Here is a 144,179-nt window from a genome sequence, read left to right on the forward strand (position 1 = left end):
AAAAAAATCTATACATAGACTTTACATATTTCATGAAAATTAAATCAAAATGGATCACACCCTAAATGTAAAATGTAAAAGTATAAAATTCCTAGAAGATGAGATAGGAGAAAACCTAGATGTCCTTGGGGATGGCAATAATATTTCTGATACAACATCAAAGGCATGATTCATGACAAAAATAATTGATAAACTGAACTTCATTAAAATTAAAAACTTCTGGGGGCGCCTGGGTGGCTCAGTTGTTAAGCATCTGCGTTGGCTCAGTTCATGATCCCAGGGTCCTGGGATCGAGCCCCGCATCGGGCTCCTCACTCTGCGGGAGGCCTGTTTCTCCCTCTCCCACTCCCCCTGCTTGTGTTCCCTCTCTCGCTGTATCTATCTCTGTCAAACGAATAAATAAAATCTTTTAAAAAAAATTAAAAACTTCTAAAAAAAATTAAAAACTGTCTCTTCCAAAGACAATGTCAAGGGAATGAGAACACAAGCCATAAACTGGGAAAAAAAATTTTTGCAAAAGGAACATCTGATAAAGGACTGTTACCCAAATATGCAAAGAACTCTTAAAACTCAACAATAAAACAGATGACCAAATTAAAAAGTGAGCCAAGGACCTTAACACACACCTCACAAAAAAGATATGTGGATGGCAAATAAGCATATGAAAACATTTCCTCAGGGAAATAAAAATTAAAATGAGATATCACCATAGGCCTATTAGAATGGCCAAAATTCAGAACACTGACCACACCTAATGTTAGCAAGGATATATAGCTACAGGAACTCTCATTCATTGCTGGTGGGAATGCAAATTGATAGACATTTTGGAAGATACTTTGGTGTTTTCTTACAAAATCAAACATACTTTGACCATATGATCCAGCAATTGTACTCTTGGTATTTACCCAAGGAGATGGAAATGTATGTTATCAAAAAACCTACACATAGATGGTTATAGCAAATTTATTCATAATTGCCAAAATTTGAAAACAACAAAAATGCCCTTCAGTAGGTGAATAGGTGAATAAATTGTGGTACATCAGACAATGCGGAATTATTCAGTCCTAAAAAGAAATGAGCTATCAGGGCATGACAAGGCATGGAATAACCTTAACTGCATATTATTAAGTGAAAGAAGACAACATGAAAAGTCAACATACTATATGATTCCAACTATATGACATTTTAGAAGAGACAAACCATAGAGATAGTAGAGAGATTAGTGGTTTCCAAAAGTGCAGGTCCGGGAGGAATAGAGCACAGAGACTTTTTAGGGCAATAAAAGAACTCCTTTGACACTATAATGGATAAATTTTATATATTTGTCCAAACCCATGGAATGTACAACAACAAGAGTGAACTTTCAAGTAAACTGTGTACTTTGTGTGATTTTGATGTATCAATGTAGGTATATCAGTTGTAACAAATGTCCCACTCTGGTGGCGGATGTTGATAATGGGAGAAACTACCCATACATGTGTGGAGGCCCAAGTATATGAGAAATCTCGGTACATTCCTCTCAATTTTGCTGTGAACCTTAAACTACCCTAAAAACTGAAGTTGTTTTTTTTTAAGACAATTGACTAAGTGAACATTCATATTTAATTTTTAGAAGTTGAATAAGGAATATAGATACCTATATCTTTAGTACATCATATACGTGTGTGTAAATATCCTTTAATTTGACTACTATGATTAACTAATCATATTATATGTATATGTATATGTAGGTATGCTTAAAGAAAAACACAGGAAGCCTTATTACAAAAGTTATAAACTAGACAAATCAATTTTTCTGACTATAATCAATATCATTTTACTTATTTTAGCAGTTCTAGCCAATGTAATTAGACAGAGTTAAAATATCAGTTTAAATAATAGGCCAGAAAGAAAAATTTAGAGACAGTTTAATAACTTGCTTGCAAGATACATAGGAATAATCCAAAACAAAAACATTCTTTATAAAAATAAAAAAATTCACTACAATGGCATGTTTTAAAATTAATATATAAAAATAATTTTCTTTTATTGTAAATAAAACTAGCTGATACGACAACAAACAAATCTGTTTATAGTACTAACCAAAGTATATATAAAAGTTGTAAGAATTGTTTAGTATCTATATATCTATATCTGTATTTATATCTATAGAGAGAAGAGAGAGAGGGAGAAAGAGAAGGAGAGAGAACAAAAAAGTAGCAATATCTACTTAAAGACTTAAAAAACATTAAAATAAGTGGAAAAACATAATGTGTTTCTGGATAAGAAAACTCAAATTGTAAAGATATAAAATTCCCTTACATTAATCTATAAATTTAATTGAAACCTTAATTAAAATAGCAGCAGGACAGAGTTCACTTTACTTAATAAAATGAAAATCAAATTTATCTGAGAGAATAAATATGGTAAACTAGTTAGGAAAAGTATTTTAAAAAGTATAATGAGGTAAAATAGTCTTAAGAGATATTAAAAGATGAAAGCTAGAATAATTAACACTTTGTTACTGTGATCAAAACATATAGATCAAGAGTACAGACAGGAGTTCAGAAATAGGGGCACCTGGGTGGCTCAGTCCATTAAGCGACTGCCTTTGGCTCAGGTCATGATATCCAGGTCCTGGGATCGAGCACTGTGTCGGGCTCCCTGCTCCGCAAGGAGTCTGCTTCTTCCTCTCCCTCTGCCTCTGCCGCCCACTTGTGCTCACTTGCTCTGTCTCTCAAATAAATAAATAAAATCTAAAAAAAAAGGAGAGTTCAGAAATAACAGCAAAATATACATGAAATTTAGTCCACAATAAAAGTGGCACTTTTTAAATCAGTGAGGAAATAAAAGTGAATCATACTAGAAACAAGTTATGTGTGTGTGTGTGTCAAGCTATATTTGCCCATTATTACAAAATTCATTTCCTCATAGATCAAGTTTTAATGGTGAAAATGAGAACATAAAAATTAGAATAGATTGTGTTTATTAGAACACTATTTATTTAGGAAATCTTTTCCCTTCTTTTTTCCAGTTCCTGTTTAAAGTTTGACCTAATTGTAGAGTGAGACAACATTTAAAACTTACAAATACAAATATTAGGGGAATTTTCAACAAAGAGATTTTTCTTTTCAATCAGAATAATGGTATACACATTACATACTAATATGTTGTTTTCACTTTCTAGTGAAAGTGAGACTTTTTTGTCTAAAATAGCTAAAAAGTTTTCTACCTTTCTGCCCCCAACTTCAGAAGTTTGCCCCTTTGTTAATGAACAAATTATGAGACAATTAAAACCAATTACACCACTTTTCTCTTTAAGTATTGTTCATAAGGATAACTTTTTCTAATCTCTAATAGATTACACACATATATTTCTGAAGAGAGAAAAATATATAATTCTGCAGAATATGACATGCTTTTTTCTGTATCATGCATAAACACCTCTTAGGATTTGAATATCAAGGCTTAGAGTACCCAGCTATAACGGAAAAAGCTATAGCTAATTAACTTCAGTTTGCTTTGGGTTTTTTGTTTCTTTGTTTTCTTTAAAGAATGAAGAATTATAAACAGGGAAACAAATCTGAGCCTCAGGATGGGACTCTGCAAGGTTCTCCTGGCTCACTTAGTTTAAGAGACTGCTCTAAGTAGGATATATACCACACTCCATAAGTTATAAATGAAATATAGACATATCTATAAGTTATAAATGAAATATAGACATATCTAACTATACAAAAATGTTAAATGTTACATACAATAATTTATCAGAATATAACAAACTGAGAAAATAAGGCAATGAGAATTCTTATATTTTAACATAACATAGAGCTGATATAAATCAGGAAATATACCACAGTCAACTTATTTGGAAAACAGACAAAATACATAAATATTTAAAAGACAAAAGATTTTTTTTAAAGTTAAAAATAGCAAGACACTTTGGATACCAAATTTTAAAGATGAAAATTGTCTTAGTAAATTTGGACTGCTATAACAAATTACCATAGGCTGGGTGGCTTAAACAACATTTATGTCACATAGTTCTGGAGCCTAAAAGTCCAGTGTAATCTGGTTCTTGGTTAGGTTTTATTACTGGTCTACAGAGAGACAATTGTCTTCGTACTATGTGCTCTCGTGGCTGAAAGAGAGCTCTGCTTATAAGGTCAGTAATTCCATTCATGAAGGTCTACTCTTATGACCTAATTACCTACCAAAGCCCCATCTTTAAATACCATCATGTTGGGATTAAAGCTTCAACATATGAATTCTGGGGGGACTCAAATATTCAGTAACAGGAATTTTAAAAAAAATTTTTTCACTTACTATATTATTAAAACTGTTAAGCTGGCAAACCAAGAGTTGTTGAGTGTATATGTCTCTATAAGCTTAATTGCTTAATTCAAGTTAATTGTGGTGAGTTATTGTTAATAGTGGACAAAACCTGGAGTCAACCAAAGTGACTATCAACAAAAGACTAACATAATAAATTATGGTGTATTCATTTGATGAAAAGTTATTATAAAGAATGACTATGCTTTGGAGGGTTAGCAAGATATTTAAACAAATAAATTAAAAAACAAGATACCAAACAATGTATCAATATATTATTCACCCATTATGTACAAATCAAACAAGTGGATAGATAGGCTATTGTATAGATATTATATCGATGGCTGGATAAGTAGATATATAGATAGACAAGAGGCAGATGAAGTGTCTTCTTTGTAGAAGGAAGCACACCAATATTTAAAATAAATCATTTTGGAGAGAAATACTAGGGTAGGACAGGGATACAAGGCAGAGAGAGGAGGTTTTCACTCTTCATTTTGCCTTTTTATGTTTAAAAATATTATGTTGCATAGAGCAAATCATATGAATTACTCATGGAATATTTTATTTAATATAATATACAAAGAGAAAAGTGCATAACTCATAAGGGAACAGCATAATGAACCCCCTAACATGAGTATACACATTTAACCAGTACTCAGATTAAGAAACAGATTATACCCCAGAAATATCCTTCATGCATTCAAGTCTGGCCTTGGTTTTAAGATGACTGACATTTGGGTTTGATTTGACTGATATTATTTAATGCTAGCCTAGGATTCCAAAACCACAGTTTTTGTGTGTTAAAGGAGTCTAGATTTATTTTACAAGGAACTTAACATTTTTATGAAGTCACTCTCTTAAAAGTGATTAATTAGCATTTTATTATTTCAAAAGAGGCAAATAGTCACCAATGGTTCTCCAGAAACCGGAAAAGTAAAAATGAGAGTTTGTGGTTTTTGTTTTTTTTTGTTTTGTTTTGTTTTGTCTTTAGATTCTTTTCCTCTAGAAAAAGAAGGAATGGCGCGTATCTGCTTCACGATGTTCGGCACCTCAGCTGAAGCGGCTTGGATGATTGCAGTTGGCTGGGCCACCTCGGCTTGGCCTTACAACTAGGGGTTTAGTTCTTTACATATAGTATACCAGGGCTGGGATGTCCAAGATGACTTTTTCAACTCTGAGAATTTAGATCCATATATCGAAAACCTACTGGGTATTTTCTTATGAAACATCCATAGATTCTCTCAGTCAGTAAGTCTAAAAATAACCATATACTATTTCCAATTTTAAAAGTGCCACACACTTATGGTAGAAATACAATGCATACACAATACAGTACATGTAATTATTGTAGAAATAACAATGCACACATGCTCACACACATATATACCAGTATCCCCTTGCTTTGACAGCATAATGTTATATTTTTCTCACTGGAAATGTGATTGTTTAAAGTTTTTTTTTTTTTTTTTTTTTTTTTATTACCCACATGCAAAATGCTGTAACTACATATGCATAAGCTTCAAACCAAGTAAATTTAGATAATTTTGCCCAAGAATCTACTTCTTTGACTCTTATATGCACTTGGTTGCATTTAAATTACAAAGGGGAATGTGCAGCAGGCTAGAGATCTTTCAGGTTCCAAGCCAGCACAGCATTACCCTTGAGTTACTGGATATGATTTTCCACAGATATATTTTCCTTCCGGGAACCAATACACTCATTCTAGAGAAATGGCAGAGAGCTGTACTGTGACATTTAGTGAAAATTCAGTTTTGAAATGGACCTGTGGCTTCAGACTATTATCTCACTTCCATGCATCTTAGATCAAGACCATTGAAAAACTGTTTATTCAAAAGTCCAAATGTCAGCATGAAGTGTTCAGGAATTAATGTTATTCTGAGGGTGTGATGGATGTGTATGTGTGTGTGTATTGATATTTTCAAAGAAAGTAAAATATAAAACTGCAAAAATATTTTTTAACTATGAAGTAGGCATTTTTATTATTTCTAAATTTTTGACTTAGTAGAAAATTTGAGTTTAAATATAAATCATCTCAATGTAATAGATGATTTCTAAAAACAAAAAATTAAAATGTAACTAAACTTGAGATATGAGGTAAATGCTGAAAGAATCACCTAAATGAAATGTGGGTCATTGAAAAGGGAAGGCATTTTGGAGAACATTGTTTTAAAAACCTTTGCGTAAGTAGGTGCTTCTTTATAGTATGTGTGTGAATAACTTTGATTTAAATATTAGCTCTTTCCCATCTTGCATGATGGCAGGTGAAAAATCTGAGAAGCTGGATACTAAGGAAGAGAAACCTGAAGCCAAGAAGACTGATGCTGGTGGCAAGTTAAGAATGGTAATCTTGGGGCACCTGGGTGGCTCAGTGGTTAAACGTCTGCTTTCGGCTCAGGTCATGATCCCAGGGTCCTGGGATCAAGCCCCACATGGGCTCTCTGCTCAGCGGGGAGACTGCTTCTCTCTCTCGTCTTCTGCCTGCCGCACCACCTGCTTGTTCTCTCTCTCTCTGTCTCTCTCTCTCTCTCGGTAGAGTGAAAATCCCAAAACGTCTCACTGATGCTTACTTCAAGAAGAAGCCGAGTAAAACCACACACCAGGGAGGTGAGATCTTCAACACAGAGAAAGAGAAATATTAGATTATAGAGCAGCACAAGGTTGATCAGAAAGCTGTGGACACACAAATTCTGCCAAGAATCAAAGCTGCTCCTCAGCTTCAGACCTACTTACGCTCTGTGTCTTTCCTCACAAATTGAGTTTATCCTGACAAATTGGATGTTCTAAATTTCCTTTTTTTCCTAAATTTCTTACAAAGAACCTAATTTAAAAAGTGATTCATTAAATAAATTGATAATAATAATAATTAAAGTCACCCTTTAAACAGTGAAACATTTTAAATAGGGAACATTTCTATCAGATAATTTCTATGTCTCCTACCTAATTCAGTACAAAAATTGTTTTTTGCATGCTCCCAGAGAGCAGGCAAGATGCAGAGCAGAAAGATAAATATGCCTGGTCACTGCCATAAAGGACTTCTATACTCTAGAGATGAGACACTGGTAAGACAGACATAGTGGGGGAGAGAATGTAGTTAAGTGACAAAAAACCAAGAACAACTCCTCTTCTGCCACACAACTCCATATTGCTTGAAAATCAGCCACCTGTAGGTGAATTTTGGTTGTATAACTCTCCTGGATGTCACACTTACTCAGAGTCAATCATTAGCACCCATGGAACCAGAGCCAACCACCCAGCTTCCGTGTAAACTAGGAATGATCCCTTGATGTTGCATATTTCTTCTTCTCTATGCCTCAAGACATCCATAATGACCTGAGCTCTTATCTCACTTTTCTTTGCCTCTCCTAAACTGACCTAGTTCCTAATCACTACCTCCTAAATTATGGTCTTTTGTTTTTTGAAGATTAACATAAGTGATAAGCAAATTGGCATCCTGAAACTCTCCTCAGAATGTTTACCTACTAGCCCTTAAAGAAACTTGAGTGTGCCCTAAAGTCTCCACTTCTTGTGTGACCATCTCAATTTCATGGTGCTTATCTTACTTTCTTTCGTACCACAATTCCATAGGAATCAAATAGCTTTTACCCTATTGTAACTATCAGATCTTCCAAGCCAAAAAGTATTTCCATTTCTTTAAGATATGTATCAGTCAGATGAACCACTTTACTCATCTTCCTTGTTTCCATGATGTACCAACCTCTTGCCAACTCCCATTTATCCACTGAAAATGTACTTCTTAACTCAAAAGTTTTACTTTCCCACAGTTGCATAATTCTTGGCAACATCAATATACACATAGTTACTTTACACAACACATAATTTTTCAGTTTCTTATCTCTAATAAAATTTTCCCCAAATTTTCTTCACCTATTCTCTCTTATAATAACACTCAGGACAATTATAATCATCAAAACTTGACCTCATTATCAAAAATTTCAATGCAAAAACCGTAGTCTTCCAAAAATAAATCTCTTTCCTTTTAGTTTGCTTTATCATGGAGTTTCAGTTCAACTCTTCTGTGACTTCTGCAACATTATATCCTCTCATCCATTAATCTTACAATTTGTTCGTAATCTGTCCATTATCCATTTCCTTAACTTCACTTGCTTTATTGAGCAGCTTAGAGTCTATGGTGCATTATGTAATTACTCCTCCATACCTCCATAAGTGTTTTGAATCCATCCTCTGCTCCTTCCTCATCCCTGTCACCATATTTTCTTTCTGAAATTCCAAATCTGAATGAACTTAAAGAAAACCTGAATATGTCATTCCAAAATATGCCACTTTAGTATATTGATTATTTTGAAATTTTTTATTATGTTATGTTAATCACCATACATTACATCATTAGTTTTTGATGTAGTGTTCCATGATTCATTGTTTGCATATAACACCCAGTGCTCCATGCAGTACGTGCCCTCTTGAATTAAAAACACTTAAAGGGGACCCTGGGTGGCTCAGTCAATTAAGCATCTGCCTTTGGTGGGCGCCTGGGTGGCTCAGTTGGTTGAGCGACTGCCTTCGGCTCAGGTCATGATCCTGGAGTCCCGGGATCGAGTTCCGCATCGGGCTCCCTGCTCAGCAGGGAGTCTGCTTCTCCCTCTGACCCTCCTCCCTCTCATGCTCTCTGTCTCTCGTTCTCTCTCTCTCAAATAAATAAATAAAATATTTAAAAAAAAAAAAAAAAGCATCTGCCTTTGGCTCATGTCATGATCTCAGGGTCCTGGGATCGAGCCTACGTCCATAGGGCTCTCTGCTTAGTAGGGAATCTGCTTCTCTCTCTCCCTCTGCCCCTCCTCCCTGCTCGTGTTCTCTCCCTCTCTCTCTGTGTCTCTGTTTCTCTCTCTCTCTCCCTCTCTCTCTCTTACTCTCAAATAAATAAAATCCTTATAAATAAATAAATAAATAAATAAATGCACTTAAAAAACCACAGATGCAAGAAAGACACTTTGACACTCCTTTTTTCTTCCACAGAGCGGAAGATAAAACTCATGTGAAAGTTACCTTCCCTGTACCAGGAGGAAGGAAGACATTCTTATCACTAGAGATGGAGAATTTAGGGCCAACAAATCTATACCAAAAACCTTGTTAAACTAACTTTATCTTCCTGTTACTTCTTTCCCATTTACTATCCATAGCCCAAATCCCTTTGAGTTGTCAATTCTTGACAAATGTATTGTTTCTTTGTCTAAAAGGTGTAAGAGCTTCTTGCTCTGGACACTTCTTCAAGTCTTCATTCTCCTGTGAAGTCTTCCATGTAAGTGTAAAAATTTAATAAAATTTGTATGCTCTTCTTCTGCAAATCTATCTTGTGTTAGTTTAATTCTTATGCCCAGCTGGAGAGCCTAAAAGTAGAGGAGAATTTTTTTCTTCCCAACAAACAAACACATGTCTTCCATGGGCCTGTGATCAAGCAGCTAAATCACACATCCAAGCAAACACACCAGTTGTACTTCACATTCAATATCTAAAGATTCAAATGGGCTGCAACACTGTCTGATCATTCTACTATTCCAGTAGTTTACTCACTTTCTCATTCCCAGGAAGATTATGTCATATCTTCTTCTTCTTCCAAATGCATATTATCTTACCCCACTTCTGCCAGTTCAGCTGATGAGCTTGCCTCAGACATGATTAAGAAAAGAGAAATCATTATATAGATGATAAATCGTTTATCTTTCACCTACAAAAACCAATCCAGGTAAGGCCACCAGTGACCTCAAAGTTGCCAAATCCAGTGTTCTTTCTACCTACACAACACTGCGCAAGCGCTGTATTCAATACCGTTGACATACCACTTCTGAAAACATTTAGCCTCTCCTGAATTTTGTACTATCAGACTGTCCTTGTTCTTCGAATTTTTCCCATTTCTTTTTCCAAGCTCCATATATGAAATTCCCTAGGGTTCTGACCTATATTACTGCATACTTTTCATTCTCTTCCTGGGACATAGTTTATAAAAATTTTTGTGTAATTTTTACCTGCTTCATGTCTGTCCCCATAATGTCAGCCACTAATGTTGCATACACTTCTCTTAGATGGTTCTCGTCGTCTTTTATATTCTAGTCACTTTTTCTCTGTTTATCTTACACAGGGCAATACACACAGAAGATATATTTGTTTGCTAAATGAATGAATAAACAGAGCTACTGTGATCTTATTACAACAGTAATATTTTAATCTACATGGATAAAAGCTCAGAGAGGAGGTCAATGATTTGGTATTTTCTCTGTGTTTTCACAATTTTTAGAAACAGCAGGTTTTCGGCTGTTCCTTTCTCTCATTGAAAGTAATCACACCCTGCTATTACATTCTTTTTCTTACTTGATAGCTGTAACTGGCAGCTTTATCTTCTCTTCTTGTGAAATTGTGTCTGTGCTAAAGCTAAGGAGGTCTTTACCTGCTTGCAGCCAGAGTGGGAGTCTCTGCTCCAAGGGAGAACCTGCTTTTACTTTGGTGCCTACAGGGCATTTGACATCATTCATTTTGATCAGGCTACTTTCTACCTTATTAGTGATGCTACATGCTTCATGGTGCAGGTTAATTTGCTCTTACAGATCTGCATAAATTGTCAACATTATCCTATATCTCAGCTACATATTCCTTCAGGGAATTGATCAGCACCTCTTCTCTCACTTGAATACTATATTTAAATTCCCTAGATATCTGTATTGGAATATGCCTGGGGGGGAAAAAAAAAACAGAGTATCTGGAGAATGTCTGGTTATAAACATTATCTGAAGTATAGTTCAATAATATCATTTTATGTATCAACAATTGACATACTGGCTTGGTTTACCTGCTATTTTTGAACAACATATTGGCAGCTTTCTGTTTGTTTAAACAGGATCTCCCTCTCCTATAACTTTTCTGTAACCAATAAATATACCATGTAGAGTCAGATATGGATTATTAGGAATTGACTCAATTTCTAATTTTATATTCTGAGATTTAAAGTTTTAGATATCATAACTTTGTTAATATCAAAATGGAGGTAGGTACTTACTGTTTGGTGAGGCATGGAGAATCTAGCATAACTATTCTCTAAGAAGTAAAGAAAATATAAGGATGAAATGAAATAATTCACTGCTATAAACAAGCTCCCAAATACATAGCTTAAGCCAATTTTGCCTACAGATAAAAACCACTTTAAATATGTTTTGTTTATCTCTATTACTGATCTTTATTTGAACTGGTGTGTGCTAATTGTTTAGTCAAGGAATTGTTTCCTCCATCTTGGTTTATAGCAATGAGTAGGGTTAAGTCCATGTAGGAAACAGAAACCACCATACGATATTTTAAAAAGAGAGTATTTTAATATGAAAAATTCTACACTTATGAAACTATTGAAAGGAAGGAAATGATGAAAGAATAGCCTTCTCAGAAGGACACACATGACAATCCCTACTTTCCAGAGAAGATACAACCTCTGTGGACTCAGAGAATGACTTTTTAGGAAGTTGCCATTGGTTTCACTGCATTGCAAAGCATTTCCTCCATCTACTCTTCGGGGTGCTAGGACCAGAAGGCTAGCGCCACCACAGACACAAATGTGTCTTGACACACACCAGTTGGGGATGGACATGGGCACTGATTCTGGCCCACTGACTGACATGATCACCTCTTAGCACCCACAACCTAGACATGGTATACTGGAAATCTGTTTCAGACAAAACCAACTCCACATCCTTGCTTTTCAGAAGAAAATAGCTAAATAACAAGAGGATTGCTTGTGTTCCATTTTTGTCTTCCAAGGCTCAAGTGAAAATGTTGTTTTTAGCTTTATGGCATTCAGAGTAGGAAATGTGAGTAAATGCTGCCTAACATTGATGAAATCCACCTTAAATATCTGTGAAGAAAACCAATACTAAAAGGTAGTGGGCATGAAAAGTCCATTTAAAAAGTTGGTCACAAATATCCCACTCCCACAGATATTATGATTTTGAAATAATGTGAAGTATGGAATCTGTTCTCTGTTCCTTGAACTCCTCCTATCCTGAAATATTTGAATTTCCTAAATTCCCTAGGCTTTCTCTTGCTTTTTACCTTGCACATTGCTCCTGAAGCCATACATTATTATCTCCCTACATCCTATTTATTGGCCTATCTGTCTACTTCAGGAACCTTATTTTATCTCCAACTTCACTTGCATTTATTTCCTCCTATATGCTCCCCAAGTTCTTAGTGTAAATCTCTATCATAAATTACCTATTAACATGCCAGTATATTCCAATAGATCATAAAGTTTTTAAAGACAGACTTCTTCTGTACTCAGTGTGCACAGCAGGTGTGCAGAACAAGTCATTTCAATCTATGTTCAAATGCCATTTTCAGGCTTTTGGGTACCATTTAAATATCAGTTAAACAAACTTCCATTATATTCAAAGTGCTGTGTCGCTGATTACATGCACACCAGAGGATTAGATACTTGATGAAAGGAATAGATACCTGTTCTCAGTCTTAAATTTAAATGTATCAACCTGTTAAGTAGATCTAATTAGGGTTTTTTTTTTTTTCTTCATAAACTTGAGAAACTTGAAAGATAAGGAAGCTTTTGTACTCTCCCATCCAGAAATGTTAAATCAACCATTACACTGAGTCTTAACTTTTCCATTTTATATTAAAAAAGTTAGTAACTTGGGAAAAAATTAGAAGTTGTCCTCTTCCCAAAAGACAATCACCACCACCACCACCACCACCACCACTAACAACTAGTTTTGAGCGGCAAATAAAATGGGAGGAGGAATCTTTGGGTGAAATTAAAGGTCCTGAAATAGTTGGTGTAGTAGAGAACAGAAAAAATATGTTTTCTCAGAATTAATGACATTGCCTTTCCCTTGCCAGAAACTCCATACCAACTCCTCAACTACTCTAATAACTGAGAAAATACCAACAAAATGAATTTTACATTTTATGTAGTAAAACACTAGTGATGTTTAAAAAGATGATTTTTTTTTTCTCATGATGAAGTATTCTTAACAAAATCACAAGACTTTTTTGAAAAAATTTCAGGTGTGGATGGTAGGTGTTATAGACTAAATTTAGTTTATAGTGAATTGCTTGTATTTAGGAATTGCTTCTATTTATTTATTTATTTATTGCCAAAAATCCAAATTCTAAGAGCTGCAGAAGAAAATTTTGTAAGGTAAATTATAGACCATCACAATAATTATGATATTATCATTATGGTTTTATACATCACTTGTTTATCTCAGTAAACAAACATTGCACAGGGAATCAAAAACCCAGATGGGATTGCAAATATCTTTATAGTAGAGGATAGAACAAAAAATATACACCATTTTATGAGCTACTTACATCTAAACATAGCTATCGTTAATAATTGAGGGGCATTGGGAAGGAGAATAAACTGTGAGTTATCACTCATTGTGTTACTAATGACTAAGTAATTAAAATACCAAAAATTCTTGTTCAGGTCCTGAAAATGAAAAGCTGGCCAGGGCTGGGGTGGAAAGGGACAAGCAAAAGGAGGAAAGAAGGAAGGAAGGAAGGAAGGAAGGAAGGAAGGAAGGAAGGAAGGAAGGAAGGAAAGAAGGAAAGAAGGAAGGAAGGAAGAAAAAGAGAGCGACAGGGAGGGTGGAAGGAAGAAAAGAAGGAAGAAAAAACATATGGGTTAAAGTAGGGTGAGAGTAGGCTTTTTTGTTTTAGTTAAATCCTAATAATTTCTTAATTCCTTTCCAGTTTAAGTAAATACAAATGAGAATTTCTTTGTAAATAAAACAGTGTCATTAAATGGTCTAAATTATATAAAGATCATAAAAATTCCAGAAGTATATTTTTCCAGAGTAAACTGAAAGAGGCCAGCCTCTAGAAATTTGCCCTGTGGATATACTCACAAAATTTCACCTGAATCTTCTTTGAAAGATATAAACATAAAAAAAAAAAAAAAGAAAGAAAAGAAATGTGGAAGCTCCCATAATAATGGTGGATATAATGTGTCATCCATGCTGACAATTGTTTTTTGAAATCACAAATTTCTTTGATTAAGACAAAAAAAGGAATGTGATTCCATGTACCAAAACATTACACAAAAAAATTAATGCCTCTTAAGTACAGATAAAATGGACTTTAGTATCTCACTTTTCTTGACTTTTTTTTCTCTTCCTCATTCTCCTTTCCCTCACCTCTTTTTTCCTTCCTATATTGAATTTGTGAAAGTAAACTATATTTTTGAAGAGGTAAATACTGTTGCTACAAATTGCTGATATCATGCTTAGTCTGCATTCTAATTCTGCATATTTCAGGCTTTTGGTGTATGTCTCCAATTCCCTTGGTTTCACTGACAAGTCACAGTACAATGCAGTGCCTGTCTCACACTTGGCTTTCAGTAAAACTTAATGATTGAACAAATGAGTTCAGGTACATCATGAGACAGTGGCCCATTTTCCTTGTGAGGTTTCCCATTGCATTAGAATTCTGCTGCTGCCTTAGTAATTTCCCACAAATTAAGTCATTTAAAACAGCACAAATTTATTATCTTAAAGGACTGGAGGCCAGAAGTTCAATACAGGTCTCACTGGACTAACATCAAGTTGTTTAGTAAGGCTGTATTTATTACTGAAGGTTTGGGGAAAGAATATGCTTCTAGACTCATTCAAGTTGTTGGAAGAATCCAGTTCCTTGCAGTTGTAGGACCTGAGTCCCTGTTTCCCAGATGGCTGTCAGTTTGCAGCTGTCTTTAGCTCCTAAAGGTCTCTCTTCTGTCCTTACATGTGGACCCTTTCAGCTCAAAGCCAGCAACAGTGCATTGAGTCCTTTTGTTTTGCTTCTCTCTTTGCTTACAAATGGAGAAGGCTATTTGCTTTTAATGAATCATGTGCTTACTTGAACCCACATGGATAATCCAGAGTAATGTCCCTATTTTAAGGTCTATAATCTAAATTACATCTGTGAAGTCCTCTTTTGACATTCAATATAACATATTCACAAATTCCTGAAAATTAGGGCATGGATATCTTTGGGATGCTATATACCCATGTTTTCTTTACTACTCATTTGATTATTGAAGTGACTGATGACAAAAGAGTAGCTCAAAATTTGTGTGTTTTAGAATACTTGAAGTCAAAATGATCCTTGGAGTCTTAGGAGGAACTTCTTTACTCTTCAAATATTGCACTTGCTGAGAGCTATCACTAAATATTTATCTACCCTGGAGTAATAAGTGCTTCATCGTCACTGTTTAAAGTCACATGGATGTATCTTTTTGACCATCATGGCAGGAATAATAGGGGAATGGGATTAACTATGCTCAGGTATCACAATGGTCCACAAACAAGACTTAATATTGCTAAGACATGGCATTAACCTCCTCGTGAAGGTTAGATTTCAAGAAATAGTGAATTAACTTGTAGGTAATTAGTAAGATCATTTGTAGTTGTTTGATATGTGATTATTGGAGTCCATGGCTTAGGTTTGCATATATTAAAGTTGTTAAGTATATATTTTAAATACGAGATTTAATAATGAAGATTATAATTTCAGGATTTATGTTTACTAAATTCAACTTTAATAACAATGTCTTATATTTATATAGTACTATATGGTTCAGAAAGTGTTTTTCTTTATATTAATAAATACAATTCTTACAACCCTGTAAAGTTATTATGACAAAGTATATAATCTCTATCAAATGACAGATTGAATATGTGGCCATGATCCTAAACTGAATCTTTCAGTTCCTTGTTTCACTATCTAGCTTTCTGTGTTTTTGTTTGTATGTGTGTGTTAGTAAAAATATTATTCAAAGATAAGATATAAAACGAGATAAGACTATCTGTGTGATAAAAATGATATAAAATCTTCTAAAAGCAAAAGGATGGAGTAAATAGATTCTGGAAGATTCGTCCCTACAGCTCTATTTTTCAAACCTCCACTAGGGATTGGGAGAGGCTAAGTATATTACAGATAAGATATTGGTTACTTCAAAACTTTAGTTACTTAACAGTTTTACCAACATCTGACAATTTCAACATTTTTATTCTTTATTTCTTGAGATAGTGTTCATTTATTTGATGACTACATTTGCACAGGTTATATAACTTCACCACAAAAAACAGTTAAAATAATTAAAGTCAGTAACACACTCAAGGGCAAACATTTGTCAGTTACTATATGTACTATATGTCACACTCCTATGTATGAGTTATTGCTTATTTATGCACTGCAGCCTGAGGTAGAATTTCCTTGAATTATAGCTACCCAAACTCTAAAACTTCTAATTATTTTTGTTATTGGATCAACCTAAGCAATGAAAGCACAGTCAGAGTATAACAAAAAAACAAAAAGACCAAGAACTTCCCAGAACATTCCTCTAACATAGAAGTTGGACATCTATTCCAAATCAAAAGTTTTTAAATAATTTTGTTCAATTGTATACCCTGTTCTATTTTATGAAAATGAATCTCTTGTGGCAATGAAATCTTTATTTAATTTATAGTGCATAAATGCACTGTCTTAACATTCCACCAAATATATTTGAAATTTAGTGTCAGAATTATTTCTTATTGTATATTTGTTCAGCAATTCACAATCTTTGAGGTTCTGATTGATATTGAGCCTGCACTGCATTATAATTTACTAGATCTTTTCAATAGCAATGAATTATGACAACTCATAAAATACTCTACATTGCCTTGTTTATTTCAAGGACATTTCTCTAATATAGAACAAAATGAAATCAGGTGAAGACAAGCTAAATTTTAAAGAGAATACTATTTAGTATTGTGAACTGCATTCCTTGAGTGGCACAAGCAAAATGACTGTCTAGGGTGTGACAAATACAATAAATTAGGAAAGATGTCTCAGTCTTTAGGATTTCCTACCAAATGGTCTCTTTAATCATTAAACACTGACCTAATCTAGGAGAGAAGTTAATGAAATCTGGCTGGAAATCTATTGCACTTGACCAAAATGGCCTTCACGTTCCCCTCAGATTGACTAAAAACTTTAGACATGCTTCTTCTTGATTCTTGTCTTCTGACCTCCCTTTTCTTAGAACATTTACTTTAGAAAACTTGTAATTGTCAATCCTTTCTCTGCCCCTTTGAGATATAAATCTTTTTTAAAAAGCTCTTGTCAGTTTTACAACCAAGGACTGTATTTCTCAAGGACCTGGGAGCCATCCCTTTGAAATACAAACTTCAAGGAAGGTAGCACCCCTGTTCCCAGTTTTCTGCAGGAGGACAGCAGCCTAAGAGCATCTTAATCCATGTTGTAAAACTCTCTCCTGTCCTGTCCACTTCCCAGTTCAATTCTTATCATCCCTCTTACTTTGGTTTTATGGAAGTTGTGCTCACACTCAGTTCTGGCCTTTCTCTCCTATTGCATAGTCTTGAATAGCCTTCCTTGTCCATTTGACTTTATCCTGTGCAATTTTTCCCTGACACATGGTAAGACAACACTTAACCATGAATATCAGAAAATGAGGAAGGAAAACTCTCTTTAACTTATAATATATAGCATTAAAATTAAAAAAGCGTTTTTGGATCATGATAAAAATTAAGCACCTTTTAAGCATATGTTTTTGCCTTTCTACTTACTGAAAATTGCACTAAAATGAAATTTTAAGGTGCAGCAAGAAAGAAAATATTACAATGTAGAGAAGAGAGTGGGTCAGAGGTGACAATTTATGAGAGAATTCATCAAATTTCAAGAAGAGAGTAGATGAAAGGGGAATGTGGAAAATTCCAAAGCTAAGATTCCTAGAATATACTTGGGGCATCTCTAGAGTATATGACAGTCAGTGTGCCCATTACAACATTGATGGGGCTCGGGGCTCCTATCAGAATTGCCTACAGAAAACAGAGGAGAGGCAGGGCTGCACTTTGAGAGCTCATGGAAGGATACAAAACCAGGCAACTGGATCATTCTTCCCTCATCCCCAGACAGAACAAAGGCTATTAAGTACAGACTAGACAAAACTGAGTTATTTTTTCAATAAACTGAAAAACAAAAACCAACCAACTTGCCCAGCACACAAACAATACAAAAAGCTTAGTTCCACACTGAGGTTCTTGGGAAAGAATTCTTCACATTTAGATATTTTGAGAATCCCCAGATCTCAAGGGAAAACTGCCTTGTTTCACAGAATTCCTGCTCTAAGAAGAAACCTAAAAGGAGTTCTTTCCATACAATGGTAAAGAGAAAAATGCAAAAATCCACTAACCCTTTTTTGGAGTGTGAATAGACAATTGAAGACTGACTGATATGCAAAAAGAACTAACAACATAAAAATTAAACAGTAAATAAATATTTCCCTTAAAAATCTATATGAAACTCACGGCCCAAATATAAAGCAAAACACTTGATAGAATGTAAGAGAATCCATTATCTATAGCTTCTTGTTTAGTTCTTTGTTACCTGTGCTGCCTTGCATGGAAATCTTGTTTACTTGCTGATATTAAATATTTTTGTAATGAGTTATATTCTGGGTGAGTTATTTTTTATAGAGTTCTGCATGCACAAAGTGGCTTAAAATTCCTAAGTTTCTGGAATGAAAAAAGGAAAAGCTTCAGGTATGCCCCGATTGGATGTTGGTTGCCTGGGGAAGCTGGACGCTGGCTAGCTAGCTGCAAGGCATCTTATTTGATTTGTTTGGGAAACACATTTGGCTTTCTTTAGTTGGTCCTGAGTTATACGGGAGGGGCAAAAATTAGTAAGCTGGTAATTCTTGACCAAATCTCAACAGTTTGGCGAAGATTGCTCCAGAAGCTGCAATCTAGCTTCCTGGGGTGGTTACTACAGAGGTTATTACGTGAGAGTTCTAATTTTTTATTTGGTCTGGTCATTGTCCTCTTGTATTGTCATTTTCTCAAGGGTTTTAAATCCCCCAGAAGCCTGAATTTTGCAGCTTTGCCGCCACTGCCACTCCCAAAACACGCACGCACGCACGCACGCACGCACGCGCATGAGCACGCGCTGTGAAGGCATTAAAACCCCAGTACACGAGACGGACTTCGTTGTGGCATTGCGGTGAGCTGAACTGTTCACTTGTGCTTACTCACTCTGGCTTTGTGTTTCCTCCTCCTCCTCCTCCTTCTCTTCCTTTCACTTCGGAATCTAGGGATTTACATTTACTTTCTTATTTTTTAATTTTATTTTTTTAAAGCTCAGTTATATAGCTGATTTTGTTGTTATATTGCAAACTGCATTTCTATGAGTTAGGAGTAAGAGGACTTTGCATATTAGCTTGTCTTGCCACTTTAACCAGAGTGTTTATTACATTTATTGAAATAAAAATCAAAAGATGAAGATACTTAGGGAAAAAAAAAAAAGAATAGGGGCGCCTGGGTGGCTCAGTCGTTAAGCGTCTGCCTTGGGCTCAGGTCAGGATCCCAGGGTCCAGAGATCGAGCCCTGGCGGGAAGCCTGCTTCTCCCTCTCCCACTCCCCTTGCTTGTGTTCCCTCTCTCACTGTCTCTCTCTGTGTGTCAAATAAATAAATAAAAAGAAAAAAAGAATAAAAAAACGCATAGTCTGACACTGAGGTATAATTTTTAAAAATGGAAAATTTACCATGAGAACTAGTATGGCTTTGAAGGGCAGTATTCAGCTACAATCTCTAAGCATAAGTTACAAAATTGCAATTTATAGGGCTAGGCCTGTAAGGAAAAATGTGGTAAGGAACATTCTCTTAGGGGCGCTACATACTCAGTTTTCTGAAATTATTCACCATTGTTATGGGGATCTTTTTGCTCTAAAGTGCTCAGTGTTTAGATGTTGTCTTCTATGAAATTGTGGTTCTTTCTTTACATCCAACATCTCACACTGTGTCCTTAAAAAATCAACTATTTACTACACTTGCCCACACAGAAACACACTCTTTTATTCAATATTGCTCTACTTTTTCTTTTTTCAAACTTACCTTGAAAGAAGAAATGAAAATTAAAAATAAGAGGCTTAGTTCTCCTTGTTGAAAGTAAGGAAAGAAACTTTCCCCTTTTTTTAGAGCATTACTTTAGGAAACTTAAAATTTTAAGTGTTTTCTCTCTTTGAAATGTATGTAAATATTTTTAGTTGCTAAATAAGCCTCTTGCCAGGACCCAGAAATGTCTTTTCAGGAACACAGGAACCATCTCTTTCAAATGTAGTCATCAAGGAAGATAGAGTCCCTACCTCCCAAATTCTGTGGGAGGCCAGGAGCTTACCTAACATAGGTCTCTCCCTCCAAGTTGTAAAATTATCTCTTGTCATAAGAATAGAAGTTCATTTTTCCTTCAGTTAAAAGCAATTAGCAAACCCAGATGGTCACCTTAATTACCAGGTGATTTTAAGATGAATATGTGTGACAAATGGTGCTTTCCATCTTCTTACTTAAGAATTATTATTTGAGAACATGTATGTAATAGTTCGTGCCTGCTTGGTTATCTAACATGGTGAGATTTCTTTCTGTTTTTACAATGTTTTAGTAGATTGTGATTTGCATCACATTCTGGTGTAATGCTTAATCAATAATAAAATTATTTTCTTTCTCTACTACTTTATGAATAGGTTTTCTAGGTTGGCAGAAGTTTTTTGTTTTCTTTTTTTTTTTTAAGATTTTATTTATTTATTTGACAGAGAGAGACACAGCGAGAGAGGGAACACAAGCAGGGGGAGTGGGAGAGGGAGAAGCAGGCTTCCTGCTGAGCAGGGAGCCCGATGCAGGACTTGATCCCAGGACCCTGGGATCATGACCTGAGCTGAAGGCAGACACTTAATGACTGAGCCACCCAGGCGCCCCAAGTTTTTTGTTTTCAATTCCCCCAATAACCTCCACTGGAATGGTTAAGATTCTACTTCTAGACAAAAAAAGTTTCTGAAGGCACATTTTATAAAATTCGGAAGATGTTGCAACTCAGTACAAATGGAGAAATACTTACCTGTGAAGGTTTTCATATAGATTGCTAAACCATTGGTCCAGAAGGAACTGAGAAAACCTCTCCTACCATGCGAGCGTGAGATTACGGCCTGAAGAATTACAGAATTGCAACCCATGCCCATCATCAGTAGTTTGTTATAGACTTATGAACAGCTAAAACAGAATCTCCCTCTTCATTTCTGTTGGCACAGTTGGGAAAAATGCTAGATTCATGCACTTCAAAATCCATGAAACTACCAAGGACCCTTTGCCAACAGAGAGCCTGTGAAAATGAAGTTAAGCTGAGACAGATAGCAGAGCTGAAGCAGAAGTAGCAAGGGAGAGACCTAGAGTCCTAATGACACCCTTGGAATATTTCAGTCTAACTTTTCAGATTCAAGCCATTCTAGTATGTGCTTATATCATTTGTAAAATAAAAATTTGAACAAATTCACCAGCTATGCCACATATAATGGTCTCATATGAAAGGAGTAAATCTCAAAATATCGAAAGGTTTTATTTATACATTTACTCCTCTTACAAATATTTATTGACCACCTATTACATGACACATACTCCTCTAGTACCAGGGATTCCTCAGTGAACATATCAGAGAAAAATACCCAGATTCAGCTCCTTCTATGCCAATGAAAGGGTTAGTCAAGAAACCAGGTGAACAATCAAAATGCATAGAAAGAGAGCAAAGAAAACAAAATGCTTCGTGAAATAAAGAAATGAAGTGACAGGGAGGAGGAGTAGAAACTTGGATAAGGAGTCCAGGCAGACCTTATAGAGAAGGTGACTTTTTATTCAAAGACCTGAAGGAAATAAGAGGGTTTGCCAAGAGTATGCCTGGGGGAACACTGTCTCAGGAAGCAGGCATAGTGGTGGCGCTCGGAAATGGGAGTGTGCCTGGTGATGTTCAAGAGCACTGACTAGACCAGTACAGCTGGACTGAGAGAATGAGTGAGGGAGTAGAAGGAGATGAGGTGGGAGGGTCGTCTGAGTGAGGCCCCATGCTCCTCGGAAGGACTTGACTTTTGCTCTGAATGAAATGGGAAGCCACTTGACAAATCTATCAGAGGATTGCCATTCAATTTATATAGTAAAATATATTATTCAGATTTTTCATTATATACTCTTTTAATAATAATATATGTGGTTACAGCAATTAACATATTTCCTGTACTTACTTCGCATTAATTGTTTCCTCATTCTGATAGTTCGGGACTCCGCTCTTTAGACTCAGAGATTAGATGGCACAAGGGTTCGGACTGGTAGACACAACTTCCTTTAGCCTTATTGGTAATGTTTTATCTTTTTACAAGGAGAAAATACTATGAGTTAATTTTAATGACTACAATCAATTTTAAATGTTATAGAAAAAATACATTTGTGACTAGAATAAACTCTGGAAACGCTTCACTTCCTTTTGCTTATCTATCTTATCTTTGTGACACAAAAAGCTCTGAAGTTAAAGCACAGAACACTGAAACACCTAAAATAAGATAAGCCTAGCAAACCCCATCCCTTATTCCTAGCAGAAAGAAAGAAAGAAAGAAAGAAAGAAAGAAAGAAAGGGAGGGAGGAAGGAAAGAAGGGAGACATTATGTTAGGTAATTTTGAAGAAATGCTTACTATAATGAAAAACCAGAAAGTTGATCTTAGTTTGCTTGTTTTTTATTTTTTATCTTTACACCTTTTAAGAATCAATTACTTTCATTGTAATTTTTATAGTAATAGTTATTTTTAAATTTATATGTATAAGTAATGAAAATCTCAGATATGCTGCTTAGGTAGGGTTATCAAGGGACATCTTATCTGGTGTGTAGTAATGATATAGCCTTGTCTTTGTGGCTAAACAGTGGATATTTAGCTGCAATTCAGAAAATTAGCTTTAAGTTAAATATATTTGAATCATGCTTCCTTCTTTCTCTTTCTAAATGTATTGCTTATATATTTTTTTTTTTTTTTTTAAAGATTTTATTTATTTATTTGAGAGAGAGAGAATGAGAGAGAGCACATGAGAGGGGGGAGGGTCAGAGGGAGAAGCAGACTCCCCGCCGAGCAGGGAGCCCGATGCGGGACTCGATCCAGGGACTCCAGGATCATGACCTGAGCCGAAGGCAGTCGCTTAACCAACTGAGCCACCCAGGCGCCCATTGCTTATATTTTAAATCCCTGTTTTCTCCAGCTTATAATCTAAACATACTGCAGAGTGCCTATTTTGTTTAAATTTGTAAAACCAATTAAGAAACAGTTCTCATCATTTTAGATTTGCTCTCTAGCCTCAAAAAATGTAATCTAGAGATTGTGTTTGATTGCTGAAAGGCTGTTACAGAAAAATTACTCAATTATTAATTCCTGCAGTGTATATTTTTGTCCTCCCAAAGCTGTTCATTTTGAAGAAAATATGTGGGGAAAAGGGAAAAAAAACCCCACAAATTAATAAAGCTTTCACAATTGTTTACTGGTTATCAACAATGAAACCTGACAACTTAAAATTAAAATTGATATCAGTCAGAATTGATGTCAATCATAAATTGATATAGGATCGAATCTCATTGTGATGTTATAATATACTATCTTCCCCAAAGTATTTTTTCTTTATATTATTGAATGAAAAAAATAGGCACAACTTTTTTATAATGCTGGTCAAAAGTAATGACTATTATAATATGGATATATAAAATTCATATAACATATTACAAATAATAAAGTTAATTCATATATATATTATTCTCTTGTACCATCTGTCCCAGTGAAAGCTCTGAATAAGAAGCATAATGGTTAACTTTCCTTAATCTATTCTATCTACAACCCCAATTGGCAAGTGACTGCAGTTTCAGGAATTGTATCCAGTTTTAGGGTGGGTCTGATTGGGTTGAGCCAGAGGCTAGAAAACATTTTCTGTAAACGGACAATTAGGAAATATTTTAAACTTCGCTAGCCAGGTGATAAAATGAAGGATATTACATAAGTATTTATATAACAAGGGAAAAAACAAATATCCACATATTTTATATTGTCAAAATTGAAAACTTTACTTATGAACACTAAAATTTGAATTTCTTGTACTTTTCATGTGTCAAAAATATTTTTCTTTTGATTTTTTTTTTTTGACACATTTTAAAATGCAAAAATAATTTGATTCCTAGGGAGTACAAAAGCAGGCTGTGGACCAGCTTTGGCCTAGGGATGGAGTTAAAGGAAATTTAACCTCTCCCCACCCCCTTGCTTACTGGTTTTTGAGTGGCTCAGAATCCAGGCTTAACTATTTTAAATTCCATTCAAATATATAGACTTCCTGTTCACTTTCCATTTTAATCACAGTAGTCTCTCCTCTTTTTTTCATTATTTGGGTATTTTGTCCACTTTAAATTACCAAGGCCAGAATATTAATTCTCATTACATGCATAAAGATTAAATTTTCTGTTATGAACACATGATACTCTATGGTTTATCTTAGTAACACTACATGTGAATCTTCTGCTTGCTCTTTTCACTCTAGACCAACCTATAATTTCCCCCTCCTTTGATATCTCTCTCAAAGGACTTCCTTTACTTGTTTCACATACTATTTATTTATCTTTACACCTATTTGAAAAAAGAAAATCCCTCCCTTTAAAGTAGAACTTGTTGGGGTGCCTGGGTGGCTCAGTCGTCAAGCATCTGCCTTTGGCTCAGGTCATGATCCCAGGGTCCTGGGGTCGAGCCCCCCATCAGGCTCCCTGCTCAGCGGGAAGCCTGCTTCTCCTTCTCCCACTCCCCCGGCTTGTGTTCCCTCTCTCGCTATTTCTCTCTCTGTCAAATGAATAAATAAAATATTAAAAAATAAATAAAATAAAGTAGAACTTGTCATTATATGAGGCAAATTAAAGGGTAAGATTATATGGCCACAGAACACTGAGTAAATGATGAAATGACTTCATGTTGAAATTACAGAAATTACAGCCATCGCTTCCTCTCTCAGCTCCTGCCTGCTAGAACACCAACTATAAGTACACATAATGGCGAAATGGAATTAAGACTTGAATGCAGAGGAGTAGCAGGTGAGTCAAGGGGATCTGATTACAAAAAGAAATCAGATAACAGATTTTTTTATATACTAATTTGCTGAAGATTGCTTCATAAGGTAATTGTTTTAGAAGAGCTATTTTTATCAGTAAGTTTTAAAAGGTGCTCTTATAGGTGTCTATATATAAAAAAGGCTGATTGTTCATAATTTTTTCTGGGTTCATTATCAAAATTGCTACCTTTGTTTTACACCCAAGGTGGATGTTAAATACAGAAACTCAGCTTAATAGCCAGTCATGATTAGAACCATGAAAAGGGATGTACCACAGGAATAGAACTGAAAAAACCTTGACCATCAGAGCAGTCTCATTCAGAGATGAACCTGAAAGCCCTCAAATAAGGTAACTTGGGTTGGAAATTGGACTCAAAGTTGAACGTGCTATGTGACCTTGGGAAAGTTAGCAGCCTTTCATAGGACTTGATTTATACATCTCTGAAGTAATGGACTTGTTTAGAGAATAATTGAGATAATTTATGTGTATACAGTTCATTGTATACTTAGAGATGTCCTAACTACTGAGTGCTTACAGTTTCTGAATTTTAGAAGGAACAAAACCGTATCAAGAAAAATAGGCACTCATAATAACAAATCCATTTTCTTTAAGAACCATGGTTGGGATTTAGCAGGTTTAAGCATATGTAAAAGTCCCTCCCCCTTAATAACATGAGAGTTTTACAAAATGATTACAAATAAAGCCACCTATTTTTATTTAAATTGAGATTAACTCTGATTTTAAATCTCAACAAATGTCTAATACAAGAAGAAATCCAGATGAGGAAAATGATTATAAACTAACTTCTGTGTGTGTGTGGTTTTTTTGGTTTTTTAGTTTTTTTTTTTTTTAGATTTGAAAGCAATAGTTATTTCTACTTGATTAAAATGTGCCATAGGCAGGGACAAAATGTCCACTAATTAAGGAAATCAAATGATCTTCATTTGAAAATTAGTTTCTAATCAATTATGCAATTATCAAATTGTTATGGTCAAAATACTTTTGTTCACTCAATGAATGGGTCTCTATGACACCCTGTTGTACAATGATTCTTCTTACATGTATGGCAGATTTTCTTAATAATGTCCTGTTACTGTCATCTGCACTTCTCAATTGTCATCATCACCATGAGAAATTGACCTGCTTCTTAGGTTATTCCTCAATATCCACTTCTATAATTTAAGGTTCATTAAGTTCATAATACAGCCTTTTATAATCTCACCTACAGAAAGTCCTATTTTTAAGTACAAGGTATTTTGACAAAGTATTTTGACAAATTTACTCTTTTGGAGAAAAAAATTAGATAGACAACTTTTACCAAGAGAAATCAGTGTAATGCTTTTTTGTACAATTCATCACTACATTTGGAACATGTTTAGAAAATATAAAGACCAAAGTTCAACATTTTGTTTATATTGCAAACCTAATTTAATAGAAAAAACACGTGTAAAATGTAAGGATGAATGATATTTTATCATTTGTATGTTTTTGTCTGTGTTTATGTGAAAGCAACTTGTGAAAATGTAATTTTACAAAGTCCAAAGTAGCCACTGTAGCTTTCTCAACATTAAGTAAGAATGTTCAATAAGGCAAGGCCAATTCTAGGAAACCTTGATAGTTGTGGTTCCTAGTGTGAGCATCTGCAAATGTTAACTCTGTTCCTGAAGGTAGATTAATGTCTGCAGCAGAGTGCGTGCTACTGTTGGATTGAATGACTTTGGCAGTTAGGTGTGTTATCTCTGATTTTGATGGTTTGTTCCAAAATACATTAATTGTTAGGAAGATGCTGTTAAAAATAAATTTTAACATTCTATCTGCAAAAGCTAATAAAAATGGAGAAAGTTCTATATGTTAAGATGAAAGAGACGTTTGATGTTGATCTTTGGAAAGACAATAAGTAGGTAAATTTACATTTCACTTGAAAGAATTTTCTATAATGATTCCAAGATCTTTTCATGGTATTGAAGCATATAAACTCAAAGTTTTCTTGAAATACATACCCAGATTACCCAGCAAAAAAGACAATGTACAACAAAATTACTAATATTTAATAATAGATTTTTTTATCCTGCATATTTATGGTTAAAAACTATTTGAAATTATCCTGCTATTCTTAGGTCATATTTGGCACTGGTTTTAAATTGTGGTATAAGAGGTTCTGGGTCACTAGAGCAGGAAAAGCCACTTTAGGAGAAAAGAAAAAATTGATTGAAGGGGCAGGGGTAATGGAGGTATGTCTTCAGAAAATCCTGACATTAATAGGACTGGGTTATGTACTTATAAATATAGCATTCAGTAAGAGAAGCTTAGTGTTAGCTCAAAGTAGTTAGAAATATTAGAAATATTGGCAGGACAATTGTGTAAAAAAGACAGATTACCTTTTAAAGAAGACCTAGAGTAACTAAATAAAAGTTTGTGTAAATTGGGACAAAACGCTAAGCATAATGAGAAGAAAATGAACAAGAAGGTTATCCTTATTTCAAAGGTATAAAAGTCTCTCTAGTAATTAATTCTGTGTTATACCAAGAGTAGAAAATTTAGCTGTTTAAAGTAGGATATTAGCTGATGCTTATGACCCATGTGCCCTTGAAGAAGTAGGTTAACCTTATTGCCTTCAGCTTCCTCTCAAGTCAGATGTGGGTTATATGAGATTATATAAACCTATAGCCTAGAACAGCATGTACTCAATGAATTAAAACCATTATTCTTATTGGAGAATGGGATAGTTTATTTATTCAAATATTCTGGCTAATTGGGAAATATAACATATGCTATGCACAGGATTCATTTTTAATACAATACAGATTTGAATGAGAAGTCACAAAATAAATTAGAAGAGAAACACACTTAAAAATTCAGTGTTTCAATTCAAAATAACCATTATTAATATAAATTACCCTTTTACTCTAAAGATTTAGATGTCTCATTTAATCATCTTTATGCTTTATTTGAGATTTAATAGTCTTTGTCCATATTTAATAAATTGTTAAATTCTTCCATGACATAATCTCTCTCTGAAAACATGTCAATTTAATCAATATATGCCCTGAACTTTTTGTACATGTTATTTTACGATCTAGTTAATAAGTAGGATGTACATATGCATTCTCTATTTCCTATATTTATTAGAATTCCTACTGGAATCTTAGCTGCTTATAGTCAGGCACTGGGTCTACATATTTTTTGTACTTTCAATGGCATGACACATTTTTGAAATATAAATGTTTAATAAATAATTGACAACCATTATTGTTTGAAATATACATACACACATTCATATATATGTGTGTGTGCATGTATATACACAAATATTTTCAAATTGTGATCAAATGAGGGTTAATGTAAATCTTGCCTTTCCATGCCATTTTTTTAATTGGTAGCAGACTAACTTTCCCAACTGCCATTAAAAAGTATAAAATTGTTAGGGATGTTACTGGGAAGTAACACAGAGAGAGAATCAAGCAGTTAGGGATCTGCAGCTTGTCCTAAATTTGTTAAATATTGGATATGGATGCCAGCAGGAGAGGCTGATGGGATCTTTACTACAAACCTCTGGAAGGGCATTTTTAAAGAATATGAAATTTCTATGTATTAATTTTGTATCTTGTGACTTTACTGAAGTCATTTATCAGTTCTAGTAGTTTTTTGAGGGAGTCCTTAGGGTTTTCTATATATAGTATTATGTCATTTGCAAATAGTGAGTTTTTCTTCTTCCTCATCAATTTGGATACATTTTATTTCTTTTTCCTCTCTGATTGCTGCAGTTAGGACTTTTTAGTACTATGTTGAATAAAAGTGCTGAGAGTAGACATCATTGTCTTGTTCCTGACTTTAGAGGAAAAGCTCTCAGTTTTTCACCATTGAATATGATGTGAGTTTTTCATATATGGCCTTTATTATATTGAGGTATATTCCCTCTAAACCTACTTTGTTGAGAGTTTTTATCATGGATGGATGTTATACTTTGTCAAATGCATTTTCTGGATCTATTGAGATCATCATATGGTTTTTACCCTTTCTCTTATTAATGTGATGTATCATGTTGATTGATTTGCAAATCTTGAACCACATTTGCTTCCCTGTAATAAATACCACTTCATGGTGGTGGATGATTTTTTTAATGTATTGTTGAATTTGGTTTACTAATATTTTGTTGAGGATTTTTGCATCTATGCTCATCAGAGATATTGGCCCTATGTACCCCTATGTTTTTGAAACATTATTTATAATACCCCAAATATGGAAGCAACCCAAGTGTCTATCAATAGATGAATGGATAAAAAAGATGTGGTATATAGATATCTATAAGGAATATTACTCAGCTTTGAAAAATAATGAGATCTTGCTGTTTGCAACAACATGGATGTACCTAGAGGGTGTAATGCTAAGTGAAATAAGTCAGAAAAAGACAAATATCATATGATTTCACTCAAATGTGTAGTTTAAGAAAATAAACAAACACACAAAGAAAAAAAATGCAGACTCTTACATACAGTGAAGAAACTGCTGGCTGTCAGAGAGAGCTGGGTAAGAAGTTGGGTGAAACAGATAAAGAAGATTGAAAGATACAAACTTTCAGTTACAAAATAAATAAATCATGATTGTAAAACAAGATTGTAACAATGTTGTTTGGTGGCAGATGGTGACTACATTTATCATGGTAAGCACTAAGTAATGTATAGAATTGTTGAATCATTATGTTGTACACCTGAAACTAATGTAATACTGTATGTTTATTATACTTCAGGGTATGAGAATTTATTCTGAGCCAAGAAAGAGTGCAACAGAAAGGCAAGAACAAAATGATACCCAGGAAGAAGGGGAAAAGTATTGATAGTTATCATTAAAAAAAGAGAATAAAATATCATGGCAGGGAAACCAACCAAAGTGAATGATCCAAAAACTGAGTATAAGAGCAGGAAACAGATACATATAGCCCTTTAATCAAAATTTATTTTCTGATTTCAGTAAAGGAAATGATAGCAAAGGAAAATATGGGTCTTGCCTAAGTACTCAAGAAGAGAAATCAGCTGAAGAGATAAAAACCCAGTGCTCTGAATACATAGATAGCATATCACAATTAGATAGCCAAAGGCCTTATAAATAGATCATCTTATCAGGAGTTATAGAGTTAATATCTCAGTGATTTTTTTTATACCAAAATGATTCTGTTTCCTAATGTTGCCAAAATCAGAATTTGAAATTTGTCATTATACCCTGAAAAACTTCTTAATTATATTCCTTTCTAATGAAATTATGCTGCGTGTGTCTTTAAAAAAGTCAAAAAAAACACCTTAATTATGAAATTGGCTGATAGGCCTGTCTTTATGCTCTGCTTAGCGAGATGCTCTTAGAATAAAGATTTTTTTTTTCATTTACTTTTTATTAGTTTAATATAGAAATAATACATGCCGTTTGATATATCTTCAGTTATAATTCAAACTTCTCATATCTCCAGGTGGCCTACTTAGGAAATCTGCTGCATTTTTAATTACTATAACAGCATTACTTATCATTCAAATATGTATTTTTTCACTTTTACACAGATGAAAATAAAATTCTTCCCTTTAAATGATGGCATTTGGTTGGGGTTTATCATTTTTTTTTTTTTTCTTAAGATCAATCGAACACTTGGATTTGTTTGTTCTTTGTTCTTTGATATCTTCTCTTCTTTATCTCCTCAATAAAGAATGGTAGGAGTTTCTGTAATATTAATAGGGCTTAACTGGGCATGGCTATAATTTATATTTTTTCTTTTCGTGTATCTAATCAGTGGGCTAAATATTATTGGCTTTAATCATGAATTCAGAGTTGGTTATTTTTTTTTCTCTCTGGTTTAAAGCATTTATTTTGAAATGGGCTTTTTTTCAATGGCCTTTTTTATTTAACCATTAAAGTCCTTAGACTGGGATTGTTTATTAAATTTTTTTCTTTATTTTTGTCCCAATATTGTATTGAATAACAATTATTATCCTAGATGGTTAAGAACCCAGTAGATAAATTTTCAGGTAAATTTTTTAATGAAAAACTAGCAAACTCATATACTTGGCTTAATCAAGACATTTCTCTAAAATAAGTGCTTATAGTTATAGTTAATTATAAAGATAGTTAACTAGCAAACCCATCACTAACTGTCTATGAGGATTACTTTGTTGTCAATTTTCTGGAAAACTTGAACTCAACCAAGTTTGATTTAAATCATGACAAATCCAGAATATTTAGATATCACTTGCCATAATAGATCACATTAAACCAGTGATTTCTGGACAGCAAATCACTTGTAAATCATTTGAGTGGACTTCTTAATATATCAGTATATATAGTCTATCCACAGCTTCTAATAAAAGTGTAACAGCTGATCTAGATTTATTTTGCTAGAAGAATGAGAATTTTTCTAAGCTTAATCAGTGAATGTAATTAGTTGGTAGTCCGACTATTTGATTACCATTTTTTCAGTGTTATCCACATTTATCTATTTCTAAAAGGACTGAAAAATATTCATTTAAGTTAGTGCTATTAGCATGCTCCTTCTTTTATAATTCAGTTCTAAAAGTCGGCCAGAAATTTCACACTTGAGTAGATGTATCATTTTCTTCTGTATTTTATTTAATCAATACTTTTGAGGGTCTACTGTGCCCTAGAAACTGTTATAAGAATTAAGGCCCATACAAATAAGATGTTTTTAAATGGTTCCATCACTGCCCTAAAAGAATTCACAGCCTAGTATAGCACTCTTCAAACTTGGTATTGACATTATCAGAACACTGATGCCTGGGTTCCATTACCAGTGCCCAGGATTCTGATATAATTGAAATGGATATGGTCTAGAAAAGCTTTTTAAAATCTCCAGATGATTCTAATGTGCAGGTAAGATTGAGAACCACTGATAATGAAAGCTATGTAACCAATACGGATCTCTAATGGAAGTAATTTTACAAGTGAAGAACTTGACTGTTCCTCCTAGGAGTATTGAAAAGGACTTCACCAAAAAGGTTGAATTGAATCTTGGCAGAGAAGCAGTCACCATTTACAGAAGAATACTGAAAGGCTAGTCCATGAGAGGAAGTAGTAAGGGTATTAAAGAGTATGCTGCGCCAAGTGTGCTTGAACAGACTGTGTATACATGAGCAGAGGGAAAATATGAAGCTGGAAAATGAGGTTGAAACCAGATAATGGAGTTATATCAGAGTACCCTGTAAGCAAAAGGCATGCCATATTTTTACATTTTCTTTTTATAGTTTGTCATATTAAAAGTAGCTTATCGTATTTATATATTTTCTTTTAAAAATGGAAAGTGTGACAGCAGGTGTAATGGGAAGAGACTGGGATAAAAATAATGATCTTACCTAAAGGAGGTGTTAATTGCCTGAATATGGTCAGTAAGAGAAATGTTTCCGGAAACATAACATTCATTGGTTTAGTAACAAAACATTCATGAAGAATGTTGTTCGCTGAGTAATGTGGTGATGCCTGGGGATAAACCAGTGAATAAAACTAGTATTTACTAATAAGGAACTTACTGTGTACTGGTATAGATTCCTTTAGTGATGCATGAAGAATTCTGTATGAGTTCTTAAGAGGTGCATGACTTTTTTTAAACTCTCTAAAATGATTCAGAGCTACTGGTTGAAGTAAAGGGCAGTGGAAATATAATAGCCAATATTTATTCAGTATTTGTTTACATTCTTAACCTCTTAACATGTTATGCTGACCATTTTGTTTGTTCTCAGATCTATCCCTTGCCCTTTCTTGCTCTACTCTGTATTAAGAAGAAAATTATTTTAATCAGGCTCTTTTGCCAACTGGTTTCTAGTTAGATTCGGGCAAGGGAGGCTTGGGAGGGAGATTAAAGGGCTAGAAGTAGAGCAAAGTTAGTGCCTCTCTCCTCTTTTCTCTTGCTGGTCTGTCATGGTTTCTGTCTAGGGCAGGGCCAACATCAGATTTCCAGGTTTCTGTCTGGGAGCTCCTCCCTTTGTGTTCTCAACTCCTGATAGGCAATTCCAGATCCTGAGGGAATACAGCTGTTCTTTGTCCTTTAGCCCTAGGAGAGAGATTTTCTTCTCTCTGTTAATCTCTGCATTATCTTACCATCTTGTTTATCCCTTTAGCTCTTATAACACTTTTGTAATCAGTGCTCCATCTTAAATTCCTCTGTTCTACTTGGGTTATTTTTTATTTTCTTTCTAGAACTTCAATCGATACACATGTGTTAAGGGATTTGATTCTCAAAACAACCTTAAAATGTAGGTGCTATTTTATTCCCACTAATAGATGAGGTAAATGAAGTATAGAATGGTTAAGTAACTTGCCCAAGGTCACACCACTAGTAACAGGGCTAATAATAGAACCCAGATTGTCTGGTTCCAAATTCTGTGATTTTCACTATTACTCTAAGAGCTTCTAAACTTTGTTTACTGAGATCCACATAAAGTAATAGATTTTATGTCACACACCAGAACCACTGAATCCACCCCCATAAAAATACTTTTGAAATACAAGTTTTACTAAAGAATATATTTTCTTATGTGTAAGTCATTCTAAGTAATACTAGATACTGTAAAAACAACTAGATTCTATAACCCAAGAAAGGCGTGTTTTGTTTTGTTCACTTTCATTTTTTTGCTCCGAGTGGCCAGTTAGGAACCTAATGATGAAGAAAAGCAGGCAGGGACAAGGGGCCTCCACCCTAAGAGGAAACCACCCTTAAGAGGCTTTTACACCACCCTGGAAGGAGCCTTCCTTTCCCACGTGATAGATAGATGACAACCTGATTGGATAAGAGGCTCATGGAGGGTTAATAGAGAAAAACAGCCCACCAACAAGCCCATAAAGACCCCTAGACTTAGAAACTCCAGTGCCCTCCCTCTTCGGGAGCTTTGTACTATCCCTCAATAAACTTTACTATCACTCTATAAACTTTGCCTTGCTGCCCTCCAATCTTCCTCTAATCTACCACTTCATTCTTCAAGGTGGCATGACCAGGAACCATGGGCACTAAAGGAGAAGAAATCCTGCAACAACTAGTAATTGAACATTTCATATGACCTCTGGGTTCTTCTCTCGAACCTTCTAGTCAACCCAGGATCAAACAAAGACTACAGTGTAAGGGCCTACACAGTTTCTTAAACTTTAGCTTATAGAAACAAACATTTCTGCTCACACTCCAGTGGCTGGAAGTAGTTGTCATCCCACCTAAATGCAAAGGGATTTGGATTTATAGTCTATCTTGTGTGCCCAGGGTGAAAATGAAAGAGATTTGGGGAGCTTATATATTGTCTCTGATAAAGGGGGCCCTGTTGAGAACCTGTGTGGATTAAAGAGTGCCACAAGTTCGTTGCCACTCCTCTAATGAAGAAATGGAGTATATTTTCCCCTGTTTTTGCATCTAGACTGGCCTTACTGTTTGCTTTGTCTAATAGAGAATGGGAGAAGTGATTCTTTGCTGTAAAGTCTTTTAAGAGACTGTCAGGATGTCTTGCTTATTCTTCTGGAGGGAGAGGCCACATAGAGAACCCAGGGAAAATGAAATACCACAAGGAAGCAGAGAACATGTGAAGCCCCAGCCTACAGTCCCCAAGACCCCAGACATATGAGAAGCCACCTGAATACAAGTGAGTTGATGACTCTAATTGACACCCTCTAGAACAGAGGAACTACCTGTTCAACCCACAGAATGATAATAATAAATTGTTATTAAGCCACAAGATTTAGAGATAGTTTTCTGTGAAACAACAGAAAACTGAAACATCATCAAAAATGGATTTCACTTTTTCTCGCACACATAGAAAACACTCACAGCCTCCCCAAGGGTTAAAAAAAAAAAAAAAATCCATCAAACTGCCTTTTGCTAAAGGTCTATGATTCCCAGATAAGACAGAATACTCTCCATCTTGTCTATATGTGGCTATTTGTAATTCACCATTGTTCTCCAAGGCCCTGGATAGGCCATGAGTTTAGTGATTGTATGTGCTATATTATTTTCTATTCTATTCTATCATAGTCTATTAAATTTTATTTTATTAAAACTATGGGTCACATGACCCACTAAATTGATTTCTTGACCTGCTAATATTAGATCATAAAGCACAGCTTGAAAAACACTGCATAACACTACACTGCCTCTCATAAAACTGATTAGTTAAGTTTTGTATGTGTCTGGAAAGGACAAGTAAAGAGCAAGCTTACAGAATGATTTTAAGTAGGGGAATGACATGAACAGATTTTCATTTCAGAATAATCACTTCAGCAGCCATATGGAACATTGATTGGAAAGAAGCAGGACTGGTAGAAGTTTTCTCAGGAAAGGAGCAACAAAGGTACTTAGGTGATAATTTCATGAGACTGAGGGAAAAGGCATATATGTGGATGATTTCATAATTTTGATGTCTGGGGCGCCTGGGTGGCTCAGTCATTAAGCGTCTGCCTTCGGCTCAGGTCATGATCCCAGGGTCCTGGGATTGAGCCCCGCATCGGGCTCCCTGCTCAGCGGGGAGCCTGCTTCTCCCTCTCCCACTCCCCTGCTTGTGCTCCCTCTCTCGCTGTGTCTCTCTCTGTCAAATAAATAAATAAATAAATAAATAAATAAAATCTTTAAAAAAAAATGTTTTTAATGTCCTTTTTTGGATGTATGCTATTTACCGGGGAGAGGAAGACAAGTGTATGTCTACTCTTATCAAAGGAAATGAAGTGATTCCTAAGAAATACAGCACATTCTATTTAGATGTGTTTTATGAGAGGATATGGGCTATTATAAATTTCAGAAGCACCTCTATAGGCAATGGAGACCTATAAAGATAATTGATAAAGGAATGATGGTGACAAATATGAAATAAAAATAAGCAAAAATGGTAAACTCAAGTATATTTTGAGGTTGTAAGTGAAGCATCAAACAAATGTGGTGTGTGTATAAAATCTGTGTATGCCAATATAGTAGCCTTTCAAAACAAACAAAAAAAACTAAACTAAACTAAACATCAAAACCTTCAGGGAATTTTTTTTTTTTTTTTTTCTGAGCAATCCTTTTAGGAGAAAGAAAAAAAAATGAAACAAATACCTTGGGTTCTGGGGGATTTGAATAGAGTTGGTACAGTCTCCTTTATTTCCACCAAATACTCTTCTATTCAGTGAGAATTAGTTTTCCTAATGGTGACTTGGGGAAAAAAACACATGGTCACTAAAGGACTATGAGATATTCCATTCACATTATAACTTTTTTTTTTTTAAAGATTTTATTCATTTATTTGACAGAGAGAGCACATGAGAGGGGGGAGGGTCAGAGGGAGAAGCAGACTCCCTGCTGAGCAGGGAGCCCGATGCGGGACTCGATCCCGGGACTCCAGGATCATGACCTGAGCCGAAGGCAGTCGCTTAACCAACTGAGCCACCCAGGCGCCCACACATTATAACTTTTTAAAGAAAGTATGACACACATTATATTTTCATAAATATTTTTAACAAGGATTCATTTCCTTAAATCACCTTTAATCAAATAATCATGCCATTGGAATTTCATTTAATCAAGATTCTATAGCAGCATTGTGAGAAGAGAAGGATTTTATGAAGGGAAATGGCCTGGACAATATTAATACTTTTTAAAAGAATGCATCATTTAAGGTAATATAAAAATGGTATGATTAATCCATTCAAATGCTCTGCACACTACACTGAGCTATACACCAGGATTTTCTGCATAAGATAGTCAACATTATTACACCCCCCTTGTTATTGCTATCATGATGATTTATGTACTGGAAACTGCAAGGCTTAGCTTGCTATTTTTGCTTTTCAAAAAAGCGGTCTGCTATGAATCATTTAAAATACTTGGAAATGTATTTTATAATAAATGGTTGCCTTTTTTTTTTCTTGTATATTGAAGAGGAAAGATGATAGAAATTTAAACTTTATACTAAGTTTTCAAAAATGTTGAGTCGAATGACATTTCAGGTGAGTTGATGGGAATTGGGAGTAGACTACATTTCTTTTAGCTATCTACTTGATGTATGTGGAGATTTTTTTTTTGTTACGATTCCTCAAACTGACTTCTCTTTTCAGTTTGATCCCTTTTTCTTATTAAGCTCTTCATATTTTTTTTTAAGATTTTATTTATTTATTTGAGAGAGAGAATGAGAAAGAGAGCATGAGAGGGGGAGGGTCAGAGGGAGAAGCAGACTCCCCGCTGAGCAGGGAGCCCAATGCGGGACTCAGTCCTGGGACTCCAGGATCATGACCTGAGCCGAAGGCAGTCGCTTAACCAACTGTAAGCTCCTCATATTTACATGAGTTCTACATAACACTTATTTTTTAAATATTATTGTCATTAAGTGATTTAATTTATATTCATATAAAATATCAAAAGCAATGCATACTTAATTTACTTAATTTTGAATAGTTTGATTTTATTCTTTTGCAAATTTCTTGACAGATGTGATCTGGGATACTTGCTGGTCCTGAACTCAGTCTGATACTATGAGTGAAGGTTTAGTAACAATTTCTTCTACATAGACCAAAAAACTCCCCAAAAAACCAAACACCCAAAAAAAACCTTTCTAAATTATCTCAAAATAGACATCTGTTGTGATTTATAAGGAAATTCAGCTAAAGGCCTATTTTTTTTTTTTTTTAAGATTTATTTATCTGAGAGAGAGAAAGTGGGGTGGGGTGGGGGGGCAGAGGGAGAGGGAGAATCTTAAGCAGGCTCCACGGCCCAGAGCAGAGCCCAGTATCATGACCCTGAGATCCTGACCTGAGCTGAAACCAAGGCTCAACTGACTGAGCTACCCAGGTGCCCCAAGGCCTGTTTCTTAATTTGGATACTATATGGAGAACAGAGATTATAGAAGTCCTACTCATCATTATTATGCATCAGAAAATTTTGTGGAGGTGTTTGATTTGAAAATGAAGTGTACAATCCAAAATGCTGTCTTTTACTAAACAAATTGGATATGAAAGAATAGAACCACAAAGACTTACAGAATCTAGAGATGTTAGTATTAATTTGGGTTGGAACTAAAAAGGACTCAAAATGATGAAAGATAGAAAAACTTATACCAAGTCTGATTAAAACTTCTGTGCCATTAGATTTATAACTAATGTTCTGAGGATGATATATATAGTATATATTAAGAAGGATCAAACCAGTTAACATTTACTGAGCACTGACTGTATTCCTACTAGTGTTGTAAGTGCTTTTGATGTATTCAACTATTTAATCTTCACAAATACTACCTGAGATAAAGGCTATTATATTACCTATTTCACAAATGAAGGACCTGAGAAGTTATGCAGCAATCCCAGATATGACAAGGAAAGAAGCAGGACTAGGATACAAATCCAGGTATTTTGGCCCATCCAAAATGCCTCTTATTAGTCAATATGCAGTTGGTATACAGTAGAAGTATAATAAGTCCCATGGCTCTACTACTGAAATAGAAGCATAGCCTGATATTTTCTTTAATGATTTATAATCTAAGAAAGAATTAACAAATATAGAAACAAAATCATCGTGTGTGTGAAGTGTGTGTGTATTTCAAAAGAAAAATAGAACTAGATTCCTCAGTGCAAAAGCTGTAAGAAATTCCAAGGAAGGAATAAAGCAGTGGTCATCAAGCTGGGTTGTGTAAATACAAAAATGCATGACATTTTTCCTATGTGCGGAGAGAATCAATGTCCAGAACTCACTTCCAAATCTATTCCTTCCTAAAGGCATCTGTATGAAATTAAGCCTGATGTTGAAGAGGCATGTTGATCTTTTTTTCAGGCTCCTCCGTACAATGCAGTCTCCCAATTAGCATGCTATAAAACTTCCCCAACACCAAAGAAAAGGGCAATTTGGACTATTGGCATCTGCATTAAGAAAGTGAATGACGCTAATAACTGGGTCATAAATCCTTTCAAAAATCAGATCGTTTCAAATTTTTTGATTCAAAAACATTGAAGGGGGACCTAATGGTAATAACAGATTAAGAAAAATTTTTGAAAATACTATTCACTTCATGATCTTTGGCATTAAAATTGGAAGAAGTTCCAAGAACTTAATGATTCCAATAAAAATAAAACATTTTCCTTTCCTATATATTTCTTTATAGAATAAAAAGCATTTTTAGGTTTTACTTCACTAAAAATAAAAAATAAATTACATTTTGATAATTTTATAAAATTAAATTTTATAGGTTCTAACATGTACTAGTCGTATGGATACCTAAAATAATTGGGGAAAAGTCTCCTCTAGCTTACTTAATTAGGCAATTTTTTTTAAAGAATTTATTTATTTATTTGAGAGAGACAGATAGCAACAGAGATAGCGAGAGACAGCAGGAGCAGGAAGGAGAGGGAGAAGCAGGCTCCGGCTGAGCAGGGAGCCCAATGTGGGGCTCGGTGCCAGGACCCTGGAATCATGACCTGAGCCAAAAGCAGGCGCCCCTAATTAGGCACTTCTAATAAAGTCTTATTATTATATTTGATAATTATTCATCAAAATCTTGTAATGTTTTATAAATGGTTTTGATCAGTGCTGCACTGATAACAATTAACACTTGGGGTCATGAAGTCTAAATAAGTAAAAAATAACCTCAATATATACACATATTTTACTGCAGATACAAATATTTTTACCTCAGTGAGGCAGGTGTCTCACTAGAAAACATTCCAATGCCCACTCTCGCCATTGTCTCCAGGCTGATAACCAGAGTCTGGTCTCAGAAGAGTCAGGGAAATACAGTTCCTGCTCTGTGAGGAAATAATATACACTAAAGAAATTACAGGAATTGGCAAATGATGACCTTAAAAAACAAGAGAATATCTTTGTGAAGGTCACTGGTGCCCATATTCTCTTGTTTGGAGTTAACAGTGAGAGATGCTGCCATGCAACTGGGCTTCCTACTATCTGTAGGAATCATAGTATGTGTAGGGAACAAAGGGTAACATTTAACTCACAGGGGTAAACTGGATGTGATTAAGGAAATGGAAAGCAATGTGAAACTGGCAATTGGGGTTCTTTGGTAAAGTAGACTATAGAGGTCAGACTCTTTGGGGGTTTGGGGGTTTTTTGTTTTGTTTTGTTTTCTTGAAGCCAGAATTTGGTAGAAAGTGTAGGTCAGAAAAATACAGAGAATGGAACGTGAAGTGTAGGTGGGGAGTAATTAAAGAATAACCAGCAGAGTATGCCACTCAGCTTTTTAGTATCTAATCATGTCTTTTGGCTAGATGAAGAAACTCACACCTCAAACACAGGAGAAACAAATTCCTACCAGTCATTATTTTGCTGTGGCATGATCTCAATTACCTTACATAACACCTGGAAACTAACCTGTTATACCATCATGACTCTTCATAGAAGGTAGCACCACAAAGAGGGGAAGAATAAAGTGTTAAGTAACCTAAAATAGCAGCTATAGTCCCCACTGTGGTAACAAATTATACATCTATCTTGGATAATATTTGCTTTCCCCCCCCCATAACACATTCCCATGTTCCCTCATCTTATTCTAGCACCCAAGTTGGTCTTTTCCTATTTTTTGTATCACCTTGAGGTTATTTAAATTATGACTGTCAAAGTTCTTAGTGCTGAATATGGTTTACTGAGCGCCACTCCATGAATCCCTAAAGTTCCAGACTCGGTCCTTCTAATCTCCACTCTGCAGCAGCAATCCCCAGGGATTTCCTAACAGCTACAGAATCCGTGTCATATTAATAAGTTTATGGGAGGAATCAAAGGAAGGCGGCAGGGCTGCTCACTGAGAACTAGAAATAAATTCAACTGTAGGTGTTCTTATAGCTTGGCAATCCAGCGTAAAAATAGCAGTCATAACTTGGAAGGGAAAAGGTAAAGGGAAAAAAAAAAAAATCATACTGGAGTCATTGGGCAATATGTATTCTTTGCTTTGTTATCAAATCTTCTTTTCAAATCAAAACCTTTTCTTAGAACAGTTTGCTAAGGGTTGAATAAAAAATTAGCAGGATAGAATCTGTAGGGGCAAAAGAAAGGGAAGTGAGGAAGTGCTCAGAGGATGAAGATTTTTGAGGTAAAACACCATATATTCAACTGTTTATGAAAAGGACAGAAAAATAAGTCTAGGGCCGTAAACCTAGAAAAACTTTCTACGTCACTTGTTCCTTGCAAAAGTATAGAGACATCCATATCACATAAACATAAGCAGTCAAAAAGGGTTGCTGTCAAATTCTATACAAAGTCTTATAAGAGGAAAGAGAAGAAGAAATGGAATATCATCCCTACAGGCAATAAAATCACACCAAAAGTGTACAGAGGAGAAGAAAACTGTCACCTAATATTTCAAAATGAGCTAAAATAACTTTTAAAATAAAAAGAGATATGAAAGAACAGTGTAAGTATGTTTTGGAACACCTGAGAAGAAATAAATTAGAAGAAAATTAAATTTTGAATAAAAGAGATGAAGAATTCAATAAAAAATGATTTTTAAAAATCCCAACTGAAGAAAAAACTGGAAGGAACACAAATGTGTAACACAATGGGTATCACCTCAAGAAAAAAAGGAGCTGGGCAGGTGGAGAATTTTTTTTTAATCAAAAGGAAATAAAGATATATATATATATATTAAATTTCAGAGAAAGATGTGAAGACAGACAAAAATCTGACATAATCATTGGACTTCACAAAAAAGAAGAGTCAAAGTAATTGAGCAACACACGTTCTAAAAACTGTCCAATAACACTTTTGGAAAAGAAAAAAAATACATATTGTAAAGGTACATTGATTCCTGGGAAAATAAACCAGATAAACTAATATATTTATGTATAAATATTAAACAAATATATATTAAATATAAATATTAAACTAGTAATAAGTAAACTAGAATGACCAACATAAGAATATATTTTAGTAAAGTTATTAGATTTCAAAAAATATAAAATATCTTTTGGTCATTCAGGTGATACAACAAAGCCACTTAGAAAGAAAATCAAATTGCTTTAGCTATTTTGACAATAGCACTTTATGCCAGAAGATGAAGTATCATTTTTTTAAATGCTCAAGGAAAAAAATATGTAAACCAAAATGATCTTGAAATGTAAATGCAGCTTACTATTACAAATAGTCAGGAATTCAGGGAATGTTATTCATGAACCATTCTTGAGGAATTGACTCAAGAATGAGGTATGGGAACAAAAGTAATTAGAGAGACAGTAAATAAGAACTGGAGTGATAATTAGATACATATTTATCAGGAGAACTAAAAATAAATGATGGCTATAAAACAGAATGTATTGTATACAATGGACAAAAGACTTCCCAATGTAGATGCAGTATAAAAATAAAAAATGTGCAAGAAGTTAGGGAGAATATGTGAAATACATTTTAATAGAGAGGATATTGTTCCCAAGGGACAAAAATTTGTTCTTGGTGAACAAAAATATTTTAGATATTACAATATTGTTTGGCCCTGTAAAGGGCCACAATACATAAACAGTTATATATAGCATGTTGGTGGCAATAAAAGTTCATGGAGAGGGGTGGCAACTGGGAAAAGAGATGTCTAAAAATGCTCCTTCAGGAAGAGAAAATGCAAAATGTTTGAGATACACCACCTCACAGATATCAACTGAGAAGAAAGAACTATTCGTTCAAGTTAAGTGCTGGGAGAAAGCAAAGAAAGGGGAAAGGAGAACCTGACAATTGGACTGGATATTTGATGATATTAAGAAATTATCGTTAATTATTTTAGTGTGAAATAGTACTTTGGTTACATTTATTTAAAAAGAAGGTATCCTTATGCATATATCCCAGAAGGTTTTATGGATGAAATTAAATGATGTTTGGGATGGTTTTAATTTAAACATAATCCAGCACAGGGGAAGGGTTGTTACAGACATCAAATACTGTTGGCCATGATTTGGTAATTGCTGAAGTAGTTTGATGGATCCATGGGGGATTATTATGCTATCCTCTCTTACTTTGTATATGTTTGAAATGTTCTGTGAAAAATATTTAAAAGAAATATACTAAAATTTAAACACACATAAATACTTCAAAATACCAGAATAGGACCCACCAGGTAAGCATGTTTCTGAACACTGAAACAGCAATGTAAAGCCTGTTTATTATTTTATACTTCTACATATATAAATATGTGATACAAAAATAATTTTAATATTCGTATCAAGCCTTATTTTTAAAAATCTATTGCTTCAAAATGATTAATCAATAATGAAAATATAAGGAGGATCCATGATTCTTAAGTCATTGGCAAAACCCTTAGATATAACATCTGTTGTTCTTTTGTCCTGAGATAAATGATTTGTCATTAATAGTTAATACGTTGAAAAAACATTGTTTTCCAAAATTTATTAAGAGTGGAATTTTTTATTCAAGCAAAATCTTATATGGAAGTTCAAAATGAAAAGGATAAATAAGTGGCATTAATATGGATGGAATCATCATGGAGGACCAAGACCTGTTAGCACAACCAATCCTTTGACACCCATTATTAGAATCTCTAATAATGAGATTCAGTAAAGTCAATTTACACTCCTTAATCCCTATTATGCCTTCTAGGCTCTGAGTAAAAAGAGATTTTTATCTGTACATTTTGGGGTAATATATTGAAGGTTATGATAGACAATTCATTTTAAAAAACATTTTAGGTCGCACACAGAAGTAAATATAGCAAGTTGTTAAGAAGATAGGCTGAGAAGACAATTTGATTCCTAACTATAATTATGATCAGTGTGCCTCTTCAATTAATCAAGCCTTGATTTATGTTACGAAGTATAGCCTTTATATAGCCTGAAATTTTTCTTAAATTTATTCCTAGATACTTTAAGTTTTTTACAGTAACCATTATTACCGTATTACTTATTTTTAGGATATTGCAAAGTATCTTTCATGAATTTTATCATTTAATTGCTAAAATATCTCCCTGTACTCCTATTATTTCCAGTTTACTGCTAATGTACCCAAGGCAGATTAAGGCAAAGTAACTTTCCCAAAGATAACCTGTTATTAAGTGATGGAATCTGATTTTGAGCCTATATTAACCTGACTTCAAACACATGCTCTTCTTAATGGCTGTATTTAACTTTTGAAATCTGTTCCCTCAACTGAAAAAGCATAGCATCAATGTTATTGAAAGGTATAAATGAGTTTATGTACTTATAGTAAGTTGTTGACCCAAATTAATAACAATATAGAAATTGTCTCCATCCGTTTCTGTTGGCTATGGCATGTTCAGTTTTAGTAGATACTGTGAAACAGTTCTTTAAAGTGTTGTATACTTTACATCCCCACCCACATTGTAATAGGGTTCCCGTTTCTCTGTATTTTCACCAACTCTTAATATATTGTGTTTTCTTTTTCAGTCTTCCCATGGTTGTATAGTGGTGTACCCACATGGTTTTAGTCTGCATTTGCCTGGTAAGTAATGACATTACTTTTGCTTTCTTTTTGCTTTTTATTGTCCACTTGAATATCTCTTTTTGCGAAAGTCCTATTCATGTGTTTGCCCATTTTTACAAAATTGGGCTGTTTCTTTATTCTTATTGATTTGTAGGAATTCTTTATATTCTGGATGCAAGATTCTTATCAGATATGTATGAACAGAATATATATGTGAAGGCAGAATCTACACGAATTCCCCTCACTCCTACCAAATTTTAACGTGAAATGAACAAGAAAAAAACAGTTATTGTGTTACTTTTTATTGTGTTTATTTTGTTTTAACAGCATAAAGCCTGAAACTGATTAATATACTTTGGAGAGAGAATATTTTGGGGCAGATATTCCAAGTTGATTTTCCACACCATTGCTCCCACAGTTCTGTTTCCCAGATCACTGTACTTACATTCTCTGTGCTTATTTTGTTCATCTGCATTCTATATTGATACCCTTGGTGGGGGTTTACTGCATCCAAAAACTGTTTAATTTTAGGATCCAGGATATAATAGCTACTGTATAAATACTGGTCTGCTTAGTTAATTAAGTTCCCTGAAATCTGTGGTATATAAGGAACACACATACTTAGCTTCCTGTTATTAGAGTTTTTTCCCCCTTTTTATGTATTTCATACTTCATTTTAATGGACATTAAGGAAGGAATAAGATAGATATTATTTGGGTATCCTTTTACCTATAAAGCCTCTGATCATGACTTTCCTGTGTCTTTCATGTTATTTTTCTGTACACACTCTATATTCAAAAATGTTGAATTGTTTCTGGCTTCTTTTGCCAATCAGAAATCTCAACTTATTAGCACTGCATAACATATTCTCATAATCTCATCCCTGCCTATTTCTCATTAGAGTAATAAGTACTTGGAGTTTCCCTCCCTCCTGTGCTCTTTTCCACCTTCTTTCCTTACATATCCTATTTCCTCAAGGTGGAATGCTTTCCCCTTACCTTACTCAGGTTGCCAAAGCACTAATCATAATTCTACCGCCTACATGTTTCTTCTGGTTGATAATATTTTGTGATATTTCTATTAAAAAAAACAAACCTTGCACTATACCTTCAGAGGATTTTATATATGCCTTTATTATAGAACATATTGTGCTTAACAAACTGTTTTTTTTTTAATAGTGTGGAATATCATTAAAAATGCCAAAACTAACATGTTTAATTCTTATCGAACTTTCTCTTATGTTAAATGTCATTAGCAACACTAAGCACTACTGGCCCTTTCAACATAAATTTTAGAAAGACTGATGCATGCGTTTTCTCTGTTCTCTAGTTGTAAATTTATTTTCCCAAGGCATAGTAACAATTCCATCCCAATAGTTCTTCCATGTTGTTTCTTACACACTGCAGAATAATCTTCGGGCTACATATTATTTCAGCCATAAACAATGGACAGAGTTTCTAATTCTCAGCCTGGTTCTGTTTCTAAGATGATTAATTTCATTCAGTTATACAGCTACCTTTTAGTTAAAATCATTTGTTCTGCTACTCAAACTTTTGAATCTTGTGACCATTTAAAGAAAACTATTCTTGACTGATGATTTGATAAATTGTATATGTAGAGGCTGCTTTTAGGCAAAGAGGCTTGAGCAATGGAATGCAGAAAGGGCCACAGCAACCACCTGGCTGAATACAGACAGGCCCATCAGGTGACCCACCCCGAAATATCCATAGGCCCTAACTGACCAATGGCTACTTACAACTAGGCACAGTTTCCAAAAACGGGAAGATTCCATATATGCCATACCTCCTCATCTTTTCCGCCTTTAAAAACAACTCCCACCCACTGCCTCATTGCAGACAACTTCTCCTTTGCTACCCTGCTCAAGCGCCCTTGGGGCGTGTTCAGTAAACTTCTATCTCCTTTGTACTGCCTCAGGTGAATGCTTTCACCACTGGCGCCAGCTTCCACCATACCTGGAGTTGCCCCCTACCCCTCGATGTCCTGCTCTCACAATACAGTCATCACCCCTTTTTGAGCTAAGCTTTGTCTTTCTCATCATAACCTTCTTTTGGTTTCCTCCTTCTGGGACTGTGCAACACAAGGATGGTTTTCCAGGAATGAAACCTGTTCATGGTTCTTCTGGCTTCTTCTCTTCTTAGGACCCCTGGCCTCAACACTCCTACTCCTAATTATTGGTCCCCCTCTCTTTAATCTCTTTGTTAAATTTGTCTCTTCTAGAATCCAACAATCCGATATAGGAATGATGGTTCAACAGAGATTCCAGCCCATACCATTGGAGGGTTCCATTCCCCAAATCCCATGGACCTGACCACCAAGGAATTTCACTCAAATCGCCTATCAGCATGTTAATATAATACCATACTCTGATCTATAACTGCGCAGAACCCCTGATGAACTGACAGATTTAGGTAGGGACATCTCTATGTCCCTCATTCAGCAGGAAGAAGCTACTAAAGATGAGACCTCCACCCAAATGCCAAAGATCTGTCATTGTCAATCTGTCGAGGGAATTTTAGAGGCTGCTTTTAGGCAAACAGGCTTGAGCCATGGAGTACAGAAAGGGCCATAGGGACCACCTGGCTGAATATAGACAGGCCATCAGGCAACCTACCCCAAAATATCCATAGGCCCTAACTGACCAATGGGCTACTTACAACTAGGCACAGTTTCCAAAAAAGGGAAGATTCCATATATGCCATACCTCCTCATCTTTTCCGCCTTTAAAAACAACTCCCACCCACTGCCTCATTGCAGACAGCCTCTCCTTTGCTACCCTGCTCAAGCTCCCTTGGGGTGTGTTCAGTAAACTTCTATCTCCTTTCCTCTGTCTCAGGAGAGTTCTCTCACTGCGCATGCCACCAGCTTCCACTCTATAGTAGCCCCACATTTGGGGGCCCCCATCCGATCAAGAGACATCCCATTTACGCACCACAGTGTAGTTATAGCATAAATCATAGCAATTTGGCTAACTATTTCAATACCGTGATGTTCTCTGCATCCTGTATCACAATAGGCCTAATACAACTGTTATTAAGTTATCAGTCATTTAATTAATGGCTTATAGTTAGACCTAATTTTTCTTCTACCTACTTCTCAAAATGAGGCTTTTAATCATTTAAATTCAAAAAAAGGTTATTTTTCATATAGGGAAATTCACTATTATGACTATAATTCTTTACTAATGTTTTTGTAGGAATAGTGTCATGGAATGTGTGGAACCAGGGGCACCTACATAAGTTATTTTGATAGAACCTCTGTTCTTAAAAATACATATTTATTTTTTATGTTTTTAAAAATTTTTACAAAAAGATGGCTAATGACTCTGCACTTACCAGGGTGATATCTTTAACATTGGAATTTTCTGTTACTCTTGTATTCAAATATTGGCAGAGGTATCTTTCTATAACTTGCATAAAATGCTTTTGTTTGGGGTTGACATAATTTCATTCTCTTTCTAATTTCGGGGGAAAAAAATGTGTGTATCTTCTAAGATTATCCAGATTAAGTGAAAAGATTAAAAGAAATCAGTTAATGAAAGGAGTGGTTTTCTCTGACTCACATTTTTGTAAAAAATGTAAAAAAAAAATCATTATTTGACTTTAATCTGGCAAATCCTAGTTTTACTTACCCCAAATAACCCCAGAGCTTTTATCTCCTCCACTTATTTATTGAACATGTTTCCACATTAATCCTTAAAAGGTAAGAAACCATAGTTGGTTATAAATTAGGAACAACACCTTTATTCAATTCTATTAGTTACATAGTGTATGCATCGGCAATTTTTTTTCCTGAAACCAGAAAAAAATAAATAACCTGTTTCATGAACAAAATAACTATTATAAATTAGAGTTCTAGAAACTGCACTATTTTCTTCAGGCTCAATGGTCTTTTAAGGCAATGATGGCTCCCTAAGGAACGCCCGTGTGTATGAGCCCCTGACATTGTTTTGAAGAGAAAATACCTCTTGTAGTGTGGTAAAAATACTATCAGCATGTACCTAAGGCAGCTTTCAACCACCTTTAAATAGTTTCTTCACTGACTCTCATTCCTTCTGGGTGAAGGACAGTTGGTTCTGTGCAACATGTGTTGTGTTGTCAGTGACTCTGAAATGTCCCAAAACCGTATCCATATTTTCCTCTTCATGGATGCAAATGGCAAATCATTGAAACATATATATTTATTTTGAACAAGTAAAAGGTTTCTGTAAGTATTAACAATTTGTTTAGGTAACAAAAACACTCGGGTACTTACTCATTTCATCTTTGCATAAGATGAAATTTAACTTTCATTTTAGAACTTCTAATGTACATTATATAATTACATTTGAATCTGTTATTTTACTTTTTTAAATATTTGTTTTAAAAATGGTCACGGATATCATTTTATTTCTATGTATATGTTTTACAATATGAGACAATATGGATAATACTAACTTTCTTTGAATTTTTAATCCAACATGCCCTTATTTAACCTGACTGGTAATCAGAACAAGCCAAAATACACAAAATAGCACAACATAATCAATGAATTAACATTTATTACTATATAATAATGAATTACTATAGCTCTAGTGATAGAATGACGAAAACTGTCATAACAACAATAATAATAAATTTAAGTAAAAATTTGAACTTTAAGTTTTTTAAAATAAGACTTGCCACAATCCTCATCCTTCCCGACTGTATTTCAAGGGTCCCATTTTACTCATTTCATTACTTGCCTTCCCTATACCGGCTTATGCTCTTCGGCATAACCCTACTAAGCAACAACCCTGTAATGAAAATAATATAAGTAAGCCCAGTTTTATAAATAAATACAGGATATTTCCAGAAGCTAAGAAAATTGTTCAGTTCAAGATCATATACTTTGTGAGTGAAGACTTGAGATTAGAATTTAGAAGCAGCATTTCTAAGCACTTTTCATTATTGCCCCAATTTTGATGAATTTTGATGCCTGTTTGAATAATTTTTTGTTGGCTTTAAAATGTAAACAGGAAAATGTGTTTTTGTAGCTGTAGATTATAGTTTCCACTAAAAGTATAAGAAAAATGGTTTTGAATGAAAACAAAATAAGAAAAATATGGTCTTTTAAAATTTCAGAATATTTTATTCATGCAAAGTATGTTTTTGTGCTACAAGACAAGTCAACTGAAAGCATTTTTAAATTTAGATTTCCTTGTGCAGCATACCCTTTTGATATGCAATAATTCCCTTTATAGTGCAATGAATGTTAATAATTACATACATAACAATCTGACCAGATGTTTACAGTAGAGGCAAGGTAATAAAAATAACAAAAATGTGATAATAACACATTCATATGAAAATAACTTAAAATAAACCGTGCTAGTTATTTTATGAATGAAAAGATTTCTTTATAGAGTTAAGAAAGGGAGGATTATCTCTCTCTCCCAGTTTTTTTAAGGATGTAAGTTTTGCAGTCTAAATGATTAAGTTTTAGACATAGAGAAGTTCTGAAAGTACAAAATGATTAGTAATGTGTATCTCTGTATGTCCTTGTATGTAAGTTTATATACCACATTCTTTTCCTTCAAAAGAATTGCTGGGCATATGATAAAAAATAATAATGACTGACAATGAATAACAAAAGGAAAAACCTATGTTGGAAAAGTCAAAAGTGCATAAAACAAGGAATGCACAAGTATAACAACATTGCTTTTATAAAGGAATATTTGGCTAAGCAGAGCGCTTATATTAAAACTTCATCATTTCACAAGAAACAGCACAATTTCCATCATTTTATAAGAAGCAGTACAATTTCCTTTTGTACAATCAACCAGGATTTATTGACATGAACCATGTGCCAGGTTCTGTGTTTACTGTTGAAGAGACAAAGCTGAATAAAGTATGGCACTCTCTCAGAGAGCCCACAATAAAATGAGAGGCAGGTGTGAACAAATTACTGTAAATAAAATATGGAGAGCAGAGGTATAAACCAAGTACTATGAAAACACTGAGCAAAGATATTCATAGACAGATTCAGCAAGGAATAAGCATTTGAGCTGACTTTTGAATTTGAGGAATTTATCATGTGGGTCTGGAAAGAGAGCAATTTCCAGGGAGAGAAAGCAGCATACACTGAGGGAAATATGAAAGAAAGGGTGAGAAATAATGAGATGGCATTAAGCTTATTAGCACATTGTGCTTGGAGGAGGGTGGGAGGATGGACACAAGGACAAAACTAGACCTTGGGATGGGCTGGGAAGTATTGTGAGCCTGAGCTTTATCTTTAGGCAACAAAAGGCCAATATAGTGTTAAAAATGGAAGCAGTATTACCAGATTTGCTTAATTAGGAAGATACTTCTGGATACTTCTGTCGTAAAATTCCTGCTTTTCTGCTTTCATGCAAAAATTGTTTCTTAGATCACACTTTATACCCTTTGACAGATGTAGCTGGCTCAATTGTACCATTTCCAGAAGCAGCAGTAGAAAGAAGAGAGTTTGTGAAGTGCAGTGGGCATGGGCGGGGACAGTAATATGAATCGAGAACCCATTGGCCCCACCCTTTCAGCCTCTGCTAACTTCCACATCATATTTTCACAATCACTAAGGCAGGCTACAGGCACTCAATTTCTGTCTTCCTCTCACCCTTAAATAATCCCAGCATCTGGGGTAACTTCAATATCCTCATGAATGACTCAGAAACATAGTCTGACAACACTTGGCCTAAAGCCTTTGGAGACCTGCATTCACACCCTTCTTCAGGAACTATTTTTATGACCATAACAGACACTGACAGCCCAGGGATCAAAATCCCAGCAGCCTTTTCACCAGCCAACCCTTGATATGACATTTACTTATCCTCCTTAAGGAATAATTTTACCAACCCCACTGATTATTGTCACTTTGATATTTTTCAAGTACATTGCCTTCTAGTCTCAATGTAAAATAGTTACATAAATGACAATTAAAATGTCATAAAAAAAGCTCGAAATGGTAGAAAACTTAATGGAGGCATTGATGAAAGAAGAACTAAATCTTTCTTTAAAGTTAGGGAGGTCTAAAAAGACTTTGAATTGAAATTTTAGGGATAAACAGGTATTTGTCAGGTTCACAACTAGAGGAAGATGATTCCATGCAGAAGAAATAGTATGTGCAAATCAGAGCAGTGTAAGAATGTATGACCTGATCAAGAGAGCACAGGTATCCCACATTACTAGTCTATATAGTTCGAAAATGTCTGCAGCTGGATATATGCCTAATATTCCAAATGCCAGATTATGAACTGTACTCAATGCCATGCATGGTATGCAAAGACGCTAAATTATTACTCCTATAGACTATTTGGATCCATACAATTGGAGTATGAAATGGCTCTATTGTTTTTGCAGATGGCAAAATAGTCTTCTGGTTCCTAATATACTTCTTAGACATTTCCATCTTACGTGTTATTTAAATGTTAAAGCTCTTATACATTTGTCCCATACACTAATGTCTGAAATCTGGATGTCCGGTTTTAAACTTTATCCAGGATTCCAAACTTATTTATCTTGTTACCTTCAGAGTGTTCCCATTAGGATGCTGCATAGAGACCTCTCCCTGTGTGTCTCTGGAACTTCCAACACTTTCTTCACTTTTGTGATCTTCCACCTTTATTGGTGACAAACCATCTCCTAGATAACACTCAAGTCATACGGCTAGGGATCATACTTAACTCTTTTAATTACCACCTATACTTAATTATTTAATGAAATTCTACCATTTTACCTTTTAAATATCTCTTGGTACCAATCTTTCTTCTATAGCTTCAACACAGCTACTTTAGTTTAGGCTATCATTCTATCTTTCTTGTCCAATATCCACTTTAAATACATCTCATTGTTACTAATAGACCCTTCATCAGTATTATGAGATGAATAACAAGCTAAAGATATGAGTAGAAATTTAATTAGTATTATCAGCCATTGTAGATTCAAACCCTTTTTTCTTGGTGTGGACTATTTATAAATAAATGCCTAAAGTAAATAAGTAAGTTGACTGAATTTAGGATGGATGCTAGTAGTTAAGTAGAAAGAGAAACACCATTTATGGTATTCATGGTTTTAGTAGTATATGATGCTTTTAAATTGTAATTCATGTTGTAGTATCCATCGACTAATTATGTACTGTCTTAAGTGCAATGATTATGTATAGTTATGTATAGCTATATATATAACCTATATATAAACTGTACTTAATGTATTTCTATGAAATAATATGAATAGATAAAAAATTCATACAACTGAAATGTAATTAAGTTATTGTGAAAAACTAAGATAAAAACTGCACAATTTCATATTACAAACACAGAATATTCAATGTAAATCTCACCAGTGTGATATAATGCTAATGACAAGTAATACTGCAAAAACAAATCCTTAGCTTGATTTCCTGAAGTCAATTCTGCCAAGTATAATCCAGAGAAATCTTGTATGTGCTTCCAAAATAATCTAGGAATAGAATACCTTTCCTAGCAACTATATTGGATATGTATTATAGAACTCTCTTCTTAAGAAAATTATGTACAATATTCTGATTTTAATCCATGCTAAGGAAAAAAATCTATCTAAATTACACAAAGCCTTTCCATATTAAAAGTAGCAGATTAAATAAAACCAAAGATAATGTTTTAAATTTCAGATTAAAATGCATATTTATTATTTTATGGCCAAATAATAAAAATATTAACAGTGACATTATACATAAATATTATTGTTATATTATACATGTTATATATATGTATAATGCATGTATATGCACATATATCGTATTATTCCTTACAACAACTTTGTGAGGAATTGCAATATTTTAGTAGAGGAAAAGGAATTCACACAAGTTAACTGGCTTGTATAAAATTAAGAAGATAGTAAATGAGGGATCCAGGTTTAAACTGAAGTCTAACTTATTTCAAAGATTAAGTTCTTTCCAAGAGACTACACAGAAAGTGAATAACACTGTTTCTTAAGGTTTGCTGTTATCTATGGTTGTCATGCAGATAACTTTTTATATTATCTATCATATTTTAAAAATTAATACAGTGAGTCTTACAGGAACAAAATAAAGCAAGAATTGCCAAAATCGTTCTGCAGAAGGCCAGATAGTAAATTCTTTTGGCATTGCAGGCCATATGATCTCTGTAGCAACTACTCAATTCTGTTGTGGCATGAAAGGCACCACAAAAATTCAAAAACAAAGGAGTGTGGTTGTTTCCAGTAAAACTTCATTTATTGGATACTGACATTTGATTTTCAGATGACTTTCATGTGTCATATTTTTCTCTTTTTGTTTTTTTCCAATCATTTTAAAATGTAAAAGTCATTCTCAGCTTGCAGGCCATACAAAAACAGGTGGCAAAGGGATTAAGGACTTGGTCTGCCAATGCCTGAAAAAGAAGACAGTTTAGCTGTACAAGCTGATATACAAAAATATAGAACTAAAATAATTGTCAAAACCTATTTTGACTTTTCATCTGTTAAAATTAAGAAGAATAAAACTTTCTTTATAGTTTAGCTCTCATCCCATGTAGGAAAACAACAGAAATTATTAGAAAACAATTGACTCCTGAAATCTGAATGTGCTATGCTCAGTGCATTGCTTTGCTAATGTGACTTCCCTTTCTATGCCCACAACCGGCAGGCACCCATCCATTTCACCAGTCATAACTCACATGAAACTTTCACATCTGTGTCTTCTCTTATTGTTATACTCACAAGGAACATTATAATCTTTAAAATCATGTTGAAGTCGGGCACCTGGGTGGCTCAGTTGGTTAAGCGACTGCCTTCGGCTCAGGTCATGATCCTGGAGTCCCAGGATCGAGTCCCGCATCGGGCTCCTTGCTCAGCAGGGAGTCTGCTTCTCCCTCTGACCCTCCCCCATCTCATGCTCTCTCTATCTCATTCTCTCTCTCAAATAAATAAATAAAATCTTAAAAAATAAAATAAAATAAATAAAATCACGTTGAAGTTAATGTTCTATGGTAACATTAAACATTTTAATGTTTTCTACTTTTTCGTTTTATATTAATTTATTTCATGGTTCAGTACTCTAATAGAAAAAACATGCAGTTCTAACTCTCACAATGTGTTGAGCTTATAGTGGACTTTAAAACGATCTTTTTTTTATTTTTTATTTATTTATTTATTTTTTTTTTATTTTTAAAGATTTTATTTATTTATTTGAGACAGAGAGAATGAGAGAGAGAGAGCACATGAGAGGGGGGAGGGTCAGAGGGAGAAGCAGGCTCCTTGCTGAGCAGGGAGCCCGATGCGGGATTCCATCCAGGGACTCCAGGATCATGACCTGAGCTGAAGGCAGTCGCTTAACCAACTGAGCCACCCAGGTGCCCTAAAACGATCTTTTTTTAAAACTGTCAATATAAATAACAAAATTTAGAATCTCAGATCTTAGAACTAGTAGAACAGGCTTCTGAGGAGCTAAACTGATCCAGTCTCCTTTGGCCATATAAAGCTTTGTTATCCCAATTCTCTAAATAATGAAACTAAAACCCAAAATTATGTGACTTGCACATGACTGCATGGCCAGTGGCAGAATAAAGACTATGTGATTCTGACAGTACCACATCAATTAAATAATTGATCAGAAAATGTATTACAATGGTTTTATCAGTTTAATTAGAGGTAGCTAATGACGCAATCCCAAACCCTCATTGGCATAATATAACAAAAGTTAATTTTTCATTCAGGCAACTGTCCACTGCAGCCAGATGTCTCTCTGGAGAGTTTTCCTCTAAGCAATGACTCAAAAGACCTTAGCCTTTTCCATGTTACAGCTCCAACATCCACTAGGATCCTCTTCAGAATCTTCCACTGGATCTGGCAGGTTAAGTGAAGGAAGAAAATGTGGATTCTCATGCAGAGTATTTAATGGCCAACCATGGAGATGGCATTTATCACTTTTATTTACTTTGCTTTAGCCTGAATCTAAATAACTACAGGCTAATGAGAAAGTGATCAAAGAAGAAGATGGAGGAGGAGGAGGAGAAGAAAAAGGAAGAGGGGAGGAGGGAAGAGGAGGAGGAGGAGGAAGAGGAAGGAAACAGGATTGAGAGAATCTTGACAGTGTTTGCTGCTAAGGTTAAGAGGCTTCACAAATTGAAGCCATAATTGGTATCAGTTGTAAGTCTTCTGTACAAATTTTATAATTAAATGTCTTACTGTATTGAAATCTCTTAAAAGCCAACAAAAAAGGCATGCATCGTATTTTAAGGCTAAAAAAATGTCACTTGTTTTTAGTTTGAAAAGAAAAAAAGAATTTATTAGCTATCTATAATAAAGACATTTTTACAATTGTCTATAACATGTTATTATTTTTAAATCTAGAATGTTTTAAGGCCAAATCAGTAAATGATAGATCTTTGCTTCACTAGCTTTCAGCTTTGACAAAGTGTGAGATTCTAAGTTATATCATCGTTAATGACTATAATTAACGTATTAAGACTCCTTGAAAGTAAGATCTGAAGCTTTTCTGTTTTTTTTTTTCTCTTTTGTAGGAAAGCTTCAGACAGTAAGCCTTTAAAAAAGAACTTAGGTCTTTGACTTTTCTCAGTAAATAATTCCTACCTTTCTGATTGTTTCTTTTAATTAACACAAAACAAAGCAAAATAGTTACTAGTATTCCTGAGAAGTGCAAGGTCTTTGATTGATCAAAGTATAAAGCTTTTTAATTTTAAAATAATACATTTAAAATTTTATGTCTGGTATTCTTAATAACATTTCACTAAATTTAAACATAGTGTACTTTTACATTTGCTTAAATATATAACTACTGGTTTCATGCATTTATATACCCACAGTATAGAATTGGTGATGAATGTTCCAGTATAATGGAAAGCTTGTCTAGGATTTTTGTGGATACTGACCATTGATTTCACTTTCGAGATATTCTTTTCTCATGTGACAAGCTTTTAATCCTTGTCTGCACTGCTCTTAGAAAGGACAAATATGAATTTCTTTGAGAATGGCTTGTAAGAGCTGAGTGGACCCTATTTTCTATGACCACAATTATTCAGTGGCTTTCCCCTGCAGCTAAGGGCTGATCACCTTTCTATTATGATTTACTTAGAGGCCAGAACTCAATGAAACCTTTCACAATGGTAGAATTTGGACATCTAACTGTGGGTTAAAACTTTGATGATCTTTCTCATATCATAGCAGTCACTCAAATAAGCCCCTTGCAATTGTGGTACTCCAGAAGTACGGTTAGCATTCTTACTAAAAGGTGTATCCATGTATCTCAAGCTAGATTGTAAAAGATCATAATTTGGATATAAAAATGCTAAAATTTATAATAGATATTTAATATTTTAGGTGGAATTTTTCTATAATTTCCCTCTAGTTTAATCTTTACTTGTCAAAAAAAGTTTTTTTAGAGGGGGGAAGGGAAGGGCAGAGGGAAAGGGAGAGAGAGAATCTTAATCAGGCTCCATGCCCATTGGGGAGCCTGATGGGGGACTTGATCTCACAACCCTGAGATCATTACCTGAGCCTAAATCAAGAGTTGGATGCTTAACTGACTGAGCCACCCAAGCGCCGATACCTGTCAAAATTTATCTCATATGCCTCAATAAGTAACACATTCTTAATTTGTCTGATTTCTTTCGAGATTCTGTTTGTGTTTTGCAGTCTAAATAGGCTAGGCCTTGGTGTAATGAAATACTTAGCATTCTCTAAATTTTCTGGATCTGTGTTTTGGTGTGTGTTATTAATTTTCAAAAATTCTCAGACATTGTTATTTCAAATGTTTCTGTTGTTCAGTTCTCTTTTTCTTCTCTTCTTGTTTTCCAATTATGGATATGCTATGATTTTTTAATTGTCTCATGGATCTTGGATGTTCTTTTTTTTTTCTTTCGTTATTTTTCTTTTTATATTTCAGTTTTGTAAGTTTCCATTGACATATCTTCAAGCTCACTGATTCTGTCATTGGTTATATCAGTCCACTGATAAGCCCATTAAAGGCATTATTTACTTTTTTTAAAAGATTTTATTTATTTATTTGACAGAGAGAGACACAACAAGAGAGGTAACACAAGCAGAGGGAGTGGGAGAGAGAGAAGCAGGCTTCCCACTGAGCAGGGAGCCTGATGCTGGGCTCCATCCTAGGATCCTGGGATCATGACCTGAGCTGAAGGCAGACGCTTAACAGATTTAGCCACCCAGTTGCCCCAATTATTTACTTTTCTAATAGTTTTTTATTTCTACCATTTCCTTTTGAGTTTTGTTTCCATTTCTCTGCTTATATTTCCCATCTGTTCTTGCATATTGTCTATTTTTCCATTAAAGACTTGATGCAGTTATTTTAAATTCCTTATTTGCTAATTTCAAAATCTATGTCATATCTGAGTCTAGTTCTGATGCTTACTTTGTCTCTTCAGTTTGTGTTTCTCTTGCCTTTTAATATGACTTATAATTTTTGATGAAATTCAAACATGATGTATCAGGTAGTAAGAACTGAGGTAAAAGGATTTTAGCGTGAGGTTTTATTTTAATCTGGCTAAAAGTTGAGCTGTTCGTAAAGTTTGCTATGACTGCAGATGCCAGATGCTTCAAATTACTCTAGTGTTCTATTGGAGACAATAGATTCTATGCCTTACAGATTACTTAGGTATAATGTACTATTAGTTAGATTGGAGTCCTGTTGATAATGGTGATAGATGTGTGTATGGGAGGGGGAAAGATGCATTCTATAATGTTATGATTAATTCTCAGTATTTTAGTGGACCTATGACCCTTGGCTATAAACTTTACAATGTTTCTTAGTGTTCTTTTTCTCATCATTAAGTATGACAGGAAAGCTAGAGGGCCCGGGAGTTGACTACATGTCTCTCTCCCTAGGTGGGATGAGACTCTATTTGTTTGTTTTTGTTTTTGTTTTTTCCTCAGGAGAAGGATTTGAACATATCTCAGAATGGCTACTTTCTCTTTCTCCTTCCAGATCCAGGAATGGGTTTTTTCTTGGTTCTTCACCATGAGAACATGGTGGCTTTTTTTCCCAGAGGTAATATGTACAAAAGTATTGGGCCCCACTAAAATTAAGGCCTCCAGGGCTTTCTGAATCTCACATTTGTCCACAATCAACCTCTAGCAATTTGCCACAATTATCATATAAGAGTTTCTAACAGTATCGAATCCAGCAGTTTTTGCTTTAAGTAAGCAGATCTTGATTGTGATTTTCTTTATTCTCATGCCTTTCCAGATTTGAGGGTGGTGGTTAGCCCTGAAACCTCAATTCTCTGATGGGTCTAAGAAAAGTCATTGATTTTCAGTTTGTTCAGATGTTTCCTTATAAGGATGGAAATGATCATTTCCAAGCTCTTGTTGGAAATGAAAAAGGAAGTTTCGTATTTTTAATTTGAACAAATTAGAACAAACAACTCTTCTTTTTATGTCCTAATTTTGTATTTGCATAGCTTTACTTCCACACTTTATGTAGATAAAATTCATTGAAAATGAATCACCAAATGTTCTAAGATTATAGGAGTAAATTTTATCAATAAGAAATAAACAAATTGTTAAAACTAATTACCCTTGCAATAGCTGCTTTAAATTAGATTCAAAGAGATACTGAAAACTTATTTTAAATTTGGCTGCCCATAAAAAGAGCATCTAGGGTGTGAGTGAAGAATGTGAGTAGGATTGTGGTTTGTCTCTGAATACTGAGCTAATTAGAAGAATTTGATATGAAATGAAGTAGATGCATGTTGTTTTATATCCAAAGGCAAATTCTTTCAATAGAATACTTCCAAAATATCTTAAATTGTCACTGTTTGGTGACAAATAGTTTGATGGTAGATAGTAGGTATCATAGAAAAGTGACTGCAATCTATAAAATAGATTTATAACATGGATGATGTTCCTTGGCAAAAAACTAAAGAGGCAAAAAAATCCTATTTCTCATTTTTATTTTTTAATTTTTTAAAGTTTTTATTTAAATTCCAGTTAACATACAGTGTAATATTACTTTCAGGTATATAGTATAATGATTCAACATTTCCATACAACACCCAGTACTCATCACAACAAGTGCATTCTTTAATCCCCATCACCTATTTAACCCATCACGTACCTACCATCTGGTAACCATCAGTTTGTTCTCTATAGTTAAGTTTTGTTTCTTGGTTTGCCTCTCTCTTTTTTTCCCTATGCTTGTTTGTTTTGTTTCGTAAATTCTACATACTAGTGAAATCATATGGTATTTGTCTTGACTGACTTATTTCACTTAGCACAGTACTCTCTAGTTCCATTGATGCTGTTGCAAATGACAAGATTTCATTCTTTTTTATGGCTGAGTAATATTCCATTGTGTATATATACCACATCTTCTTTATTCATTCATTCATCAATGGGCACTTGGGCTGTTTCTGTAATTTTGCTATTATAGATAATGCTTCCATAAACATCAGGGTCCATGTATTCCTTTGAATTAATATTTTTGTATCCTTTGGGTAAATATCTAGTAGTACAGTTGCTGGACCATTTGTAAAAATAAATCCAAAATGGACTAAAGACCAAAATGTGAGACATGAAACCGTAAAAATCCTACAGGAGAAGGCAGGCAGTAACCTTTTTGACATCAGCCATAGCAACTTATTTCTAGATAGGTCTCCTGAGGCAAGGGGAACAAAAGCACAAATAAAATATTGGGACTTATCAAAATAAAAAGTTTCCAGAGGTGCCTGGGTGGCTCAGTCAGTTAAGTGTCTGGCTCTTGCTTTCAGCTCAGGTCATGATCTCAGGGTCATGAGATCAAGCCCCGAATCTGGCTCCATGCTCAGCTGAGAGTCTGCTTCTCTCTCCCTCCCCCATTACTCCTCCCCCACTGCTTATGCACTCTTGTGCATGCTCTCATTTTTATTTATTTATTTTTATTTATTTATTTTTTATTTTTTTTAAAGATTTTATTTATTTGACACAGAGAAAGAGATAGTGAGAGCAGGGACACAAGCAGGGGGAGTGGGAGAGGGAGAAGCAGGCTTCCCGCCAAGCAGGGAGCCCGATGTGGGACTCGATCCCAGGACCCTGGGATCATGACCTGAGCCGAAGGCAGACGCTTAACGACTGAGCCACCCAGGCGCCCCCATGCTCTCATTTTTAAATGTTAAACTGAATAATCCATAAAGAAAATTTCTTTTTGTACCTTACAGACGTTTCTTTGGCTCATTTGGAAGTCCAGAGTCCTCCTTGGGAATTCAGTTTGGGGAATTTTTGCTATTAGAATATTTTGGTTCAGTTATATCTTCTATATTTAATTGATCTAATTTAGTCTCTGAAAAGTGTAGTGTCATTACCTGCAAGTTAAGATGAAAAATGGAGGAAGAAAAATCAAGGACAGTTTTCAATATAATGTAGAAAATGATGGCCAAAACGTCTAAATGTATGTGACTATTTATTATATACTGGTGTTTGTTTTAAGATCCTCAGTGAAATTAAGTTAATGACGTGCTTTTTACAAGTCCACTGTATTATAACATTGTAAATCTTTTCCTTAATTAAAAAAAAAGCAACCAAAGTAAATAGAGAATTTTTTAAAGATGTCTTCCTTTTTAAAAGCTCAAGATACAATGTCTCACTGCTAGTAAATAAAAGAGGTGGTTTTCACTCACAAAAATTAACTCAAACTGGATTTAAGACTTAAATGTAAGAAATAAAACTATAAAACTCCTAAAAGAAAGCATAAGGAAAATTCTCCTTGACATTGATCTTAGCAATGATTATACAGATATGACACCAAAAGCACAAGCAACAAAAGCAAAAATAAACAAGAGGGACTACATCAAATTAGAAATTTTCTACAAAGCAAAAGAGACAATAAAAAAATGAAAAGGTAACCTACAGAATAGGAGAAAATATTTGCAAACCACATATCTGATGAGGATTAATATCTAAAATATATAAGGAACTCATATGACTCAATAGCAAAAAAAAAAGTAATTAAAAATAATCTAAGTAAAAATGGGCAAAGGACCTGAATATGCATTTTTCCAAAGAAGATTATCAAATGGCCAACAGAGACATGAAGAGATGTACAACATCACTAATAATCGTGGAAATGCAAATCCTTATGATGATTAAGGTGGCTATTATCAAAAAGACGAAAGATAACAAATGATGGGGAAAATGTGGGGGGAAGGGAACCTTTGTACACTCTTGGTGGGAATGTAAATTGATATAGGCACTACACAAAACAGTAAGAAATGTCTTGAAAAATTTAAAATAGAACTACAATATGATCCAGCAATCTCACTTCTGGGTGTATATCCGAAGGAAATGAAATCACTACCTAGAAGAGAAATATGCACCCCTGTAGTCATTGTAGCATTATTTACAATAGCCAAGACATGGAAACAACCTAAGGGTCCATCAGTGGATGAACAGATGATGAAAGTGTGGTGTGTGTATATACACACACACACACACACAGAAATATTAGCCATAGAAAAGAAGGAAATCCTGCCGTTGGCAGTAGTATAGATGAAACCTGAGGGCATTATGCTATGTGAAATATGTCAGAAAAAGACAAATACTATATGATTTCACTTTTTATGTGTAATAAAAAAAAATCACACAGGAACGGAGAGCAGACTGGTGGTTGCCATGAGAAGGAGGTAGGGAGTAGGGAAAATAGATGAAGATAGTCAAAGGATATAAACTTCCAGTGATAAAATTAATAAGTTCTGGGGATGTAATATATAGCATAATGACTGTTTAATGATACCATATTATATATTTGGAAGTACCATATTATATATTTGGAAGTTCCTGAAAAATAGATTTTAAAAATTCTACATACACAAAATGTAAATATATGAGGTGATGGATGTGTCAACTAACCTTATTTTGATAATTATTTTGCAACATATACACATACAAAATCACTACATTATACTTTAAACTTACACAATGTTATATGTCAATTAAATCATAATAAAACTAGAAAAAAAATTAAAAAGATAGTTTACATAGGTAAGATTTATACAGCAAAAAGGAATAGAACAGGAATTGTATATTAGAGAAACATTCTAAATGAAAACTAGAGAGGAGATTGAGCATATGCATTTTATGCTCCATATAATAGAATGATATATAAACAATTCATCATTTAACAATTAAGAAGCTTACAGATGTGATTATCTGCAAAACTCTTCCTAAGAGAAAAAAAACTTTAAATCAGGTTTGAAGACAATAATGAACTTGAGTTGGTAGAGCTAGGTATATAGAAAGAGTGAGATCAGAATTTGATTTGGGGAATTACTTGAGAATAGACACAGACAATTAGGACTGAGCAGTAGCATGTTGGAAAAGACTATTGAGCAAACTAGAATAAGATATATTAGTGAGTAAAGAGAGACAATTTAGTTAGGGTGGATTTATATGACAGAAGGAGCAAGATGAATGTTCAGATATTAACGAAGCATACTTGATGAATAACTAGAAAAAAATCTATCTGTTAGATAAAATAAATGATTCACCAAAGAAATAGTCACCAGTTAATTCTAATTATTTGCCTAGTACTTTTTAATACATGTATCATGATTCCCAAAATCTAATTGGCTTTTGATTCTTCAACATCATTGGAACAGAATACAGAGCTCAAAAACATTCAACAGAATAGAGAACCCAGAAATAAACCCATGATTATATGGTCAATTAATCTATGCCAAAGGAGTCAAGAATATACCATGCAGGAAAGACAGTCTCTTCAATAAAGGTGCTGGAAAAATTGGACAGTTTTATGTAAAATAATGAAACTAGACCACTTTCTTACACCATACACAAAAACAAATTCAAAATGGATTAAAGACCTAATGTGAGACCTGAAACCACAAAAATCCTAGAAGAGAACACAGGTAGTAATTTCTCTAACATTGGTCATAACAACATTTTTCTAGATATGTCTTCTAAGGCAAGGGAAACAAAAAAATAATAAGCTTTTGCACAGCAAAGGAAATCATCAACAAAACGAAAAGACAACCTACTGAATGGGAAATATACTTGCAAATGATATATCAGATAATAACCAAAATATATAAAGAACTTATACAACTCAACACCGAAAAAACAAATAATACAATTTAAAAAATGGGCAGAGGACCTGAATAGAATTTTTCCAAAGAAGACATGAAGATGATCAACAGACACAGAAAAAGGTGCTCAATACCACTAATCATCAGGGAAATGGAAATCAAAACCACAATGCAGTATCACCTTACACCTGTTGGACAATGGCTAAAATCAAAAAGACAAGAAACAACAAGTGTTGGTGAGAATGTGGAGAAAAAGGAACCCCTATGCACTGTTGGTGGAAATGTAAATTGGCACAGTCGCTGTGGAAAACAGTATGGAGATTCCTCAAAAAATTAAAATAGAAATGCATGATCCAATAGTTCTACCATTGGGTATTAAAGGAAACAAGACATTAATGTGAAAAGATATGTGCACCCTAATGTTTATTGCAACATTATTTACAATAGCCAAGATATGGAAACAACCTAAGTGTCCATCAATAGACGAATGGATAAGAAAAATGTGGTATATATACAATGGTATCTTATGCAGCCATAAAAAGGATGAGATTGTGCCATTGAGACAACATGGATGGACCGAGAGAGTATTATGCTAAGTGAAATAAGTCAGACTAAAAAAGACAAATACCATACAATTTCACTTATAAGTGGCATCTAAGACAAACAAACAACAACAAAAGATTAAATAAACAAAAAGCAGAATCAGATATAAATATAGAAAACAAACTGATGGTTGCCAGAGGGGAGAAGGGTTAAGGGTTGGGCAAAATGGGTGAAGGGGAGTAGGAGATACAGGCTTCCAGTTATGGACTGAATAAGTAATGGGAATAAAAGACACAGCATAAAGAATATGGTCAGTGATACTATAATACAATGATATTGTTTGGAGACAGACGGGTACACTTGTAGTGAACAGAGCATAATGTATAAACCAGTGGAATCACTGTGTTGTACATGTGAAACTAAGGTAACATGGTGTGTTACCTCGCTAAAAAAAATCACAAATTTGCAACAAAGTAATTTATGGAAAAGTTGATACTGCAGTACAGTGGAAAAATGATGTATTTTCAATGAGGCTGTCAGTTAGCTATCCATTTTTTAAGTGTGAGTTTTGATCTCTTACTCTGCAGACAAAAAACTATCTCAGATGGATTATAGTTCTGCATATGAAAAGTAACATAATGAAGTTTCCAGAAAGTAGCAGATAAGAATATCTTTATAATTTTTGGAGCAGGCAGATATTTTTTAAAGTGATACAAAATCAGTAATCAAAGTAAAAATTATAAATATCACTACATTAGTGGTAAGAACACCTTGTCCTCAAAAGTTACCAGTAAGAAAGTGAAAGGGCAATCCATATCGTAGGAGAAGAGATTTGTAGCACATAAATCTGACAAAGATTTCACAAATATAAAGACCTCTTCTGAATAAATAAGGAAGAATTCACCCAAGATAAGAGAAAAATGGGGAAAAAATTTAAGCACTTCAAACAATAGAAGATAATCTAAATGGCCAATAAGTATTAGAAAGTGTGCTCAACTTTCTTAGTCATCAGGGGAAATAAAAACCTAAAATTAAAACCCTAAAATTGATACTGCTGTATACACAATGGAATGCATAAGAAAGACAAAAATGTTAAATACTGGTAGGTATATGGAGCAACTCAAACTCTCATAGGCTGTTTGTAGGGGAATAAATTGGTACAGGAGCCCCTCTTCCCCCAACCCGCACCCTCATCTGTAGTTTTACTTTCCACAATTTCAGTTGCCTGTGGCCAGGCAAGATTAGGAAGCAGATAATCCTCCTAACATATCACCAGAAAGTCAATACTAGTCAAAATGCCTACATCATCCATCTCATTTTATCTCACCAGGTAAGCATTTTATTATCTCATCATCACAGGAAGGGTGAGAACAGTACAATAAGATATTTTCAGACAGAGAGAAACCACATTCACATAAATTAACATATTGTTATAATTTATTTTATTTTATTATAGTTACTGTTGTTAATTTCTTACTGTGCCTAATTTATAAATTAAACTTTATCATAGGTATGTATAGGAAAGAAAACATAGTATATACAGGGTTTGGTACTATCCATGGTTTCAGGCATCCACTGGGGGTGCTGGAGTGTCCCCTAAGAATAAGGGGGGACTATTGTATAAGCACTTTGGCAAACTGTGTAGCGGACTCTACCAAAACTGTATATACTAACACCTTTACCCAGCAATTTGGTACCTAATATTACCAAATAGAAATGTGTTCCAAAGTCGACTAAATATAGGTATGAGACTTTTACAGAGCTATTAAAAATAGCCAATATTGAAAAAAAAAAACAGAAATATTCCTCAATATTGTAATGCATAATTATGCTATGGCATATTCAGTCAATGAATATTTAATGAATGAATACATAGTAGTAAGGGTGAACTTTAATTACATGTAACGACATAGGTGAGTTTCATAAGTAAAAATTGAGCAAATAAAACAGTCACAAAGGAGCAATGCTAAACAATTCTATTTTTACCTAAGAAAAAATAGAGAAAGCAAAACATATGTGAACGTATGTATGTGGCAGAGGTTAGGTTAGAGGTTCTCTGGTGCACTGTGGTCTTGGAGGAGGAAAGGGGCTTCTGGTTGCTGTCAGTGTTCTGTTTCTTTATCTGATTCTTGTTTACATGGTTGTGTTTACAAAGGCAAATTCATCAAATTCCATAGTTATGATTTGTGCACTTTTCTATATGGGGTGTTTTATTTGAATAAAAATTTTAATTAAAAAAATTCTTATTGGGCAGGGCCACAGACATGAATCTCCAGGATTGCTGATGTAAACTCTTGTTTTAAAAGTTCTGAAATCATGAGTCACTTGGGTGGCTCACTCAGCTGAGCATCTGACTCTTGATTTCAGCTCAGGTCATGAGGTCAGGATTGTGAGATCTGCCTTCGGTTCAGGTCATGATCCCAGGGTCCTGAGATCAAGCCCCGCATGACTCCCTGCTGACCAGAGAGCCTGCTTCTCCCTCTCCCTCTGCCTGCCACTCCCTTTGCTGGTGCTCTCCCTCTTTCTCTCTCTCTGTCAAATAAATAAATAAAATCTTAAAAATAAATAAATAAAACTTCTGAAATCCACCTGCCTCTTAGGGCAGTAGGTACATCAGTCTCATAAAATTCTGACACCCATGATTTCATTCTTTTTTTTTTTTAAACAGACCATGTCTTTTTTTTTTAAGATTTTATTGATTTTATTGATTTTTTTTACAGAGAGAGACAGCGAGAGAGGGAACACAAGCAGGGAAAGTGGGAGAGGGAGAAGCAGGCTTCCCGCCAAGCAGGGAACCCAACATGGGACTCGATCCCAGGATCCTGGGATCATGACCTGAGCTGAAGGCAGACGCTTAACAACTGAGCCACCCAGGCGCCCGATTTCATTCTTTTTTAATTTAAGTCAATCAAAGACAAATTTTGCTTGGTATTTTGTTACTAAAATAAATAAGTTTGAGGTCATATCTGTCCAAGATGAAAAAGAGGCAGAATGGGTGGGTAATTTGTGTATGTGTGTATTTGAAGGGCATAATTGAAGAGTAGTGAGTAGACTGGTATGATTAACTCATGAGTTTCTGACAGAAATGATGCAAGTGATGAGGTCGTGAAAAGGGAAAGATAGTTTGGTTTTAAATGATGAAAATGGAAAGGTAATTTAGAGTCAAGTAATTGAGATCTTTGAATGCTATGTTAAAGAATTTGAACTGTGTTTTGTAGAAAATGAGGCATCACAGAAAGTTTTTGAAAAGGAAAGTGACAGAATTTTACCTGTTTTTACGAAGATAATTCAGGTGGCAATGTGAAAAACAGATTAAAAAGATTAGAATCCAGAAACCTGGAGATCAGTTGGATAGATTTTACAACAGATAAAGCAGATGATGAAAACCTGAACCAAGATATTAACAAGAGGAAACGTTAGAAGAGAAAGGCAGAGAATTTTGCAAAATGTAGTAGTAAGAGAACAGACAGAATTTAGCAGATTAGTGGATATGGGAAATGGGAAAAAATGAATGAAGTTAGAGTAACTTTAATATTTCTAAATATTGTGAGAAAGGTGATGAGAGCAAGCATAGAATTTCAACAGAAATAATAAACAAAAAAGCACCTTCAGGGAGAAACTAATGAACTCATCCTAGAGTATTAGAATTTGATATAATGGAGTTTGGTATAACCCTAGTATGAACTGGCAATGGAAAGCAAGGTGTAGAAGCAGGATTGGATGCAGGTGTATATTTGGTAGTTTTGGCACAACTGTCATCTTTGAAACCATAGAAATGATTTCCCAGAATCTTCCTGTCAGATTGAATCTTTATCATCATAGTTTTTCATTGTGTTTATATGTAACTCCGTTTTAGCCCACTTTACATAGATATTTCTGGATTCTCTATGCTGAACGCAACATTTCACATTTATATGTTCTCCCACAGGACCCAACATGGTGTTAGGACCCAAAGTGATCATTTACTACTAAATTTTTGGTGCTTTGACCTTTCAGATATCTGATAGCCTCATGCTTTTATATTCATTATGAATTTTACAACTTTCAAATATTAATACTATAAAATATATCACTCAGCTTCTCAAAATATATATAGCAGAATAATCTACATTTTATATTTTTATAATAGCAAATAGTCCAACAATAGCGTTGAAAAACCCTGATTAGATCCTATAGCCAAAATTTGGTTACCACCAGTACTAGGGATACTGAGTTAATTTATGCCTTCATTATTCCCCACGTGGATTATTGCATTAACCTCCAACTATGTCTCTCTTCAGTCTGGTGTTACATTTCCCTTTTCACTATGTAGCCAATAATCTCCCTGTCTATAATTTGTACTCCTGCTTCCAGGTAGCTTTTAAGAATTTTCCAGACATTCCTCTTGTGGTTATTCCACATCAGTGCAGTTTTTATGAAATTCTACTATTAGGATTTAATGAACTGCATTAGTTAGAGCTCTCTAGAAAAATAGAATCAATTGGAGATTGATTGATCATATATATATATATGTCTATATATCTCCATCAATAGGATGTGAAAAGATTTATTATAAGGAATTGGCTCACACAATTATGGAGGCTGAAAAGTCCCCTGATTGCCATCTGTAAACCAAATACCCAAGAAAGCTGGTGGTGTAATTCAGTCTGAGTCCAAAGGCCTGAGAACTGGAAGCAATGAAGGCAGGAGATTGATGTCCCAACTCAAGCAGTCAGGCAGAAAAGGCCAAATTCTTCCTGCCTCTGCCTTTTTGTTCTATTCAGGTCCTCAGCAGATTGCATGATGTCCACCCATATTGGGGAGCATAAACTGTTTTACTGAATCTACTAATTCAAATGCTAATTTCACCCAGAAACACCCTCATGGACACACTCAAATAATGTTTAGCCAAATATCTGGGTACCCTGTGATCCAGTGAGGTTGACATATAAAATTAACAACCACAGTAGCTGTGTTCCAGAAGCTCATTAGTAGGAATATTGTTTTATTATTTAAAAATCCTTTTTCCCCAGATTGTCAGATTATATGCTAACCTATGTAAGTGATTTTTCCCAGAATAGAAACCTACCCTTTAAAATTAAACATTTAATGTAACCTTGGTTTAACCATTTTAATGGAAATTTTTCCAAAATTGATTATACATGTTCTTGCCTTTTAAATAACATGTACTAAATATAATTTAACTTTTATGTAATGATTTAGGACCTTTATTACCTACATCAGCTGGCTCTAACTTCAAGATTATCTGTTTCTACCTCTTTATATCACCCTCACCAATAACACTTTGGTCCAGAAAAATATCATGTATCATCTGGCTTGCTTTAATGTCTGCTTTCTGATTTCTTAACTTTTCCCCATACCCACTGCAGCCTGTTGTCACAGAAACTGGAATGATCTTTTTAGCATTTAAGTCAGATCATGTCACTTCTCAGCTCAACACACTCCAGTTAAGCCCTATTGATTCTTAAAATGGCCTGCAAACCCTTACATGACTTGGTCCCTCATTACTGCTCTTATCTTACTTTCTACTACTCTCTCATGATATGTGTCATGTTTAGGGTTTTTGTGCTAGCTGTATTTACTTGTAATTTCTTCTACCCTTACCAATATTTTAATATATCTCCTAACCTTTGACACACTCACAACTACCCCCGCACACAAACACGGAGACAGAGAAAGACTTTTACTTTACTATGTAGCATTTACTAATGCTACAAAATCAAATAGCAACTAAATAATCTCATCGAAATGATGTCTAAAATTAACATGCACAGGTTCTAAATGGCAGCCTGAAGAACTTCTTTAAGGAAATTGTATAATTTTTTGCACATGATTGAGTGGCATGAGTTTATTGCTGTCATAACTGTTCTAAATACTTGACATTACTGAAAAAGTCATCTCAACATAAGTGGGGTATTATTTTCTACAGCATATAAGTGGCACTGATGAAAACCATCAATAGAAGGTACGAAGGAAAATAGCTTCATGTGTGATTGATTTAAAGTTCTGATTACATTATTTCCATTTTTATTTTAAAAGGGATTGTTTGTTGAACCAGTGAAGAATACATTTGAGCTGCAATCCAAGGCATTTAGCAGATTCCCAATTATTTAAAAAGTGAAATTGAGAAAACAACAAAGGAAACACAATGGGAAATGTTTAGCTTTGTCTAAAGTATCAGAATCAATCCTGTTGAGAAAGATGAAAACTGAATTTTAAGGCATATAGAGATATTTAAGACATAAAACCAAGGAAAAGATGGCTGTTTTCATAATGAACATTATGACCTCATTCCCATATCACAGTGTTAAATATCAAAATTAAATTAGTTATCTTCTTCTCATTGGAACTCTAATGAAGTGTGATTCACTCTAATGTGATTCATTATATTTATATATCTCTAACATCCAGAAGAAAATCCATAAGCATAAGTGATTTATGTATTCAGAAACTCATTCAATAGCTACAGAAATAAAGATATATGAAAACTGAACATGCTATTGATTGAACAGAGATTGACAATATTTTGTGTTCATTGTTTGAACGGCTGACTTAATTATCCTCATTTCCTACATAGGGAAACCCAGATAATAGATAATGATTTGAGCCCCCCCACCAAAAACAAACAAACAAAAAATCCAAAAGTGGAAAAAGGAAAACAACAAACATTGTGTTATATTGGATTCTATGATAGAAATATAGTCTTAGATCGAAAGACTAGCTAGTGGGAAATTTTCATTTTGGTACTGAATGACCAAGTGTCAAATATACTCTATAAGTAAAAATCAGGTCTCTGCAGTACCCATATGTTATCAGTCCATTGAGCTATTATATAGGAACCTCATTTATGTATGTATCATTCACTCTTGAGAGTAATTTATGGTAAGATGAAATGAAATTCATCTTCAGCTCATCTGAAGAGACTGAGTAACTGGAAAGCTGAGAGAATCTCATTTTGTCAGAGCACACATATATGGGAAGAGAATTAATCCCTGGAGATAGGCTCCCATACTTAGAGATTATGGCATGAGTGAAGTCCAAAATATAAAAACTGAATGTTATGCCTTGCAGTTATTTTCTTACTGAAGCATAAATATTAAGAAACAAGAAGAGTCATTTTTTTCTATAGAGAAGATGATGTGATTTCTAAAATAGAAACAAGTACACAACCTCTAGTTGTTTCTCTCCTCATTTCTTGTCAATTAGTATAGCATTGAAATAATGGAAACTTAATGGAATCCTCATCAAAATGGTTCTGAGTGAAGAATGTGTGCAGAAGCCCCTTTCCCTCCTGGGTAAACCTTTAAGAATATGACTTTGCAGGATGAAGGAAAATGCCGTGAGGTTCTGATAAGGCCCGGTGACTTTAGATACTTCATTAACTATCTGTGCTCAATGCTGGTTAAGTAAGGATTTATTCTATTGTGAATATTAAAATAAAATCAAAGCTCAAACCATGACTGATTCTTATATCACCCCATCATCATCATCTTCATCATCATAGTTAACATTTAATTTGTGTATATATCAGGCTCTGTTTTACATACTTAATAGCTTAATATTATTAATTCCATGACTCTTCAAAATAACCCTATAAAATAAATACTATGTTATCCTCACTTATGGTAAAGATTTTGAAGGATACAAAGATTAAGTAGTATGTCTAATATTACACAGCTAATAAATGGCAGAGGTGAATTTTCAACACAGGCAGACTAATTGCTGGTACAAGATATAGACAACAATTCAGTATATTGTGTAAATGAGCAAGAGTCATTAGGAAACTTCTAATTTATAAATTTTAAGCAATTTATTAACAGGGTTAGTGTTCAATAGTTATTTAAAAACTACACATTATCAGGGCGCCTGGGTGGCTCAGTTGGGTAAGCGACTGCCTTCGGCTCAGGTCATGATCCTGGAGTCCCGGGATCGAGTCCCGCATCGGGCTCTCTGCTCAGCGGGGAGTCTGCTTCTCCCTCTCCCGCTCCCCCCTCTTGTGCTCTCTCTGTCTCTCAAATAAATAAATAAAATCTTAAAAAAAAATAAAAAAATAAAAACTACACATTATCAAAAAACTATGATATAAATATAACAAAATAAATTGTTCATAAAATAATACCATCATTTGTATTATATCCTGTGTCTTTTCTTTTTACTAATAATTTCAAATATAACTTCATTGGTATATTTTTCTTGTGTTGTCACATTTTTTTTTTTCTCACTTAACTCCATCCATGACACTGATAGCATATTACTGTCATTTCTACTTGTCTACCCAAAGTGTTTTACCAGGACAGAAAAAAAAAAAAAAAAAAGAAGAAGGAGGAGGTTAGGGCTTTTATTTTATTATTTCACTCTATATTTTTTTTTAAATTTGGTTTAGATTTATTAGGTATGTGTGGCGTTCAGTCTAGGTTTACAATGTTATTTCTTCCCACAGATATTTCCTACAACACATTTTTTCTCATTTTTTTAGAAGAGCTTAATTTTTACAGCAATTTTAGGTTCAGAACAAAATTGAGAGGAAAATACAGAGATTTTTCATAAACCCCCTACCTCCACAAATGCATGGCCTCACTCATTATCAACATCTCTCAGCAGAGGGTACATTTTTTTATAATTCATTAATCAACATTGACATATCAAAGTCCATAGTATACCTTCGGATTCACTCTTGGTGTTATGCATTCTATAGGTTTGGACAAATGCGTAATGATATATATCCATTATTATGGTATCAAACAAAATATTTTCACCACCCTAAAAATCATCTGTGCTCCACCTATTCATCCATCCTCTCTCCCCATTTCTATCAACTACTGATCTTTTCACTGTCTCTATAGTTTTACCTTCTCCAGACTGTCATATAGTTGAAATGATATAGTATGTACTTGTTCAGATTGGCTTCTTTTACTTATAATAGGTAGTTAAGGTTCCTTCATGCCCTTTCATTTCTATGTCTGGATATACCAAAGTTTATCCATTTACCTACTGTTGGACATCCTGGTTGCTTCCAAGTTTTGGCAATTATGAATAAAGTTGTTTTACACCTCTGTGTGAAGGTTTTTCAGTGGACATAAATTTTCAACTTCTTCAGGCTAAAACCAAGGAGAATGATTGGTGGGTCATATGGTAAGAGTAGTTTTATCTTCTGAAAGAAACTGTAGAGAATTGGTATAATTTTTCCTTCTGTGTTTGGTGGAATTCATCAGTGAACACACCTAAACGTGATGCTTTCTGTTTGTGTAGGTTCTTAATTATTGAATCAATTTCTTTAGTAAATATAGTCCTATTCAGATTATCTGTTTCTTCTTGTGTAACTCTTAGTAGTTTGTATCTTTCAAGGAACTGGTCCATTTACCTAGGTTATCAAATGTGTCCAGCATAGGGTTTTTTATAGAATTGTTTTTTTTATCCTTTTAATGGTCGTGGATCTGCAGTGATGTACCATCTTTCACTTCTAATATTAGTAATTTGTATCTTTCCTCTTTTTTTCTTAGACTGGCTAGATAGAAGCTTTTTGATTTTATTGATCTTGTGAAAAAAAAACAGTTTTTGGTTTTGTTGATTTTCTCTATTGATTTCCTGTGTGTGATTTAATTGATTTCTGCTCTAAGTCTTATTATTTCTTTTCTTGTGCTTTGTTTGGGTTTAATTTTCTTTTTTTTTCTCAAATTTTCTAATATGGAAACTTAAATCATGATTTTAAACCTTTTTTCTTTATAATATAAATACCCAATGCTATAAATACCCTCTGAACACTGCTTTTGCTGCATCTTACATATTTTAATAAGTGTGTTTTCATTTTCATTTAGTTCCAAATGTTTTTCATTTCTCTTGAGATGTTTTCTTTCACACATGTGTTAGATGTATATTATTTAATCTCCATGTCTATTGGGACTTTTGAGTTATCTTTCTGATATTGATTTCTAGTTTAATTCCATTGTGGTATGAAAGCAGATATTATGATCTTTTTTTTTTTAAGATTTTTTATTTGACAGAGAGAGACAGTGAGAGAGGGAACACGAGCAGGGGGAGTGGGAGAGGGAGAAGTAGACCTCCCACCGAGTAGGGAGCCCGATGTGGGGCTCGATCCCAGGACCCTGGGATCATGACCTGAGCCGAAGGCAGATGTTTAATGACTGAGCCACCCAGGAGCCCCTAAGATATTATGATTTCTATTATTTTAAAAATTTTAAAGTGTGTTTTATGGCCCAGAATGTGGTCTATCTTGGTGAATGTTCCATGTGAGTTTGAGAAGAATGTGCATTCTGCTGTTGTTGGATGAAGTACTTACAATACATTTTTTTTAATTTTTAATGAAAAAAATTCAAGCATATAGAAAAACAGGAATTAGAATATAATAAACCCTAATTTGCCCACTACTCAGCTTCAATGAGTATCATCCATGGCCAATCTTGTTTTTTCTATATGCCACCCACTTCCCTCCACCATAAGATATTTTGAATCCTTCCCTAGACATTATTCCATCCCATCCATAACTTGCAAAATAATTTTAGCAAGAAACACAGGTAACATTTTTCAGGGACTTGGTTCAGATATTAGGCAATAATTTATTTCAGATACCATTATCATTAGCTCTTACAGAAGTATAAATAAAAGTAAACATGTCTGGGAATTATCAACTATGTGAATTTTACAAATTTACTTATATTCTCTATTCCCCAATTTACTTATCTGTAAGGTGAGAAAAGATTTGTAAACCACACAATTTCTTGTGAAGATAAAATGGTAAAAGATGTGTGAATGTCATATAAATAGTTGACTCAATGTAAGCTGAATTTGAAGTAAAAGGATGATTAAGAAACAGAGAACAATATGTTATACTTATGCCTCTTTTGTGTATATTATAGAAATATAATCAGAGTATGTAGAAATTGAAGTGCTGGTTCATGGATGTGTTAATGCAGGAAGTTAAAAAGCTACTAAAGAATTACCCAAATCAAATTTTCCAAGAAGGTAATATAGATTATTATACTGCTAGGTTTATATTTGAAGTTTTTATAACAATCATTTTGTCACCATATGGATTTTGAAGTGATTATTTGGCTTTTCATTTTTCCTTCTGTATAATAACTTTTAGAGACAGTAAAAACAATATGGTTTGTATGCTGCAATTTTCAATATCTTAGTAAAATTTTAGTGTCTACAAATAGCATAAACTAATCATGAAAATAGAATTCATCTATTAAGTATAGTAGATAATAGCTTTGCCATTGAAAAATTAATTAATTAATTAATTTATTTATTTATTTATTTTTAAGATTTTATTTATTTGTTTATTAGAGAGAGAGAATGAGAGAGAGAGCATGAGAGCAGGGAGGGTCAGAGGGAGAAGCAGACTCCCCGCCAAGCAGGGAGCCCGATGTGGGACTCGATCCCAAGACTCCAAGATCATGACCTGAGCCGAAGGCAGTCGCCCAACCAACTGAGCCACCTAGGCACCCGAAAAATTAATTTATTACAAAGAAATTAATTAAAGCTAGAGTGTTCAATATATAAAAAAAATTCACATGAAAAGAGCCATAAAGGTAAATTAGAAATAAATTTTATTCCTGAGAAAATGATTACAACTATTTAGCTTTTGTTGTTTTGGAGTCGTTAATCTTTGAGCATTAAAAACACATTTAAATTTTTTGGCATAGCAGAAAAATCCATCTGTAATCCTCAACATATTTATTTTTTCAAGTTAAGGATATATATATCCTTATAATTTCTCTATATATCTTTAAAACATAAAAATCATGTATAGGTACCCCAGTAATAGAGAATAACTTTTTAAGATCAAAATGCTTTTTAATATAAATATTACATTGGTATTAGCCAAATAGGCATGGGATAATGATGTAAGGAGTAAGAGTTTGCTGGTAGTATTTTGTAGTTAAAGAATCACAGAAAAAAGTAGACTAAATAATATATGGAGGGCAAATATGTTTAGTAGGACTACATCTATAATGAAAGAAACAAACTATGTAGAAGTAAAAAATTTTATTTTACTATCTAAAAATAAAAACATGGGTCTTTAATTTGGGAGTTTTTGTTGCACAAAAAGCTTTCCATCTTTAAATTGTTATAACTTTTTATCCAAATTCTTCCTTATGCTGAGTAATGCCGTCATCATTTGAGAGAATAAATATTTAGGTAATCTCTACCACACTTCTTTTTTTCGCTGACTTGCTTTCCATAAATAATACCATGAAAGTACTTTTGTGGGTATATTCATTATATTTGTGTTTTGAAGGGAGAAAAAGAGACAGGAAGCTCCTAACCAAATATTGTTAATATTCAACTTATGTGATCATGAATATATGCACATATTCCACACATGAAATATTTTACAATTTGACATTAAAATAGTATTTTGCACTGGGTATTATAGTATTTCACAGGTTATGCAATAGCATTTTGCTTTAGATTAAGACCTGAATTTAAAGCAATGTGTGAACAAAGTACATACATATATACACAATACACATATACACAATAAAACATTATATATATAAACATAAAAAATAACATTTACTAATAAAGTGTTTTACTAAACCTTTTTTATAGTTTATATCCTTAGTTACTATAATTCTCTGTAGATATTGATTTGAATTTGTTGTATATAAAATTAAAAATGAATATTTATATTTGAAAATACCTTTTTATATTTGTACCAATTGGATTTGTACCAATTTAATTTGCTCAAACTAAGTAAATGCATAAACCTAAAAAAGAATATAAAAAAATAATTTGTAATAATTTGAGAATCATTTTTGATATTTTGATTCTGTGTTTAAACATTAATCTTTTATAATTGACTATAAATGGTATGCTATTTCAAGACAGTTTCTTAGACATCAAATGTGTTAGCACTGTGAAAGTTTCACATTCTAAATATATTAGTAATATAAGATGATATTAACTGTTTTCAGTAAATGAAATAACCCTTTTTTGTATCTTTGAGGTCATTCAGTAAATAAGTATTGATTTTACAGAGTGTAAATTTTTACCTGAAATAGCCAGTTTCAAATATAAACATATTCACTTCCTGTGATATTAGGTAGTTACCTACACCACAGATGTTAATGAGGGAGATATATAGATGTCTTGTTAGAAAATTCAACATTCCTTTCAGATTTTATCATAGTATTCCTTAACTAAAAATAGCTACTAAACCAAAGTTAAATTCTATAAAAGATGGCATCAAGATCTATAAGCATCTGTGTTGTATTTATGATCGTTGTGAGTTAAATAAAACCTAAATGGAAAACAAAATCATAAACAAAGAGGTGGCCAGAACTTCTTGAATAGGAGTAGAATGATGATGCCTCACATAATAGAGTTTTGCTATGCAAGAGGAATGCATAGCATTAATAACTTCAAAATATATCCAATAAATTTAAATGACATAAAAACTATAAGTAAATTTCATTGAAGAGTAAGGCTTTAAAAAGTTTGCTATCATAATAAAACTGGAAGGAAATACAGAAACAACCATCTCTACCAGATCTGATAATATGATTCAATATTTGTGTTCAAAGTTTTCTTGCAAATGATTTTGGAAACATACAGAAATTTAGAGTGGTTTGACTTATCACTGCCACCTAAAGGTTTTTATTTATCAATTAAACATATACTTTCAAACAATGGAGAACAACTAATCTGCTCTTTCCTGGATCATGTAGAAGGTATTCAGTGCCATATTCAAGAAGCCCTTTTGTTCTAACTCAATATTATACCATGGACTTTGTATATATAAAGAGGTAGAAAATTCACTATTTGCTCTTAGAGAGCTTATTTATAGGTGATCTTGATGTGATAAATCATTTTAAGGGTTAAAAAGAAATTCTCGAGAAATTTTATTTCTTTGACTTGCATCCAATAAATCTAATAATGACTATGTTTTTTAATTTGTTGCCACACAAAGCATAAAGCATTATCATGTTGGGAAATTGCCTGATTTTGACTTAAAAGGGAGAGTTCTTTTTTTTAATTGATTTGAATCATTATAAATGATGCCTGCATAATTATTCAATCAATCAAAAATAATGTAGCTAAATTAGTTTATGCCACAATAAATATATTGAGCCAAATTTTTTTTTTACTTTTTTTTAAGTAATCTCTACACCCAACATGGGGCTCAAACTCACGACCCCAAGATCAAGAGTCCCATGCTCTACTGACTGAGACAGCTAGGCATCCCTTAAGCCCCCCAAAAAAATTTTTTTAAAGATTTTATTTATTTGACAGAAAGAGAGAGACAGGGAGAGAGGGAACACAAGCAAGTGGAGTGGGAGAGGGAGAAGCAGGCTTCCCGCTGAGCAGGGAGCCCGATGCGGGGCTCAATCCCAGGACCCTGGGATCATGACCTGAGCCGAAGGCAGATGCTTAATGACTGAGCCACCCAGGCACCCCTTGAGCCAAAAATTTTTAACAGATGTTTTTTATCCAGTAGTTTATTACAGTACATATATGGACTTGAGCAAAAAAAGAAATTTAAGAAAAAAAAAGAAATTTAAGATTTTGACTGTCATTTTAGAAGAAGGTAAATGGTTATATATATTTTTAAATATACCTATTTAGCATAAATATAGTCATAGAAATGATATTATTATACTCATTCATTGAATTAACAGATACTTATTAAGTAAAATTTTATTCCACTTCTGTGCTTGACACTGAGCTGGTGTTGGGCGAAAGCCATCATTAAGAACAAGATCCCTTTTCTCATAAAGCTTACCTTCCAACTGTGTTCTTGGTAACTCATCTTGCCTCTGGGCCAATTCCAAATGACAATGATCTCATATATTTTCTCTCTTGAGTGTAAGAGTGAGAGCAAAAAAAAACCTCCATTATTGCCCTGAGATGAGGTCATTATGATTACGGCACACAAATCAGATTTTTTATTCAAAATTTGACATAAAAGACAAAGTTTTACATTTTGTGTATATAAAGAGAGACAGAGACAGAGACAGACAGACCACCAGAAGCAGAAGATATGAACTATAATGAAAACCTATTTTTGTGTAATATTTCAATTTGATTTGTCTTGCCATATTAGCATGTGAACTGTATGGTATTACTACCTACAAGTCTGAATTGCAGATTTTTAGTTATCTCCATATCCCATATTTTGGTTTCAGCAATATTTTATTTATTTACTATAATATGACATTTAATGTAATATGTATTTGAAGCAAATACTTTTTCTTGCACTTACGTTAAGATGTTAAGACTCCAAGGTGATCAGCATCAGTAAAATATATCATAAATTAAGAGTATAGCCTTCAGTGCAAGAGTGTGGATTTTACAATTAGATAAATTGTTTAGACCAGGTGTCCACCAATGACAACTGTGTGGATTAGACCAGTGTATTAGATAGTAATTACCTCACAGATGTAAACAGGTGCTAATAAGAATGCCATGTATCCACAAAGCTCCAAAAATTTTACTTACAAATACACATAAGCAAACACAGAATTCAGCACTTGGAATTGATTAAAGCTTGGACAGTAGTGAAATGCTTAAACAAAAAGAATTCTGAATAAAATTACTTGTCTTTGAGGCAAGGCAGGCCTAATTTTTCAACATGATACTCTTCTCTCAATACAGACATGTATTGAAAAGTCAAAAGGCATATGCAATTGCAGAGGGATATAACATTGATGTAATCATAAAGTTACATTTTCATGATTATAATGAAGTAATTTAGTGGAGAGGTAAAGGACATTTGGAGAAACTATTCTGTTGTGAATATTACTACAGCTCTTTACAGAGTTCTATTTCTCCATTATCTAGATATAAAGCATCTATTTACTGATTCAGGTTGATGAGGACTTCGGTAAAGTGCTTATTTGTGGCTTTAAAGCCTAATGGAAATTTACTATGTCAAGTAATAGCCCACAGTTCTTTCCAAAAATATGAAATTTTGGGTTTCTATGAGAAACACAAATCTGCCCATGAGCTTTGTTATTCAGTGATGAAAATTCTATATCAAATGTAAAATATAGAAATATTTTGTCTTAATATTTCTGAAAAAAACAATAGTATGTAGGTTTAATTACTGAACTCATGGAATTTATGATATAATAGTGTTTCAAGATCATAATTTTCAGGCATTTTTGTTCATAATAGTATATACCAGGGATATTAATGCCATGTCACCAGCAAAATTAACACTGTGAGAAAGTCGGCAGGATCACATAACTCTTTGTATATGTCAGAAGGGGAAAGAGAGAGAGAGATCGAAAAACCAAGAAAAGTTATAATCTAGTATTGACCTCTAAGATATTGGGTAGCATTAAAAATATGAGGACTTTTGGTCACTTCAAGATTAAAATAAAATACACACAGACACACACACACATATGCATACACAAGTTACAAGATATTCCCCATTCTTCATGATACATAGTAATCTTCCATTTATTCAGGGATTAAACTTTAGGTAACTAAAGCTTATCTATTAAAAAGAGAGTCATCACAGGGCATCTGGGTGGGTAAGTCAACTAGTTAAGCATCTGCTTTCGGTTCAGGTCATGATCTCAGGGTCCTAGGATGAAGCCCTGTATATGGCTCCCTGCTCAGTGAGGAGTCTGTTTCTCCCTCTCCCTCTGCCCCTCCCCCACCTTGTGCATGCATGCGCTCTCTCTCTTTCTCAAATTAAAAAATCTTTAAAAAAATAAAAAGAAAATCATCACAATTCTTGACAACATCAAAAATACAAATAGCATTTTTTTTAGTGTTGTTAACTCATTTATAATTACGTAATTACTGCCTAATCTGTCCTAGGCACTGTCATATGTACTGAGAATACTGTGTTCACTGAAAAGATGTCGTCCATGCCCTCATAAAACTTTTAACACTTTGTAGAAGGGAAAGGTATTTACAATAGTCACATAGAGTGACTATGTAATAGTTACAAAATGTAAAAGTGCTTTGAAAGAAAAATATGGAGCAAAATAGGAAATTATTACAACTAGACATTAAGATAGGGAGTAGGTGGTGGTCTGAGAAGGTCTCTTGGTGGAAGCAATACTTCAGTTAGAAAAATTTTCCCAGGCAAAAGGAACAGCATATATAATATCTCTAAGCTTGGAGAGAGCTTAATTCTTTGGAGGAATAATATAAATGTGGTTGCTCTGAAGTGATCACAGGAGTGATATTACAGAGATAGACAGGGGCCATCATCAAACACTTTGAGTAGGAAATCATGATAAGGACTTTATGTTTTAGCTAAAATGCAATTGGGAGCTATTAAAAGGTTCTGAGTATCAGGACAATTATCTTTTTTGATAAGCACATTAAAAAAAATCACCCCAACTATGGTGAAAAAGAGATTACTGCTTTTAATATTTTCCAATGATTCATCCAAAAGTGAAAAAAGCAAATATTCTTCAATGACCACTGCCAAGCGATCAATACCTTCTGCATGTCTATCTTCTTTACATCCAAAACCTCAGTATGGTGAAATGTTACAATCCTAAAATTAAAAGCTCATAATATTCAAGAGGATGAGTAAAGAACATTCTTCAGAGAAGAGACTTCAATAAAATTCTGAATGCTGAGAGCAAATAAAGAAGTGGCAAGTGGTGAAATGGGACAGCAATAGCTGTAGCTTCTAGTACAAATGGAAGGACTGAAATAGCAAAGACTTGTCATAGGAGAACCCTAGGAAAAGTAGAAACTTGAGAATCCTGCATACAATAAAGTGTGAGATTGATGTATGGTTCTAAACGAGAGGATTCAACATATGGCTTCTGTATATGAGCATAATATTCTATCACCTCTTGTACCATCTCATAAAGGCCTGGAAGCTAGGTACTTGGGCAAAGATTTAAAGGATTTTTTTCTAAAACAATTGAATGCCAAGTATAAATTCTTGTTTTTGTTGTACTCATCTTGTGACAAAGCTTACCACTGACAAAATCACACAAGTACCAAACCAACTTTTTATTGTCTCATTTTTAAATATGAAAGGACAGGGACACCTGGATGGCTCAGTCGGTTAAGCGTCCAGCTTTTAGTTTCAGCTCAAGTCATGATCTCAGTCGGTTAAGCATCCAGCTCTTGGTTTCAGCTCAAGCCATGAGATTTAGGCCCTGCATTGGGCTCCGCACTCAGTGTGAAGTCTGTGTGAGATTCTCTCTCTCCCTCTGCCCCTCCTCCTTCTCTCATGCTCTCTCTCAAATAAATAAATAAATCTTTAAATATGAAAGGACATCCTAAGAGCAGTAGAACAATGAAAGATTGAGATTTTAAAAGTGAATCTAAAGCAGAGTTTCTCAGTCACGGCGCTATTAACATCTTGGAAATGATACACAGTAGAAACCAATAGCATGTCCGTCCTATTTGTGACAATCAAAATTGTCTTCACACATTGCCAGTGTCCCAAGAGGACTAAATCACCTCCAGTTGAGAACCACTGCTCTACAGGAAACAGCCTGAGGAAAAGAAGATGATTTTAAAATAACTGTATTTCACTTAAACACTGCATTCACAATATAAGAAAAATATAACATAAGAAGCAAATAGGAAGTAGGAAGCTCTTGAAAATCAATAATATTTCTAAAATTAAATTAAAAAATAATAGACAACTTAGAAAAGTCAAGTAATATACCAAGGATATAGAACTAAAGAATAAAATGAGGGAAGATATACTCATGAAAGACCCAAAATACAACTAAATATGAACTCTAGATAAAGAGAGCAAAGAAAATAAAAGCCAATAGAAAGAAATTTATCAGAAAGATATCTAGGCTGCATAGACTTGACGAGTGCTCAAAGAGTAAATGACTAATGACTTTGAAAGATAAAGAATAGATTCTAAACCTTCCCTGGAGAAAGAGTTTCCATACAAATTAATGAGACTTATATTTGAGTCACATTATCATAAACAGTGAAGCAGCTTGAGATCAAAGAAGTTATAACTTTATAGATCTAACAGAAAATGATCTCAAAAGAAAGGACTGAGGTAAAAGAAAGAATATAAGCAAGATATTGTACATATATGAGTAAATCAAAGAAACAAAGTCAAACAAAAATTATCTTATTAAACTGAACTATAGTAGCATGTGATCTGTGAAGAGCGATTGGAGTTAATGTCTTCCAAAGCTTTTGCATTGTTAAGAATGAAGATAATTAAATAACTTAAGTTTAGATTTTTAGCCTCATTGACTTAAGTAGCATGGTAAAGTTTCTAGCATAACCACTAACATTATAAAAATAGAATGCATAGTGCTACTGGGTGGCTCAGTCGGTTAAGAGTCTGCCTTCAGCTCAGGTTGTGAACCCAAGGTCAGGGGATTGAGTCCCACGTTGGGCTCCCTGCTCTGCAGGAAGTCTGTTTCTCCCTCTGCCCTTCCTCCCGCTCATTCTCTCAATCTCTCTCTCTCTCAAATAAATAAATAATCTTTTAAAAAATATAGAATGCCTAAATTCTAAAAAAGTAGATGGAATAGTTGGAATAAGAGGAAAAAGTTCTATCAGAATAAGACAAGATAAAAAGCACATAAAAAAGGGGGGGGGGCAAATGGAAGAGACAAAATATGTAGGTAGAAATAAATCCATATATATCAGGAAAGCTTCTCCTCACCTGCCGCTAAGGTGTCGGTCTTTCTGAGGAAACAAAAGCCACGTTGGGGTGAGGCTCTCTCTTCACCCCGTGACTAGCGCCATCCCCGGGCAGCCCTCGCCTGCACCTTGAGCTCGCCCGCATCTACTCGGCCATCATCCTGAATGGCGATGAGGTGACCGTAATGGAGGATAAGATCAGTGCCCTTATTAAAGCATCAGGTGAAAATGTTGAACTTTCTGGCCAGGGCTCTTTGCAAAGGCCCTGGCCAACATCTATATGGGGAGCCTCATGTGCAATGTAGGAACTGGTGGACCCGTCCCAGCAGCTGGTGCTACACCAGCAGAAGGTCCTGCTCCTTTCACCACCGCTGCCTCAGCTGAGGAGAAGAAAGTGGAAGCAAAGAAAGAGGAATCAGTTGTCTGATGATGACATGGGCTTTGCTCTTTTTGACTAAACCTCTTCTGTAACCTGTTCAATAAAAAGCTGAACTCTTAAAAAAAAATTAAAAACAAATGTATCAGGGATGATGATGAATAAAAATAAGTTTGCCAGTTAAGATCTAAAATTGGCTGCTATGCCCTGTTTCTAACAGCCATAGCTAATATATAGGAAAACAGAGAAGATGAGAGTAAGGATGACAACAAATATATACTAAATACCTAGAAAAAAGTTTATTCATAGTAATATCAAAGAAAATGGATTAATGTCTCATAAAATAACATAAGTATATGAGCAGAAAGTAATCTAATTTTGATGAAATTTTGGAAAAAAAATCCATTGCATTATAGGAAATAAACATGCCTGAATCAAATATTTGATATTCAAGTAAACAAAATTATAGACTATAAAATATCTGAACATGAGTATGCAACATCCAATGTTTAAAGAAAATGCATTCTTAAAGTACAGTTAATATGTATTACAACTGATTGGGTTTGACATTTGTAAAGTATGGTAGTGAGACTGATCATATGCTTGGACCACAATGCAATTTAACTTAGAAATCAGTATCAAAAATACAAAGTATAGAAATCTTAAAATGCACTTTTAAATATCACCAAATAAACTTATATATAACAGAAAAATGGAAGTCAATGGAAATATGTATTAAAACAATGGATAAGGATATATTGAAAAAAATGATAGATTTATAATTTCTATTAGAAGAGAATAAAAAGATGAGATAGCAAAATAGCTAAGTTAATTCTGAAAAAGAACATTTAATAGATCCAAAGAAGTCAGGAACCACTTAATATGAGAGAAGAAATTAACGGATTAGAGAACAAAGTTTCAAAGGAGAAGGTAAACAACAACAACAAAAAATTGACAATAAAAAAGCACCACTTGAAAAGAGTAATAAAAGAGATACATTTTTCTTGAGGATTCATCAAGAAAAAATGAAGATAGATACATATTAAAATGAAGAATGAAATAAAAACTCATATACCCATTATACACAGTTTATCAAATATAATCATTAATCTGTTTCAACAATGTATTTTTCAAAAACTGTTTTCCTTTCTTACATTTTTTAAAATTTTGGACATAAAACTATTAGTTTTAGCTTTTTCCCCTAGCTTTATTGAGCTAAAATTGACAAATAAAAATTATATATATTTAGAATGTAAAATGTGATGTTTTAATATACATATACATTGTGAAATGACTACTGTAATCAAGCTAGTTACCTTTGTGTGTGTGTGTGGTGAAAACACTTAAGATCTACTCTCAGCAAATCTCAGGAATATAATATATGTATATTAACCATAGTTACCAAATATATATGTATGCATGTATGTACATGTATTTTTTTTTTAAGAACAAACTCTCAGGTAAAGGACAAATGTTTTCATTATTTATCTCTATAATCTGGACTATGGGATATTATATAGCATCTAAAGCTCTACCAGAGAAATCACAGAATATATCTAATTTCACCAGTCTGTACTCATCAAAGTTTAAAAGCATGGATGATAGCTATTGTCCTTTGTTACCATAAAAATCTAAAGTAAAGTTTTTCTTTCCTTTTTTGTACCTTATACTTACCACATTTTTTAAAGATTTATTTATTGGAGAGAGAGAGCAGGGGCAGGGGGTGGGCAGAGGGAGAGGGAGAGAAAGTCTTAAGCAGACTCTGCACTGAGCTCAGATTCCAACGCAGAGCTCCATCTCTCCACCTGAGTCTAAAGCAAGAGTCAGACGCTTAACCAACTGTGCTGCCCAGGCACCCTGCCACATTTCTTATTGAGATAGACTTGTGTAAGTATAAGGTGTCCTGCCTGTTGATTTGATACACTTATATATTGAACTGTGATTACCATCATTGCATTATTTAACACTTCTAATAGATCACATAATTATTTCTTTTTTGTGGTGAGAACATTTAAGATCTCATGGCAACTTTGAAGTATAGTATTATTGACTAAAATCGCTAAGCTGTGCATTAGATCTGTAGAATTAATTCACCTTCTAAAGTGAAAGTGTGTGTACCCTTTTACAACATCCCCAATTCCCCCACCCTGCAGGCCCTGGTAACCACTATTCTACTCTGTTTCTACGAGATCTGCTTACTTAGATTCCACATATAAGTGATACTGTACACTATTTGTCTCTCTCTGTCTGACTTACGTTATTTAGCATATTGCCCTCAAGATCTAGAAGTGTTTTTCTTCAAGAATTGTAGCTGATGAGAACTCATAAATATAGATCTTTCCATGATAATAAAGCTAACCTTCTAAATATTAAGGAGCTCCGAAAACAGTATAATTTTCTCATAAAAGAGAAATGCAGTGTAAAAAGGTAAGGAATTATCAGTGGCCATTACTTTGAAAGAAAAAAAAAAGAGACCTTTGAGGAAAAGTATGTAGATAATAATATATCCCATTATATTTTGAAGGCCTACAGAAGAGTGAAGTGCTCTGTAGATTTCTCTGATTGCTTCAACCATTCTTCCTGGCTTTCATCAGAGATATGCTTTTGCCATTGAATGAGTACTTTTTTTGACCAGACAAGGGGATGTTTTTCCTTATACTTAAATAATTATCATTTTATATAAACTATGGATTTATTGTTATTATGTAGCTGCTAAAATAAATGCATGCCTTATATTCTATAATTTAATTGTACATGATAAATAATTGTATTAGTCTACACAAAATAAGCTTATTATTTTAGCCTTCATAATTATAAATTACTATAAAACAAAAATTTCCCTTACCAGCATGCTTTTATTGCTAATAACTACTGCTAGTTTTCAGTTGGCTTTCTTTGATATTGCTAGTACCTTAATTTTAAAGTTGAATGAATGAGTGAATGAACAAATGAATGAACAAAAAAATTAGATGTATAATAAGGCTTCCAGTAAGATTTTATGTGTATATGCAAATATTCAAAATTCTTCTCAATGAAATTAGGAGTTGCATATGCTATGGTATCCTGGTGAGGGCAGCAAAACATTCAGCCTAATTTTAAAAGGAAATACTGTTCTACGCAAACTATAAGTTATTACAAAATCCAAAGTGTAGCTCTTCAATCCCAGAGGAGGTATTTAAAGACAAAACAACTATACTTTTCATCAAAACAATCACTATATCATCACCATTTTCTAAATCACAGTAGCTCTTCTATTTATTCATCCATTCATACCATATACCTATCTATCTAACTATATATATATATATATATATATATATATATATATATATATATCTCAAAGTCGTGGACTAGTATGATCTTAGGAACCACCTAGTATAACCTCAAAAGATAATAACATGCCTGTAATTGAGAACTAAGAGGACGCTCATTCCTATTAGTTATGACTAAATTGCAATTGTACATGCAGCATATATTTTTTTCTAATTTATTTTCTTTTTTTTTTAAGATTTTATTTATTTATTTGACAGAGAGAGAGAGACAGCGAGAGAGGGAACACAAGCAGGGGGAGTGGAAGAGGGAGAAGCAGACTTCCCACGGAGCAGGGAGCCTGATGCGGGGCTCGATCCCTGGACCCTGGGATCATGACCTGAGCTGAAGGCAGACACTTAACGACAGAGCCACCCAGGCGCCCCTAATTTATTTTCTATTTTAATGATTTATTTAAAGTATCAAACACCTTAAAATAAGTTTTGTGGTATATTCAAGTGAGTAAGTGTAATAGCATGTTCTGATATCTAATTTGAAGGTATGGTCGGAAGAGAGTCTATAAAATAATTTAGCTCTGTTTTTATTTCAATGTACTAAAGCTAAATAGAAATATTATATTTTGATGGACTATAAACATGTTAGTGGCTATATTTACTTGATGTTGTCTCACGGTAAAAAAAATTGTATAAACATAAGAAATCTTGAAAATACATTATTTTATTGACTTGACAATTGTTTCGGAATTCATTGCACAAGTGAGTGGATTTTTTTTTTTTTTTTTTTTTTTTTTTTTTAGGTATACAATTTAACTGAAAACCAAGTTATTAGCTACAAACAATAGTGATGAAGACAGGGCAGGTGGAATGAGGAGGAAGGCATAGAGAAACCTGGATGAGTTCAAATGTGCTTTTGGAGTTTTTACTCTGAAAAAATAGGAATGGCTCTAGAAACCTGAAATGGAACCTTAAAATTTTCAGCCTTTTCAGTGAGATACATTATGTTTCTAGTTACTTCAATGGTAATAATCATTTTGTGGAAAACACTTTTTTTTTTTTTTTTTTAAGTAGACTCTATGATCCAGTGTGGAGCCCAACTCTGGGCTTAAACTCAGGACCCTGAGATCAAGACCTGAGCTGAGATCAAGAGTCAATGCTTAAACACCTGAGCCACCCAAGAACCTTTGGAAAACACTCTTCTAACTGAAAATATTCCATTGTACACACATGTGTCTTTCATGGTATCCTCTTAGTTTTTGTTTTAGAAAGTGATTTGCATATGTGTTTAATTGATACTATAATTTGAAATTTAAACACATACTTCCAGATGCTGAGGCTAAGAAATTACAAATTTCTTCTATATTCTGAGCCACTAAAGGAAAAATAAATTGGCAATGTTACTATCTCTTATTTGACACATGGAATTAAAATTGGATGTTGGGGGCGCCTGGGTGGCTCAGTCGTTAAGCGTCTGCCTTCGGCTCAGGTCATGATCCCAGGGTCCTGGGATCGAGCCCCGCATCGGGCTCCCTGCTCAGTGGAAAGCCTGCTTCTCCCTCTCCCACTCCCCCTGCTTGTGTTCTCTCTCTCGCTGTGTCTCTCTCTGTCAGATAAATAAATAAAATCTTTAAAAAAAATAAAAAAAATAAAAAAAAATTGGATGTTGTTTTTATTTTTATCATGAGAAACTGAAGAATAAATATGTACTGTGAACTTACTCTGAATGAGTGTAAAGCACAGTTCTATTTCCAAGTATCTTTAGCCTCGACAAGAATATCAGGCATAGATACTCTATAAATTAATAAAAATGAAATGTGAAGTAATATGGAAATTTGTAATTTGTAGACAGATAAGTAGCAAAGATATAAAGTAAAAAAGTTCAGAGTTAATCCTGAATTGTAATAGTCATCCATTTTTTTTGTTTAAAAATTTATCTTGAGGGCGCCTGGGTGGCTCAGTTGGTTAAGCGGCTGCCTTCGGCTCAGGTCATGATCCTGGAGTCCCTGGATCGAGTCCCGCATCGGGCTCCCTGCTCGGCGGGGAGTCTGCTTCTCCCTCTGACCCTCCCCCCTCTCATGTGCTTGCTCTCTCATTCTCTCTCTCTCAAATAAATAAATAAAAAAAATCTTTAAAAAAAATAAATAAATAAATAAATAAATAAATAAAAATTTATCTTGAGTATCTACTCTGTTTATTCCTGTTTCCCATGGGAATGTCTGGGGAGGACATACAGAAGTCAGAAAGTGAGTTGATGAGCATGAGATCAGAATCAAAGCACATAAGTGGATACACTTCCCAGGACTCACTTTTCCCCTTAACATTCTTGGATGTGAAGAATTTTGCCAATACATTTTTCTTTGTGATTCTCCTTTTATTTTGCTCCATTTCTAATGCTTTTCTTTTTTTTTTTTTAAGTTTCCTGCCATGATACTACGGTATCTGTACATGTCTTTACCTAATGAGCTGGTCTTTAGGGTGACGTGACATGTTTATCATCAGATAGTATGTACCTATAAAAGTATAAATATCATGGGATAATTAGTGAGGAAACCCTGCTATTGCCATTCATACCACTGTATCGACCATATCATTATCTTGAGCACTGGAGTATATATGCATATACATACACACATACGTACATATGTACATACACACATAAATTCAGTTTACAATTATAATGGGAGATAGGGCATACCTATGATGATAACTACCATGAGACAGAAACGGAAATATGCTCTATGGATTCTAGTAAGTTCACACTTACATTTATTGGGGAGTAATCCTTAAAAAAAAGGAACTGTTGTTTTGCAAGCTTTGCTCTGGGTCTCATGTTTGACTTTTGATACTTTTTAACATGTCCCGCCCTCCCCAGATTTGTTGAAATTCAATCAGTATACAAAAAATGACACATAATTAATGTATACAATTTTATGAGTTTGGACATATTTATACACTCATGTTACCGTCACCACAATCAGATAAACAGGGTAATAAATATATCCATTACCTCCAAAGGCTTCTTTGTGTCCCTTTGTTTCTGTTTATGTTGGGGGGGATAGGCTAAGAACACTTAACATGAGATCTACCCTCAACAAATTTTTTTAAAAGATTTTATTTATTTATTTGTCAGAGAGAGAGCACAAGCAGGGGGAGTGGGAGAGGGAGAAGCAGGCTCCCCGCTGAGCAAGGAGCCCGATATGGGACTCATCCCAGGACCCTGAGCCGAAGGCAGACACTTAACAGACTCAGCCACCTAGGCATCCCTACCCTCAACAAGTGCACAATACCTATTGTTAACTACAGTCACTGTATTTTCATCATACTCTCAGCAATCATCTATCCTCCATGATATAAGAAGTAGTTTGGGAGAATCTTATAAAGCTTAGGTATGCATCTAAGTTTTTGCTCAGCAAATTTACATAGTCATACATTTTAAAATATTTCACAAACAGTGAAAAGCAAGTAAAATAATGTCCACTTAGATAACCAAGACAGTGATTTACAGTTTACAACATGCCTTTGTGTCCATCACTTTCCTTAATCTTCAGAGTATAGACATGAAATGGACAGGGCAGATATTGCACAACTGATAAATTGTGCCTCTTCTGTTGAGCTGCAAAATGTAGTGATTAAATTTATCTTTGAGCATTAATTAGTATTCTTTGTGATCTCAATTCTCTTCCACCTCTTTTGATTGGTTTTGGCATATTTTTTTATATTTTTTAGCATTTTTAATTTAATTTGATAGTGTTTTATACTTTACAGTTCAATAGTTGGCTAAGATTGAAAACTACTCCTCTCTTCTGTTCATATCATCTTTTCAATTTTTAACACATGCAAATATTTTGAAATCTATAAGAAGAAAAGAAATAATTGTGGTGAGTACTTGGCTAATATTAGAAGACTTCCCTTTCTGGGGCGCCTGGGTGACTCAGTCAGTTAAGCATCTGACTCTTGATTTCAGCTCAGGTCATGATCTCAGGGTGGTGAGATCCAGCCCTGCTACGGGCTCCGAGCTGTGTGTGGACCCTGCTTCGGATACTCTCTCCCTCTGCCCCTCCCATCCCTCTCTCCCTCTTTCTCTCTCTCTTCCTCTCAAAAAAAAAAAAAAAAAAAAAATCCCCTTTCTCCTTTTCTTTTTGCTCTCACTCATTTATTAATGCATGTGCATACTTCAACATATACAATGATAAAAAAATAAAACGGTCTACATCAAAACATTGTTTTACATAAGAAGATAAATATTGCCTCTAAAGTATTATTTCTGAAGGCATTGGCATTTGTGTTTTTCACCCAGCTCTTGAAATAATTCAAATTTATCATCATTCATGGCACAAACAGTTATGAGCATTTTTTAAGCTTCTTAACCTTTTACAAAAAGCAGACTGACAGATACTATAATGTTACTTGGAAGGAGTCTATGAAGCATACAGAGTCCATTTATCTTTGCAGACAATTAAGGATTTAAACATGGATTAGGCCATGCAATCAAGTAGTTTGTACATAGATTACTTGGTCTTGGAACCCTACCAAATTATTTGAGTACAGCAGTGTTATTTCACCAAAAGCTATTACAGGAACAGCCTTAAAAATTCATTCCTGTATTTGCTCTAAGGAGTTATTACGTCATCCATAATATCACCATTTCTCAGTGTCTTCTATACAAAAACCTATGCCGAAAATATCCACTTAAATTCAGTACTTCTCAAAAAATGTGGTTTTCTTAAGGGAACCACAGTAGTGTCCCCAGTTTTGTCCCCATATTACAAAGTATCTCTCCATATACTATTTACTTTCAGAATTTGGCCATCCACTAAAGGATATTGAAAAATACCTTGCACCCAGTGCACATATGTATAAATGGAAGTAGACTATTGGAAAGTAAGAAATGCTTGTTTAAAAGAACAGACCATGAGCTGTGGTGATTAATAACATACATGTATAACATTTTTTTATTATGCTATCCATACTGGTTAAGTGTGGAAAGAGAAAACAATCACAGCAATTCTATGAGTTTGACATCCCATAAGTAATTTTGCAGATGTGAATGTACTTTACGTGGAAGCATGCCCTTATAAACTAGCAAAAGTGTTATTATCCATTTTCATTTGGACACCATAATACTCAAGAGCAAATGCATAACCAAATTAAAATGCTTCTGAGGACCTATGGTCTGCAGTTTGGGTCCTGATGGCCTTTTCCAACTTGTTTTCTCCCTACAAGTATGCCTATATTTTGCTATTTTGTTGTATATATTTCCTATAAACTACCACAAATCCTTTGTGGAACCAGACATGCCATTAATTAATTGCTTAACTCTGTGCAGCCTCGCTGTGCCAGGCCCTCTGCCAGATGCTGGAAATACAAAGATAAACATGACACAATCCCTTTTTTCAAGGAGTTGAAAACCTAGCCAAAGTGGATCCCATTTTTATGGTACTTTGGAATATAGCAAGCTCTCCCACATTATCATATTCGATATACACACATGGGAAATTTAAAAAGTGCATTAGAAGTATGTTTACTCTTCCTGGGCACCGAACTGCAACAATTATTTTGTTCAATAATAGATCCACTGGGATGATGTTGCTAATGTGTGAAAACTCAAATCTGAATAGATGTGTTATCCTGGGAGCATAACTAGAATTTTGGTGAAACACCCTTTGAATCTGCACTGTTACTGGATTTTGCCTTTGCTTCCATCATTACCAAATCTGTAGATCTCATATTTATCTTATAGATAATACCAATTGTGTACCAATTCTGCATTGCTTCAGAAAAGGTAATTGCATTACCTCCGATCCAATGAAACAGAACGAGAAGAATCCAGAGCCAAAGATCAGTGAAACGATACCGTATTAAGAAAAAACTCTAACTTATTTATATTTTTATGCCTTTAAATATTTTAAATATGTAAAACAAAATGATTTGATGACCATTTACCAAATAATAGTGACATATATATTGATAATGTAATTATTTGATTCTTATTATGCAAAATAGAAACTGCAGCTATTTGCATGACCTACTGCTCTCCGTGGTTTTGTGTTTTAATTGACTGCATTTTAAAAATAGATTTTAAAACAAGGCCATTTATTCTGTCATTGGTTTGCCCCCCTCCTCTTCATCCCATTGGTGAGGGAGGGAGTCGGGTTCCGGGGTAGTGGCTTTTCCATCCTCTAGCATGGCCAAAACACAAGACCTGACGTGGTCAATAATTGAGATGGATAGCAGGGGAGCTAGTGCAGCAAACCATTTGCCAGAGACATGTGTGCTGATACTAGTTGTAATAAGACTAAAATGAAAAAAGAAAAAACATATCTTTTTTTGCATAGATTGGGAGAGCAATTTCAACATGTCTTTTGATTGACACACTTGCAGATGTTTAAGAACTGTGAAGCAAACTATAATTTATGGAAAGCGGATTTTGCATCTGGTTGATTTCCCTCAGAAACATTTCACTGAAATATGACATTTGATTTTGATTTTTCAAGACCACCTCAGAGACAAAGTGTTGTGTGCTATCTCTCAATGCTATTAACATATTTTGTGTGCTGGTAGTGACTATCAGCAAGTCTTCCTTCAGCAACACCAGGAATTATAAATATGTTACTAAACAAGTGGTAAAATCTGGGAACAGACCATACAGTTTCAGTAGGGGTGATATCACCCCAAGAGGGAAAAATTGACTCCAAAAAATTGGATGGCAGAATATTAGATATTATACTAGTGTTTGGACCTCTACAGGCCACAGCACATAGAGGATATACAGAATAACCTCTATTATGAAAATTTCATGGGTGCAGGATTAGGAGAAGAAGAAGTTTAAAAAGGCTTTGGGGTGGGAAATAATAATGGAAAAAAATAAAAGTTAAGAAACAACAGTATAGGGGGCGCCTGGGTGGCTCAGTCGTTAAGCGTCTGCCTTCAGCTCAGGTCATGATCCCAGGGTCCTGGGATCGAGTCCCACATCGGGCTCCCTGCTCGGGGGGAAGCCTGCTTCTCCCTCTCCCACTCCCGCTGCTCGTGTTCCTGCTCTCGCTGTCTCTGTCTCTGTCAAATAAATAAATAAAATCTTTAAAAAAAAAAAAAAGAAACAACAGTATAGGGGCACCTGGGTGGCTCAGTCAAATAAGCGTCTGCCTTCAGCTCAGGTCATGATCCTGGAGTCTCAGGATCGAGTCCCACATCAGGCTCCCCACTCAGTGGGGAGTCTGCTTCCCCCTCTGCCCTTCACCAGGCTTGTGCTCTCACTCACTCACGCTCTTACTCTATCAAATAAATAAATAAAATATTAAAAAAAAAAAAGAAACAATAGCATAAACCCAGTCAGTTAGGGTTTGAAGCTATATACTTAGTTTACCTAGAACTAATTTATCAAGCAAAAGACAAAATTTTGCTGAACTGGTAAAACTATAAATAAAATAGAAATAAAACTGTGCTAAATAATCACCTTCTAGAGAGTTTCATAAAGGTGTTCTTTTAATATAAGAGAACTGAAAACAAGTACGGCTATGAAAATTTCAAGTAAGTTATTAACACTACTTATTTTTAGATTAAAATAAGTAAAGGATTAAAAGTATGAGCAAAATAACATGTTTTTAGTGTCTTATATTTTAATTAATATATTTATTTCCAATTTCAAAAGGGGTGGAATATTTAATTATCAATAAGATATTTTCATTTCAAATTAGTAACATTTATTACAGTTCCAAAGATGAGAGGCATTAAAGTGTAAGAAAATTTTTATTGTGTATTTGTTTTAATTTTTTCCACTTAGTTCTTAAATCAAAGGGACAATATTTACAATTTGTGGTAGTCATATTCTTCAAAGACAATTATTTTTATGCAGATTGTATGCTAACAAATAAACAAACAATTCAAAGTAGTGAAATTCATAAACATTACAAATAAGCTCACTAATTAAGCTAAATTCAACTAGACTTAAGCACTTTGAGGTCAATTACAGTGATATGTAAAAATAAATGGCTATGTACAAAGGCATTTTAGAAAGTTACTGTAAAATAAACTTTTGCTAAATCTGCCCCTTTAATTAAAACCTATTCTACAAAAAAAAATTATTCAAGAAAACAAGTTATTGTATGAGTTTTAAAATGCAAATCTAGTATCAGTCATTTCTGACATAGCTATTAAACTAGTAAATTTTCTTTCTTTATTTAAAGGTTTTCATTATATTTGAAATAATCTATGCAGATATATTTTCCAGGCCGGTCAATGGATTTTTTTAGCATGATGGTTTCAAGCTGTGCCATACTGAAAAGAGGAGGAGTAAGTAAAAAAAAAAAGTAAGACAGGAAGAGAATATTATAAAGATATAGACAAAGAATAGAAATTGTCCATTATGTATACAGAATCTTATGTTCTCAAAAATAAGTTATTCCAATTTAATTGAAAAAACAAATGATGATAAATAAGATTTAGTCACTTTTCCAAAATTCATACTAATTGGAAACAACCAACTAGAGACAGAAAACCATACTTCAGAAAACATATACACACACACAAACATATGCATGTATACCTCTATGTGTGTATATACGTATATGTATATGTACATATATTTGTTTATTAACTTATATAAGTAGGTACTAGATATGACATCACATCCTAGGCTTCATGATCGCCTTAGAGGACAAAGGCTTTGAACAAAGCAAAATATTCCAGGAAAGGGATACCTCCCTGTGATTTAGATATGAATTTAAGATTGGAGTAGTTGGAAATTGAGTATAAGCGTCGTATGTTTAATAAATGGCTGAAATAGAGGTGGTTGTTCAAGAAGAAACAGAAATGTAGCTAGTTAGCCTAGCTGCAGGGACACAAGTAGAATGAGAAATAACAAAGTTCTCTCAAAGGAATTATGCAAGCCATGCAGCATCATATGCCAACATCAGCTTACCTTCTAGGGTGCTCCTGGAGAAGTAATAACTGAATATATGACTGAAGGGCAATGAAATTAAAACCAAACATATCTACTAGGCATAAAGCCTTATTTCTCAATGCCACTTTTGAAGTGACACTGTGGGTTTTCAAACATGATTATAAAATTTAAATTCCTGTTCTGCATGTCTGCACGATCATATTCGATCATATTCTGAAACCCTGAACCATCAAAAGTAGTCCCAAATTACCTACTTTTTGTACAATTATCTTTGATAAATGAGCATTAGAAAAAGGTTTGGTAGAATTTGGGATGAATAACCAGCAAAAACCAGGACTTTCTGGAAAAATAAGAAGGTATAGTTAGTCACTTTATTCCCACTTCAGATCAGTCTGATTTCCTGATTTATTCAAGCAGAAAAGCCATTTAGAGAAAGGTAACTGAGTAGCTCCCAGAATCTCTGGAAAGATCAGAGAACCAGGTTGGGTACATGGACAGGAAGGAAAGTGGCTCCATAATCAAAATTGGTTGAAATTGTGCCATAGCACTCCTCTGCTGAGGATGGTGCTACCAGTGCTCTAACCGGCAGCAAAAAGCTTGTAGCAATTCCTTCGTCAGCCCTGGACCCTGAGAAGCCCCTTGCCACAACTATGCTGGGTATTCTCATTACTGCCATTGCTACCACAGCCAGAGGTAACTCTTCCATTTCTTTTCCCACGTGTCAACAGGTCTAATTTCAAAATCCAGACACGTGAGTTTGATTGGCCAGACCAAGTCATATGATCTGCCCTAGCCACCAGGAGATCTGGGAAAATGGGTGTCTAATGTTTTTATCACTTATGATAATATATGTGGTTTATCTACAAATAAGACTTAAAAAGTGGGAAATTGACTAGTATTAGGAATGGAGTAAGAGATTCCCCCATAAGCACAGTGTACACCTAAGTATGATTTCCTGAGTTTGATGCCAACGCCCATATTTTCACTTCTCTAGGCAACTGCTCATGTGTGATAATGCTTTTTCACAGCCTAATAGCTACCATAAATGTAAGAACTGACAATTCCAACTGATTAGAAAATAACATGTTTTCTAGTTTAATAAATAATATTTAATCCTTTTTCCTTGGGCAATTTAAATGCCCTATAGGATTTCCATTTTTCATAATATTGAAATCAAAATTAGTTACTAATACATAGTGCTTATGCAAAAATCTAAAAGAGATGGTGTTGACCTTTTTTTTATCAGCCCCTTTAATTAAACACTGCCATCTGATTAGACACTAGCCATCTACATGATATAATTTAATGGCCATCACAAAAAGGCCTCCACCTCTGTTAAATGCATCTCTCTACCTGGTCTGCAATAGTGCACATGATTCTACCTTTAGACATTTATTTCTCTGGATCAAGAAATTGTGTATCAAGAATCAAGAGTGAAAATGTAAGTCATGGCATTGTCCATCTTACAGTTTTGCATTCTGGTGTTTTGCATACAGTAGGTATAAAATGATATATTATGCTTGCAGTGCATACATGTTTGTGTGTGGTTAGTGTGCATGTGTGTGTGTAAAAATAAATTAGTGATTTTAGTGCTGTTTTTGGAAAACTGATGAAACAGAATATGGGTATAATACATTTTTAAAATGGTATATCATCTTGACATCATATAAACACTTGTAAGACAGATAGTCAAATTTTGTCCTGAAATAAGTCCCAAGGAAGACATAGTAATGCATATGACAAAATAATAACAAAACTAGTGGGACAAGGAGAAAGATAGAAAAGATTTTATAAAAGAAAACAGGAGGAAAAAAGATAATTTAGCCTCTTTAAGATTTTGCCATAACTCTGAAAAGACTAACAGAATAGCAAATAATACTTTTGTTTTTATACATTTTTAAAATCCAATCAGTAACCTAAAAAGTTAACCTCACTGGGTCTACAGACTTTCATGATTTTTTAATCTTCTATATTCACAACAGCTAATTTCACAATCCACTTCCTCTTGCAAAAGCAGCAATGCATCCCTATCATTAGCATCATCACACATTTATTGGTTGTCAGCCAGGTGCATGGTACTATACTAGCTCTTAAGGGATACACAAAATGTAGGTTAGAAACTCATTTTCTAGAGAATAAAAGAATTTCATAAATATATGCATGATAATACAGGAAAAAATATATAAAGCATAATGAAACCTAAAAATGTACCTAAATAATTCACAGATTGTATCACTTTCCCAGTTAACTAGTTTGTGAATTAATTCTGTCTTTGAGCTTTCTACCTCTTATGATCTGTCCCACTCAATTTATCATAATTCGCATACTGCTTTATTTCACTGATGGAGTGTATGTACCATATGTATTATGTGCCCAGTACTCTGCTAGGTGACAGATATAAAAATATAAAAGGGTTTGATCTCTGTCTTCAAAAATATTACATTTTAGTGAGGAATCAATGCTACAAACAATTTTTAAAAGAATACACAACTTACTAGTTATTTTACTCAATCCATTAAGGTGAAAGGGACTCAGATGCATAGGTGGCTTGATCTGAAAAGGACTCACAGAAGTAATTTTAAGCTAAAATATATCTCAAAACTTGAAGAGGAATGAAGAAGGCTAACAATATACTCAATAAGTAATCATAAATTGAAAATTATTTGCTCAAGTAAATGGGTCAGGATTGGCTTCACTTTAAAAGTACTGAGCTGATTGGAAAATATTTTAAATAATAATAAATAGTGTTGGCAGGGGTTTAAGAAAATAACAAATCTCATCTACTGTTAGTAGAATATAAATTGGCAAAATTTTTGAGTAGGCAGCTTATCAGTTTGCATCAAAAGTCTTAATATTTTTCCTACACTTTGACCTGGCAATTCTACTTCTAGGAATCTATAATAAAAAGATAAATAATAATGTTCACAGTGATTTGTGCACAAGGTTGTTCTTTGCAGCGTTACTTATGAAAGCAAAAATTTTAGTAAGAACTAAATATCCAACAGTGTGAAATTAGTTCAAAGAATTATTCTATGTCATACAAAGGAATTCAGCCTCTAATATAATACAGTAGTGGTTGTTTAATAACAATGAAAATGTTCACAAATAAATGTTAAGTGCAAAAAGTATATTGCAAAATATATGTGTGTATGTTTATACTAATTTCTGGGTGTTAGAATTCTTTAGATTTTACTTTACTTTTTGCTGTTGTTTTCAGTGTTTTCTAAAATCTATACAAGTAACATGTATGCTTCACCTTAAAAATGTAATGCATTCTTTGTAGGAAACAAAAACAGAATTATTTTTCTGTGAGTAATTATCTGCAGGGCCTTGTAAGACAAATTTTAAAAAGTAGAATAAGTTCTGTTAAAAACAAAATAACAGACCCAAAATGGAGTTGCTTATGCTAAGCCCCACATTACCAAACTAAGACTGAATTAGTTTTGGCTTTCCCAGAAGTGGAATCTTAAATCACCACTAGTGAGGTAATCTGCCCTAGAGACCCCTGCCATGCCCTGAAGAAAAGTGACCTTGCCACAACCAATCTGATTTTTGCTAGTATAATTTCCTTGTTCCTGCTCCCTTCTGCCTATAAAAGTCTTTCATTTTGTACAGCTTCTCAGAGCACTTCACTATCTGCTAGGTAGAATGCTGCCCAATTCATGAATCGTTGAGTAAAGCCAGTAAGATCTTTAAAATTTACTCAGTTGAATTTTGTTTTTTTAACAATTATTAAAAGATTATACTTAAGCACTAATTAATATAAACAATTGTACAAATATGTATTCTCATTTCATTGTAGTACAGTACATAGTATAGTATGGTTGACTCTTGAACAACTTGAGTTTGAACTGCATGTCCCACCATTATACAGATTTCTTACATTAGATGCACTATATTACTATAAATGTATTTTCTCTTCTTTATGGTTTTCTTAATAACATTTTCTTTTTTCTAGCTAACTTTATAGTAAGATACAGTATAAAATACATATAATATACAGAATATGTGTTAATCAACTATTTATGTTATTGGTAAGGTGTCTGGTCAACAGTAGGCTATTAGTAGTTAAGTTTTGGGAGAGTCAAAAGTTATATGAGGATTTTCAACTGTGCAAGGGGTTTTTCAAGAGTCAACTGTATATACCTAAGAGTGTTACCCTTTTCAGGCAGAACTTTGGTTGCTTGATTTATGTTAAATTTAAAAAAAGAAATAAATTAGAATTTCCCTGTATACAAATTTACATTTTTGATCAATGTTCTCCCCAATATGTCCAAAATAGAGATTCATATGAGTTTTATTAGACAATGAGACTTTATGAGAAAATCAATTCCAATCAAAGCTAAACATATGACCCAAAGCAGTATAAATTTAAAGATGAAGATAAACATGAAGAAATGCTACGTCAGGACACAAGTAAAAATGTGAAGGTATTTTTTTTTTTTTTGAGAGAGAGAGAGAGAGAGAGGGAGCTCGTGTGCACATATGCAGATGATGGGGGAGGGACAAAGGAAGAGGGAAAGAGAATCTTAAGCAGGCTTCATGGTGGGGCTCCATCTCACCACCCTGAGATCTTGATCTGAGCTGAAATCAAGAGTCAGTTGCTTAACCAACTGACCCAGTCACGCACCCCTGTAAAAGTATTTTTACATGTTCTACTTAGTTTGCTGTTTATTTCATTATAAATAAAAGCTACATTTTGACAAGCAACTAAAAAAATTTTTTTCAGAATATATTTTATGGTTTTGCCTTCAGAAGTCATGTAATGTGATAATTATCTTGGTACCCCACTCCTAGAAAATTTTTAACAATCATACAAAAAGAAAATAAAAAGAAATAGGTGGAAACCTTACATTCTAAGCATGTTAGTTTACAGGTGTAATTGATTTATATTCTCATCTCTTAGTTTACAATTGTTATCACAGAAGGAAGAATTCCAACAACCCCTTTATCTTGTGAAACATAGGAAAGAATAGTAGTAGATTAAACTCAGCACTAGTGAATTCTATTCTACAGTGCTTTTTACATTTATTCTTTGTTTCAAGCCCTAGTGAATATGCAAATACATTAATAAAACATCCCAAGTCCAAATGTGAAAAGTCTAAGGAAGCAAGAGACATTGGGACTTTTCTGAAATTATTTTTAAAGATTTTGGATTCAGGAAAAAGAGCCTGAAGGGACCAAAAATTCCATAAACTTCAATGAATTAATTTACTAGTAAGGAAACTGACCCATGGAGAGATTAACTGAAGTAACAGCATTTAGAGCAAATAAGGAGTTAGGAGTGAGAATAAAAGTTTAGCTCATTGGTGTGTAGCTTTGTTACTTTTGGCAAAGTCAACTAGTATTATTCAATCTTGGTAAATTACTCAATACTCCTCAGTTTCAGTTTCCACATCTATAAAATAGAATAACAATATCAAAATCACTATACACAAGTTTTCAGTAGTTCCCTCTAGAATAAAAAGCATCGATAAGAGAAGGCTAAAGATGGGCTTCCTATATATAATTTTGTGTTTCTTAAATAAAAAAGAATTTCTTTTTAAAAATTAAAAATCAAAACTGAATACTTTTAAAATTATTGTGCAGAATAAATAATGAAAATATCTTAAATTAATGTTGGTTATGTTTTCTACTCTTCCATCTTAAATATGTAGTGCATGTATGGAAAAATCTGGAAATTTGTTGACACTTGGGGGAAATAGATAATAAACTGATAATTCTATTTTTAATCTTAATGATTCTGTGATATGTACATCTAACTTTTGTCACTTGAGAGATGAACCTGTTTGAGGAAGAATAAGAAAATATGAACATTTAATGATACAACTGAAATCCTTCTGGCCACAGCCCAGAAACAAAATTACAGCCCTGAGCAAATATTATCAATTCTCATCATCATCTGGAGTATCCTTTATCTCAGGCTCCTGAGATCATCTGTTATGAAAGGCAAAGCAATTGAAGTAGTTCACCTGAGCTCAAATAGATATAGTAGAATCCTTTTAAAAAGAGTTCATGCCTAAGAAATGTTCCCCTAAGGCATTAGAAATGTTTAGATCGCATACACATTGCCATATTTTTTTTATTTCCTACCAAGAAATTTACTGTTATACTTGAAGAGTTAGCCTTTGGAGGGATGGATATGCTATTCCAGACTGCTTTATTTCTCTGAAATACATTTATTAAGAAAATAATTTTTTAAGAAAAATTTTGTTGGCTCATTAATGAGGGTGCATTTTCAACTGAACTACGTGTGTGTCCATATTCTTTGCTTGCAATTTTGCATTGAATATCTTCATATAGGTAATATTACCTTAATAATTTCTTCTGAGATTTGGTTGCTCATCTGGCCCTACCCATGCCCTTTCTTAGAGTGCAGAGATAATAAACTATTTGAGGAGGGTAAAACTGAAAAAAAAAAATTGTAACATATCAAAATAGGAAAATCCTGATTGTAAATTTTCTAATGTGATGGGTGCTTTGAGAGGCAAGAAGCAATCAGGGGACAGAGATATAAAGTTTAATGGGTGGGGGAGGGATGAAATCTGAATATCAATTGCTTGTTACCTTACCTGTTCATTTAAAATCAACTGCAATATGTTCTTTGGGTCTCTTCGCATAAAGTATTTATTCAGCAAGTTGAATAAACAAGTAACCAATTAAGTTTAATAGTGTGATTTTAGATGATTACCATCAATATTTTTCTTTCTAAACAGGGAATATTTTTCTGTCTCTCCTTCAGAGCCTTGCCTACCCCTATCAATCACAGACACTGCATGAGGCTGCCTTCTTTCACAGGGTGGTTTCTGGGGCCAAGAAGTTTCAGACCTGAGTCCTATTACAAAGATTCAGAAATATCCTTCCCTTCAGCTTAACTCCTCTTGCACATCTGCATTTCTCAACTGCATAGCAGCTTTTCTGTGAAATGGCTTCAGATTAAGCTCTTCCTCTTTCTACATGTGGTAATGGGTTAAATGATACAAGAACCGAATTGTTTTAGAAGTGTAAAAGGTTGTCTGAAAAAGGCCTCTCTCTCTCTCTCTCACACACACACACACACAACCAAACTGAACCTTCATCCATGCCCTCCCACTGAATTTCACCGAAGAGAACACATTTTATTACATGAAAATATTATATAGATATGAAAACTGCCTCCCCCCAAGAATTAGCTTCTGGACCCAGGAAAAAAAAAAATTCCTCTCTACTTCCCTGAATTTCCTCATCCCTAGTCCTTCCTGGAATTCTTTAACTCTCTAGTTTTTTCAAAATGCACACATCCTTGAATATTGGATCTTTTACTCAGATTATTAGCAGGCATATTAACAGCTGTCCAACTGTGTAAGACCTAATTAAAAGGGAAACTGATGTAAACATATTTCTGCTTCTACTGAAGAAAGGAAATTAATAATAATATAATAATATCCTATAAATTCAAACCCTAAAATCATGCACACAATTTTTAGAATATATTGATGGAAAAGGTGTCAACTCTGTTAAGAAAAGTCAGCAGAACAGCTGACTTTTCCAACAAGCAGCATTCTCATATTCCCTCCCTTCTCAGATGTTTTTAGAACTTGGTTTTTATAAGCTCCATCTAAGTTCGAGGAACCAGATGATTCCCTCTCTGGGAAAAGCCCTAACTGGGTATTCCACCAGCACCAGTGACCCGGAGAAGAGAAACTGCCCACTACCTGCAGATAACATTCATATAGGGCCTTAGAAACCGGTGGTTTCTCTCTCCCTCTCTCTCTCTCTCTTGCCCTCTCTCTCTCTCTCACTCTCTCTCAAAATGCAACTGGTTATTTACTTGTAAGTGTTTTAAATTCGTCCATATGGATTTGGAAACTTTGTGTATATGAGTGTGTGTGTGTGTGTGTGTGTGTGTGTGTGTGTGGTGCGAGTGCCAGTCTGTAAGTGGATATTTAAGAGCACTCACGAATCATACTGGGATTTTTTTTTTTCCTGCTCCCTCCCTCCTTTTCCGGTTCTCAGTGAAAGATTTCGGGTCTGGAATCAAAGACGCAAGCATGCATTGTATTTTCACCCCGCAGACTTAAATAACATTCAAGAAATATCAGAGAAACCTAACTCTCAACGACCAAATTGACTAAAATTCTATACCAAGTTTAAAAAAGAAAAAGTATGTGCCTAAATTATGTACCATGAAACAAAAAATTCAACTCAGTTATATTATTTAAAATATATATATGATATGACTATATGTTCCACATAACCACTTTCAACATGCCAAAAAATTTTTCAAAGACATCAAATATCATAAAACATTGTACTGCAGAGACGGAAGAAATGCATTTAAAGCACCGATGAAAATGGCGTGCAGTATAATTACCTCAAATTGCTGTTCGCTTGACACCCTGACACTAATTTTATTCAAGCCATTGGGAAATAAATGTTTTAAAAGCACTCCTTTCCAAACGCTGGAGGTAGTGGGGGCTGTGAGGTCGTTAAGGAAAGGAAAGGGTAAAGTTTTCAGCACGCAAAAAGAATTAAATAATCCATTTAAAATAAGCATCTATGTGGATCGACAGCCTTTAATGCCCACATTTTTAACGCTTGCCCTGTACGTGGATTGATTTTTTTTTCTTCAGCATTCCCTCACCAGATGGATTTTTGCTACTGCAGATCAGCAGAGGGTGTCAGATCTTTCAGAGTGCACCAGGCTGGAACAAGCAGAGCTTCTTAGCAACTCTCTTCTACCCCCCTCCCCATTCTCGCGCTCTCTCCCTCCCTCAGACAACTCGCCCCCCGCCCTCCGCCCCCTCCACGTAATTCCGAAAGAGCAGAATAAAGAGGAGAAAAAGAAAAGAAGAGCTAGTAACCGAGAGCCGGAACCCAGAAAAAAAGCTGAAGAGGACCGAAGGGAAGGAAAGGAAAAGGATGGACAGCTACAAAACGCAGCGATTGCGGAAATTTTCCAGCGCCATTGGCTCGGCAGCGTGAGTTCTTCGGTCGGGCGTGATTTCAGCACCGGGGGGACTGGACAGCACCTCGGGGGGACTTCTGGGCGACCTGCAGCCACAGCAAGAACTCCATCAGCCGCCTCAGCTACAGAAGCCGCCGGAAACCCTGCTTTGTATCAGAGAGGCAAGGTCAGTCCGACGCACAGCCATGCACAGGCAGTGCGCCTGTACTACGCTGCAAACCCTCTGCTTGTTTCTCTAACATGCACTTGCTTCTAATTACTAGCATTGTTCCTTTCCTGATTAGTGAGGAGCACTAGACCAGGTTCTGTAAGGGTGCGTTTTTAATTTATATGTATATATTTAACTTCTTTTGGTAATTTTTAAAGGGTTGAGGGGGAGTAGGGTTATTTTTTCTACTTTTTTTCTTTTCTTTCTCTTTCTTCTTTTCTTCCTTTCTTTCTCTTTCTCCCCTCCCCCCCTTTTTTTCTTTCTTTCTTTCTTTTTTTTTTTTTCTTTTGCTTGCCTTGCACTACGTGCCTGGATAGTCTGTGGATATAATTCTTGACTGGCGCCTGGGTTGTTGCAGTGCGGGGGGGTTAGGGAGGAAGGAATCCACCCCCACCCCCCCAAACCCTTTTCTTCTCCTTCCCTGGGTTCGGACATTGGAGCACTAAATGAACTTGAATTGTGTCTGTGGCGAGCAGGATGGTCGCTGTTACTTTGTGATGAGATCGGGGATGAATTGCTCGCTTTAAAAATGCTGCTTTGGATTCTGTTGCTGGAGACGTCTCTTTGTTTTGCCGCTGGAAACGTTACAGGGGACGTTTGTAAAGAGAAGATCTGTTCCTGCAATGAGATAGAAGGGGACCTACACGTAGACTGTGAAAAAAAGGGCTTTACAAGTCTGCAGCGTTTCACTGCCCCGACTTCCCAGTTTTACCATCTATTTCTGCATGGTAATTCCCTCACTCGACTTTTCCCTAATGAGTTTGCTAACTTTTATAATGCGGTTAGTTTGCACATGGAAAACAATGGCTTGCATGAAATCGTTCCTGGGGCTTTTCTGGGGCTGCAGCTGGTGAAAAGGCTGCACATCAACAACAACAAGATCAAGTCTTTTCGAAAGCAGACTTTTCTGGGGCTGGACGATCTGGAATACCTCCAGGCTGATTTTAATTTATTACGGGATATAGACCCCGGGGCCTTCCAGGACTTGAACAAGCTGGAGGTACTCATTTTAAATGACAATCTCATCAGCACCCTACCTGCCAATGTGTTCCAGTATGTGCCCATCACCCACCTCGACCTCCGGGGAAACAGGCTGAAAACGCTGCCCTATGAGGAAGTCTTGGAGCAAATCCCTGGCATTGCTGAGATTCTGCTAGAGGATAACCCGTGGGACTGCACCTGTGATCTCCTCTCCCTGAAAGAATGGCTGGAAAATATTCCCAAAAATGCTCTGATCGGCCGAGTTGTCTGTGAAGCCCCCACCAGACTGCAGGGGAAGGACCTCAATGAAACCACAGAACAGGACTTGTGTCCTTTGAAAAACCGAGTGGATTCCAGTCTCCCAGCGCCCCCTGCCCAAGAAGAGACCTTCGCTCCTGGCCCCCTGCCAACTCCTTTCAAGACAAATGGGCAAGAGGATCATGCCACCCCAGGGTCTGCTCCAAACGGAGGTACAAAGATCCCAGGCAACTGGCAGATCAAAATAAGACCCACTGCTGCGATAGCGACCGGCAGCGCCAGAAACAAACCCCCAGCCAATGCCTTGCCCTGCCCTGGGGGCTGCAGCTGCGACCACATCCCGGGGTCGGGTTTAAAGATAAACTGCAACAACCGGAACGTGAGCAGTTTGGCTGATTTGAAGCCCAAACTCTCCAACGTGCAGGAGCTTTTCCTTCGAGATAATAAGATCCATAGCATCCGAAAATCGCACTTTGTGGATTACAAGAATCTCATTCTGTTAGATCTGGGCAACAATAACATTGCTACCGTAGAGAACAACACTTTTAAGAACCTTTTGGACCTCAGGTGGCTGTATATGGATAGCAACTACCTGGACACACTGTCCCGGGAGAAATTCGCGGGGCTGCAAAACCTCGAGTACCTGAACGTGGAGTACAATGCAATCCAGCTCATCCTTCCTGGCACTTTCAATGCCATGCCCAAACTGAGGATCCTCATTCTCAATAACAACTTGCTGAGGTCCCTACCCGTGGACGTGTTCGCTGGGGTCTCGCTCTCTAAGCTCAGCCTGCACAACAATTACTTCATGTACCTTCCGGTGGCAGGGGTGCTGGACCAGTTAACCTCCATCATCCAGATAGACCTGCACGGAAACCCTTGGGAGTGCTCCTGCACCATTGTGCCTTTTAAGCAATGGGCAGAACGCCTGGGTTCCGAAGTGCTGATGAGCGACCTCAAGTGTGAGACGCCGGTGAACTTCTTTAGGAAGGATTTCATGCTCCTCTCCAATGACGAGATCTGCCCCCAGCTGTACGCGAGGATCTCGCCCACGTTAACTTCGCACAGTAAAAACAGCACTGGGTTGGCGGAGACCGGGACGCACTCCAACTCCTATCTAGACACCAGCAGGGTGTCCATCTCCGTGTTGGTCCCGGGACTGCTGCTGGTGTTTGTCACCTCCGCCTTCACTGTAGTGGGCATGCTCGTGTTTATCCTGAGGAATAGAAAACGATCTAAGAGAAGGGACGCCAACTCCTCGGCGTCCGAAATTAATTCCCTACAGACAGTCTGTGACTCTTCCTACTGGCACAATGGGCCTTACAACGCAGATGGGGCCCACAGAGTATATGACTGTGGCTCCCACTCGCTCTCAGACTAAGAACCCAATCAGGGTAGAGCGGGGGAGCAGGAAGGCGATGCTCCCACCACCCTGTCCCCACCCCCGCTGTCATCCCAGGGGTCAGAGGAACCCAGACCCAAGTCCAGCGCGCCCCAAGGCTTTATGGACATAAGTAAATAAATAGCTATGAACTCGCTCCAGTGAGAGGGTTTGACCCCTTAGCTCCCTCCTGGAAACAAAGAGCAGACTGTGGCGAGCTGGGAGAGCGCTGCCAAATCGCTCTTTGCAGCGAGCTCTTTTTGATAAAACCCAGCAGGGGCCCTGCTCAAAGAACTAGCCCTCTGCGGTGGAGCTGATGGGGATGGCTGCCGCGGTCCTATACGTATATACATATACCCACATCTATATAGAGAGATAGATATCTATTTTTCCCCTGTGGATTGGCCCCGTGAGGAGGGGGGCGTGATGGCTCCCTGTTGGCTATGCAGGGATGGGCAGTTGCACGAAGGCATGAATGTATTGTAAATAAATAACTTTGACTTCTGACAAAAAGTGCTGCATGGCTCGCATGGAAACCACGCGCTCCAGGGACGCTGCCCTCCTTGGCGACTGGAGCCGGCGTCACGTTCACAGCACCCACCCTCTTACCTGATAAGTCCCATCGTATCAAACTTTCTATAAACAAAACACAGTATAATCAGAAAGTGCCATTTCGCCATTATTTGTGATCGGTAGGCAGTTCAGAGCGTACGTACGTTTACTGTGAAAAAAAAAAAAAATGTAAAGGTTTTATTTAAGACATTTGCATGGCTCATCATCAGTCCATTTTATGAGTTAAAAATGTATTTTGTTGAGCGACGTTTTTATGGGTTGTTTTGGGTTCTTTCTTTTATTTTGATGGTGATGTTTTACTTTTTTTTTTTTTTTTGAGGGGGAATATTTTTCTATACATATCCAATAATGCCTTCCATCTGAATGTAAAATAAGTACCCATGATTTCTATTATAGTATCAGTGTAATTATTAAAAAAAAAAAAAAAAAGATTTTGAGGCAGTTAAGCATGACCAATTAATGTCATTCTAGTGCTTAGGCTGCGATCTTATGGTAGCAATTCTGTGCTGGTGTAAATCTTACTTATACAGTAGGAAAAAAGAACCGAAGAAGCACGTGAAACTTACTAATTCTATTCGAGGATTTTATAATGGCATATTTTTTCAGTATTAAAGTGAAAATGTTTTCAACTTTGGGTCCTTACATTTTTCCAGCTTCATGTTTGCAATTGGTAAATTGGATTTGCGGTGGAAGGGACGGGGGAGGGGGGCGGGTGGGGGTGGATCCTTTCTAGAGCCCTATCAAGGCTCTCTCTCTAATAGTTTTACTTAGCTTTTTATCCTTTACGTAGCTGCCCTCCTCCTCCAACCCCACCCGGGCTTTTCCAGCTTTCCCCTGTCCATAAAGTAAGGTCTTCCCCAACACACCCTCCCCCAGCCCCTTTTTTCCCTCTCCTTATGCGGCAGTGAATCCCTTTATTAATACTGGAAATCCCTCGCTGCTGCTTCTGCTGGTGCTGCACACACTGCAGATATATTAAGGATGATAGTAGAGATTTGATTTAATTGACTCTGCCTAGATCGGTCTCATTAAACAGAGTGGAGATTTCATTGGTCAGCACTCTTCGATGAAAGACAGCCCTAATGACTGGCATTTGAGATGCTGCTGGCGTTTTGAATTCAACATCTGCTGAAAACGGTAAAACTAATTAGTGCCCACCCACCCTCCCCGCCCCAACAACTGCATACTGGAATTTGTTAAAGCACTCATCTTTATGGAAATCAATCATTATCCTAAAGAAGTGTTTCTTTCCCATCATTAGTATTTCTGGTTGTGGCCTAGTAATTAACAAGAAAAGCATTGAACTGTTTGAATTTTATGAGCCAGTGTAACCTGGCTTCAATCATATTCCTCTGGGATTTCTAAGCAGTCTATTTTATTAGCAGTTAAGGAACAAAAAGCAAACAAAACTACACATATTGATGGGGGTCTGCATTCCACCACATATTCACCCTGGAGAAGTATGTTAAAAGACTGCAGATCACAGATTTTTTAAAAATTTTATATATATCTATATATCTATATATAGAGATATATATAGATATATATAAGCTAATGAAAGCCCCCAGAGCAGTAGTAGTAAGATTTGCCTTCTAGAACTCATATTTTAAAGAGAAGTAATTTCCCAGAACAGTGATGTTCTGGAGTATGTATTATTTATTTTAACGGTTTTTAAATAAAATCTTTATTATAAACTGTGGCTAGAGTTAAGGCCATTCATCATTTTCTCTCTTGATTCTTTTATTTGTAGAGTGCATTTCATAGTGATAAAATTGGAACTTACTATCCGCTGACAAATATTATGGGCTGTTTATTTATTTATTTTTCTTACAAAGGCCTTAATTCTTTTTTTTTTTTTTTTTTGGAAAGTACAACCGGGTTCCCTGTAAGCAATCAACAGGTTTACTTGTAATGGAAAAGTTGGAGGAGGGGAGGAGTCATATTGAACAATGTTATAACCTTAAGAAGGAAAAGAAAAGATGGTAGATATTCTACATCTTTGGTGAGATATCTAGTGAGGCATAATAGTAATTTTTAAAACTAATAACATGATTAGTCTAAGTCAGGAAACTAGAACTTCTCCTAGAAGACGTTCATTAGGGCAAGAAGTTTTCTTCATACTAATTAAAAATAAATTATGATATAGAGGGCAAAGTTTAAAGAGTAAACTTATTTTTCAAATACTAGCTTTAACAGCTTTTAGTGGTTATCATGTGTCAGGCATGGGCTAAATAGTTTACATAATTATTTAATTTAACCCTTACAAATACAGAATAATTTAATATAATATTGCTATTTCTATTATACGGTTGAGAAAAAAAATTGAGGCTTAAGGAAATACGCAATAACTCAGATCATAAGTGGTAGATACTGGAGCGATATTTAAACCCAATTTCCCTCATACTATAAAACCTCATTGTTTGAATGGCGTGATCATATATATTAACAGGATAAACTCTTAAAGAAGAGTATCCTTAAAAATATATATATAGCTGTAAAAATACTTTATAACAAATCAAAAACCCAAGTTGTATCTTCTTAATTGAGTACGTATTGGTAGCCCTTTATATTTCCAATATGTCTTCAGCAAGAGAAAATTGCCCTACATTTAAAGGGGATAACTTTAGTGTGTTCTCCAAGAATGTATAAAAAGGCAACATATAAGAAAAAAGAAGAATTGCTATATGCATTTATGAATTATAGATGTTCAAATCATTAAGTTATCTATTGATTCTAAAACATTAGAATTATCAAATATTTTAATAAACACTAATATATGTTTAAAAATCCATGTAGAAAACATAAGCAATGGTTTAATGTAAAAGAACATCCATTATTAGAGAATTTTTTAATTTTGATAAAGAATCTCTGTCACAATTATATATATATACATATATATAAACTAATATATAGCCATATATATTAGTTTGCTTTAAAGTAATATATATTATGTATTAGTTTAGTTTACAGGATACATACTACATATATGGTCTTAGCACATAACTTTCATTTAGAAGTGCCTAGCTTATTTTTGTTGTCTTTATGTGAAATGTTCACATACCTGTAGCTGCCATGTGCACTAGTTGAAGTATCTTGTTTCTAGTTAAATCATATTTAATTCATCAAAGTAAAAGAGATTTTACTTGTACCAGATGGAAAAGGAGGAAAAAAGGAAATATCTTGTTTAGTTCCATTGCTCTGAAGAAACTAGTAGCTTCTGTGGTTGCTGCTGTAACTAAGAATATCCTAGAATTTAAGTTGTTGCCATAGAAATTTATTGTTTAACCATTTTCACTTGTTTACCCAGGAGGAAGCTGGAATGGCTGATCTAATATTAACATAACAGGATTCTTTTTCTTAACAGTATTTCTATCAGATGTAATTAAAATTGTCAGGTATTTTAATAAGTGTTAAAAATTATATTGGTGATTCCAAGGACAGTTTGTTAATTTAGCTTTTTCCAGGTTGATAATAAATGTTATTTGGTATGTACAAAGAGGTGGATAAATGTGCAAGGGTGGATACTGGAAGGGTGCGTTTTTAATGTGTTGGTAGAATATTAAGAATATTGGTTTCTAATTCAGCTCTTTTGCTAGCTAATTTATAAATATTATTTTTTAATCTGTAAGCTTATTTGGAGAAAAATGGAAATATGATATGTGCTAAAGATTTAATCTTAGCACACATTATTCAGGTGCAACATATTATTTAATTTTTAAAAGATGAACTATCTCTGTATGGTATCAATAGATATAATAAACACATACTCAAGATTTTTAACTTATCTGCTTTGCTTCAATGTGGCGCTGAACTATAAAAAAAAAGGCTAAAATTAAATTTTTCATATAATTCCCTGGCATTTTCTTTTAGCTATTTCTTTTATTTATTTCTTTTATCACCAAAAATATTATTAGTATAAAAAGTAATATACAGGACATGCAGGACTTTCTTCTTGGTATCAAAACTTAAAGATATGCCAATAAATAGTTCCATGAAAACACATGTTACAGAGCAATCCTGAAACCTGAACCAATATTGACTCTACTATGACCAATTAAAATTTGATGGGGTTTCAAAAAAAAATTGAATAGTTAAGATAATTATAGATTAAGTATTTAAGAACTACAATTGTATAATGAAATGAACCACTGAAAAAAATCATCTTAGATTATTGAAGTTCAATATAACCCTTTGGCCTCAATTGACTGGCAATTTCAGTATATTGGCTTAGACCTCAATCATCTAATTAGTTACTCTCTTTCTTCCATTTATTTGTTAAATATATGCTATATTACGTACTTGAAATATAATTTTATTTCCAACTTGAACTTTGCACAAAGTTTACAAGAGGAAAATTATCTAATAGTTTAAAGAATTTTGAATGAGTTAGAACCTAAATATTCAATTGACAACATTAATTGGGCACTTGCTATGTGAAAAATACTGCAGAAGCTCTTTTAGAAAAAGAGAATAAGGCATTTTTTTTTAAAGATTTTATTTATTTATTTGAGAGAGAGAGAATGAGAGAGAGCACGAGCGGGGAGAGGGTCAGAGGGAGAAGCAGACCCCCCGCTGAGCAGGGAGCCCGATGTGGGACTCGATCCTGGGACTCCAGGATCATGACCTGAGCTGAAGGCAGTCGCTTAACCAACTGAGCCACCCAGGCACCCGAGAATAAGGCATTTCCAACCTAAGGAGTTTACAACCTACAAAACTGAGCTATATCCATCCTTGTAATTGTAGAATAGTACATCATTTGCAATTATTAAAGAATACCACTAGAAAAGTTTTTGTTTCTTTTTTGGAGTAGTTTAAGTTTTTATTTTATTTTATTTTTTTTTAAAGATTTTATTTATTTATTTGACAGAGAGAGAGACACAGCGAGAGAGGGAACACAAGCAGGGGGAATGGGAGAGGGAGAAGCAGGCTTCCCACCAAGCAGGGAGCCGGATGTGGGGCTCGATCCCAGGACCCTGAGATCATGACCTGAGCCGAAGGCAGACGCTTAATGGCTGAGCCACCCAGGCGCCCCTGGAGTAGTTTAAGTTTTTAGCCATTTGGAAAAGTGCAATGGTCACATCAGTTTTATTAGATGTTATATGAATAGTTTAAAATCTTAAAACAATATTTTTAAATGAAAGAGGAACTTTAAGTACTTTGCTAGATTTATTTCTTTTTCTGTAAAATGGGAGTAATGTCTGCAATTTTGTAACTTCAGTTAAGTTTTTTAACTAATCATTCCGAAAAGAGACAATCAAGCCAATGTTTACCTTGAGTGAATGATAATTTTTCAATATTAATTATTTGAGAAATCAAATCAGTTTGGGAAATTGAATAAAATATTTTATGATATCATAAGAATTTCAGAATAGTTATCTTTGGTTACTTGGCTTTGATTTGTGTTTATACACATAAAATACATTACAGTAACTTTAATGTAATATTAAATATACTTTTATAATTTTACTGTAAAGCTAATAATCCCATAGCCATTTGCTCTTTAGTGAAACCTGATATTCAGTTACTTAGTAGTATGGTCCAAATGTTTAACATGCAGAAAGCAGTAAGCAAAAATCATGCATTTATTCACTTCTATGCCTTATTCCCTTTGCCTCTAATTCCATTTCTTTTCTTGGCAGAAGAATACAGGAAGGAAACATGTTCAGCTGCAGCATATCGATAGAAAAAGTCAAAATATAGTGAAAAATGAGAAGTGCCTCAAATATAGGTGATAAATGGCTAATCCATACTTCTATCAGAGAAGCAATCTCTGCCTCCCAGGAAAGGGAGATGAGTGTAAGGGGCCACTGTTACCATAAACAGTAATGGCTCTTACCAGATTCTGTGATACTTATTGTGTACTTTCTTTTTTTTAAATCGAGATCTTTTTAACATTTCCAAACTGCACATGATATGAGAAAGTAATGCTCATTATTATGATAGCAATATGATTTGAATAAATTATATATAAATACAAAGAACTTCTTGGCACCATAAAATATCTTACCACCAAAAATTATTTTGCCATAAAATAATAAGATTACAAAATAGTGAATGAATTTGAAAATTCATTGCCTATACACTAAAATAGAATCCATGTTTTAGGCTGCACATTTTTATTTATTAAAATAATTATTTTTTATCAATTATAATTAATCCTACATGACTAAATTATCGTATCTAAATATATGTTGTATAATATATGAAATGGTATCATATAATAATTATTTGCTAGTTTCTGTTCAGTTACATAATTTCTATAGCTAATCTGATTCAGTTGTGGGTCCAGTTAACTTTATTTAATTGGATATATTTAGCACCAGTTTGTGTTTCGGTAGCTTATACAGAAAATGGTTAAGTATGGGTTTGTCATCATGGAGTTGTAAATTAGTGTTAGTGAACTTTTCAAGGATCCTAAATAATGAATCTAAATTGGTTTAATTCATTATCAGATGAATCTAAAGGAAATGAAATTACTACAGCAAAGAGTTTAATGCTGTTAATCCCTCTGTTTCCTGAATGACTAAATGTTTTCTGGTGTCTCGATACATGCTTTAATGAAAATTGATATTATTATTATGGTTATTATTATTATTGGAGTCAGGAAACCTTATATTTTGTTATTTTTCAACAAAACTTTGTTTTTATGACATTTGTATTTTTCACTAGAATGGTCATTTCTCTAACAATCAAATTTCATGTTACAGATGGTATTTGGTATAATTAGACATTAAGACATAACAAGCAGAGTATTCCAGGAGGATAATACATCTTATGGTGTAATATTATGAGGAATAAGACTTGAAGCCAAGAAACTAACAGCTGGAAGCAGCAATAATCCCCAAGAAATGAATTACATGGAATGTCATGTTACTATTATAACTTAAAATTTATAACATCAAATTAAGAAGAAAGTCAGATCAGAGCACTTTTGAACATGATTTGCATAAGTGTGGCATCACTTTTAGCCAGCCCCAAATTATTTATGCCACAAGCTTTTTATTAATAGAGAACATTTTTTCAGCATTTTTACATGAATAGCTAATATGGTGCCTATTAAATTTCTATCCCTGCAATCCCAATTTACACACTTGATGAGTAATCAAACACATAAATTGGAAACAGAGTTACTTTCTTTTATAAACTCAGTTTTTCTTAGTTCATAATATCTTATACTAGTATGATATATATAAAGAAGAGAAATTTCAGTCCATATTTATGTTGGCTTTTAAATCATGGTTGAGAAATGTTTTGACTACCGCCTTTATAATACTATATTCCTCAAGACTAACACAGTTGTCTAAGGAGGAAGCATAGCATTGGTGTCAAGGAGATGCATCTTAATCATGCAAAATTTAGAAAACAAAAAGCAAAAAAAGAAAGAAAAACAACTATGGATGATGGAAATTTTACTTTGTTTGATTCAACATATATTTATTATCAACTATGTGACAGGCACTTATGCAGAGGCTCTAAAGCTAAGCAGAACAGACAAGATTTCTGCTCATCTGAATTTACATTCTATAGGGGATTACAGAAAACAAAACAAAAATAATAGTTAAGATAAACTTGAATAATGAAGAACCATGAATGAAATGAAATGGAGAAGAGGCTGATAATCTCTTCTTTAAAATGATCGTGAAAGTCCTATCTGAGATAATGCATGAACTGAGTGAAAATGGTAACAATCATTTGAAGACTTGGAGCAAGAGAGATCCTGGCAAATAAAACACCAACTATAAAACATCCTGATTTAAAAATGTGCATGGAATGTTTGCGGACTAGAAAGAAGGCTAGAGTGGCTGGTATCTGACCATAGGCAGAGTTGAAGTTGAAGAGACAGAGAGAAGCTGGATAATGCCTTATAAGCCATAGCAAAGAATTTAGATTTTAAGTATAACAGAGAGCTTTAAGCAGTCAAGTGTTATGGTCCAAGCAGTATATTTAAATATCCATTTTGACTTGTTTAGTGAGAATGAATTATATGAAGGCAAGGAGCTGCTGTTACAGTTTGGGAGAGACATGATGGTATCTTGTACAATAGAGACAGTAATGGAGATGGACGGAAGTGTGGAGAGCTGGTGGGTATATTTTTGGTGTCAACAGCACTCTGTATTGCAGCAGATATGAGTGAAAGATAGAAAAAATAGTTGTATGTGAGTGTGTGTGTTTTCTTTATCAAACAATTTGATGGTGGTGTCTTTTATTTCTCAATAAAAAAAAAATCTGGAGGAAGCAGGTGGTAGGTTTAGAAGCTGGATTTTGAACGTGGTAACTTTGAGATGTCTATTTACATATTCTAGGTAGGCTGTTGAACATGGGCATATGGAGTTCAGGAGTAGTTTAGGGAGGAAAATATAGAATTGTAATTTATCACTAGCTTTTTATTGATGACTCCATTTGATAAAATTAAAAACTAAGCCTATGGTTTCATTTAACTGGTATATTCTATCTTCAGAGCAGATTTACTCAAAATTGAATATAAAGTTCATTTTAGAGACAAATGACATGGAAAAGTTATGAAACATGTGTAATATCTTTAATATCTATACATTTTCCCTCAAACCAGAAAATTATGTATAAAACCTAGCAAACTATTCATTTATGAAAATCAATTGAAAACAGAAAAAATAGTATGGGAAAGGGTAAAAACAGCTTGTAACAATCATACAATGTAAACTTTAAATTGGAATGCTTAAGCTCTTTGTTTTAATAAGCATAATTCTGAATGAGAAAGAAGCAATTAATCTTACCCATTGCAAGTGACAAAATACTTCTTCTTTTCATCCAAGAGGAAAGATTTCTGACAAAGGAAGATGAACTTTAGTAATCAATAATAAGACAAGAATGAAGATCAGGCCATTCTTAGTTGGTAGTCAAAGGTTGGACTCCATTATGAAAGCTTTCATTTTACCCTTGCTGGTGGGCAACTCTGTGGTCTGATTATTTTTTAAAAACCCTCTGACACATTTGGCATTTAGTCCAACCCTTGAATAGACAGCATAATGACATGTATTTCATGTTTTCTTCATAGAACCATTTATCCACATGTACCATTCAGCTCACCATCAGTAACTGTCACTAATCCTTTACAATGTAAGTGTAATTGACCTTAATTTTCTAAGTAAATTGTGATAACCTTTCATTTATTGTAGTCCTGACGTAACTCAAATTTTCATTTTAGACATTGTATAAGGATAGTTTTCCCTCATAAGGCTCTGAGTGGCTTCAGTTCTTTCTGAATAGGTGTGATGACATGTTGTAAATATCTCAGTTTATTTTTAAAAGGAAAGTTAAAAGCTGACTGAGAACTCTGCTTAGATTTTCACAACACAGCCTTATGGTGTGAGAGTTCAGAGTCTTTGGGATTATTTATGGGGTCCACAACGATGAACCTACAATCAGAAGGCCTGGATTATGGATCAAGTCATCCTCTAACTAGCTCTGTGATCCTAGACAAGGCTCTTAATTCATACCTGAAATGAGACTGTTGGACTGGAATAAAGAAATCAAAAAACTTTTTTTGTAATGGTCCTGATATAAGTATTTCAGGCTTTGTAGATTAAGAAGCACAATCTAGGGCGCCTGGGTGGCTCAGTTGGTTGAGCGACTGCCTTCGGCTCAGGTCATGATCCTGGAGTCCCGGGATCGAGTCCCGCATCGGGCTACCTGCTCAGCGGGGAGTCTGCTTCTCCTTCTCCCGCTCCCCCCTCTTGTGCTCTTTCTCTCACTCTCTCTCTCAAATAAATAAATAAAATCTTTAAAAAAAAAAAAAAGAAGCACAATCTAGGACATTATATACATTATATACGTACTATATAGTATATATATGTGTATATATATACATATATATATATAATATAAAATAAGAGAGGAAACAAATTTCCAAAAGTATGTATTGACAAAATTTAAAACTTTATCCATACATACTGAAATTGGATTTTTATAGAATTTTTATATGTCACAAAATATTATTTATTTTTCCCAACTATTTAAAAATGTAAAAACTCTTCTTAGCTCACAGGTGGCATAAAAACAGGCAGCAGGACTGATGTGGCCTGTAGAAGGTAGTTTGTGAATTCCTGGACCAGATTAACTCTAAATTCCTCTAATAAAGCTCAAATAAAGTATTAATATAGTCATTATAATATCTCCAATTATTTTGCTCTATGCAAATTACATAAAATTTTCAAAATTATACAGGATGTTTATCTAAGTTTTTTCCATTCAGTGTTTTATATTTTAAATTATGTCAAGGAATTGTATCAGATTATAATTATAAATGTGTATAGAGTCGGCCAGGGATAAAATAATGATTGAAGAAGACTGACAATAAACTAATCATGTTTGATCAAGAATTATTAGAGTGGCTAAGAGTCCCATCTCTAGAATTAGACTGTATCAATTCTAATCCCAGCTCTGGTTAGCTGTGTGAACTTGACCAAGTTATTAACCTTATTGCTCCTCGATTTTCTCACTTGTAAAATGTAAATGACAATGTTAGTGCCTACTTCGTAGCAGTGCCGTGAATATTAAATGTGTTAATACAGTTAAAGTGTTTATAAGAGGTTTTGATAGGTTATGAACTTTCAGAAAGCATTAGCCATTAATCGTGGCTCTCTATTGCATAAATAATTTTACATAATCCTCAAAACAGTTATAACTAGTAGGTCATTTTTTAAAATCACTATTTTTCAAATAAAGAATCTGAGGATTAGAAAGCAACTTGCCTGGGAGAATACTGCTCAGTGCAGAGCCAAAATGAAAAGCCAGATCAGAGGGACTTTAAAACAAATGCATTTTAACTACACAACCATGTATTTGATGAGAGATTATCTATGTCTATCCACTCCAACCTTCTGTGACATGTTTCTGACGTCCATGTTGTTGTTTTTCCTAGGATTGCAGGTTTATAATGCTGTTTTGCTATATTCCCCATCCATACCCACCTTAAAATAAACACATAATTTTTTTTTTTAATTTGACACAATTAAATTTACCACCCTTTCCCAACTTGTTCAATTACTGGACAGTAACTGACATTCTAAAATTTCATTTATCTTCCTTTTGTGCCTCCACTTCCTAAGCTTCATTTAAATTTCTGCACTGTAGTTGATTTTAGCCAATGCACAGAAGGAAAAGAAAAAAACAAACCAAAACAAAAACCCTCAAGCTAAATGACACTTCAGTATGACAAAATTGCTTAATATAACAATTCTCTGCAAGAGGTACGATATTTAAAAATATTTAATAACAGTATAGTAACAAATAAATGCATTTTTAAATTTTATTTTATTATGTTATGTTAATCACCATACATCACATCATTAGTTTTTGATGTAGTGTTCCATGATTCGTTGTTTGCATATAACACCCAGTGCTCCATTCAATACGTGCCCTCTTTAATACCCATCACCAGGCTAACCCATCCCCCCCCAGAACCCTCAGTTTGTTTCTCAGAATCCATAGTCTTTCATGGTTCGTCTCCCCCTCTGATTTCCCCCCTTCATTTTTCCCTTCCTACTATCTTCTTCTTCTTTTTTTTTAACATATAATGTATTATTTGTTTCAGAGGTACAGGTCTGTGATTCATCAGTCTTACACAATTCACAGCACTCACCATAGCACATACCCTCCCCACTGTCTATCACCCAGCCACCCCATCCCTCCCACCCCCCACCACTCCAGCAACCCTCAGTTTGTTTCCTGAGATTAAGAATTCCTCATATCAGTGAGATCATATGATACATGTCTTTCTCTGATTGATTTATTTCGCTTAGCATAATACCCTCTAGTTCTATCCACGTCATTGCAAATGGCAAGATTTCGGGTTTTTTGATGGCTGCATAATATTCCATTGTATATATATACCACATCTTCTGAGTGCATTTTTAATGCTAGCATTTCAACAGGATCCTTGACAGGAAGAATGTTTCTTAGTGCTTCTAATTACATATAAATAAGATACGCCATGGAACCAACTAACACTTTTTTTTTTGTATTTTATTTTATCATTATTATTATTTTTTAAAGTAATCTCTACACCCAGTGTGGGGCTTGAACTCAGAACTTTGACATCAAGAGTCGCATGCTCCACTGACTGAACCAGTCAGGCACCCATTTTATCATTATTTTTTAATTGAAGTATGGTTGACACACAATGTTACATTAGTTTCAGGTGTACAACACAGTGATTCAACAAGTTTTTGTTATGCTATGCTCTCCAAAATCGTAACTCAAATCACTTCTAAAAAAATTTTTAAATAAAAAAATCAGAGAGATTGCTTCTCCATCATATCAGAAAATGAAAATGGGGAATTTTGCCTTTTTGCGGCTTCCAAGGTGTCCAATAGAACTGGAAGGGGAATTTAGACTAGTGTTTGTATAAGGCAAATTCTCCATCAAAATCAATTACAGAATTAGAGCAATTACTATATTTGGTTTTGAAAACTCTATATTAGTTGTATACCAGGGACAACAGTTCTTTTTGCTTGGCATAACACCTATCTTTGGATGAATCTATAATATAATATTGTTGCTACTGTGAAAGTACTAATAATCCATGCCATTATTCTGGAAGGCAATTCTTTTCACCTTCCAATGCCAAAAGTGAAGCAGGCTAAGATGTCAGAATACATTTGCTTAGGATAGGAAACATTCTTTTTCTCCCATGAATTACTTCCAATATAATCTGTGTTGGCTGTGTCATTTATAAAACCGCGTTCCATGATTCCAAAGGTCCAGGTGATATAAAAAATCTGTGGCCTCTAAAAATGATTTCTTGACTTCAAAATTTGGAGAAATACTGCATTATATAACTTAAGTAATAGTCTTTACTATAAGACTTCACTGATTTCAAGAAATACTCTGAATCTCTGTAAGAAATGTTTGTGTGTAATATTTCCCACACTTATTGACCTCAGAAGCCACTACCCTCCTGTCACCTACTTCCCTTTGTTTATTTGTTTCTTTTTTCAGAACACTTATTTAGAGACTTGAGGGGCAAAAGAGAGAATTGCCTGATGTACCTAATCTAGGAGGGAAAAGAAAACAAGCTCAGATTTTAACTAAATTTATAGTGGTATAAAATAATAGGCTTAGAGCTGGTTACTTCTGACAGAAAATTGTTAATTTTAATTGTTAAATCCAGAGAAATAATAATGATAATAAAACAAAAAGAGAAGCCATATATTCACTTCCTATGGCTTTCAGGCATTTCTGAGTCCAAATTGTGTTCCATTTACCATGAGGAGCTTGGACTTTCTTCAATTGTGCCATCTGTTGAAGCACAGGATAGATCACTACTTCATGACCTAGTGGTTCAAAATAGATTGTGTTTCAATAAATATAGAATACTCCACTGAACAAATTTTCTCTATTAATCTGGTTTTGGAAGATTTGCCATTTAGCCCCATTTCATGGGAATTAGATTAATTGATCACAATAGAGCTTCTTTGAAAACAGTGTACAATTCTAAATTATCCCAGTCAGACTTGTCTTTAATGAGTTGTCTTTTTCCAGTATGGACTTAGTTAGCCTTACAAATAAAACATAACTAATAATAAACTGATGGTCTATCCTGATTAGTATGCAGGTCCTTAAATCTGTAACTTGGGGTTACTTTCTTACCCACCTTTATAAGCAAGTTTATTTCCTCTAATTTGGTGTGTTAAAATGCTGATTGATTTTCCATCTGAACTTATCAGTTAGCAACATACTTAATGAAACAAAAGGTCAATTTGTTCAAATTTGCTACTGTTTTGTTAAATCAGTAAGCACATTCTACTTGTTGAGGGATTCACATTTCCCCTTTTAAAATAATTCATACCTATGCTCACAGTGATAAATAGATATTATTATTCATTAGCAAATCTGTACCCTTTAAATCCCATTGACATTGTAAGTTCTTGAGCAAGGCTCATGTCTTATATATCTTTTATCCTCCTTGATTATTTGGAGAATGATAGATAACTAATATTAGATGACTGAATGAGTACTTATAAAATACTTATAAAAATACATCTCTTTATGCTTTAAATATGATTACAGAGTGGCAAGGAAAAATCATTATTTTCAGCATAGTTTCCCATACTCTTCCTAAGACAAATATTTTCCAAACCACAAAGCATGATATTTGTAAATAAATATTTCCATTCCTAGGTTTGCTATGGAGATAAAGGTGGCTAGCTTTCAAAGAGTGTATCGAGCTTTATCTTTTTGATGAGTTAATCATAATATATTTGATAGGTAGAGCTAGAAATAGATCTATATAAAATTAGATTTACACAAAAGGTAAACAAGTCACAGGCTATAATTCAGCAAAAGAAATGTGGCTACAAATAGATTTTTTAAAAATCCACTGGAGTCTTTCAGGAAATATTTTCTCCTACCATGTGCACACATACCCCCTATAGTGTGAGCATGAGGGCAGTAGTAGGACCAGAGCTCTGGGGCACTGTCTCATGAAGGATGCAATGGGACACAGCAACATTGAATATAGGTCTATATTGAAAACAGAAAAAAAACCGTCTTTTTTTTTTTTTTAATTTACAAATACAAAAGAATGATGAGAATAAAAATGGTGCATTTACATAGTTTATTTTAGCTTTGTTATAGATATACTAAACCTATTTGTTAATATTAAAACTGGCATAAATGTTTTACCTATGTGAAATTTGCCAAATGCGTATCACACAGCACTGAAATAAGTGTCAAATTACACTTGCAAATAAGACTTGAGTTTTTGCGTTTTCGAGATAATTCTGAAATTTAAGCTTTCATTAAAAATATGTACTAAGAATTGTCAGTTTCTATTAAACTCAATCACATCGTGACCCAAATTGCTTTAGGCCAAAGAGGATTAGCTATTCAACGTTGATTTTCTTTTCTTAGTCATACTTTATAATTCTTGTAATCATTTTTATATTTTAAAAAGTCTTATTCATAGGCAATTTTAATTATCATCCTCAAGAAATTACAAAGTTCATTGTTAAAAAGAAAGCTTTCAATTCTTAGAAAATTTTGAGGACATTTACTGTTTTGTAAATGAATTTGAAATTCATTTCCTAATTTGGGGCTATAATATAAATATTAGAGCAGAAACAACTGAAAACATAAAAAATAAACTATTTTTCCATATTATAAACTTTAATTAAACTATACTGAAATCTTAAATTCCTATGGGTTCTACAAAGGATCCTGCTTATTTGATTTTATTAGTGGCTTTAAAACATTTTGGTGGATTCACATCAGCAGCTAAAATTAAGATTGGGTGTATTTTTCATGATCACTGAACAGAAAATTTTTCTCTTTTGACAGAAAAAATAAGCTCTGTTACTCAGAATCTTCTTAAAATTTCTTAAAAGCAGATTCATTCTAAGAACGTTTACTTTTTTTGCTAAAGTATTTAATCCATGTTTAGAGACATCAAAAATTTTGTTGATTTACTGAAAGAGAGCTCCTACCTAATCCGTGAGTGTTTGGGAGGAAAATAAAAAACTCAAATTTAAAGGAAAAATACATGTACTATTTGCTCATTACTCCTCTGGACGAGAGGTGAAAAACTCTCCCAAGGGTGCTGTAGGGATCAAAGGAGTTGATAGGAAACAAATAATGGACTTCTGTTGCCTTTGTGTTGTAAACACAGCTTGCATCTTTCCACTTCTGTGATGCATTATGGTTGATACCACTTTGAGATAAAATTAAATGTGATTTTGACCCTAGCTGTGTAGCAAGAATGCTGCTGCAGAGATAATTTCTCTTTCCATATGTATGTTCGGGGGTTGGGGGTAGGACAAAAATGCCAGGAGAGCATAGTCATTTTGGCCTTCTAAACTAAGGAAACCTTAAGACCTTTATCCTACTGATCATGAAGAGAAGAAGTGAATCTCTGTTATTTAGATGTAAAAAGACATTTTGTAAATTGGGCTATTTGATTCTATGGGACTATAGATAATTATGAATCACATTATTTCAGCAAACTAATATTATGGCATAAGTACTTTACCATTACAGTTTTTCTGTATAATGAAAGTGCAACTCATTTGCAAAGGTTATTTGTTCTATTTAATTTGTTTACTCAGTAAAATGTATGTTTGAGCTGTTTCACTTATATTAAGGATGATTTAGTTTTATATTATATTTCTGAGTTATGAGATTGCTTGAAGAATATTTCCTATGCATTTTCATGTTTATCTATTATTTACAATTAACCTAAGGCCTAGAAGACTCAGAATACGGCTCTGCATATTCTATCACATTAAGAGTAATTGTATAGTTAATTACAATTCTTCTTTTTTTTTTTTAATGTTTTTTATTTATTTATTCATGAGAGTCAGAGAGACAGAGAGAGAGAGGCAGAGGCAGAAGGAGAAGCAGGCTCCCCGCCTAGCAGGGAGCCTGATTCGGGACTCGATCCCGGGACCCTGGGATCATGACCTGAGCCGAAGGCAGACGCTTAACCATCTGAGCCACCCAGGCGCCCTACAATTCTTCTTTTAAGCCAACCCTAAAATCTTTAAACTTGTGTGAACAGGTAAACCAGTTCTAATATACCTATCCTCTAGCTGATACTGAAAACCAGCCCAGAGAATGAAAAAGTTACTGTTTAAGGAGACAGGGCCAAATTGAAGATACTTATTATGGTACTCTAAAAATGTGCCCAGGGTTAAAATATATCACCCCGAGACATTACTCAGGAAACCTGCACAGTTAATGGGAACCCTCAGTTTGACTAATTGTTGGCATTAAGAAGGAAATTTCAAGGTCTATTAAGAAGGAAAATGAAAACCCAAGTGCATCTGTGGTTTAGAGTATTTAGAGAAGTCTGACAAGGACATGTACAAGAAGTGATGGACAAAAATAGTAGAAAAAGTTACAAAGAGGCCTTATGAAAGTCAAGTGCTGTAAGAGGGACAAGAAGTAGCCAGGGATGATCCTGAGAGCAGCTTGATCTGTGGTTGAAAGAATGATTATTCCTCACATTGATAGTATATGCCCTAACTGTAAGCATGTGTCTTTTAACTCAAGCTGATTTCTTTTTAAAGGTTTTATTTATTTATTTGAGAGAAAGAGAGAGAAAGAATGAGCACAGTGGTGGGGGAGGGACAGAGGGAGAGAGAGAAGTAGACTCCCCACTGAGCACGCAGCCTGATGCGGAACTCGATCCCAAGACCCTGGGATCATGACCTGAGCCAAAGGCAGACACTTAACCGACTGAGCCACCCAGGTGCCCATGTACTTATTTAGATTTAATTTAAAACATGTTCCAATAATATTCCCAAACCTTTGGCTTATACATGAAGACAAATGATTTCCTATGTGATTTTTAGGGAATTAGACCAATGAGAAAAACATCTAGGGTGACAAGGCATCTGAAATTAGGGATGTTAAAATAACCTCTTACCTTTTTATTAGTTAAATCTCTGTTAAATCAGAACATGTTCTGTTACTAAACTGAAAAACAATAGTTTTACTCTTGGTAATTCAAATCAAAATGAAACATACACAGTATTTTGAAAATTGTATATATGATCAGTCACTAGAATTACTGAGTGGCCAGTACATCTATGGAGTGCTGTATTGACATTCACAGCTATTCATAGATATTTAGTTCCAATTATAAGTAAGTAAATACTACCTTTGAGTAAACACATTTGTACTACTGGTCTAGATGGAGCTTTGTGTATAGGAGTTAGAAACATAGATAAAGCACTAAACACTCACATTATTATTTAGTACAGATGATACTAACCAACGTCTGACTGATAGCTTGTCAGACTGAGCCAAGGAACAGAGATGATGCCTTTATATAGCTTAGCTGTGTTTTATTGAATTCACCTCATGACCTGCAAGGATTCCTGCTTCTCCCAAGTTCTGGAAGACACTTGTGTTAACAAGCATTTATTGAATAAAAGGCAAGGAGCTAGGCGTTGGGTATAATATGATAAATACAACAGTTTCTCAAGGAACTCACATTCCAAAAATATTTCTTGTCAAAATGAAGTTGTTGCATTGCCTATGTGAAGACTATCAGAGGTGCTTGTTTCAAGTGCAGATTCCTGGGCATAGTCTTAAGTTTACTGCTTCACAATCTCTTGGTAACCCGCATTTAAAAAATAACACCCTACATATTACTTATGCCCTTTTACTTAGAACACTTTCGAGTAATAGATTCTTTCGCACAGATTTATTTTTAAAATAATGCAGTAATAGTTAGGCTCAGGGTATTGCAAGCGTGGAAAAGGGACATGTAACCCAACCTAGAGGAGTGGGAAGGCAGCCTGTAAGAAGGAACATCTTAGGTCAACTATTACAGTGGGCCCCCTACAGCTCATGTGCTATTTGGAATGGGGAGCATTCCAGGCCCTTTCTGGCAGCAGATAATTTCTAAATCAAGGAAGAGATGATTTGTAAGAGACTGGTGTAGATAGCGAAATGCAAGGAGTTTGTTTTGGGAGAGAATAAAGGATGAAAAGGATTATTAAGAAGATGATTAGGCACCAAATCATCACAGGCCTTGAATGTTACATTAAGGAAATTGGATTGTATCTTGTATTTCAGTGGTTTTGATATTCAAATGCAAATAAAATTAATTATTAAAGAAACAAGTCCAGAGAGGGAGACAATGCAGAATTTTTAACACGAAAGCTGTTCTGCTCCAGCCAGTCGTTGCCATGGGGAAATGTGGCATGGAATTGCCAGATTGTCCAGTCTTTCAAAAATAGCCAAAAATCTGGTGTATTCATTAGAATTAGGTTCAGCTGCAAATAACAGGATATCCTAAAATAAGTGTTTCAGCAACAATGAAATTATTTATTGCTCACAAATTAGTCTTGAAAAGTGCAGTCCGAGGCTAGAACGTCAGTTATGTTCTACCAAAACTATATGGAGCCAGATTATGTCTAGCTCATTCCTCCACCATCCCTGGGATCTAACTCTAAATGTTGTGATTCATTGTGTCTAGGCACCAGAAAAAATGAACAAGATATTGGAGGAGGAGAGTGTTCTCATCTAGATAAGGTTACTGGAAACTGCTGTAGAGTTGTATTCTATGTCCACCTGCCTAGGTGCAAGGAAGACTATAAAATGGATTTTTTATTCTGAGTAACCATTGCTCATTAAACATTTTATTATTAGGGAAAAATGCAGAATGGATATTGGGGGGCCAGAAACATTTTGTACTACGTTCAATTACACATGAAATATTAAGTATCTATCTCTCTATCTACCCATCACTGTGTATGATCAACACTAGTAATATTAGAAAAAAATGTCTGAGTCATACATAGCCTCCAAGCTACCAGTTTGTTGGTGGGCTTTTTGGTTTATGGGAGTCTCTAGATATTATGAAATAGCAGATTAAGCTATTCAATACATAGAGGAGGGATGTGTTCATAAGCTTTTAAGTGGTCAAATTGTCTAAACTTGGCAACTATATTGTTGGATAAAAGAGAAAGAGAATTAAGGAATTACTTCTAGGGTCCCAGTTTGATTTATTTGACAGATTAAGATACCACTAATTGGGATAAAAAAATACCAAAAGGATCATTATGGGAAGAGAAGTCCATTTTTGCCCATCCTAACTGATAACTCTGCATTGGCATACTCTATGCATTTTGATATTGAGACCGAAGATAAGGGAGAGGTTTGAATTATAGATTTAGGACTTACAGATATGGCAAATGAAACTATCATCATAGAAGAAATCACCAAGATAATACAGAAGTGGGTGTAGATTTAAAAGAGCGTGATAATGGTACAGAATACTGGCAACATGGTTATTCAAGAGTTGATCAAAGAGGTGTAAGACACACTCATCATGAAAGTAAATGAGTGAGAACTGATGGAAGTTTGAATGTTAGCTCAGCAGATGTGCTGTAGGTAATGTCCATTGAATTTGTTAATTGGCATTATGCTAATTAGTGAAAGGAGGCTTCACTCAGTAAAAGGAGATGTCTTGGGAAGGAAGACAAATGCTAGGTGTTGATGAGTGAATGATAGGTGTGGAAGTGGATATAAATGATTATTGTAAATACAAATCTTTTATAAAAATTGGGTAAGAAGGTATTGGACACAGCTCGGGGTAAAATAAGATCAAGGGAAAATCATTAGTTTGTTTAGAAGGGGATAAATATGAGCATATTTATTGGATTAGAAAAAGAGACAATATGGAGGAAAACTTTGAAGTTGTCTAAGTTGGTTGTGATGATGACTTGACCAGGGTCTGAGGAAGAAATGACTTAAGGCATAGTAGCAGGGATTACTATTTAAGGAGGTTATTGGTGATGTGGCTGTACATAAGCTTTAGTTTGGGGTATGGGAATTTATGGACAACTATTCCTCACCAATACGGTGTTTATAATTAATTTATCTTCTGTGAATAATGGTGGCAAGTGCAGATGAAAAGAATTCAGAGAGAGATTAGAGGCTCCATTAGGAAACAATGATTTTGTAATGATGCCAATCAGTAGAGGGATTTCTGTGTGTGTGTGTGTATTAAGCCCTGGAAATGGGATGAACCCAGATATCAATTTGATATTAACCCAGACATGAATTTGCTGAGCCTATTCGGTGAAAGCATAATGATGCAAATGTGCTAGATGACCTCAATAGAGAATTATTCAATGGATAAATAACTGGGTCCAAAGTAGAGAGGAAAGAGAAAGAATAGTTCCAACAGACAGGAACAAGTTGGAAGAATGAACAATGGTAGTCTTTAAGAATCTGAAGAGCAGATTTAGCAGAAAGGAGCTTTAGAAAGAACTGAAGAACATGGAGTTTGTAGTCAAAAAGGAGGATGCTATGAATTAAATTCTGAGCTGGACTACTCCCTGGTAATAAATTGAAATAAAGGCAAAGTCTTGGGTACTATATTTTCCAGGCATTTCAGAGGCTATTAGTTGTGGGCCGGGTATATATCATTACTTTATAGGCATGTATTATGCACATTACAAAGATCAGGTTAAGATTTTGATACACAGGCGTAGGAGTAAAAATAAATCCTCTGTTTCCAACACCTATTTGATTTTTAACTACTAAAAAGTCACCTGACTTTTCTCGATTTTAAACACTATAATGGTAAAATGAAAATAGCAAAATCAATTACCTTCTATAGTGAGTAATGAAAAAAATTAAGCTTTTTTAAATCAGAAATCAGTTGTGGCATTTCATAGAGAACATCGTAAACAGAAGATAAAGAGGTAAGTCTATTCTCCCTTGCCCAATTGTAGCTCACTGAATAAACAGCCCTCTGCAGCCACTCTCCTTCCTTGGCTTAGTATACAGGACAATTGGTAATCACTAAGACACACAGAAGGAGGAGTTGCAGATGTTCACATTGATTTCACTGAGACGTCATAGTGATCTTTCTGAAGTTCCTCACGCACTAAAATCTGAAGAGAATTTCAGAGAGTTTACAAATAGGACATGATCCATCAACATAGTCCCTCTACCACAATTGGGGAATTTCCTGAACACCAGGGGAAACAGGAAATTTCTTTATTTTTTTTTTTCCCCAAGAAATTTTATTTCCACTCTCTTTAAAATAAAACAGAAAATTCACACAGAAATAGCATAAAGTGATGGCAGTGGGGTAGGGGATGAAACCATGTATTGATGAAGGTTAAAACAAATCACAGGGAATGCTCAGAATCTTGGAATATAGGGGGTATAAGGCAGCAGGGGCTGACATTTGATTGCCATGAGTCCATTTGTCCTATTCAGAAATTAGGTAAAGTGTGTGGATGATACAATTCTGACTGCAAACATCTGTCAGCCTGCTTTATTATTTTTAAGAAAGAAGTTGTTTCAACACTGAAAAATAATAAGTAAATTGACAGTATTTCTCAAAATTTCTCACTAAGTTCTCAAGAAACTTAGTGTGTGTGTGTATATATATATATATATATATATATGTATGTATATATGTGTATACATATATATATACACACCAAATCCATTTCAAGATGAAGACAGCCTAATTTTTTTACACTTCCAAAAGTAATGTGTATCATAAAAGCAGAATTCAGGGATCTCTGAAAGCATGTGATTGCAAATAAATGTCTTACCCTAAAGGAGTAATAAAAATTTCTTACATATCAGCCAGTGGTAGGGGTTTATTTCTATCATGATTTAGTTTTGATAAGGGTATGGAAAACTAAAACTATGATTGATGTCAGGAATTTATGTCATGAGGTGAGTCAAAAACAAAAGCAAAAACAAGCACCACCAAGTAGGACATGGTCTAAAGATATTTTGGAGCCAATCATACATAGAAAACATGGCTGTGATTTTAAAGCCAAATATTTTATAAAGAATAAACATCTAGGGGTTCCAGGGTGGCATAGTCGGTTAAGGGACCGACACTTGGTTTTGGCTCAGATCATGATCTCAAGGTCATGGAATTGAGTCTTGCATTGGGCTCCATGCTCAGCATAGAGTCTCCTTGGGATTCTCTTCCCTCTGCCTCTGCCCTTCCCCACCGCGCTCTCTCTACCCCACCCCTCAATCTCTCTAAAATAAATAAATAAATCTTACAAAAAAGAATAAACATCTCAATAAGCAAAGACTATGCAATAATATTCTAATTTTAAAGATTTTTGGATTTTTCTAAGAAAATATTTTCAACTCTGAAATAAGTAACAAGATAAACTTGTTTTAATTTACCTTCACATCAACAATTATTTTACTTAATCAACTTGGATTTTTCATTGAGCTGTTCAGTATTTTGTAGTATGGGTTGTGTTTCCTCATGGACCACAGAGGCTACCAAGTGGAAATTTGCCTAATAGCCATTCTATTGTTTTGCAGGATTCAATTATAATCATAGATTTGGAAGATATTTTAGAGATCAGTCTAAACCAACTTCCTCATCTTTAAATTTTAAATAGAAAAATTGTTTGTAAACCACCCAAAACAGTTGATTCTTTCCTAGCCTCTAGTTTGAAATTCTTATTATAACCAAAGCCTGTTTCCCTGAAATGTAAGTGAATAACTATTAACAGAGGTAGGAGAATACATGAGGGAGAATATTCACTCTCTGTTTTTCCAAATTGCTATTTACAGTTAAGGTAGTTCATTGGTTTAGCTGAAAATACTTTGAATTTCTTGTGTAGCTAATAAGGTTGTAAGATGACATTTTGAGTCTTTGCAGAACAGAGAGGAAACTTTAGTCAGATTTAATAGGTGTTGAAAATGGAAGGTGACTAGGCACGATTACTTCTCATGTTGGCAGATGGAGAAAGAGGGTGGGTGACTGGAATTGGAATTTGCATTCTTGGAGGAAGGGGGTTGCCTTGGCAGATGGCTGTAGTTTATAATGCTTTTTGCTCCTGTGGTCTACAGTCCTTATTTTTGCCTTATTCTCACATCCTACTAGACCCAGGAGTCAGTACTCATGCTTTACAGTTGGAGAATCTGTGTTCTTTTTGTAGCAGGATTTTATGGTCCAGTAATAAACCTGCTCTTATATTCTCTATTGTTTATGACATAAAATTATATCATCAAATACAATTTATAGATTGATTCCTACAACAATAACTGCATATGATTGTAAACTTTATAAATATATTTTTTAAAGTCAACCTATTAATTTTCTTATCTATAATTGAGTTGGAGTGTTTTTATTATTGGAGAAGGTGGTAGGGATGGTGGTATTGTGACTTTGCTTTGAAAGTGATATTAATTGGGATGTTTTGGGAGTTTCATTCATTCATCAACTATTGGTGAAAGCCTAAGATATAACGAGCATGGAACATGTTTGTGTGTAAGTTGTGCATGGAATTATCTCCTTGCAAACATAAAATCATCAGCATAGCCTTTGTATTACATTAAACAGAATGGGAAAAGATAAGTGATATTTTTGATAGCAGATGAGAGAGGGATCCAAGAGTCATTCCATTCCTGGGGAAACACAGATAAGCAGGAATCAGTTTCCCGCTCTCTTCAGGACTCATTGATCCAACATGTGACATTTTCCTGTGATGTAAGGTAACACATTGCAAACTCCCTTGATGTTTTCCAGGAATTATAACTTTTAAAATAATTCAAATATTTATATTTTCAGTGATAATTATATTATTTTCAGAAAATGGTAGATGTATGAGTATCTTGAGATGATATTTATAAGCCACAAATATTACTCCAAAAACAGCCAGATAGATATATTTTCCTATATGCTTTCCCAAATAAAATAAGCCCAAAGTTAAATATTTGCTCCAAAGCAATCTATGTTGTAATTGTGAAGGTATGGGTCTATTCCTTAAGAGATTTCTTTTTCATAGAGAGTATTAAGCTTTTCTTCTTTAAACACTAGTGTTTTTCTCTTCATATTTCTCTATGCTCTGTCATGGATCAACTTAATTGCCTTCATATAATGAACAGTGATTGGCTTTACCCATGGCAGTTACCATTATTCCAGGTTATTTTCCAGTGTTCTAGGATTAATTTGTGTTTGTCCTTTACAAATTATCTCATTACATTTCTTATTGTCACTATAATAACAAAATAAATCAAATGAATTTTCAATGGTGCTATGATTGATTTTAAGGATAGTGATATTTTTTAACACTTTCCAATGATGCATATCACATGATGACCAAATGTTTTAGTTAGTAAATGTGGATAAAATACAACTTATTTTTACTATTACAATACACGTTTCTGTTTTCCCAAAATCTGTAAAGAGGAAATTCAGACACTTCAGTTTAATTTATTTGCTAATAAGGTTAAATTAGCACATTTTTTTTCATACAAGTCAACTAATCATGAATTTAGATTGAACTTAAAAACTAAAATGACATATGTAGTAACAGTTGTCATAGTCACAAAGACTGCGTGCCTAGGTAAGGTTATCACAGAGAAGATATAACAGGTTCATATTTTGTAAAGTAACCTGACCTACTCTCACTTTTTCTAGGATTTTTTAGGTAGAGGAGGCACAGAAGAATCCTGCCATTCAGAGAATTTCCCACTAGTGTCTGAACACATTAAACCAGTGCCTGTCTGGGAAAAAATACTTTGTTGATTCTGTATTTTATGAAATTTTGCCCCTTTATCACAGACAAAAAAGAACAAACATTTAAAAATGCCAAGTGCAATGTTAGTCCTTTTCTAAACAGATTAACACAGGAACAGTCCAAATGATTGCTAGTCAAAGGGAATTGTGAGATTGCTAAGAAAAACTGGCAACAAAAATAGTTATGCTTCATACCAATATACAATATTCTATAATATACTATCCCAAATATGTACATATATATCATAATAATGTGGTTCTAGTCTCAAAGGCAACTTTCAGTCTCCATATTCTAACCATGGTTTGTTACACTCAACTAGAAAACAAAGACGGTATCCAACAACCTCTTGCAAATGATAACCATGATGGCAATTGAAGCCACTTTCAAAAATACAAGCTTCAGACACAGATTTCTATAACAATAATACATTTTTCAGCATAAGGTACTATGTACAGAATATTGTTAATGCTATTTTAAATCATTTTCTGTAGATTTTACTTGATTTTTTTTTAAAGATTTTATCTATTTATTTGAGAGAGAGAGAATGAGAGAGAGAGAAAGCACATGAGAGGGGGGAGGGTCAGAGGGAGAAGCAGACTCCCTGACAAGCAGGGAGCCCGATGCGCGACTCGATCCAGGGACTCCAGGATCATGACTTGAGCCGAAGGCAGTCGCTTAACCAACTGAGCCACCCAGGCGCCCCGATTTTACTTGATTTTTAAGAAATAAGGATATATATTCCAGCAACCTTACTGTTGTAGATAGTTGCTTTTTACTGGGTATTGACTGCCGCAAATATATATATATATATATATATATATATATATATATATATATATATATATATTTATTTATTTATTTATTTATTTATTTATTTGCATATATATTCTGTATATTTGTTTTAAACTTTTTAAGTATTTGAGTGACTCCTCACATGGCCTAGTTACCAAAATGTTCTGAAAGAAGGAAGATGTTATTTTTATTAGTATGTATTAGTGTTTGTGAGGTCCTATTTAAAATTTTTAAAGTGCAACTTGAGTGATCAAATTATTTTTTGTGTGATTTTGGAAAGGAACTCATTTGTTTAAAATGAGTTTAGATTTTATGGTTTTGTGAACTTATTAGTACTTTATAATTTTATAACTCTTAAGTGTTTAATTTTAATTCTCGACATTAAAAATAAAACATTACACAGAGAAATAAAAGATAGTTTTACATGTTTCAAATACAAGGACAAATAAGGAATGAATTTTCATATTTTAGTAAGGTATTAGCATTTGTTTCAGTACCATCACTAAGGAGGAAAATACACATATATTGGGTAAAATAAAATGTACACCTAAAATTTTATTGTAGGAAATTTAGAGTCTTTGTAATTTATAATGGGCTAATAAAGATATTCAAAAGAGTACCCAAGTAGGTTAATCAGATCTTCAATATGTATCAGATAGAACTTGAACTTGAAGAGACTTAAGATCACCATCAGGCTACACTTAACCTTATTTTTTTTAAAAGATTTATTTATTAATTTGAGGGGCAGAGAGAGAGTGCACACACACACGTGCAATTAAGGAGAGGGGCAGAAGGAGAGAATCTCAAGCAGACTCCCTGCTGAGCGCAGAGCCTGACATGGGGTCCATCTCAGGATCCTGAGATCATGACCTAAACTCAAACCAAGAGTTGGATGCTTAACCAACTGAGCCACCCACACGCCACCCCCACCTTCTTATTAACTTAAATTTTCCATTATTGTCACTTAACTGTCATTGTTTTATTCTTTACATATTCCTTTCAAATTATCACTAAGTTTCAGAAAATTTAAAAAGCAACTTTTTGGGTGCCTGGGTGGCTCAGATGGTTAAGTGTCTGCCTTTGGCTCAGGTCATGATCCCAGGGTCCTGGGTTACCAGCTCATAAGGGAGTCTGCTCCTCCCTCTCCCTCTGCCTGCCCCCCTGCTTGTGCTCTCTCTGTCTGTCTCTCTCTCAAATGAATAAATAAAATCTTAAAAAAAAGGCAACTTTTCCTTAGAAAACTGTTTGTTACCTTGCCATAATGAATAAAGAATGGAGTGGCATTTGTTGAAGGGGTGGTTATGGATGGTCTAGGCATTTCTAATATATAAATCGATCTTTAAAGACTCTTGAATCAGATAATATAATTTGGGGAAGGTACCGATTGCAGAGCACAGAAATATCATTATTACAGTAACAGTGGGAGGAAATAAGGAGTTATTGGAGGTAACTAATCAGTACTTTTTGTGTACAACTGAAGTTAAAACAAACTAGACAAAAGGATGGAAAGTTTTAGAAGGCTCACATGCTTTGATTAGTTGTCAAAATGTGATCACTCTATTGTTTTTATAGATAGAGTGCATAACAAACTCAAAATTTGTGAAAAATTATTCTTAACTAATAGAATAAATGGAGAAAAGGCAGGAAGTAAGGAAGCTGTTATAGAGACTTAAGCCAAAATTGACTTAGTTTTGAACTATATGTATTTATGCTACTGGGGATACAGCAAAAAAGTGAATTTGTCTAGGTAAGAAGATTAAATTCATAAGCCCCCCTAAAGCTGGCATTTTTGTTATTTTACCAAACAAACAAAAAAACAAAACAAAACAGAAAGATCCAGAAAGTTTAGGATTTGAAGTTATCAAACAGAAATCCAAGTAAAATGAGTCAATTTCATAAAAAATATGTACAGTACGTTATGTTAGGCCAATAAATGTTCAATGCATATTTGTTTGAACACCCAGAATTAATCTGATGTGGCAAAATTACTTAAAGCATTTCCTGAGTTTCCTTTATTCATTCAGTCAATAGAATTGGATCATTCTTATCCCAAGCTTCCCATAAATTGACTAGTTTAATTTATTTAGTAATTTGACATACATCCTCTTATAGACTGATTTCTTTGATGCTCAATCTCAGTCACAGGATTAAATAAGAAATAGCAGTAAATACACAGGTTCATAAGTTTACTGAAGCTATAGCTTTCTAGGTCATACACTTGTGATATAAAGGAGTGATTTGTTAGTATCAAGCTTTTACATTTATAGACTATATTTCCTTAGCCACTTCTTGGACCTGAATAATTCTAACTTAATTGCCCTCTTTAAATCAGATTTACTATAGTTATTTCCTTTGCAGCATTTCAAGAATAACCATATTATTCTCCAAGGGAATATCTAATGGAGTCTTTTAGCTTGGATCTTTCCTTTAGGCCCTGCTTGAAGAGGTCATCTCAGAAAATAGTATTAGTCCCTCTCCAGAGGTCTTCACGATAGCACCTCTTCCAATGCCAAGGGTGGGGGATGGAGCACAGGGGTGGAAGCAAGGCTTACCAAATTACAAGTTTCATGCTTATTTAGTCATCTTTACACTATCTCATTAATTGGTTGATGTATATTCAATTTGTAGATATGATATAAAGATTTTTGTTTCCTTACCTTATTTAATTTTCATCAGTGACAGAATAACTGGGTACTAATAAGTTAGGTGGGCAAAATGAGGTTTACTAACACTTAAACCCTCCCACAGTAGTATTCTAGAAGCCAATCTTTTAAAAAGATAAATATTCCCCCCAAAATCTCACTTTTTATTACTGGAATGATAACTGGGTATTAGAAATAATGGGATAAAACTCTGTAATTTTTGTTTTCTCCATTGAAAGTTTTATTTTGAAAATTTATTACTTCTTTTAAATCATATATTGTTGTGACTTTAATTGATCAGCTACAACCCAAATAACCAAAATACTGTAATTTCTAATCAGATTAGAAATTATCTACAGTTTTTGCACAGCTTTTTTTTGTGATCCAGTGATCAATTTACCAAAATATGAGAGACTGAAACCCTTAGCTATATATATCACTATAACATTCTATATCCTTATTACTTAATTTTGAATTATTACCATATATCCTTAAATGACTTTCTAGTATATTCATTGACCATATAGATATGTAGACTATGATTTATTTTTGCTCAATGAATATTTCAAGATCAAAATTTTTTCAAAAACTTAAAAAAATATATTTATTTATTTATTTATTTAAGAGAGAGAGAGTATAAGTGAGGGGGAAGCACAGAAGAAGAGGGTCAAGCAGACTCCCTACTGAGTAGGGAGCCTGACATGGGGCTTGATCCCAGAATCCTGAGATCATGACCTGCGCCAAAGGTGGATGCTTAACTGACTGAGCCACCCAGGCACCCCTCAAAAACTTTTTAGAGTTAAGCATGTTAATTGTCTTATTTCTCTACATTTTTAGTATAGAAATTTGTTTGCTCAGGAGAAAATTATCATTACTCAGAATAATTCTCTATTATTTTTTTTATGTATCTTTTGACCTTGTTCTTGCCATATAAGAACTTATATATAACATGTATGGTATATCTGAGATAATTGTTTTGGTAATCTCCCCATATTGTTTTTAAAATAGTACAACTCTTTCTGCCTTGACCCATGTCTCTTCTATTATACTACATAATTTTTCTGTTCCCCTTGAAAACAGAACATCTTGTGGGTTTTTCTACTTGCTGTCTTCAAATTCTCTTCCTTTATTTTATCTTTAAACCCCTCCATCAGGCTTGGGGCGCCTGGGTGGCTCAGTTGGTTAAGCGACTGCCTTCGGCTCAGGTCATGATCCCGGAGTCCCTGGATCGAGTCCCACATCTGGCTCTCTCTTCAGCGGGGAGTATGCTTCTCCCTCTGACCCTCTCTCCTCTCATGCTCTCTCTCACTCTCTCTCAAATAAATAAATAAAATCTTTAAAACAAACAAATAAATAAATAAATAAACCCACCCCTCCATCAGCCTTGTCTGTACCACTCCTCTGAAACTACTCTTTTAAGGTTACAGATGACCATGACACTGTAAATTTTACTTGCCATTCCTCAATCCTATCTTACTTGAATTGTCAATAGCATTTGAAACAGATCATAATTTTTTTCTGTTCTTCAATCACTGTTTTTTTACTTGCCTTCCAAAACTCCGCTATCTTCTAATTTACTCCCTCCCCCCCCACCCCGCCACTGTCTACTCTCTCTGTCCCTTTATTCATTCTTCCTCATCTGCCTAACCTCTTCACCTTTGAGCACCCTCAGGGCTTACTTCTTGCCTTTCTTCTCTTTTCTGTATATACCTACTACTTTGATGTTCTCATCTGGTCTCATAAAATTAATTACCATCTGTACAGTGATAACTGCTGAATTTATATCTCCAGACTGGACCTCTTCCCTGAACACTAGACTCATACATTTATCTGCCAAGATGTCTAACAGGTATCCCAATGTGTCATGTGCACAACTGACCTCATGATACTTCCTCTCAAATCTACCTCTTTTGTAGTCTTCAGCATTGTGGAAATTGACAATTTGAGTTGCACAGGCCAAAGTCTGATATCATTCCTAATTCCTTTCTTTCTTGCACATCCCACATCTAATATGTTTGCAAATTTTGTTGGCTCTACTTAGAAAGCAAATTTAGATTCTGACCTCTTCTCCCAACTCCACTGTTTCCACTCTGGGAAACCACTATCTTATGTTACCTCCACTTCGCATGATTGCAATATCTTCCCAATCAGTATTCCTGCTTCTGCCTTCCCTCTCCAGTCTGCCACTCCTTTCACCAAATCTCCTTGCGTTCATGCAGCTAAGCAATCCTTTGGATTGCAATTTAGATCATACCACAGCTCTGCTCAAAACCTTTAATCACTTCCATCTTAAGCAAAGGAAAGGCAAAGTCCCATAGTGCATTACATTACATTATTCTGACCTTCTCTGACCTCATTTCCTACTCTGGAACACATGTCTTACTCCTACAACATACTGGCCTTCCTGTTGTTCTTCAGAAGTATTAGATATTGTTGGGGAGGACGATCTCCCTCTGCCCTATGGTCCTTCTAGCTGGACTTAGAATCAAATTGACATGAGACAGACTAACAGGAGAAAATAAAATTTAATAGCGTATGTATGGGGAATCCATACAGACATAACATTCCAAAGGCAATGAGGCAATGTGAAGCTTATGTGAGCTAAGGTGAGGGGTAGGGTCTGAGAATATAAAGGGAAGGAGGGCCATTAGTTGGAAGGTAAAAGGACTTGTTTTGAAAACAAATGTTGCCTTATTATGCAGGTAAGTCTCTTAGGTAAAGGAAGTCTCTGTTAATAGTTCTTTTCTTAGTACAAGGTCTCCTTTCCAGTGTAAATTTAGGTAGCCAAGGACCAGGAAGAGAGCTTTCCCTGCATCTACTAGATTTTGATTACTTTTAACTCAAAATAATGTTCATGCGAAGTGACTCAACTTGGGGCAGCCTGCCCTTGGCCCCTACAGTATTTACCTGATACTTTCATAGGGCCTCTACACTTCCTTTTCCCCTGCCTGGAATTATCGATCATATAATATCTATATGGCTGGCTCCCTCACCTCCTCAAGATTTTTGCTCAAATGGTCATCTTTTCAGGGAGGTCTGCCATGACTTTATTTAAAGTTGTAGATTCCAATTTCCACAAACCATCTTCCTTTCCCTTGTCTAATTAATTTCATGCCATAGTGCTTATCACCATATTAATACTTTATATAAATATATAATTTTTTGCATGTTTAAATTTTCGTTCTTTTTTATTGCAATATAATTGACATATAACATCATATTGTATTAGTTTTAGGTGTAAGCATAATGATTTGATACATGTATATATTACAAAATGATTAACACAGTAAGCTTAGTTAACTGTGATTTTTTTTTTTTCTCATGATAAGAACTTTTAGGATCTACCTATTTAGCAACTTTCAAATATACAATGCAGTATTGTTAACTATAGTCACCATGCTATACATTACATCCCAGGACTTACTAATCTTATAACTGGAAGTTCGTACTTTTGACCACCTTCACTCACTCCCCTTCTACCCTCCCTTGCCTATTTTGTTCTCTGCATCTATGAATTTGTTTTTCTGTTTGTTTGTTTTGATTCCACATATAAGTAAGATTATACAATATTTCATTTAACATGATGCCCTCAGTGTCCATTTATGTTGTCATAAATGTCAGAATTTCCTTTTTAACAGCTGAATAATACTCCAGTGTGTCATATTTTCTTTACATTTTTTAAATTTTTTTTATATTTCCCCCAGTTATAAGCTAAGTTTTATGAAGGATTTTTTTTTTTACTATTTTGTTTGTTAGTGCATCTCCAGTGTCTAGAATAGTTCCAGGTGAGCAGCAGGCACTGAACTACTGAATGCTTTCATTTTTTATTCACTACTTTTCTCAAATCTTCAAAGGTTTAAAATTGTCTTTAAGTTGTCAGTTAAAAAATATGAATGTGTTCAATTCACTCAAAAAAGTATTTTTTTTAACATACTTTCTATGTACCAAGCCTTTTGTCAGGCATGTTGGTTAAAGAGAATAAAGTGCAGGATCTTTCCTGTAGGAGCTCTCTTCTGATTGGAATTCAATGACATTAATAAACCATCAAGGTCAGTCACTGTAATGGAAGTTGTAGAGCAGGGAGAAGCATGCCTAAGATGACATGCAAATAGGAGTCAGCTTGTAAACATGTGAACCTATTTAAATTCCTTATCATCACTCTATCATTGATCCTCACCTATAAAATAAGGATAAAACCTTCCTTGTGATATTTTTATGGGGAACAACTCTGGAAATAAATATAGATTGGCCAGCTCTGGTTGGCATGTGGCAGACACACACTTAAAATTAATTTATTCCCTCTGCATTATTGGGTTCTACCTAATAACTTTCCAGCATTCATATATCAAATGGTAAAAATAATAGACACATGGAAGTATAAAAATTCAAGATTGTAGGTAAGCTAAAATCTGATAGGCAATGAGTCATTGCAGTCTTTTGAATTAATTTAAAATTATATTTTTTCTAGTAGTGTATATAATAGATCAGAAATGAGGAAATGCAAGAAGAGAAACCGGTTAAATTATGCTACTATTTCCTAAGAATATTAATGCTGATTTTAGGAGATTAAAAAAAATGAACTGGTGGAAGAGATATTACAAGTGTAGAATCTGCTGGACTTGGAAAACTATTACATATATTGATGGGGATGAAAAAGGAGAAATCAGAAATGACCCCAGGGCCTTGATTATGAACAGAGGCATCATTGAAAGCAGAGATTAGAAATATTTGCTGGCTATGGAGTGAACAGTGAAGAGACATGATGAATATAATTTGAGTATAATTGTAAATATAATGAATTTGAAATACACAGTAGACTATTCTTTCATGCAGGCAGAGGAAGAAGGTTAGAGGCCACATGTAGGTAAAGAAGAAGAGATTTAAAAGAATGAGTAAGAAATTGTCAAGAATAAACACATTTATAGAATTTTATAGAATTTATAGAATTACCAAGAAGGACATAGACAGCAATAAGGGTAGTTAGTAATTCTACAGGAACAAATTTAAGAATCAAGGGATTTTCCCAAACAGGATTTCCTCAGAGGTAGGAAGGAAATAAAAAAGGGAGGGAGGAAGGAAAAGGAAAGATAAAGCTATAAACATTATGTGTAGGAAGCGACCCAAATATAAAGGGAAACATTATCTTGGAATCTTTGAATGTCTTGATGGTGGAAAATTGTCTGCAGAGAATAGGAGGCCTGGAGCCTCCTATTGGGAGCTTGAAGAACATGGGTAAGATTATGGATTGCTACTAGAAGAGTGATTGACAAGGGTATTGAGAGTTCGGGAAAGGCCCTGTGAAGCCCCAAGTAAGTTCTTTAACACGCATTCATAGTGGTGTCAGTCAGCTAAGCTTGACTGTTTGGAAGCATAGAAATGTATGGTTGGTAGGTTTTTCAGGAACAGAGGACTGGCAAGGAATGAATTAAATGTCTTTTAGGGTGGTGAGATTATTGAGTAGGAGCAAGCCTAGGTTTCTGAGGCAGTGGAGAAGAATTTGAGGACGGAATGAGACTATCATGGAATGCATTGAAATCACAACTTTTCCTCAACGTACAAGTAGCCATGGAATTGTCTCTGCCATTTATTTCTCAGACTCCTATAAAAGGCAAGCACTTTACCTCAGATGAAGGGATGTACCCTCTTTATTCAAAGGGAAGCAGAGGAACTAATATCAATAATTCTTATGATTGATTCACAGTCATTTGGGGGTAGATGATGGCATACCTATCAAAAACAACATGGCAATGTAAAAGCTTGCACAAAAGAAATGAAAGAGGATTTAAAATAAGCAAAGAGGCAAGATTACACCCTTGAGAATGACCAATTTTAATTTATTGACAAATTTTAATTTATCATACACTAATTCTTAATTAATTATGACTTTTAGATACCCCACTGACAAATATTAAAGCAATTCAAATAGTTTACATTTTTATCTATTCCTCATTGAAAATAGAATCTTTTATTTATTGTATATTTATATTTTACTTTCCTCGGTTAATGCTCACATCACTATTTTGATATTGGTTGTATTTCCTACATTTAAAAATTCCATTATGTATAAATTTGGAAAAGATTTAAAAATGAAAAGGAATAAACATGTTTTAAAATACTTACCTGAAGTTACTTTCTATATTTTCTAAAATTTTTGTTTATATAATTTTCATTTTAAAAATTGGGTTATAATCATACTACATATAGAAACCTAAATATATTTTTTCTTTGCCAGTTTTTAGCTATTTTTTGTTTAGAATACAATAATTATGTTATTTGTTAATAATTATACAATTTTTTAAATTAATATTTATTTTTACTGTATAAGAACAACCTAGTGGATATAGTGACTTCTTTTAACCCTTTCATTGCTAGCTTAGGACTGCCTTAATTCTCATAGAAAATAAAAATACACCAAGAGAGAAATGTTAGCAGCAATCTACTCCAGTTGCTTCAGACTCCAACCAATTTACTCAGGACTCCAGGAAAACAAACATCTATTCTGCCATCATCCTAAATTCCTTCTAAGCAACAACGCAAATAGGTGGAATGGAAAAAATATAAATATGCAAATGCAGGATTTATTTGACCACTGCCATCATTCTTAATTTAGGCATATCACTTTTATTGCATTTCTGGTTGCTTACGACCATCTGTACTTAAGTATATCTTTTTGGTGAATATCTTCCTGTAATTCAGAATTTTAGTTGTTTTCACTGAGTATTTTGACCTAGCTTTGAGGAGTAGAATGCATTGGCCATAAGGCGTATAAATTTTAAAAATGATACAGCTTGTTCAGAATGAAACAAACCTGAATCCAGAGCTTCTTTGGGGGGGAACAAGTAAACCTTCCTTGAACACCTCTTTCATTTTTTGGACAAAGAAATTGAACAAACAAAATGGATACTCAGAAAATGTTGGTATTTTATTTAAATTTGTCTTTAATGGAATTTGTCAAGCAGAATCCATCCTAAGAAAGATCTGAAAAAATTAGGAACATAAATAGTTCA

At 34.5% G+C, this 144,179-nt stretch overlaps 1 protein-coding gene and 1 pseudogene across 2 annotated transcripts; both read left to right on the forward strand.

Moving 5' to 3' along the window:
• Positions 1–25,228: 25,228 nt before the first annotated feature.
• LOC118537219 (large ribosomal subunit protein P1-like) lies at positions 25,229–84,291 on the forward strand (annotated as a pseudogene).
• Positions 84,292–104,975: 20,684 nt separating this feature from the next.
• On the forward strand, positions 104,976–109,351 carry SLITRK1 (SLIT and NTRK like family member 1). Of its 2 annotated transcripts, none has more exons than XM_036094608.2 (2): positions 104,976–105,487; positions 106,006–109,351. In XM_036094608.2, exon 2 carries the CDS (start codon positions 106,059–106,061, stop codon positions 108,147–108,149), a length of 2,091 nt encoding a protein of 696 aa, XP_035950501.1. In that variant the 5' UTR covers positions 104,976–105,487; positions 106,006–106,058; the 3' UTR covers positions 108,150–109,351. The 2 variants fall into 2 exon arrangements, with proteins under 2 accessions (XP_035950501.1, XP_035950502.1); XM_036094609.2 differs by having other exon boundaries at positions 104,978–105,487; positions 106,120–109,351.
• The last annotated feature ends 34,828 nt before the right edge of the window (positions 109,352–144,179 follow it).

This window comes from Halichoerus grypus, chromosome 4 (genome assembly GCF_964656455.1).
Source record: "Halichoerus grypus chromosome 4, mHalGry1.hap1.1, whole genome shotgun sequence".
In the NCBI taxonomy this organism is placed as follows: Eukaryota; Metazoa; Chordata; class Mammalia; order Carnivora; family Phocidae; genus Halichoerus; species Halichoerus grypus.

Bases quoted from the DNA above. Each gene is read 5' to 3' on its own strand.
- SLITRK1 (XM_036094608.2), top strand. From the start codon at position 106,059: ATGCTGCTTTGGATTCTGTTGCTGGAGACGTCTCTTTGTTTTGCCGCT.